This window comes from Clytia hemisphaerica, unplaced genomic scaffold, assembly GCF_902728285.1.
Source record: "Clytia hemisphaerica strain Z4C2 unplaced genomic scaffold, Clytia hemisphaerica genome assembly, whole genome shotgun sequence".
NCBI classification, from domain to species: domain Eukaryota; kingdom Metazoa; phylum Cnidaria; class Hydrozoa; order Leptothecata; family Clytiidae; genus Clytia; species Clytia hemisphaerica.
In genome coordinates this window covers 220,420-349,692 of record NW_027103850.1, presented here as the reverse complement: position 1 = coordinate 349,692, position 129,273 = coordinate 220,420, and the positions used below count along the sequence as shown (strand labels likewise).

The 129,273-nt window shown below is 36.0% G+C and overlaps 5 protein-coding genes across 9 annotated transcripts; 2 read left to right on the top strand and 3 right to left on the bottom strand.

Moving 5' to 3' along the window:
- The first annotated feature begins 36,722 nt into the window (after positions 1-36,722).
- Positions 36,723-39,911, top strand: LOC136807589 (uncharacterized). The gene is made up of 5 exons (XM_067064181.1): positions 36,723-36,812; positions 37,048-37,138; positions 37,973-38,075; positions 38,713-38,778; positions 39,373-39,911. Exons 2-5 carry the CDS (start codon positions 37,061-37,063, stop codon positions 39,510-39,512), a joined length of 387 nt encoding a protein of 128 aa, XP_066920282.1. The 5' UTR covers positions 36,723-36,812; positions 37,048-37,060; the 3' UTR covers positions 39,513-39,911.
- Positions 39,912-57,425: 17,514 nt separating this feature from the next.
- On the bottom strand, positions 57,426-58,819 carry LOC136807626 (prostaglandin reductase 2-like). The gene is made up of 3 exons (XM_067064220.1): positions 58,645-58,819; positions 58,061-58,223; positions 57,426-57,628 (listed from the first exon to the last, which is right to left on the bottom strand). The coding sequence occupies exons 1-3, from the start codon at positions 58,768-58,770 to the stop codon at positions 57,426-57,428; spliced, it is 492 nt and encodes a 163-aa protein (XP_066920321.1). The 5' UTR covers positions 58,771-58,819.
- A 377-nt stretch (positions 58,820-59,196) lies between these two features.
- LOC136807588 (counting factor 60-like) lies at positions 59,197-61,043 on the bottom strand. Its single transcript, XM_067064180.1, has one exon. The coding sequence runs from the start codon at positions 60,990-60,992 to the stop codon at positions 59,553-59,555; it is 1,440 nt and encodes a 479-aa protein (XP_066920281.1). The 5' UTR covers positions 60,993-61,043; the 3' UTR covers positions 59,197-59,552.
- A 132-nt stretch (positions 61,044-61,175) lies between these two features.
- On the bottom strand, positions 61,176-87,386 carry LOC136807587 (rho GTPase-activating protein 26-like). 5 transcript variants are annotated; one of them, XM_067064177.1, is made up of 29 exons: positions 86,680-87,218; positions 80,067-80,162; positions 75,650-75,711; positions 74,897-74,968; positions 74,281-74,386; positions 73,955-74,065; positions 73,799-73,841; positions 73,376-73,437; positions 73,195-73,257; positions 72,115-72,193; positions 71,680-71,777; positions 69,868-69,908; positions 69,445-69,580; positions 69,288-69,324; positions 68,852-68,920; positions 68,569-68,643; positions 68,078-68,168; positions 67,912-67,970; positions 67,687-67,792; positions 65,960-66,119; positions 65,602-65,788; positions 64,867-64,953; positions 64,612-64,686; positions 64,394-64,418; positions 63,713-63,796; positions 63,271-63,318; positions 62,773-62,997; positions 62,472-62,551; positions 61,176-61,913 (listed from the first exon to the last, which is right to left on the bottom strand). In XM_067064177.1, exons 5-29 carry the CDS (start codon positions 74,383-74,385, stop codon positions 61,819-61,821), a joined length of 2,241 nt encoding a protein of 746 aa, XP_066920278.1. In that variant the 5' UTR covers position 74,386; positions 74,897-74,968; positions 75,650-75,711; positions 80,067-80,162; positions 86,680-87,218; the 3' UTR covers positions 61,176-61,818. The 5 variants fall into 5 exon arrangements, with proteins under 5 accessions (XP_066920278.1, XP_066920279.1, XP_066920280.1 ...); XM_067064178.1 differs by lacking the exon at positions 63,713-63,796; XM_067064174.1 differs by lacking the exon at positions 86,680-87,218 and having other exon boundaries at positions 61,718-61,913; positions 64,885-64,953; positions 80,067-80,159.
- Positions 87,387-105,832: 18,446 nt separating this feature from the next.
- LOC136807625 (U3 small nucleolar RNA-associated protein 25 homolog) lies at positions 105,833-123,283 on the top strand. The gene is made up of 15 exons (XM_067064218.1): positions 105,833-107,829; positions 108,482-108,595; positions 109,388-109,452; positions 109,880-109,980; positions 110,724-110,791; positions 110,924-110,965; positions 111,104-111,227; positions 115,132-115,256; positions 115,390-115,482; positions 115,955-116,055; positions 120,603-120,740; positions 121,292-121,357; positions 122,193-122,344; positions 122,776-122,855; positions 123,053-123,283. The coding sequence occupies exons 1-15, from the start codon at positions 105,874-105,876 to the stop codon at positions 123,221-123,223; spliced, it is 3,396 nt and encodes a 1,131-aa protein (XP_066920319.1). The 5' UTR covers positions 105,833-105,873; the 3' UTR covers positions 123,224-123,283.
- Positions 123,284-129,273: the final 5,990 nt, after the last annotated feature.

Sequence of the window (129,273 nt, the reverse complement as noted above, 5' to 3'; positions counted from 1 at the left end):
TTTTTGAAATACTTTTTGGAAGTCTTTCTTGATTTTCTCGCCTTGCTGCCCGTTTTTGTTTTTTTGTACACCCAGTCCATCTTCACGGTAAAGTCCGATGTCACTCCTTTTGTATCTTACTGGTAGGTTGGCTAGGATAAAGCAACCGACAAGTTCACAAATTTCGGCCCCGTCGTACGCGCCCATGGTAACGTCGAACAGTTCGTCTCCCTTTTTCAACCAGCTTTCACCTTTGTTGAACAACAGCGACTTACGGGCATGGTGAATTATCTCTTTGTCCTTCTGGTCGATTTGTACGTGTTTCTCGGCGAATTTCATTGCCTTTTTCAACAGTTTCTCTTTGATCGAAGGGTAGAAGTCTTTTACGTCAAACATCATGAATGTATATTTATCTTTTTCATTGATGTTTTTGAACCAGTCGATTACTTCTCCCGTACTTTTCCATTGGTTAAGGTTGAGTGCTACACGTAATTTCTGGTTGATCTTTTCAAGGATAATTTTGCTGATGTGACCGGGCTCGTTTTTCGCGGGGTTGATCAAACGCGTTGTTGGGTTGTTTGCAAAGTTTCCTTTGTGGTCTTTAAGCGTAATAAAACAATTGTTCTCACCGTTTGCAGTCATGCGTTCAACGATGTGGTGGTCTTTCATAATGTCTTTCCCTGCTGAGTTCATACACCCTCTACAGTAAATAACTCACATATCGATTTTTCCTTACCTCCTACCATTAGCGTCAGCCACCAAAAATCGATGAAATCGTCATTTTTTCTGTTCACATATTTACAATTAAAAACTAACGAGCAATGTCAATATTATAAATAATCGACCCGTGTTCGATTTTTAAGATACGGGAGCCGTACGTGCGTTTCTTTTCATTTCGTTGACATCGTATGCGGGGGAGATACTGGAGTTCCTGAACCGTTTGGCGATTGGGTTGAAAAAGTCAAAAAATCCCTTTTGGCCAGGAATCCGAAATCCCCTAGCAGCAATGTCAAGACGGGCATTGTCTTGAGTATTGGGAGATTTCGATTCAAAGTTCTCTCCTGACAGTGGAGTCAATGCTGGCTCAACTTTCACGTCTTTGCAAACTTGCGCCAGGAGGGACGCAGTAGTGTCATGAACAGGGGGGAGTACAGACACAGGGTACTGGCCTATAGCCAGGTGGTGGTGTCTCTTTTTCCATTTCAAAAAAGTTAGTACCCGGTACTTGGGGGTGGGGTGTGTTTTTTTCACTTTTCAAGCAAGTACAGGATACTATTTGGGTACTTTTTCACAGAATTTTGCTGTTGTTTAACCCTTTGAGTGCCAGGGTCCTTTTTTCTAAGTTTTTTTTAAAAAATCGCTAGTTCAAACTTTAAGGGCTTATATCTCCTGATCTAGAAGGAATTAGAAGCTCGTATATAGCTCGTTGGATAGCTTAGAGTCTCTTCTTTCTTTTGGGCGCCTTCGGCGCCGCCCGATTTAGGAAGGGCGTGGTGGGGCGGCGGCCAAGGGGGGGGGGTAGGTTAGGGAATTAAAGCAGTCAGGCCCGCTGCGCGGACCTGACTGAACTAATGAAAAGGTGCCCAGTGGTAAAATTTCAAATCAATTCACTAGAAGACAGAATAAAGTAAAACAGGGCCAAATTTGGAGGTTCTTGGATCACTCGTTGACCAAAAATAGTCAAAAAACGGTCAGAATCTCAAAAAAGTGAATTTTTGTCAATTTTTTGCAATTTTTTGACTTTTTTGCTTAAAATTTCGCTGGAAAGACTCACTTTTGAATTTTTTTTTGCTTGACCATAAAGGACAATCTAATTCCTACGAGTTCGACCAAAAATAACGATTTCTAACTCAAACTGGGCATTACAGGAGGGCTTCGCCCTCCTATATAGCCCATGTCGTATATATACGACATCGGCACTTAAAGGGTTAATAAAAAGCTAGTTTGCTGTAACATTTTGACTTTTTTCAAATATTAGTTTTGTTTTGTGTTTTGTTTCTACAGTTTTACGGTTTTACAATCTGCAATTTTGTGAGCTTTGCCAGTATTATTGAGTTGTTTTTTTTTGTGTGTTTTGTTTCTACAGCATATTTTTTTTTCATAGAATATAATTATCTTTTTATTTAAATATGATTATTTTTACATAGGACGAATAGCCATTGTAAAATATGGAAGAGCCTGAAAGACAATTAATAAATAAAAATAAATAATAAAAAAATATTATTTTTTTTGATTTGAAATCTTTTTAATGGACAAATTTTTTTTACTCTTTTGACAAAACTTCCAAAATGATCAAGAAGTGTGATGAAAATCAAAGGACAAAAGCTTCTGACTCCATCATTGATAGTTTGCTTGAATTATCCGACAATTTTCAGTCTGAAAAACTAACAACAGTACCCCTCTTTTGGTCTAATCTGTAAAATTTAAGATTTTAGGGGTGGTGTCCCTATTTTTTACAGCAAAAATGAAGTAGTACCCGGTACTAAATATGGATGGGTGGTACTAAACAAAATTTTAGTAAAAAATCAAATTAGTACCCTATAGGTTAGTACCCTGCCTCTGTACCCCCTGTCACGAATTGAGTTGTGGCGAAGAGTGACAAAGCCGCCCTTCTTGCACGTCAGCGCATGGTCCAAGTTGAACGAAGATCCACATACACAAACGTTTGGTAAACGATTAACTTGCAATTAAAAACTTGCGTTTTACACGAACCAGCCAAAATTTTTAGAAAGTCGATTAGGATCACACCAATTTTTTGTGTAAAAACCATGAAAAATAGACAGAATAACAATGCGTAGCGAGAGTAGTTAACAAAATCAAAAAATATCTAGCTTACCTGTAGGAAAAAATTAGAATTCAATCCGCCCCGAAAATCGATGTTTTGATTGATTTTCTTAGCGTGTGTGCCTCTGAAGACCCCCCCCTCAAATCCCCTCGCGTCAATTTGACGTTAGTCGTTGAAAACGTCGATATTATGTGGTTCCTTACTTCTTTTTATAGCCTGAAAAAATGAAATGGCTTGCAATATCTTGAAGTTTATTTTCTGTAAAAAGAAGTAGCTTCAAAACTTTTACCTTGAAAGAGCTTGAGTAGAGTAGGGTTTGATCTTTCTTTTAAGTCAACCGATGTTCGTTCGTCCGTTCGTTCGTCCGTTCGTCCATTCGTCTATGCTGTTACCAGCTTTTGTCTATTGATTTTTTCTGATTTTTGGTGCAAAATAGTACACGTTTTTTTTTATTAGAACCCAGTTTATAAGAACATCGAGGCTGAAATTCGTCGAAAAATTTAGAACATCATTAGAACATGCCTAGCCTCAGCTTGGAAAAAAATGACAAGAAAATACAATTTTTTCCTCTTTTTGAGCAGTTTTAACCGAACTTAGGGATGTTATTTCTAAAATCGAGAGTCAAATATTGTCCAAATTTTACCAATTTTAAGTGCTCTTTATTTTTAATGATATTGTCGATTTAGACTAGTCTGAAAAATTAAGAACACACTTAAGAACATTTTAGGCTGAAAATTAAAAAAATAATAAGCACATCCAGGCTCAGCCAAATTTCAGTGTTCTAATAAAAAAAACGTGTATTGCTCAAAATGTGACGAAGCCCAATTTTCGGAAAAAAAACTTTTCTGGCCGAAATTGCCGGAAAAACCGTTGTTTTTTTTTGTATTTTCTCGAGATTTCATCATTAGTTTTTTTACGATTTTTTGCTAGAAGATGCGTATTACCAATGCCCAAAATATGGCCTAGTCAGATTTTTGAGAAAGTTTTTTTTTCCGGCCGAAAATGCCGGAAATCAAATTTACTTTTACACATTGAATATCTGCGTTCAAGGCACATGAGGGCCTCTGAGAACCAGATCTTGATTACAATTGTCTTGTTTCGTTGCTTTTTGAATGTTTTTTCCAAGCTTCGTCGAGTCGTTCTTTGAAGATTTCGACAGTCTTTGCATCTACAACATATCTTGGTAATATATTCTAGTATGGTATGTATACTCCTGTAAAAGAACGAGTTGGTTTGTGCGCCTCGGAATCCATCTTTACCAAAATTTGGTATCAGCTCATCATTGTGTCTCCTGTTCGGACGTGTTCGATTCGATAATTTACTTGGGAGAGTATTTTTATCGTAGTAGTGTAGATGTTTGTATACTTGACCATATCCCAAAAGAGTCTCCTGAATTCAAGTGTGGAGGCCAAGTTTGCGCAAGCGTTCTTCATAGGACATATCTTTGCAGATAGGCACGAGTCTTGTGGAGCGTCTTTGTACACCCTCGATCAAATTTTGGAAGCTTAGGTGACCATTACCGACTGAGCATACTCTAAGTGCGGACGGAAAAACGAAGTATATATTACTAGGAAGATGGTTGGATTCAGAAATAACACAGTGTTTTCTTTAAATGTTAGTGTTCGGGTTCTTTTGTCAGCACTGAGGATACTCTGGACAGCGAATGAAATACAAGGCGTGTGCTCGTTGAGTACAGTATAAAAATTTTCTAGCTTGAATGTCATTGTTGTTTCATGTATGTATGCAATAGTTTATTTCAAGTTGACGAACAGGTAGCAACAAAGGCTAATAAAAGTCAACGCTACTTTACAATTTGTTAGGTGATTACAAAAAGCCGACACCGTCAATATAGGTCCGGCAGTTTCTACACGGGCATGATGTAGGCCTCCACTGCTTAATCTTTTCCTTAAAAATACTAAGATCAACTATATCTATATACTCATCCGGAATTAATTCCCAAACTTTTGGCCCTAAAAATGAAAGTGACTCTGAACCGTGAAAAACAGAGTTTATTTCTCTTGATCTGAAGTAAGGCGTTTTGCGATTTACTTTGTTATTTCATCATGTTTGAAAATTTCTTTAGTTAGATCTGATATGTTATTTTTACATTTCTATTGCTAACAACTGAAGATTTTTATGGTGGAATTTGATGGCACCGTCTTTCTCTAAAAGCTGCTCAAAAGTAGATGTATGATCAGAATACACTATCCTCAAACATCTTTCGTGGAGGTGATTTATTTTTTGATCTAGCCTGCGAACATGAAACATCCAGACAAGCGAACAATAATTGAATTGACTTCGAAAGAAGGCATTCATGAGCCTTTGCTTTTTCTTTTGATTTATGTACGGTGCTACCCTCGCAAGTGCACTGATTTTCTGGCTAGCTTTCTTATAAATCGTGTTAATATGTGGCTCAAAAGTCAGACAGTTGTCAAAAGTTAATCCTAGGATCTTGCCTGAGTTGCTGTTAAAGATGCGTTCATTCTGTATAGTAATGAAGATTTCTTTGCTGGTATTGTTAGCTATCAACTCAGACTTGTCTGCATTTCCTTTCATTTGATTTTGGGTTATCCACTCAAAGATGATAGCAGCTCCATTCGAGAGCTCCTCACCAACCTGTTCCCAAGAATCAGCTATCACAAAAGGTGTTGTATCGTCTGCATAATTCAGTACATTTCTATTTTCAAGGAAGTAGAACAAATCTCTCATGTAGATGTTAAATAGTAGCGGCCCTAGAATGGATCCTTGGGGAACACCTACTTTAACATTATGCCAGGTACTGTAATGGTCGCCAATTTTCGTTCTTTGCTTTCTATCTGATAGATAGGCTGCTATGAGACCTAAGGCACTCCTTGAAAATCCGTATGCTTCAAGTTTAGCAATCAATAGTTCGTGCGAGATGCAGTCGAAAGCTTTTGATAAGTCAATGAGTAGCGCTGCAAACTTTTTCTTTTCATCTGTAGCTTTCTTCCAAATTTCAGTCATGACTAAAAGTGGAGTTTGTGTACTCATTCCTTTTCTATATCCAAATTGTCTATTGCTCAAAATGTTGTTAAAGTAGGTTGAGACTTGGGTATGTATGACTTTTTCATAAATTTTTGACAGAACTGGGAGAATACTCACCGGTCTGAAGTTGCCCTTGTCATTCTTTGAACCTTTTCTCTTATACACAGGTGTTATATCAGCAAGTTTCAATTCTTTTGGAAAAGAGTTTGACTCGAATGACGCATTTATTTCTGAGCATAAAAACTCGGAAAACATATCACAATTATCCTTTATGATTTTCACTGGAATATCTGAGCTTGGCTTATTTAGATACTCAGTTTTCTTGATTTCAGTGACACTTGGGTGTTGTCTATATTTCTGAATACAAATTTCAGTATGATTATTTGTTTCGTCAAATGCAACATAGGGAGGCTCAGGCAAGTCTAGTTTTGATATTATTTGGCCATAATAGTCATTGAATATTTGAGCTATGTTTCTCGTCATTTATGATCTTTTCTTTATCCACTAAGGTATAACTCTTATTGTTTGAACCTTTATTTGAAAACAATGGTTGTACAGTTTTCCAAAACTTTTTGTTATCAGTTATGTTGGAATCTTTAAGGTTGGCAAAGTAATCTTTCTTAGTCCTCCTCAATAGCGATAAGCAAAAATTTTTTTGTCTGTTGTATTTTGTTTTGTTTTCGTGTGTTTTATTGTTATAGTACAGGTTCTTGAGTTTGGATCTTATCATGATGGCTTTTCTCATATCTCTATTTATAAAAGGCATATTATTACCTCTAACCGTTTTATATTTAAAAGGAGCTTGTTTGTCTAGTTCTTCTATGATACATTTTATTTTTGATTCAAATTCACTGTTATCACTATTGATGATCAGATCTAGTTTCATGCGAAAAGTATCACTGTTGAATGTCCTGTAAGATCGGTATCTGATTGTTTTCGGTGGCAATTTCTTAAAGTTTTCATTTAGGATTCAGAGTCATCTTGTGAAAGTCCGATATTCCAGTGGTAATAGTGTAAGCAGTTTTCTGAAAATGATTTGGCTTATTTGTAAGCATATGGTCAATGCAAGTTGGCCTATCAGGATTTTTAAAACAGGTTGGTGAGTTAATCATAGCTTTGAGATTCACCCCTCACAAAAATCAACCAAAGGCTGATTCTCAATTTCGCAATTCAAGTCTCCTACAACCAGAATGTTGTTATAATCGATATCTATCGCATCTATGCTAATTTGCAGCTTTTCTAGGTGCTCGTTGATGTTATTTAAATGTGGGTTATAGGAACAACATATCAGCCATTTTTGTTTATTAATTGTTACCTTAACAAACATGCCTTCATACGTATTTTCAGATCTTATTAACTTAGATGGTAATCCAATTCTTACATAAAGCAAAAGTCCCCCACCTCCATCGTTTTAGGTCTATCCAAACGATGCGGTTCCTCAAAACCTTCTATTTCAAACTGATTAGTTGTGAAATTATCGTTCAATTTGGTTTCAGAAACCAAAAGTATATCTAGATTTCCTGATACTATAGCTGATAAATTTTCAATTTTATTCCTTATTGAGTTGAGATTTAGTTGACCAATAAGTATTTTCTTACAGTTTTGCTTACGAAGATCTTTAAGTTTTTCAAGTTCCAGCATTGGAGAATCTACATCATACCTGTGCATGTTGTCTTCTTGCTGTTCCTGTCCGACTCGCTGTTCCTGTCTGTCTCGTTGTTCATGTCCGTCTCGTTCATGTCCTTGTTGTTCGTCGTCTGTTGTTCATGTCCGTCTCGTTGTTCATGTCCGTCTTGTTGTTCATGTCCGTCTTGTTGGTGAATCAATGTGATGTCAAAGTTTGTGCTTGCTTTGTCATTGGTTTGTGGTATGTTATCAGTTGTTGGTGATGTTTTGTGTTCGGGTAATGTATCGTCTATTTTTGTTGTTTCTTTATTTTTATCTAATTGTTTGTTTGCAGTAACAGATATACTGACGTTGGCTTTTTGGAAACTTCTTGATGTAGTATCCGTTTTTTGAATCACCTCGGACTCTATGTGCTACTGCAGATGATTCGGAGTTGAGATGTTTTGCTTTTTCCGTCCATTCTTTAAGGACAGACCTTTCTGTTGGTGTTAGGTCTTCCGTTATGCTGATTCCTTTATATTCCTCGTTATCTTTCAGTGCGGATAGGTTGCGCAGAACTGTCATCTTTTCTTTTTCTGTACCAAGCACAACTTTAATTGGTCGTTTTTTATCGTTGGCTTGACTACCGATTCTTGAGATGGCTCTCATGTTTGGTTTTGGTATTTTGATCGTTTCAATTAGGGTATCAACAAAGGCTCTGTCAGTGATTTCTGTTTGTTCAGGCGTATTTTCAGTTACTCCATGAATGATGATGTTTTCGATCGATTATCATGATCTCGCTTCTCTTTCATTTCCTCATACCTAGCTTCTTTAACGATTGTTTTTAAGCCATTCGAGTGGAGGCTTTGGTAGCACTAGCATAGGTTTTGACTTCAGTCACCTTATCCTCTACTTTTGTTAGTGATGACTGGATTTCTTGAAGGATCGAAGTTTTGATACTTTCTCCTAGGGTGTCGATTTGTTCTTTAATTTTTTTTTCGAAGTCATCTACAGTGTACGAATCGTTTTCTAGGCTCTTATTCTTTGTTTTAAGAGTTTTCACTTTCTTTTGGTATTCTTTGATCGATTGATCACGCTCGTGTATGATATTTTTCAAATTTTCTTGGTCGCTCTCCATACATAACGATTCTATATTTTTTGAGATGTCTACACAGTTTGAGCAGATGAAGGTTGCTTTGTTGCGTTTCAGGGTTTGATTGTTTAAGTGTATTTGGACTTGGTATGCTGGTAGTTTAGAGCATTTGAAATGAACAAAACGAGAACATTTTACCATGGAGCATTTAAGGGTGTTTGCTTCGTCTGGAACGAAGCAATTTGCAGTTGTACACTTTGGTGGAGTCTCTGTTGATGTTATGTCAATGGATGATATATCACTGGGTGGATCCTCATCCATTGTTGGTGATTTTGGTGGCGGAAGATGATGGTAGTGTTTGTGGGAGCTTAATTTTTTAGTAAAAATACCAGATTTTTGGTAAATTTTTGTGTTTTTTGTGTCGCTTCGCCTTCTTCTTCCCGTGTTACTCTATAATTCAATATTTACTTTAGGGATTTGGGAGACTTTCTCAATATTCAATATGCTGTGGTATTCGATGAGAATCCCTTGAAATTTGAATTAGAGAGTGTCAACTACTGTATATATAGATTTTTGCAAAATGCAAACTTTCCTTTATGGAATTTCCCTTTTATAGGGCGCCTTGTTTTATACTTTAGTTCAGTTTCAAAAATTCTTTTAATTGTCAGCTGTGTGCTGTTTCGTGTATCAATAGTGTTAGAACGATGATGGAAAAAACTATATAAATAACTGTCAGACTGTTGTTCTGTCAGTCTGTGTTCTGTTTCGCTGGAAAATATAAATCAATCTCAATGTCTAAAAAGGATTCAAATTGTTTAGTTTTCCTTTCAGCAAACTCACACTGGATTGTTGGGTTTATAGAAAAGTAGTGCGATTGGACTACTGGACTGTGCTAATAACTGGAATAAAACAGATTTAAAGAAACAGGGAGAAATTCAAGATGTCTGCCACCATCACATCAGGTCCACCAACTTTCCTTTTTTATCGCTGACATTACCTTATACCTAAAGCCAGAGCCATCGGCTGATCGTTTGAAACATATATACAGGTACGAGCCGGGAAGTATCTTATCCATTTGGTGGACTAACTTTCTTGGGGTTTTTCTTGTTCCTTATGGTAATAAGAACATTTTAAGCTTCTGGGCCACCTGGATTTCTCACCTGGGTATCCATAATGGCGGATTTTTGGTCATGTGACGCCCGTAGGCAAAACCGAAAATTCTTCCAACCCAAATATAGGCATATCATATATCAATCGATCGGAAATTTGCACCAGTACTTATAGCGCTGATGTGAAAATAGGTCTGCGTGAGGGGAGGTATTCTGCGTGAGTATGAGTTTTCGAAGCTGCAGCGGAGGAGATCATCTTTTATTTCATAAATTCTCTTTACGGGGGTAAAACATAAGTTCACGAGCGTGTTTATGGAACTTGTTTTTGTTTGATTTTTCTTTATTTGAACAATTATTAAAAGGGTATTCTTCGTCATTATGCATCAAATAATGGTTAATATTTTATTTGAACAATTATTAAAAGGATTTTTTGTCATTATGCATCAAGTAATGGAACAATGGATGAAAATATTTTCTCTCATGGAACAACATTGGACATTTTCTATTACACTTTCATTACACACACGCACTTTACTTTGCAACTTTTTTCTGGTCAGTTTTTGTTGGAGAAATTTTTGGATTTTGTGCCAGGTACAGAAACCGTTTTGGAAAGAAAAAAGAATAAAAGTAAGATCGAGAAAAAGATGAGGTAATTAAAATTAAATATTTTTTATCATGTTTTTGTAAAGATTCATTACTATAACTTCCCTATAACTGTATATCACCCGTCAACTTAGTAGCTCACTATTTTTTCAAGGAATCGAAAAGCATTTTTTGGAGTGATATTTAAAAGCATTATTTGGAAAAAAGATGGCTATATGAAAAGTGAAGAAAGTATGAAATATCTGTTCTTGGGGTTTCCCTTTTCTCCTGAAAAAAACTATCTGTTCTGTGTGTTTTTCCTTAAAATCGATCGGAAATTTGATACTGATTAATTTTGAGATACAAAGTTGGGTCTGAAAACTTTCCTATCTCGAGATATAAATCACTTTCGTTTTCTCAGGTTTGGCTGCAGTTGTAGGCAGGCTTTCATGGAGTGAGGCAATTCTTTTAGTCATATCTCAAGAAATATGCTTTTAAACATATCAAAACTTTATGTATTCCTAGAAAAGGCATTAAAAATTGTTTGTGCAAATTTTCAATAAGTTTGCAGTAAAAATGTGTATTTTACAGACCAGAGTACAATTTCCTTACCGTCAAAAAAAGATCTTTTTCTCTCAAAATTGGCCTTTTTGTCTGAAATGAATGAGCGAAATGTTTCCCAATAGGGTTTAGAACCAATCACTTTTTCGTAATCTCCCTCAGAGGGGTACTTAGCAACAAGTAAGGGCTAAATGTATCCGGTCAGCACTTTATAAGTATGATTTACGGTAAGTCATGATCCCGTAAACGGTAAAATTTCCAAATAATTAATGAAAAATTCTCTCGTTGCATCTCAACATTAAACGCGAACCTTCTGTTCTTAAATGATTTACTAATGCAGTGCGAAATTATGAATAATATTAATGTAAATCGTTGAAGAATGTGTTTTTCACAGACGATTCAGATTCAAGTGCTTCTAGGTAGCTTTTCTTGTTCTAAACGCTTTGAGATTACTACAGAATATCCTGAACTTGAGAATTTACTGAGTTAATCCGTCAAAATTCGCCAATTCCTTTATCTTTATTGTTCATGCATGAAACGAGATTTAGAGGGCTTAGAATCTGCGTTGTCTGCAGGGCCAAAAAACGTCGGCATAATATGGCTTCGAGAGGCGATAATACTATGCCATTGTAGGAAGCCTAGTGATGGAGCCATATTTGTGAACCTATTCTGGTTACTGTTACAATTATAAGAGGCGTATAATGGTCCAATGCATCATTGTATATCCGCTTTAACTACATGAATGCAACACAACGCCTTCAGCTAGTTGAAGAAGTCAGACTGTAGGAATTTTAACTTAAAGCGCTTTAAGGAATTTATTGCCATATAAAATAATGCTTTAAGCTACATGTCCAAAATATCCCCGTTTTCTTACAAAAATCTAAGTATAAAATTTAAGAAATCTTGATTTTAAAATTCTTATTTGTTTCGGACATGGCTTGCTGATGATGATCCCATTTTCCTTTCCCATCATGAGGTTTTAAAGTTTTAGAATCATTTGGTCTCTGTGGCTTTGTCAGAACATGAACAAACGACTGGACATCCTTCTCCTTCGTAAGCACTGCGAGCTTCGTTGCCGCCTCGTTAAAACATAAAATGAAACAATAGGTTTTGATGATCTACCTTGGGAATACCTTGCTAACAACGTCAAAACTTACACAAAGTCTCTGTTGCTCTACTCTTCTCCAGTCTTTTATCTATATCATAACAAAGATAATAGATGCGAAATCATCGTCATTTTTCAAAACTCCGATGAAATAATATCGAGTATATAGGATTGAGAGTATAGGATTCAAATTATGATATTCTTATGACACAGGCTCACAACTTTGGCATACTTTTATTTTCAAGTCAATAAAAAAACTAATAGCGCTTGGTCATGCAAACGTCACGATTATTACTTCTCTCATTTGAGATGCCTTGGAGTTTTTACAAGATACTTTACTAATTGGTCATTTAAAGTGATAGAGATGACGCTTTCTTTAGAAAAAGTAATAAGATTCTTTTATTACATCTTAACGACCAACCAAATCAAATAAGAGCTTGTAAAAACTCCAGCTTGTCCCTCTCATTTGACCGAAATTCAATCCCACAATCCTTTTTTGTTTTAATTCAAAAGTCGTGAAATTTATTACTTTTTCTTTGTAATTGAGTGAAATTTGCGTGCAAGCATAATTGACGCAAAGGTTGACGGGATTGAATTTCGGTCAAGAAAAATCAATGTCTATTTTTAGATTCGCTATGGTATGCTATTGGAATGACAAAAGTGATTCAAAAGTATACACGCAGTTGAAATTCTCCATTTCAGCGTATAAAAAAATTGAAAATAATTATTTTGTGACTTGAGAGTAACTAGCCGTATGCGCAGCGTCGCACGCTGCGTGTCCCAATCCAGCAAATCACTATACATCTAAAAAAAAACCAACGGAAGAAAGATAGCTGGTGATTGATGATAAGATTTTGATTTTATGAAAGAAAGGAGAAAAAAGTTCAACGCCATGAAGAGGAGGCTTTGTAGAGCTTTGTTAGATTTTCGAAAACTTTTTATAAAACGTTGTAAACACACACGTTTTAGCATTAATATTAATATATAGATTTTCAAACTATCAAGCTATCTATCAATCATTTTACCTAAGTAATTCAAAGAAATAGCATTGTAACGGAATATCAACGGATTTTTTATACCAATTTTAAAATACAGGCGACAACGAAGCTCGCTTAAAAGACACAATGGAAGATAGACGTCCAGTTATGATTTATCCCATGTGAAGGCGCAGTAGTGTACCAAGTATTGACCGTCGTCTAGGAGATCAGGACTAACTCCAACTCGGTGCTGTGTTTCACTTAATGAAAAGTAAATGCTACTTTGCTAGGACCAACCCATACCATGTGATGGTCGTAGGGTGGACAGAAACTCTACATGCCGTTCAGTGACTGTGCGACAAATCTGTGCTAGTGTCTAGCAAAACTTTGGGGCTTTGTTCTTTTTTAGGAAAATAATTCAAAGTCTGTCGTCTGGCGCATATAAAGCTATCCAGGCTTAGTGGTCTCAAAGCCAGACTAAGTAAAAAAAAGTAAGTATATTCATCTGGTGGCTGTCGGCGGAGCCGGGAGTGAGGGAGTCTATCCCCTTTTCTATTTGCGCTAGACCTGGGAGATCGAATGCTGAGGTGGAGCACCACACCTACTCTCAACTCCCAGTAACTTACCGCCTAGATCAGATTACCCAATCTAAGCTACTCATCCGCTGAGTTGGCGGTGACCGGGGATCGAACCCACAACCCTTAGATTGTAAGGTGAATGCTCTACCGACTGAGCTATCCGGTCACGCCAGACTAATTTCATCAAAATTTTATGCTTATGTAGCTACGCAGTTCTGGAAGTTCTAAGCACTTCTCGAAGTCTCAAAGACAGGCTACACAGATTTCTCGTTACATGCATGAATAATAAAGATATAGGTATTAGAGGATCTTGACGGATTTTACTCAGTAAAATTCTCCAGCTCGGGTTTTTCCGTGGTAAGTCTAAACATTTTAGGGCAATATAACCACCTAGAAGCACTTAATTCTGGTCTGTAAAATACACACAGCGATTTACATGTATTCTTGATTCTTTGCATGTGTCAAACTAAGGAATAAGGTTCAACTTTGTTTAATGTCGAGATACAATGAGAGACTTTGTCAAATATTTGAGTAATAGCTTGGAAGTTTCACCGTTTTTTGGATCAAATCTTACCAAATAAACATGCTTATAAAGTGCTGACCAGACACATTTAGCCCTTATTTATTCCCCAGGTACCTCTCTGAGTATAATATGAAGAATCGAGTGGCTCTAAACCTTATTAAGCATCATTTCACTAATTCATTTCAGACAAAAAGACCAATTTTGAGAGAAAAAGATCTTTTTTCAACGGTAAGAAAATTGTACTCTGGTCTGTAAAATACACATTTTTACTGCAAAATTTTTGAAAATTTGCACAAACAATTTTTAATGCCTTTTCTAGGAGCACATAAAGTTTTGATATGTTTAAAAGCATATTTCTTGAGATATGACTAAAAGAATTGCCTCACTCCATGAAAGCCCGCCCACAACTGCAGCCAAACCTGAGAAAACGAAAGTGATTTATATCTCGAGATAGGAAAGTTTTCAGACCCAACTTTGTATCTCAAAATTAATCAGTATCAAATTTCCGATCGATTGATATATGATATGCCTATATTTGGGTTGGAAGAATTTTCGGTTTTGCCTACGTGGGTCACATGACCAAAAATCCGCCATTATGGATACCCAGGTGAGAAATCCAGGTGGCCCAGAAGCTTAAAATATTCTTATTACCATAAGGAACAAGAAAAACCCCAAGAAAGTTAGTCCACCAAATGGATAAGATACTTCCCGGCTCGTACCTGTATAATAGTCAATAGAAGAAATACCAGATAATTCAATTGACATTGTTTGAAAGCTCCGACACGATAGGAAGAAACAAACGTCCGCCGCGCAAGCTAAAAAAGAGCTATCCTGTAAAACACGGCTTATCGCTCTTCATTCCGGGAAATCAAATAACCGTTAATTGATAATGTTCCGCTAAGCGGAACTAAAATACTGAAACGCGCGCGCAAAATTATGAGATGTTTTCCCAACTTTCCCTCACGAGTGAAGCTATGAATGCCATCCTCGGAAGCTTTAGGCTTCCTGCGGTGGCAATAATAACCGATTAGATTAGATATGGCTGCAATAAGAAATATTGGCCAAGGTAAAGTAACTACCGCGCTTGCGAGCTCGTTGTGTTCTCCGAAGCAAATATTTTCCTTAGATCTTGTGCAAAACCAGTCATTATTCATGATGTGGTATGAGCCTTCTCCATTAGGAAATGGGTCCTACTCCTTGTGAAGTAGGAATTTCTTCTTTTCCAAGTCGGAACATTAAAAGCGTTGTTCAGACATCGCTGGTTATGGGTACTCGAGAAACAAAACCAGCGGTAGCTCAATATTCTTTGCCAATTTGAGTGTCAAAACAGGCCAATGCATGAACTCTGAGCTCGACCTTATGTAAACACCAATTTTCTTAGTTGGCTCAGAAAATGTTTTGGTTTTGACAGCTTCATTATGGTTTCGTCAAAAATAAATTTCAGCATAGAAATTGACCGTATTTGTTCCATGTGTCATGTATTGTAGAAAAGTTCCGTTTTTTTTGTTTTTTTTCAATGACCTAGGGTTATGTTCTATAAAGGTACAATTTAAGGGTAGAGTGAAATCTTCTATGGTGGTAGGATTTTAAACCACTTATTTCCTACATAACTTGCACGGTCTCTGTGTGTTTTTTTCACACAAACTCTAGAGCGAAAGTAAGTTTTCCGCCGAAATTCTAGGCTTCTGCTCATCCTCAAAGAGTTTCTGGGAAGTATGTCTATCTACAATCAGTACCAAAATATGTATTACATGTTAGTAGCAGACCCGACTGGCAATTGCTATGTAGCAGGTTGAAAATGAGTTTCTGCTGGAAAGATGCAGTTTGTTTTCAAGTTAAATCTTTAAAATAAAACAAAACTGTGTGGGTTTCTTTACCTCCAAACAACCTACCAATATTTTTGGAACACTCCATAACAAAGGAAGATGGCTCTTCTTGTGGATTGACTTGCTGGTTACCCCATATAAACACCCGGACGTTACTAATCGATAAGATCGATTATCGATTAAAATCGATCGATAATCGATAATTAATCAATTGATTAAATATCGATTAAAAACAATAATCGATAGCTAATCGATACTCACAATTTTTTAGGCGCCGACTATTTATCGATTATCGCTTTTAATCGATAAATATATATATATTTTTTGATTTTTTTTTTTATATATAAGTCTTTGCAACCGTGAAAAGCACAGCTCAAAATCATATATTTACGCTGTGCCGACGAATCGAGATTCTATTCATCGCGCAATCAGCGAAGACAAAAGTAACCATGACGACCATCCAAGATCTTGGATGAGCGTCATAGTCGATATTTTTATTCCCGTCGTTGAAAACACAACTTACAAAAAGTCATCAATGCTTTGTAAAAAGAGTCAGTGATAGAGAATCATAACATAAAGTCTGTCTATTATTTCGATTCAATTAAAGTGACATTTCCATAATTAAAAGTTTAGTAATTACTGTTATACATTTGGGGATCATGTAAAAGGTTTCTTTCGTAATTATATGGCTGATTACATTTAGCTTAGATTTGTAAAGGACGAGCGGGGCGATAAATCCGTAATAGCCCCTCTTTTTTGTAATCGCCCTGATGTAAACAAAAATTTCGATTAGTTGAAAGAAAAATATCGTACGATATTTTGATTGGTTAACAAAATATCGTACGAAATTTTTAAGCCAATCAAAATAAGAGTGTCAGTCGAATGTTTTTTTATAGTTTCGAATGTTTTTATAAGTTTCGAAAAGAATAGCGATTAAGTGTTTTTCAATTCTTTTTTTGACCATATAATTAACGCGGAATAACATGGTATTCTCGGGTGATTTTGGATTAATAACCCCTCGTTTCATTGAAAACACTTCAAAATAGCCCTCACTACGTTCGGGCTATTTTGAAATGTTTTCAATGAACCTCGGGGTTATTAATCCCAAATCACCCTCTAAACCATGTTATTACTAGTACAAATAAACTCATTTCAACTACACTTGTAGGTTTCTGGGGAATTCATAAATAGTAAACTGCATACTGATACAGTCTGCTAGACATTAATATGGTAATATTTACTCTTCATCTTTGATTTTTTCTACAGTGATTACATTGACACATGCGCGATAAAATTTCTATTATTTGTCTTCAGAGGTTACTATTTTCTTTGAAAACTTAACCTCTGATACTCAGGGTAAGTCTTTGCGATAATAACTTTGCCTAAAAAGTATACACGATGAAAATATCAATGATAGCGGTTTAAAATAAAAAAGTCCTAAGAGCTAAAAATATTCGCAGGAGACATCACTGTCTTTTTATGAGAAAAACGCAACATTAAACATGTTTGTAAAGAATCGATGTAAAATATGAAAATAATAAAAATGGAATGTATGGAACAATAAAAAAGTAAAACGAGGGAATTTGAATTTTTATTAATTTTGATTTTTAAAGACGTACATTTATGCAACAGGGGAATAGTAAAAGGGCTATTGATTAATTTATACGTTGTAACTACCTTTTGTAATGAGCCTATGTGATGGAGAACGTTCTTATATTTTAGCGATAACACACACAAACTTTTTTACTCAATCGCATGTTCAAACTCGATACTTTTATTAGGGACACCCTGTACGGTACGTATATTTTGATAAAAAAGTCATGTATAGAATCTCAATCCATTAATAAAAGAAAATATTGTCAAGGGATTCAAAAGTATTATTTAACCAATTTGACTTTCATGTCTTTCATAGAAACATGTATTGCTTGGCTCTTCATATAATACTTCTAACTTTGAACACCTCAAGAATGTTGAAAAAAGCATTTTAGTGCATTTTACGAGATAAGTTTCGATTATAACTTTCATGGAAATTTTTAATCGACAGATTTGACTTGGCCTCAGTTTGGTTTGGTTGATAAATCTTTAGCTACACCATGACCGTGGGATGATTTTCAATAAACTTTTGTTGTTATACAATGACTTTTTTATGTCTGGCTTGGTTATAAATAACAGAACAGTATTTGATCGATCTTTATGTAGCTACGTTCACGTGAAATGAATCTTGGGGTGGTCGGTCACAACACAAGCATTTTTGTAACCAGAAGTGATGGTTATGAAGATGAGCTGATGTGAGCTGATGCAAAATATTTTAAGCAACAAGTATCATGATCATTAAAAGCAATGAAATGATATAATTTCGCGTAGTCAACTGCAGTGTTACAATTTCACACCGTGTACCAATTATCCATTCGTTGTTCTTGTACACTCAAAATGTGTACCTTTTGAATCATACACAAAAGACAAGAGCCGAAGAGCTTCAAACTTGGTCAGACCCAGGCATGTATCTAAGACAATAGAGAAAATAGTTTAAGTGAATTTAAACTGCGTTTTAATGGATATCTCATTAACTTAATTTGACACACGTATTGCTTCTTGTTCTCTCTTACGATGTTTTCAAAATATTCAGCTTAAATTCAATGGATTTTTAATGATTAATGAGTTTAGCTAAGTACCTCCTTAGTAAGCTAGACGCATTGTAAATGCACCCATTATTTCTTTTGAAATCTGAGTAAAAATCAATTAAACTGCCATTAAAGTGATAAGTAAAATTACTTAATCAAAACTTTCTTTTGTTACACTTCTAGATTGATGTTTTATATTTTTTAACTGCTCTAGTGGTAATGGTGTAGTCTGACGATTTCAGACCATCAAAGTTTTTATAGAAAAGTCTGTTAAACTCATTTGGAAGTCGAGACTTCTTTCATCAAATGCCTCGTTCTTCCAAACTCGTTTGAGAGGCTTTTCTATAAAAAAACTTTGATGGTCTGAAACCGTCAGATGAACCCTCTCTTGCATACTAAAAGGTAAAAGGTTATTGGGTAGTCTGGATACCATCCAAATTTTTTAACCTTCCTCGTACACTCAGAAGGAAAAATTAGTATGGTCATCACACATGGAAAGTTTATAATGTTTACGCAAAGTTATGCAATAAATTTATAACTTTGTTAGGTTTTCTTTTGAATCTATATTTTATCTCAAATTATCAAAATAGTTGATGTACATTCCAGTACAATGCATCAAACTCTCAAAACAGACATATTTTTATTTAAAGAAAAATCAGATTCAACAATTCTTTGGAGAATTTTTTCTTTTTGATAACAACTTAATAAGTGTCTTTTTGTAACTTCACGCTCTTAGGGCCTGATTATATGAGAAATATTTTCCAACTTTGCCGGGACGGGACGGGACGTAGCACGGGATCTCACTGGCTCTATTGTTTTCTCTTGACTTGATTCTTATTCTGTGATTATATGAAAAAAACTGTCCCGTCCCGGCTAAACGGGCTAATTTTCACAGGTGGAATCTCGCTTATGCTTTGCCGGGATCCCGGTCGACCTGGAAGATTTTTCCCATATAATCAAACTTTCCCGGCTATAAGCGGGACAATTTTCAGACTTTATCCCGTCCCAGTTAACCGGGATGATCTTCCCATATAATCGAGAGATGCAAAACTCCACTCAAACGTCCCGTCCCGGCAAAGCGGGTTATATTTGCATCATATAATCAGGCCCTTAGTAACAGAAGAGAAGACATTGTAAAAGTGATTGTAAAAGTAACTGTCGGTTTTGAATCAGTCAACTGTTAATAATACAATAACAAGCAACGTATAATTTGTTTATTCTAAGCCAATCAGAGCCGTTGATTCAAGATCTTGAATCAATTTTTTCTTATTAGACCCTCTCTTTTCTTCGAGTGCGCGAGACGGATTGAGAGGCGGGTATCCCATCTACAAATGGTGTAGAGAGAAACTTGAGAGATGGAGAATTTTTTGATTTTACAAAGTGTGCATAATTACACGAGAAGGAAAGCTAAAAGAAAGACATTTTTGAACTATCTTATAATTCAATATGATTCAATATGAGGAAAAAGAAAGAAAAATAGATTTTTCATCCTGCTAACCTCTTCTGAGATACATCGTAATTACTGAATAATGAACCGTGTCGCGCGTGAAAAACACCTTACAAAGTTGTTGTACTGGGCGATTCGAGCCATGTTTTCAAATTACAGGGTGTATCATAAAAATCATGCCAGTGTGTACATTTTAGAAAATATAAATCTGTTCATGATTATACAATTTATATCTTATTGTCTAAAGAACAAAAGCAACTCAAAAGTATACCCAAGTAATTTATCAATTGTTCTTTTATTTTTAGAGGTTGTGTGATGATATAAAACGAATGTATATATTTCTGAAATGTACACGCTGTATATTTCTTTCTATTTTCTGTTATTCCTGCGTTGTACAGGGTGTCCCTAATAAAAGTATCGAGTTTGAACATGCGATTGAGTAAAAAAGTTTGTGTGTGTTATCGCTAAAATATAAGAACGTTCTCCATCACATAGGCTCATTACAAAAGGTAGTTACAACGTATAAATTAATCAATAGCCCTTTTACTATTCCCCTGTTGCATAAATGTACGTCTTTAAAAATCAAAATTAATAAAAATTCAAATTCCCTCGTTTTACTTTTTTATTGTTCCATACATTCCATTTTTATTATTTTCATAGTTTTACATACGATTCTTTACAAACATGTTTTAACTGTTGCGTTTTTCTCATGATCGTTATTTCGTTGCATTTGTAAACAGGCAGAGTATGTTTTTATTGTTACGTAATGACAAAGAAAAAAGAGGGAGAGCTTAAAATACAATTTTGTGAATACACACTTAAAACTTTCTACTCAATCGCATGTTCAAACTCGATACTTTTATTAGGGACACCCTGTACGGTACGTATATTTTGATAAAAAAGTCATGTATAGAATCTCAATCCATTAATAAAAGAAAATATTGTCAAGGGATTCAAAAGTATTATTTAACCAATTTGACTTTCATGTCTTTCATAGAAACTGAAAACAATGCGACAATTCTAAGGTGTACCTCAGACCATCTTTCTAAAAACAATGGGCGGGATCACACTGCTGTCTTATTTTATTGCTGTAATAACTCCTTTTGTTTTCAATTGTATTTTAAAATGATTTTCTTTTCAAAAAGTTATCAAAGTCAAAAATAAGCTAACGAGTCTTAACTTTAAGACAAATTGGTAAAGGAATCGCCAATCCGTCTTAAACGTACAATTTTATTGCAGGCAATTAATGTCAGTCAAAGACAATTTAACGAGACAAAATTTAATGCACGATTTTCTTTTCAAACTTTCAATACATTATAAAATTAAGAAATTTAGGACTTGCTAGAGGGGACGTCTAAAAGTTATATGATAGTTAGATTGATCATATACAGGATAAGCCGGATTTTAAAGCCTCTTGCTTGACAGCTGGATTTCTTTACTTAAATTTGAAATCCTTTAATACAAATGTGTACTGAAGCGGAACAAAGCTATAATATTACCTATTGATCATATACAGGATAAACCGGTTTTTAGAGCCTCTTGCTTGACAGCTGGATTTCTTTACTTAGATTTGAAATTCTTTAATAGAAATGTGTACTGAAGCGGAACAAAGCTATAATAGGTTACACCCACAGATATCTGTAAAGCCCGAAGGGCTAGATTTGCGGCTTTTATCAAAAAGTGAAGCTCATCTTTGGAAGGATTTCCTTCCAGAGTCACGTGACTAAAATATGCAATTTCACCGGTTTGAGAGATGTGAAATAGCGTTTGCCGCCTACGTTTATTGATCTCGCGCTCCGAAAACAATTAAAATGCTAGATCCTATCCATCGGCACGAAAGTTAAAAAGTCAAATTTTAGCTTCACTTTTTTTTGCTGGAGAAAGCTTAAAGTTGCAAATCTAGCCCTTCGGGCTTAGATATCTGTGGTTACACCTCACTACTATGGCAAAAGGATTTGATATTAGCAAAATTCAATATCTGTCCTCTAGTAACTTATTTGATAAAATTGTATATGATAAACTTAAAAGCACTATTAAGAATAATGGCGAGGTCATAGTTTTCAAGTCAGGATTTTACACATTTAAAAAAACAAACTCATATCAAAGTCGATCAAACCCTTATAATGTTATTTTGATGACAAATTTAATGTAAATTTAATGGGTCCAGTACACGTTTTTTTTTATATAAGGAACCCGTTTATAAGGAACTTAAGGCTGTAAATGGTCCAAAAGATAAGGAATTGTTTAGGAACTGCCCAGGCTGAGAATAAGAAAACAAGTTTTAAGGAACAGTAAGAGATGGTTATCCAAACTTAGCAGCTACGTAAATAAGGAACTCGATAAGGAACTTTGAGGCTGAAATTCTCTGTAAAAATAAGGAACTCCAGGCTCAGAGCAAAGTTAAGGTTCCTTATAAAAAAAACGTGTAGGATCAGTCAACAAATCTTCTCTTGGCTATAGTTATATATAACATGCTTATTTTCTCCAAAAAATTACAAAGGGGAAAAGTGAGGTTAACTACTGTATAACCAGGGATCATTTCTACGATGAAAAAGTTTATGCACACATTTTAGTGAAGCTCCACAAAGTTTTTCACAAAAACATAGAATGAAATGCGCGACTAATAAAATAAAAGAAGCTATAGCCCAATGAGAAAATTAGTCAAAAAATCACTATAGAGGTGTGTGCTTATATTGATATAGCTTGCTTTCTTGGAAGCCGTTTGAGCAGAAATGCCCTCCACCACGCTGACTTTTTGACGAATTTGCCCACCCACTGGGAGAGAAATAATAAGTGAAGGTCTGTATCGAAATCATCATTATCTTGAAAGATTGAGTATGAAAAAATGATAAATATAAATAACAAGGAGTTATTATCTCTCTGATGATCAAATTATTAAAGAAAACGAAAAAAATAAGATAATAAATCCAGCTACAGGAAGAAAAATGGTTTCTTTTAGACAGGCAGCTGACGACATCTAAAATCTGGACGACTTTGAGACAAACGTCGAGTTGATTTTTCTTGTTCCCATATATCTACTGATCCTAAAAATTTTACTCGGCGTCCGAAAATTTATTTAACGGACATGTCCGGTAGTAATTTGTCAAATGATGACGTCACCACCAAAAGTGAAAATTTGATTTCAGCATATAATAATGATACACCATTCGACGCATTTTTCGATCTAAATTCTAAATCACATCAGTCTCAATAGGTAAAAATTTAGATTTCAAAAGTTATGACTTAATTCGACATTTGATTTTGGTCAATCATGACCCTCTCTCACCCCCTAAAAATGTCAAATTTCAACGTCATCAAATCGAAAAACAATTTACACCATTCGAAAGCTCGTCAAAAACGTTGTTACTAAAAGAGGTAACGAGTGGTAACGAGTGGTAACGAGTGGTAACGATGTGGTAACGAGTGGTAACGATGTGGTAACGAGTTGGTAACGAGTGGTAACGATGTGGTAACGAGGTAACGAGTGGTAACCAGTTGAAAACGGTGGCCCTAAGTCTCCAAATTTGAATTTCTCGATTCTGGTGTTTTTGCAACAGATGATGATGGATCTTGAGGTTCTGCAGCAGGACCTGGCAGATCTGGTGAATGTGCAGTAGGACTTGGAGATTTGGGGGAATGTTATGGTGGAGTTGATGGATCTGGTGAATGTGATGGTAAAGTTGGTTGTTTGGGTGAATGAAATGGTGGAATTGATGGTTCTGGTGAATGTGAATCAAAGATTGATGGTTCTGGAGGTTCTGCATCAGGAGTTGGTGATTCTGGTGAATGTACAACAGGAGTTGGTGGTTCTGGTGAATGTTATGGTGGAGTTGATAATTCTGGTGAATATAATGCTGGTGTTGATGGATCTGATGAATCCAATCATGGAGTTGGTGATTTTGGTGAATGTGCATCAGGAGTTGATGCTTCTGGTGAATGTACAGCAGGAGTTGGTGGTTCTGGTGAATGTGCAGCAGGAGTTGGTGGTTCTGGTGAATGTGCAGCAGTAGTTGGTGGTTCTGGTGAATGTGCAGCAGGAGTTGGTGGTTCTGGTGAATGTGCAGCAGGAGTTGTTGATTCTGGTGAATGTGCAGCAGGATTTGGTGGTTCTGGTGAATATGCATCAGGAGTTGGTGGTTCTGGTGAATGCAATGGTGGAGTTGGTGGTTCTGGTGAATGTGCAGCAGGAGTTGGTGGTTCTGGTGAATGTGCAGCAGGAGTTGTTGATTCTGGTGAATGTGCAGCAGGATTTGGTGGTTCTGGTGAATATGCATCAGGAGTTGGTGGTTCTGGTGAATGTGCAGCAGGAGTTGGTGGTTCTGGTGAATGTGCAGCAGGAGTTGTTGATTCTGGTGAATGTGCTGCAGGAGTTGTTGATTCTGGCGAATGTGCAGCGGGAGTTGGTAATTCTGGTGAATGCAATGGTGGAGTTGGTGGTTCTAGTGAATGTACAGTAGGAGTTGGTGATTCTGGTGAATGTGCAGCAGGAGTTGGTGGTTCTGGTGAATGTGCAGCAGGAGTTGGTGGTTCTGGTGAATGTGCAACAGGAGTTGATGGTTCTCGTGAATGTGCAGCAGGAGTTGGTAATTCTGGTGAATGAAATTATGGAGTTGGTGGTTCTGGTGAATGTACAGCAGGAGTTGGTGGTTCTCGTGAATGTGATGGTAAAGTTGGTTATTTTGGTGAATGCAATGGTGGAGTTGATGGTTTTGGTGAATGTGCATCAGGAGTTGATGCTTGTGGTGAATGCGATGGTAGAGTTGGTTGTTTTGGTGAATGCAATGGTGGAGTTGATGGTTCTGGTGAATGTAATGGTAAAGTTGGTTGTTTTGGTGAATGCAATGGTGGAGTTGATGGTTTTGGTGATTTTGCATCAGGCTTTGATGCTTCTGGTGGATGTGGTTTTGGTGCATGCAATGGTGGAGTTGATGGTTTTGGCGAATGCAATGGTGGAGTTGATAGTTTTGGTGAATATGTAGCAGGAGTTGTTGATTCTGGTGAAGGTGCATCAGGAAATGATGGTTCTGGTGAATATGAAAGTGGAGTTAATGGATCTGGTCAATGTGATGGTTGCATTGATGGTTCTGGTGAATTTGATGGTGGCATTGATGGTTCTGGTTAATGTGCTGCAGGATTTGATTGTTCTGGTGAATGTGATGGTTAAATTGATGGTTCTGGTGAATTTGATGGTGGCATTGATGTTTGTGGTGAATGTGCTGTAGGAGTTGATAGTTTTGGTGAATTTGCAGCAGGAGTTAATATACTGATAAATTGTTATTGAGATGTTATTCATGGATGTAATAACAACACGTTCATTAACTAGCAAAAAATTTCAGATTAACCATAACTGTATTTTCATTACATCCATGAATGACATCTCAATAAAAATTTATCAAAATATTAACTCCTGCTGCAAATTCAGCAGAACTTTCAACTCCTACAACCATTCATCACAACCTTCAATGCCACCATCAAATTCACCAGAACCATCAATGCCAACATCAAATTCACCAGAACCATCAAATCCTGCAGCACATTAACCAGAACCATCAACTCCTGATGACCATTCACCAGAACCGCCAACTCCTGCTGCACATTCACCAGAATCACCAACTCCTGCTGCACATTCACCAGAACCACCAACTCCTGCTGAACATTCACCAGAAGCTTTAACTACTGCTACACATTCACCAGAACTACCAACTACTGCTGCACATTCACCAAAACCATCAACTCCACCATTGCATTCACCAAAACAACCAACTTTACCATCACATTCACCAGAACCACCAACTCCTGCTGAACATTCACCAAAATCATCAACTCCACCATTGCATTCACCAAAACAACCAACTTCACTATCACATTCACCAGAGCCATCAACTTCTGATGCAAATTCACCAAAACCATCAACTCCACCATTGCATTCACCAAAATAACCAACTTTACCATCACATTTACAAGAACCATCAACTCCTGTTGCAAATTCACCAGAACCATCAACTCCTGCTGCACATTCACCAGAACCACCAACTCCTGCTGCACATTCACCAGAACCACCAACTTCACCATTGCATTCACCAGAACCACCAACTCCTGCTGCACATTCACCAGAATCAGCAACTCCTGCTGTACATTCACCAGAACCACCTATTCCTGCTGTACATTCATCAAAACCACCAATTCCTGCTGTACATTCACCAGAACCACCAATTCTTGCTGTACATTCACCAGAACCACCAACTCCTGCTGCACATTCACCAGAATCAGCAACTCCTGCTGTACATTCACCAGAACCACCTATTCCTGCTGTACATTCATCAAAACCACCAATTCCTGCTGTACATTCACCAGAACCACCAATTCTTGCTGTACATTCACCAGAACCACCAACTCCTGCTGTACATTCAGCAGAACCACCAACTCCTGCTGTACATTCACCAGAACCACCAACTCCTGCTGTACATTCACCAGAACCACCAACTCCTGCTGCACATTCACCAGAACCACCAACTTCACCATTGCATTCACCAGAACCACCAACTCCTGCTGCACATTCACCAGAATCAGCAACTCCTGATGTACATTCACCAGAACCACCTATTCCTGCTGTACATTCATCAGAACCACCAATTCCTGCTGTACATTCACCAGAACCACCAATTCTTGCTGTACATTCACCAGAACCACCAACCCCTGCTGTACATTCAGCAGAACCACCAACTCCTGCTGTACATTCACCAGAACCACCAACTCCTGCTGCACATTCACCAGAATCAACAACTCCTGCTGCACATTCACCAGAACCACCAACTCCTGCTGTACTTTCACCAGAACCACCAACTCCTGCTGCACATTCACCAGAACCACCAACTTCACCATTGCATTCACCAGAACCGCCAACTCCTGCTGCACATTCACCAGAATCAGCAACTCCTGCTGTACATTCACCAGAACCACCTATTCCTGCTGTACATTCATCAGAACCACCAATTCCTGCTGTACATTCACCAGAACCACCAATTCTTGCTGTACATTCACCAGAACCACCAACTCCTGCTGTACATTCAGCAGAATCACCAACTCCTGCTGTACATTCACCAGAACCACCAACTCCTGCTGTACATTCACCAGAACCACCAACTCCTGCTGCACATTCACCAGAACCACCAACTCCTGCTTTACATTCACCAGAACCACCAACTCCTGCTGTACATTCACCAGAACCACCAACTCCTGCTGCACATTCACCAGAACCACCAACTCCTGCTGTACATTCACTAGAACCACCAACTCCACCATTGCATTCACCAGAATTACCAATCTCCCGCTGCACATTCGCCAGAATCAACAACTTCTGCTGCCCATTCACCAGAACCACCAACTCCTGCTGGACATTCACCAGAACCACCTATTCCTGCTGTACATTCATCAAAACCACCAATTCCTGCTGTACATTCACCAGAACCACCAATTCTTGCTGTACATTCACCAGAACCACCAACTCCTGCTGCACATTCACCAGAATCAGCAACTCCTGCTGTACATTCACCAGAACCACCTATTCCTGCTGTACATTCATCAAAACCACCAATTCCTGCTGTACATTCACCAGAACCACCAATTCTTGCTGTACATTCACCAGAACCACCAACTCCTGCTGTACATTCAGCAGAACCACCAACTCCTGCTGTACATTCACCAGAACCACCAACTCCTGCTGCACATTCACCAGAACCACCAACTCCTGCTTTACATTCACCAGAACCACCAACTCCTGCTGTACATTCACCAGAACCACCAACTCCTGCTGCACATTCACCAGAACCACCAACTCCTGCTGTACATTCACTAGAACCACCAACTCCACCATTGCATTCACCAGAATTACCAATCTCCCGCTGCACATTCGCCAGAATCAACAACTTCTGCTGCCCATTCACCAGAACCACCAACTCCTGCTGGACATTCACCAGAACCACCAACTCCTGCTGTACTTTCACCAGAAGCATCAACTCCTACTGGACATTCACCAGAACCACCAACTCCTGCTGTACATTTACCAGAATCAACAACTCCACCATTGGATTCATCAGATCCATCAACACCAGCATTATATTCACCAGAATCACCAACTCCTGATGCACATTCACCAGAATCACCAACTCCTGATGCAGAACCTCCAGAACCATCAATCTTTGATTTACATTCACCAGAACCATCAATTCCACCATTTCATTCACCCAAACAACCAACTTTACCATCACATTCACCAGATCCATCAACTCCACCATAACATTCCCCCAAATCTCCAATTCCTACTGCACATTCACCAGATCTGCCAGGTCCTGCTGCAGAACCTCAAGATCCATCATCATCTGTTGCAAAAACACCAGAATCGAGAAATTCAAATTTGGAGACTTAGGGCCACCGTTTTCAACTGGTTACCACTCGTTACCTCGTTACCACATCGTTACCACTCGTTACCACCTCGTTACCACATCGTTACCACTCGTTACCACATCGTTACCACTCGTTACCACTCGTTACCACTCGTTACCTCTTTTAGTAACAACGCGTCAAAAACTATATAGAAGACAATTAAACAGGTATATTCGATTTCTCAGCCTAACTCGAGAAAATTGAGATCGTAATTTGACAATCATTAGGTTGATTTATCAGAGAGATGTAAAGCTTTTTACAGAAGCTGATGATTTTATGAAATGAAAAAGATTTATCGAAAAACCTTATCCATGCAGCATCAATAGCTGGTTCCTTTGGTCGATGGGCATTATCTTGAACAGAAATATTAACTGTTCGAGAAGACGCCCACTGTAAATTTTCCAGACTAGACAAAAAAAGCAGTTCAACCATAATATAAGAAAGCTGCGGCTGGAATAATAACATCTGAACTTCTGTTGTTCTATCTCTGCCGTATTTGATGACTATTTTTGATCAAGAGATCAGTAATGTAGCATCTTTAATGGTAAATTTTATTGGTTTGTCGTTAATACTTTCTTCTCAGTGTGTTTTAGATCATCAATAAGAAATTTAAACAAGCACAAAATGGCTGGGCTGAAATAAGTCAAAAATAAACAAAGTGCCTCGAGTGCCTTCGCAATATTTCAGTAAAATCTTTTTAGAAATCAATGAAAAAGTACATCTAGATAATACTGTGAAAGTTTCAAGCCAGCACCTTCAAAATTTATCATTCAAACTGACAAGAAAGTTGTCATCTTGAATATAGTTCTTATAATTTCAATTTTGGCGAAAAACTATTGTTTCCCCAAAATACCCCTAAAATATGTCCAAAATTAGTTCTATTAGTTCAAGTGTTCTATTGGGTACAGATTCAAAGATATCTAGCAACAAAAATACTTTTTGTGAAGGAAAGTACTCTTAGGTTCCAAATAAACGCCCCCCCGCTTGTTAATTTTTCGAAAATCTTCCACCCCCCCCCGACCTTATTAGGACCCCCCCCCCCCGTTTATTAATCTCTAAGAATATTTTCAGCTGTCAAAGAGAAGGCCCCTTATTTTGCTCTAAATAGCCCTGAATAGCCTGATTTTAGCCTATTTTTACCTTATTTTTGGGTTTCAGAAGTACAATTTCCAACCCCCCGGCAATTAGGCCCCCCCGTTTATTAAAATCTAGAAACTTTTCGAACCCCCCCCCGTTTATTCGAACCCCCCCCCCCCCGTTTATTTGGAACCTAAGAGTAAGAGAAACATTTCAAAAACTATCTACCAATGATAAACTGAGCATATCTTGATGTTCTTATAAAGCTCGGAGACAGAGATGGAACAGCAATTAACTGAAAAGACAATGCGGTAGATATTCCAGTCGCGGCTTTCTTATACTATGGTTCAACTAAATGCCCACCTCAATGCATATATAAATCTTATTAAAGAGTGGTTTTGACAGGATAAGTCGTTAAGAGCATATACAGGGTGTCCCTAATAAAAGTATCGAGTTTGAACATGCGATTGAGTAAAAAGTTTTGTGTGTGTATTCACAAAATTGTATTTTAAGCTCTCCCTCTTTTTTCTTTGTCATTACGATTAATTTATACGTTGTAACTACCTTTTGTAATGAGCCTATGTGATGGAGAACGTTCTTATATTTTAGCGATAACACACACAAACTTTTTTACTCAATCGCATGTTCAAACTCGATACTTTTATTAGGGACACCCTGTATAGCATAAGTAATCAAATAAAATTTGAAAGGATTAAGTATTAGTCCAACGGATTAGAATAGGTGGATTAAGAACTCATAGAAAACACTCCTCGTTAGGTTATCAAACTTTTTTACGAGTTTGCTAGCAATTAAAACTTGATAAGTTGTAAAAAAGTTGTAAAAAATCATTACTTTCAACATTTTCATTGGTCATTACGTATCACGTGGTACATTTTAAATAAGAAAATGCACTTTTTTAGCCCTTTCTATCCAATGCAGAAATTAGCCAAATAATTTGAAATTTATTTCCCTAATTCTAAATACAGTCTTCTTTCACCAGTATGCAACCCATTCGTGACCCATCGATAGTTTCTTAGTTATAGACCATACGTTAATTTTCACTTATCTGAAGATTGCCATTGACAAAAGATTAAAAATTTACATTAAAACTGGTCTAGCGTTTGTTGATGCTAAAACTTAAGTGCAGGATTTAAAATATTTGCAAAATCATCAAAATTGATCGAATCATAGGACAAATTCGTTTTCGAAACTGTATAAATTGGAAAATTGTTCTTATAAAAACAATGAAAAAACTAAACGAGGAGTGCGCAGAGTCATTTACAGATTTTTCTTGTAACAATGAGAAGACAATGGATCTCTCTTGGGAGCAACGAGAGAAGTTAATCCACCTATTCTAATCCGTTGATTAGTCTTACTTGTGGTCTTATGATCGGATGTAATTTACGAATAATAAAGATAATCGCAATTTGCTGCATAATAGCAGGATATTGCTCAATTAATATATATCATATTAAGATTAAAATAGTGTATTGAACAATTTCTCTATTGAGTTATGCTTGCTGCATTGTTCTTGATTGTGTAAATATGAACAAAGGAAACCGACGACGGATGTTCAGACTAAGAGTAAACAAACATTAAGCTTTAAATGCGTTTTTTATGGCAACTTCTACACGAAAACAAAAAATATGCACCATGTATTGTTAAAACGAATTTCTAACATGACTGATATACGCTATTGCTCGTTGCCCCCATTGAGTTTAAAGCCCGAAGGGCTAGAGGTCAATCTCTAACCTTTCTCAGGCAAGAAAAAGTGAAGCCTTAAAAAATACGCCGCATTTTTGACGACAGATTGAATCTAACAATTCCTTTGTTTATGATTGATATGTTTTTTGAAATTTAGCGGTAAATTTTAGTTTCAATCTGTCATTTGTGTAAAAACCAGGCGAGCCGCTCAAGGCCGCGCAACTTTGGTAGGATTTGTTGGCTTCAAATCCTGCCAAGGAGATTGACTTCTAGCCCTTCGGGCTTATACTTCATTGGTTGCCCCCCCCCCTGCATAAATTTTGAGCTATTCATTGAATGGTCATAAAATTTTACACACAAGTAGGCGATAATAAAAGGAACAAAATCGTGAAAAAATATTTTCCAAAATGGCTGCCATTTTTTGATGACTTCATCATATATGTGCAAAAATGTAATCTTTTGACGAAAAAACTGAATTTCTTAAAATTACAATCCCGAGTTATCTAAATGAGCTTTTTCTATTCTGTTTTGATTTTTTGAAAGATAATACAGCCACCACCACCCCCCAGTTCGAAAAGGGTTAAATAGTGGTTTTGATAGGATAAGTCTACTAATACATAGCATATTACATAAAGAATCTTACTTAACAAACAGAACACACCTCGATTCGTATTAGATATAGTTAATCTCAAATATGTTGCATAAAACAGCTTACACTTCTATATATCTTTCAAGCTAGCATTTTCTTACGTACTTACCGACTTTCCTACTAACAAAGTGACCTAATGAAATTTTTCCATCTTTTATTATCTTTCTTCAAATTTACCAAGTGCTTTTAGTAAAGTCACTTTTCCTTTTGGCACCTGTCGGCTTCCCTGAAGGTTTATGCTATGATTTTAGCCAAAAGTGTGTTAGGGCCCCTTCACCTAGATTTAATCTGTGACCACTGGGGGCTCTTGCGCAATAAATTTGGATGTTCCAATCAACATTTAATGTGAAGAGGAAGAGGATAAAAAAAGCAACCCTTTTTAAAGGATTTTCTGCAGTTAATGTTTTGATCACAATTAAAATTCTTAATGCCTCTGATGATTTAACAGGAATATTGAAAAATCAGGGAGGAACTAATGATGACTTAAATTTTCCTGTTTACGCTTTAATACAAATGTGTACTGAAGCGGAACAAAGCTAGAACTAATGATGACTTGAATTTTCCTGTTTCTGCTTTAATACAAATGTGTACTGAAGCGGAACAAAGCTAGAACTAATGATGACTTAAATTTTCATGTTTCTGCTTTAATACAAATGTGTACTGAAGCGGAACAAAGCTAGAACTAATGATGACTTAAATTTTCCTGTTTCCGCTTTAATACAAATGTGTACTGAAGCGGAACAAAGCTAGAACTAATGATGATTAAATTAAATATCTACAAATGTACATGTTTACAGTAAACAACTTCTCACATCAGACCACATAGAGCTCAGACCAAAAAATAGAAAAAACGTAAACAAAAAAACATCTAAAACTATAAATGAGAAGAATGCACGTTCACAATAAAAGTATAATTGCTTTTAGCAATTATAATTTTATTGTAAGTGTGCGACTACGATACTCGTCTTTTGTATTTAATGACGGTTTTAATGCTTTAATGGCTAAAGCTTCGAGAGTTAAGGGCTCTGTAACCAATTTTAAAACGAAAGTTCGAATTTTGTTAAAATATATTTTGACAGATGATACTGTTACATCTAACTAAGTGAGCTGTGAAATTCTTTTGAAAAAAAATCAGTTCTTCACCCTCACTGCCGAAACAGAGTTGAGAAACACATCATTCTTTAATCAACAAAATGATTTGTACGTGTAAGTGTAAATATTCACACGAAACATCGGCGTATTAAACAGAATTTCTGGAAAGGTTTATTGCTTTCAATCCCGGGGGGGGGGGCACTTAGGCAAAAATGGATGATGGGTATGTGCGGACGGTATATTTTTTTCACCTTTCAAAGTCTCTCTAAGGGTCGGAAAAATCAGAAAAGTTTTCAATTAGTCTCTCTAAGGGTCGGAAAATTCAGGATTTTTAGGAAATTTTTTGATTTCCAGAGAAAAAAAATTGTAAAAAAGTCTCTCTAAGGGTATGACTTTTTTCAAAAATCGAAAAAAGAATTTCAAAAAGTCTCTCTAAGGGTCACCTTTTCAGCAAAAATTAGTCTCTCTAAGGGTCGGTTTTCGGAGGTCACGTCCACACATACCCCTCATTCGCCAACCCTAGTACCCCCCCGGGCTTTCAATATAGCATTTTCTTTTATGCTATTTGCACAGTGCCGTAGCAACTGGGGGGGGGGGGGCAAGGGGGCTATGCCCCCCAATATTTTTTTCAAAAATGGTTATTTTGCAAAATGCAAAGTTTTTCTTCTTTTTTTCTTGAAAGCATTTTGTTTTGAATGCGTTTTCAAGCAATCTATTATTATTATACAGAATACGGTTTCAGGCCCGTTCAGGTCCTCTCTAAACAAATCTTGTTTTACAAAATATCTTTTTTAAATATAGTCCTCCTTGAGGACTTCCTCGCACTCTCCATTTGTAATCGCTCTGCGGCATTGCTCGATTTCTCTCGTTTGCTTTACTTCTCCATTCTTTTACTTGGTCTCTTTCAATTATTGTTAAATCGTCTGTGATGCTCATACTGGCGTACTTATCGTACTGCTTCAATTCTCTTAAGTTTCTCATAAATTTGTATTTTACATGCCCGTCATTAAATACAACTTTGATTGGTCGTGTACGATTTGATTCTTCACCAATACGGGAGATCTATTGTGACAAAACCGACTCTATTTTTAATTGTCCAAGCAGCTTCATTATAAAAAGTAATCTATTAAATATATTTGACAGACTACTAATGGTCACCTCTATTAAAAGAAAACCACAAAAACAACCTGGAAAAAATAAAAATTTTCCTGTTCTAAGCTTGCACCGTTTTGGAATGTTTTGGAATGTTAGCTCCTAATTAATTTCAAACGTCAATGACTGATCCAAGATAGAGAAGATAAATAAACTTTTTGGTACAACATAACAACTAGACATCAAGTCAAGGTCTTAACTAAAAATAACTTAAATAAACCTGTTGATATAATTAGGAAAGACAGTGACAAATTCTTTGGTCTTATGTAGTTTTCCTTTTGCGTCTAAAAAAGTCCCCGACTGTGGTAAAAGTACATAATTAATACCCTTAGTGACGCTGTAACACAGACAGGAAGCCTATTCACTGAAAAGTACTAAAGCAGAGTTATTATTTTTTTTGGTAGAGGGCGAATGAAAAATTACTTTCATGCGAGATTCATCCTAGATTCTAGGCCGGCGAATTCTTATTTTAGAAAGTCTAGTGTGTTGATTAGCGGAAATTTTTATCGTGAAAAGCATAGGTCGAAATCATATATCGACGCTGTGCTGACGAATCGAGATTCTATTCAGCGCGCAATCAACGAAGACAAAAGTAACCATGACGATCATCCAAGATCTTGGATGAAGTTCAAAGTTGGTATTTTTATTACCGTCGTTGAAAGCACAACTTAAAAAAGTCATTTGTAAAAAGAGTCAGTGATTACTGTTATTATTACTGTTTAGTAATTACTGTTGTCACGAGTTTTTGCCAAAACGAGGCTAAAACTTTGGGGCAGGCTGGAGACTTCAAAAATGATCAGATTTGGCCGAAATTTTGCACACTTGATACTTGGGTGAATCCCTGGGGGCGGTTTTTCATTTTTTCAAAATTTCCATTTTCAAGGGCGTGGTCACAAGTTTTCGCCAAAACGAGGCTAAAACTTTTAGGCAGGCTGGAGACTTCAAGGACGAATCCCTGTGGGTGGTTTTCATTATTTCATAATTTCCATTTTAAGGGGGTGGTCATGAGTTTTTAGTTGAAATTAGTTACATTTTACAATTGGGCCTGCAAATGATTTAAAATCACTGAAGTTGAGCCCAGTGCGGTTAGCACGTTCGACACTTATTACTGCATGTTTAGTAATTACTGTTACATTTGGGGATCATGTAAAAGATTTCTTTTGAAATAAACTCATTTCAATTACACTTGGAGGTTTCTGGGGAATTCGTAAATAGTATACTGCATACTGATACAGTCTGCTAGACATTAATATGGTAATATTTGCTCTTCATCTTTGATTTTTTCTACAGTGATTAGATTGACACATGTACGATAAAATTTCTATTATTGGTCTTCAGAGGTTAATATATTTTTTGAAAACTTAACCTCTGATACTCAGGGTAGGAGATGTAAGTTGGCTCTGTGTTTATTATTTAAAGTCGTTTAGGAGTTGTCATCTCTTTTACCATTACTCCATGGATGATGATGTTAGCTTCCCTTGATTGATTTCTCTGTTCTTCCATTTGTTCTTCGACTTTTTAGCTGCGAAGTATTTGTTTCATGCTGATATATTTAACTCGTTGCCGGTTTTCGTGATTTCGGCAAAACTTTTCTTTGAATGTGTTTTCGTTTTGTTATCTATAGGTTTTGCATTCATTGCCTCTTCGATTGTAGCTGTCAGTTTAGTTTCCAGCGCTCTAATTTAGAGCTTAAATTTTCAAAATTTCCCCCTCGGGCTAAACGATGGTTGCCCCCCCTCATTAAGAAAATGCTTCCTACGGCACTGAAAGGTATTATATATGAATCTTACTCTTAGGTGCCAAATAAACAGGGGGTTCGAATGAACGGGGGGGTTGAAAAATTTTCGAAATTTTAATGAACGGGGGGACCTAATTGCCGGGGGGGTTGGAAATTGTACTTCTGAAAACCCCAAAATAAGGTAAATACAGGCTTTTTGGAGCAAAATAAGGGGACTTTTTTTTGCCGTCTGAAAATATTCTTAAAATTAATAAACAGGGGGTCCTAATAAGGTCCGGGGGGATGGAAAATTTTAACAAGAGAAAAATTAACAAGCGGGGAGGGGGCGTTTATTTGGCACCTAAGAGTAAATGAACAATATTGCATAAGTACGGCAATTTTTTTAGGCTTCCTAAATTCCAACTTCAGCATCGAGTCTTTAAGAGTAATTCTCTTAAAAAATAAAAACTGACCGATGGTCTATGCCAAGTTCAACCTTAATTTTCAACATTCAAATTAGGTTCAGTTTAGGACGGCAGTTATTTGTTCTCATTAAGAAACAATATTGCATAAGTACGGCCATTCTTTTCACTCCCTAAATTCCAACTTCAGCATGGAGTCTTTAAGAGTAATCCTCTTAAAAATAATAAAAGCTGATCGATGCTCTATGCCAAGTTCAACCTTAATTGTCAACATCCAAATTAGGTTCAGTTTAGAACGAAATTAAGACTAATCTAAATACATAGGCAAGACATTTCATTCTGTGAAGGTATTTAATGTAACTGAACACAAAAGGCATGGTTTGCCCTCGCGGTGTCATTAAACTTCAGCCCCCCCCCAATAAGAAAATGCTGCCTACGGCACTGTATTTAATGATAACTAGAAGCTGTCCAGATGTTTCATGGATAATGAATTCAAACAAAAGTTTCCTAATGAGCTATTTTTCTATTTGACTTTGAAATTATCACTTAGTTAATGAACGACTGACATTGCTAAACCATTAATTGTGTTTAGAGGGTTAAGTGTCACACCCTAATAAAGCATTGTGATTTTAACAAAGAACAACCCTGGGTCTTCATCTTTTGAAATGTATAAAAGGAAAAGAATCGAGGCATTTAGTATCAGTTCAAAGCAGAAGCTGAAACGGTTGAAGATTTAATTTCATACAAAGGAACGAAAAAGGTAGAATACATGATTTATTTATGTTATACGAAATAATTTTATCATGCGTTAATAAAAAGTTTTAACTACACATTCACAATTCGTATAGCATATCTTTAAGGTATGTGTAAGGGCTGCGGGAAGGGCTGTAAGGGCTGGAGAAAAGTTTCCATGCTTATTCAAAAGCTAACTGGGGAGCTCCGAAATAGTCCAGCCTTAATAGGGCTAATGCAATGAATGCAATTTTATATTTTAGAAAAAGCAACAAAATGAAGATTGCTGTGTTGTTAGTTTTGGCCATTGCTGTTGTATGCGAGGGACAGGAAGGGGATTTATTGATTTATGGAGTAAGTAAAACAAGCTTTATAATTTTTGAAAAGTAATGGAAATGAATGAAATTAAATTCTTACTTTAACCCTATTTCAACAAGAGGTGGCGGGGGGGGGAGGAGGGGGTGGGGACCAATTCGCCCCCCCCCCTACCAAACTTTTGTTTATAACTTTTTATTGGCAGGGCCCTGAAACGTTTTGAGTTTTCCTAAAATTTATTTTTTGGAAAATTTCTAAAAAAATATTTTGTGACGTGACTAGTCCTCGTGCTATTGTCAATCCATCAGCAGGTGGTATGACACAAATTTTGACAATAAAATTTCTTTCATACATCAATCGAAAGATAATTTGATTGTGATTTCAAATATATAATTATTTTTCCTGTCACGTGACATGTCCCCTTGTTATTGAGAAAATACTATTGATGTCAAGAGATGCAGAATATGATAAGGTGCCATCATAACTAATTTTGATATAATAGCATTTACCAATAAAAAGTTATGATGGGGGGGGCGAATCGACCCCCTAGTTTTGAGGAGCCCCAAAAAGCCTAGTTGAAATAGGGCTAAAGTTAAAGCAGTTAAGTTCAGCTATGAAAAATCCAATTCAATACGTTTAAAACAATGCAAAATATGTTTGTCATACACCTTAAGTAATTCGAGCTATTAAAGGTTTTTTAATCTTTTACATGGGTCTAAGATTGACATTCTGCCATAGATACTAAAATTTATTAGAACCTAGATATCACGTGATAAGTGCTGTTATTCCTGCAGGGAACAAAGCAATTCAAAAAATCAATTTGACCGTTCAAAAAAGAATTTCTGAATTTGTTGTTACATTTTCATTATTTAGTGCCCAAGTGGATATTCTTTAAAAGGGACGTATTCTGGCTCGACCACAGCTGTTGTATATACAGCTGCCGTGAAATCTACTTGTTGTCCAGATAGTGCATCAGGTGAGAGCATTTTTTTTTTCAACGGAAAAGGGGGAAGCGTTGCGCTATGATAGCTATCCGATATGAAACTCACAACGATAAATTCATTTGCAAGTGTGAACAGGAGCCCTACTTGATGTATTTTTTGTTTCGTTAAGACATCCAGTATAATGTGAACATAGTTTTAGATTTGTGTACGGGACGAAACTGAACTTGAAAATATTGACGGGTGGGGCGGGGGGGGGGTGTTACTATCTTTCTACAAAAATCAAGATTTATAAGATGATTTGTTTATGAACCTTATATTATTTGGTTGGGAATCGTCACGTTACTATTTTATTCCTTTGATTGAATTTAAGTACAAAATCATCTCTCATAAAAATCTGATATCATTAACTGACCTCCTGAAAAGCTTGCCATAACGAACTTTACACGTTCAAATCGATTATCTGTTTTAATGAGAAACATGTGTTAATTTGTTTTAAGGGTGTGACAAGCATGTGCGAGTAAGGAAAAATAGACATATCTTAGCAATCAAACCTATAGAATTATAAAATTAAATGGTGTATTAAATTAAATATTAAAATATTTTTACTTTTAAAATAATTCTGCTGCTACATTAGTATCCTTTCATTCATACTACTAATCCTTTTCATAGACTTTCATGATCTGGGAAGCGGAAGAATCTTTTGTTGCCCCAGTGGATCAGGTGCTTCTTGTTCAGGTAAGTATGCTATAAATATATTCTCCATGTATTTGTTTTATCCTTGACTCTGTTTACCTGGGCTTCTTTATGTACGTTAAATACAACTTTTATACTTCATACAATTATATTATAACCTCATCACAGAAAGGCTCATTTTCTAATTGCTGCCATCACTATTTAGCAAAACTACGCGTCTTATTTTTAAAGTCTTATCTAGCTTTTAAAACCATTGCCGTATATAAAGTTTTAAAGGAAATAGTTTGCACGTTACAAAATTTGACAATTGTTTGCAAAATCAGATAATATTTCTACTGACATCAACACTTTATAAGCACCTTTTAGCCGAAATCTCATAAATGATACCTGACATTATGACGCTAGATAGGGACTGAATTTCCAAATGTATTTCTCTTCTCTTTTCAACCACTGGTATAAACTGATTCCATCGTTGAAATATCCTTGACCTGTTATTTATAGAATAATAAATTTGATTGTAAATTGATCATACATGATCTGGAAACCATGTCAAGTGAGGGAATGTAACATCGTGTGATACGATAGTAACGAAATGTTATTTAGATCATTGCCTTTAACTTGTTTTGTTCTTTATAGGTACTCAATGTGATTGCAAAAATGGCGGAGCAATAAGAGCTGGCAAACAACCTCAAGCCAAACGTGTCCCCTCCTCTCGTAAAGATACAATGGAGAGGGAGTTGAGAATCGAAAAAATTGAGAAGGCATTATCCCTCTAAACTTCCTTTTAGAACTTTGAACTTTGAAAATATGATAACTACAAAACAGCTATCAAAGAAACATACCGTATAAAATCTAATTGAATATGACCAGGCACTTTACGTAATCTAAGCACAGGAAAAGCTTCTTTATGTGTACTTTCCATATATGGGATATGAAACTATTTAATTTTTTTTTAATCAATACTTTTGTAAACAACTTAATGTGAATGTGTACGTTATGGGGCGAGAGGCTGACTTGAAAATACTGACTTACAAATTATTGTTAAACTATTGTTTACGGAAACTGTGGACTAACGTGGTCCCCTGAAAGCAGCTGAAATATCTCGTCTTATAACATTACTTCATTTACTGTAATACTGATACTGAATAATTTTCATATTTTGCATTTATAAACAATTTACTCATGTTTTCATTCACCTTCGTCCCATGTGTTATCGATGCGATTACATCGATTTTCTTATGAGAATTATTCAAACTATTCGAAGCTTTTTAGTTTGTTCAGTGAAAATTCTATCAAATAAGTAGTTATCTATACACGCGGTCGTCTACTATATTCGTATTACGAAACAGATCCAGAAACAACCATTTTCACACGTAGCATCATAGAAAATGTTCCAATCTTGTTCAAATTTACACCAGTTTACACACGAGCTACAGTCTCCATTGCCATATTTCATTTAATCGGATTTGAAATAATTCTGTGTCGAGTTTGAAAAATCAAGCCACCAATTCGTTAAACGAGACAGATCTAGAAATAACCATTTTCACACGTAGCATCATAGAAAGCCCACTCGCTAGCGCTGGGCCAAAAACGAGAAAAGTGTTACACTCGGGTAAGTTATGGCATGTCTCAAAAAATGAAAATTACCATAACTTTTAGATCGCATTAATCGACAGAAAATGACCAAACAAATGACTGAACATGAAGGGTACTATGATGTAGTAGTGTAGCAGTGGCTTGGTACTATAAAGTAATCAAGAAAGCTACCTCCTCTACTTACAGCGAACTGTCCACAAAAACAGCTTTACGGTATCCTCAAAAGGTCGAAGTCGTCATGATCATAGGAACAAACCTTTAGGTAAAGAATGTTGAAACCAATCCAAATGCTTAGTTACATAATGGCTTATTTATCCCATCATAGTAGTAATGGCTTTTCCGCTAAATTTGCAAGCAATTTGGAGCAGTGGTATTACAATACATGATTTTAACGCCGCGAAGACATCTCGGAATAACAGAATATTTCAAAATGAAATCTCACATAATTGTTGATGCTTCTTCAATGAAAGAATTCATCGATTATGATAAAGATATAATGGTTAATTTTGTTTGCGGTAAGGCGGATACAAAATTCAAAGACATTCACGGTTCTGTCTACACTAGACCTTAGCAGTGGAACGAGAACTATTTATGAAATAAAACTTTCAAGAGGCTAAATATGGTTGGAAAAGATCCCAAATGAACAAGATTTTTAATACAAGATAAGCCTGATCCATGATTTATTTGTTAGGGTTTTGTATAATAAGTACGTTAATTATCAAACGGCTGTTTTTGCCTACATGTATAGAAAAATTCAAAATTTATGATTCTTTTAATTTTATACGAGAGTTTGTCAAATTTATCTATATTTTGAATTCAATGACGTTATTTTCTAAAAAAAAAAAAATTAAGGAAGAAGAAAATGAAGACTTAATTATTTCAACTTTGAGGACCTTATTTTCAATCTTAATCTTCAAAAATTCCTTTGAGAGCTTCTTTGTCTCAAAAACTTGAAAATAGTGGCTTTTTTGACCAATTTTTCATCCCAATTTTCATACAAAGAGTCATAACTTTTAAGATGGTTCAATCTTCTGAGACAATTTAAAACAAAACTAAAACAAAAAGGCTTATTATCCATTCAAACTAAGCACTTGGAGCACACCCGGGTATAAGTTATGGCATGTCTCAAAAACCTGAAAATTACCATAATTTTTGAAGGCCATTAGCCGGCAGAAAATGGGGAAACCAATGATTTGCTACGAAGGGTACCATGATGAAGTTTCGCTGTAGGGGTGTTACCTAAATTTTGCCATAACTTACCTGAGCAGACGGCAATATAACACTATAAGGGGGCGTCCACATAGTACGTACGCACTAAGGGGGAGGGTCTTCTCAAAAGCAAATTGCTTGCGTACATGGGGGGGGTCAAGGGAAAATGTACGTACGCAGAGAAAAATTTTTCATAGCCTTTTTTTGCTTGTTTTTATGTCGATTTTTACGCTTTCTTATACGCATCAAGGAAAAGAAAATGTTTCTTAATAAACATTGAGTTTCATTTATGAAACAAAGGTCCAAACCAAACGATTTTAATTCGAAATTTTCTTTAACTAAGGAGGGGGGGGGGCGGTGAATGAAAAAGTAGGTACTTACCAGGAGGTATAGCTATTTGCGTAGGGGGGAGGTACTCGATTTTCGACACTTTAATGCGTACGTTGTGGACGGCCTCAGGGACAGTTTTTGTTAACCTTTACCACGTCGAGGCCGTAAATTTATGTTTTAAGCGATAGCCGAAGGCCGTAAATATACGTTTTTCGTGCGGTATTAAGAAAAGCCACCCTACCGCCTTAAAGACGCCTTTAAATCCCGGGAAATGTCTTATATGACGGAGAGAAAATGTAAACAAACTATTTTCAATAGTTTGAAACCACCTACTTTCGATTTTAACTGTCAAAACAAACTGGAAAATCAGGCAAAATATTCTTTGGGAAATTATGAGCTCATTGACTGCTGTAACTAACTTTTATGTTTATTTAGTGGATGAAAATGGTTTGTTTTATTGGTTGGAAATGTTATGTATTGCTTGTTTGTAGTTTAGTCAGTGTTTGAGATAAGTTTCTGCCTCCTTATTCTTTTAGTATGACGGTACATTAAGGGTTTAGTAGATCAAAAATTATGACGGAAAGCGTAAAACCATGGAGGTATAAAGAAACAGGAGAAGTATGCTATTGTAACTATGCTCGCCCTACGATTAAAAAAATTGCGAAGTATGCATGCTCATAATCTCATATATCGTGCATTTTTAATGAGCTCTTTTGTTGATAGGTGAAATTTTATTGGCTAACTTAAGTGTTGGAAATAAGATGAGACGAGATTCATTGTTTCTGACATTGGTGTAAGAAAATATTTGGATTAAAAAATGGCCTGTAAACTTTGCAATCCTTCATCAAATGACAAGATTTTTCGATCAACATTTTCTTCAAGGTGAACTCTATTGCTTAATACTTTCCTCCAAAATTCTCCAGCGACTTTTTGTCTACAAATTGGGTCTGAAATTGTGTGTGCTTATACATAACTTTTTATTTTCTGGCTGGAGAAAATATCTTTTCAAAACAAAATTTAATGGATGACAAAATTAAACGCAAACTTATTTCGTGGAGCTAAATTTTATTTTAGTCTCGTATATTAGAAGGCTAGAAATCTTCGATGCTGATAGTAAGAATGTTCAGCGCAAACTTGAGTTCTACTAAAAAGTCGTATTTCTTCGGGCGAGCCTAGAATTTCTTTTGATTTATTACATAAAAGAAATCCTTTTTACCATAAAAGAAATCCTTTTTACCATAAAAGAAATCAAAAGACTTTAACGACCAATTACCGACAAATTCATCTCCTGTCTTTCTTTATACCTCTATGGTAAAACTGTCATTTTCCCCAAAACGACAAGGCGTGCTGGGGGTGAAGTTCCCGGAGAGAAGGCGTGGTAAAGGTTAAATTGTAAAATAATCCAAAACACAAGTTTTATCTTCAAATCTCATACCTTATCGGCCCTTAGTGACTAAATTTTGGCTTGGGCCAAATTAAAAGTTTATAATTAAGCTTTCCTTGACCCCTTTTCATATCGGTATTACCATGAACATATAAACGACTGGACATCCATCTCCTTTGTTTTTTTGTAGACAGCGCTGCTAGCTTCGTTGCCGCCTCGTTAAAAACATAAAATGAAACAATAAATTTTGATGATATACCTCTTGGGAATACCTTGCTAACAATGTCAAAACTTCGACAAAAGTCTCTGTTGTTCTACTCTTTTCAAGTCTTTTATCTATATCATAACAAAGATAACAGAGGCAAAATCATCATCAGCTTGTCAAAACTACGACTAATATTTCTAAATTTTGACTTAAAAGTGCCGAATAATTTTAGAGAGTGTCACATTCAAATTTTGATATTCTTATGACACAGGCTCTCAACTTTAGCAAGCTATTTTTTTCAAGTCATCAAAAAGATTATTAGAGTGACAAAAGTGATTCAAAAGTTTACATGCAGTTGAAATTCTGCATTTCAGAGGTGAAAGTGTTGATAAAATATATTTTTATTTCAAGCCAGAAAAAGTGAAGCCAATTATTTCCCATCCAGAACGCGCTGCAATCACGACGACGGATTACGAGTCTCGAGTCTAGCCCTTCGAGCTTGGATGTCAATGGTACTACCGGTTTTTTGACCCATTTACTACGATACTCTAGTTGGCAGCAAACGTGCTAAATTAAAGTTCGTCTCAAAAGTATGTAGACACTTCAGTTTTTTGACACCTATTTAAAAAATTGAAAATTGAAAAATGAAGATGAGAAGAGTTTTTCTACTGGATAACAAGTTACAGCACTGTGAAGTTGGTCATTTTTGCTGTTTTTTCGTTATTTTTAGCCCTTATTTGCTTACTTAAAAATATTTTAACCTTTAGATTATTCTCCTTGGAAATATCTTTTCAACACGGTGTTTAGACATGAAGATTCGTTATTTTTTATCTATGATCGTTTAATAATTAATTCAGCCCTACCTAAATTATAAATTATGCCTAACATATAAAAAATAAGAAATTAATACAGATTTCGCTAGTCGTATAAAAAAATTTCCCTTAAGTCAACAATAACATCTGAATATTACACGCACATACTCAATCAACAAAATCACGCCTTGTAGACGCGTGTAAAAAAGCGCACTGGTTAAAAGTCCAAGGATTCTTTCACTAGACAAAACTCATTGGAGACATTTAAGGGGTGCCAATTGGTTTAATTTTTTAATTCTCAACTCTCAAGCACTGTTCATGCAAAAAGGGAAATTCTATTTTTACTTCATTTTAAGAGAATTCCAAAGCTCAATTTTTCCGAAATTTCAAATTTTCGCCTGACAGTCGCTCTTTAAATCTTGAAAATCTGATTGCGAGCGATTCGTAAACAATATAAAAACTATACTACTGCTACAAATAATGTAAGTGTTAACAAACTATATAATTTATTACAAAATTAATACTTTTAAACCGTTCAAGGCAAATTATTTAGAGAGGTCAACCCTCCTGAGATCTCAATATCTACAAGTGCCAATGACCTGAAATTTCGATTACTGTAGTGATTTTAAGGAAACGAAAGAACGATGCTTTAGTAACGTAGTACATTTCCTCTCCCAGGTCTATTTGCAAACAATGGCAAATTACCCAAAACGATCAATAAAACTGGGTCCGAGAATGATGGTCATGTGATTATTAAAAACTTTAAAAACACAAAAATGCAAAATATACGTAAACTACTACCTCCGGAACTCTACCCAGCTGGCACACAACGTCATTTCAACGTTTATCCGATGTTCACAACGTCCATATAACTACCCTGAGTATCAGAGGTTAAGTTTTCAAAGAAAATAGTAACCTCTGAAGACAAATAATAGAAATTTTATCGCGCATGTGTCAATCTAATCACTGTAGAAAAAATCAAAGATGAAGAGCAAATATTACCATATTAATGTCTAGCAGACTGTATCAGTATGCAGTTTACTATTTACGAATTCCCCAGAAACCTCCAAGTGTAGTTGAAATGAGTTTATTTCGAAAGAAATCTTTTACATGATCCCCAAATGTATAACAGTAATTACTAAACTTTTAATTATGGAAATGTCACTTTAATTGAATCGAAATAATAGACAGACTTTATGTTATGATTCTCTATCACTGACTCTTTTTACAAAGCATTGATGACTTTTTGTAAGTTGTGTTTTCAACGACGGGAATAAAAATATCGACTATGACGCTCATCCAAGATCTTGGATGGTCGTCATGGTTACTTTTGTCTTCGCTGATTGCGCGATGAATAGAATCTCGATTCGTCGGCACAGCGTAAATATATGATTTTGAGCTGTGCTTTTCACGGTACCATATAACGTTAGATGAATGTTGAAACAACGTTGTGTGCCAGCTGGGTAGATTATTCAATTATTCTACTTGAAATCTTCACCAGTCATCTATATTATAATACGCTAAAATCGGAACTCTCCAATTCTCGCATGAAGCTTTTTCGCTAGCGATTTTTAAGCAGACGGCAATTCTTTTTCGCGCCTTTTCTGTGTTGGTTTTTACATTAGTAAAATTTCAGCTTTAAAATGAAAGCCGGGAAAAACATTTAATCTTTTCTCTCTTTTTCTTATCTTCTTTTTTGAATATTTTCAGGAGCACTTTGAAGTTGAAGACTCTTCTTTTTCTTTTTCATTTTGAAATATTTAAGTTTCAAATTTTCAAAGCTATTCAAAGTCTTTCAAAGTCACCCTCGAATGTCTACCCACGATGGCTAGCCACGATGGCTAAAGGACTTAAACGAAAGAATATATTTACAAGATATTTTTCATTGTGGTAATTTCTAGCAATGCAAGATCTTCATTTCTTCCCAGGCAGTTTTCATTTAATTTGCATTCAATTTACTCTATCATTTTAAAGTTTTCTTTTCAAAAACCAACTTGATGAAAGTAGTATCAAAATAGTTTTAATTTTCTTTGAACATAAAAAAAAATGTCTGATGTAATTCTCCTCCGAAAATACAAGAAATTATATTAAGTGATTTGACAAAAGATGTTTTCCTTTTCCTTGTGTCGTAATATCTTCGATATCTGGAGTTAGGATACAATTCTTTTAGGCCTTCCCTTATAGACTTTCTTGCCTTACTTTACTATTCTAACAGCTAAACATGATTATGATGTAACCTACCATAAAGAATTTCATGTTGTGCTATTTTAAATTCTAACTTCCATAAATCCCTGACACCGATGACATAAACCCCAGAATAGTCCCCTTCTATCCATGACAGTTCCGTCAGCGCTCACTGACATTTGGTTGACCATAAGCTTGCTTAGTGTCGACCACCTGTTGTTGTTGGTTCTGTCCAAATTCCATCCCCGTTCCTACACCCCTTACTTGCCTCCCCTTTTGTTAGGCCTCAGCTATTTTCTTTGTGTGTATTGTTATTAATACTTATTATGAATTGTATGTAGGAGTGATATAAGATTTTAAAAATATAGGAAAATTATTCAGAGAGTGTTAAAAGTTTAATTAAGAAGCATCGTAAATTTTACACGAAGCAAAGATATAACGACGTAAGTGTATTTTTAAATTGTTTTAAGAGAAGCCCAAAATATAGGGTAAAGTTTCATTCTTGTAAAATCAAGAAACGTCGTAATATCTTCGATATCTGGAGTTAGGATACAATTCTTTTAGGCCTTCCCTTATAGACTTTCTTGCCTTACTTTACTATTCTAACAGCTAAACATGGTTATGATGTAACCTACCATAAAGAATTTCATGTTGTGCTATTTTAAATTCTAACTTCCATAAATCCCTGACACCGATGACATAAACCCCAGAATAGTCCCCTTCTATCCATGACAGTTCCGTCAGCGCTCACTGACATTTGGTTGACCATAAGCTTGCTTAGTGTCGACCACCTGTTGTTGTTGGTTCTGTCCAAATTCCATCCCCGTTCCTACACCCCTTACTTGCCTCCCCTTTTGTTAGGCCTCAGCTATTTTCTTTGTGTGTATTGTTATTAATACTTATTATGAATTGTATGTAGGAGTGATATAAGATTTTAAAAATATAGGAAAATTATTCAGAGAGTGTTAAAAGTTTAATTAAGAAGCATCGTAAATTTTACACGAAGCAAAGATATAACGACGTAAGTGTATTTTTAAATTGTTTTAAGAGAAGCCCAAAATATAGGGTAAAGTTTCATTCTTGTAAAATCAAGAAACTGTGTTCTGTTTATTGTTTCTCTCTGTGAGCCTCCTCATGACTTAGTCTACATTAAAATAAGGACAACCACCATAGGTTAAATAACTGAAATTCTTATTCTACTATATCGACTGATGAAACTACTTCTGAGCTAATATAAGATGAAGGGCAGGCTAGAACTTTCGACATGGAGGTTCTACCGGGCCGCCCTTCCGTCTTTCGTCCCCTTGTGCCTTCCTTTTTCTTCCCTTCCTTTTTTTTCCCCCCTATTCTCTCATCCCCAACCGACATTATGGTAGTTGTTCTTGAATTCTTGGTTCGTCTTGGAAATTTTTTTTTGCTATTTTGTTCTTCTGTGAAAAATTTCTGGATTTCCCCAACCCGTGTTTTTTTTTGGAGGACTTGATCACCCTTCCAATGAGTAGCGGGAACCTCTTTCCCCTTCTGGTTTCTCGTCCTGAGTGCGCCTTGTACTTTAGAACCATATTCATCCCTTACCCTATTGTATTGTTTGATTTTTGTGACATTGTATTCAAAAGATTCAGTGTGTATTTGTTTGACTGAATTAATAAATTGACAAGATGTCATATTTCCTTTCCGTGAGGATGTGTTTTCTTACGGCTATGTAAGTGCCTCGGGCACATTGTTTGAAATAATAGCGGTTTTAAATTGTTTTGTCTTTCATGAAGTTTGAATGGCGCTTGCTGATTAATTGAGAGTCGAAACTAAACTGAAGCTTTAGAGATATCACCTAAGCGCGATTTAGTTGATATATATCCTGTGTTTTCGTCAGAGTCAGCTTATTAGGGTTTTGCTCTCCCTCTCTCCTTCTTTTTACTATAAATATTGGCGTTTGAAAAGGAATTTTGAACTTTCAGTCTGATACCGAGGGAATATCGCTCAATGAGTCTTGGGTTTGTTTGGAATGAGCTGGTTTTCCTCTTTCTTCCGGTTTTCTTGTGCGATTTTTTTTTTGAGAGCGCTACATAAGTTGGTACCATGATGAGTTTGCGTGTTTATCCTGCCGAAGTAGCAGACGTGTTTATCCTGCCAGAAGAGCAGATGAGTTTATCCTGCCAGAGGAGCAGACGAGTTTATCCTGCCAGAGGGCAGACGAGTTTATCCTGCTAGAGGAGCAGATGACTTTTACTCCTTCCCCCCTGTAGGATACCCGGGTATGGTGCACCCTTTTGTATCTTGAGTGTCCTGTGGGGAGGTTGAATGTTTTAGAAGATTATGAGATGATTTTGAGCACAAGTTTTATTCTTATTTATAGTGAACTGCGCAGTCCACATGCAAACACCTGACGACTTAGAGGTAGCCCAGTCAGACGCCCTGGATGTAATCCAAGCCCATTTAGATAGTACAGAGCAAAACCCTACAAGCGACTCAAACATTTTCCCAGAGAATTCCCCTTCCCTGAAAAAGACAGACAATTGCTTTGTCGCCCCGACGGAGCAGAGTTTTTCCCCTTCTGTCTGTGATTTTTCCCCATCCGAGGTCTACCAGCAGCTGACAAAGTTAAAAAGGCGAGTTTCAAATTTTGTCACAGAGCAAAAAGAATATACAGAAACTTTAAAGACTGTAAAAAGTTCCTTGGAGGAGATTGTCACCAATAAAAATTTGGAAGTTGATTTCGATCTAGTAAGTTCGAAATTAGACGTTATAGAAGCCCTTGAAGCTGCTGAGTTTGAACAGGCCCGTGAGATTTTTATCGAAGCCGAGCTGATTAACAAGCAAATAAAACGTCAGTTTACCGTTTTTGACGAGTTAGATTCTTCCCCGGATTATCAAGATTATTTAGACCTGAAAAAGGATTTGCGTAATTTGGCCGAGTCTTTCCACGACGCTAATAGGATTTTTGATACTTTTGTGGGGCACACAAAACTTGCAAACGCGAACCTTAAATCAGAAATTGAGAAGAACCAGGAAAAGTTTGGTTCACGTACCCCTGAGCCTGTAGATATTTCCACACCCATCCTTCCTATCCTCAGAAAGTCTTATCACCACGAGTCCCCACCAGAGACAATAGTGGAAAGTACCATGGATCAGATACCAGTTGCCGCTCTCCTTGCGAGAAATGTTGACATCCCTGCCTTGCCTGAGTTTGGCTTAAGTGCTAATGATGATATTGTTGATTTTTTTACAAAGTTGGAACTTTCGTTAGCGTTTTATCAACTGAGCAACGAACAGAAAGCAAGAATTGTTCCCTTGAGACTCAAAGAAAGAGCCTATACCTTTTACCTCACCCTTAGCCAGATCATCAAAGATGACTACAACCTGTTGGTTGGTGCCCTGAAGAAAGAATTTGATGCCCCAGAGTTGAAATACCGAAGACGTCAGGAGCTGCATGGTATTCAACAAAATGGTGAATCCATTGCAAAGTATTTGTCCAGAGTTGAGAAGCTGTCTCAGAACTTAGAGGTTGCTGATCAGACAAAGTTGGATCTGATGATCGCTGGGCTTGATCGACCATACAGGCAGTTCATTCAAATGAAACAGCCAAAATCCTATAGCGAAGCGACCCATAAGCTGCTATTAAAGGAATCTGTCAGCCCGCCTCAGGACAATGCTGCAAACATGAACAGCATCTTGTCCGCCATTGAAGCTATAAAGCCAAAGCAACAACCTGACACCAACCGGGCGTATCGTGATCAAAGACAAAGCGGTAGATCCGTCGTTTGCAACTACTGTAGCCGAATGGGGCATTTCATCAGAGACTGTCGCACGAGGATGAGGGATCAACAAAATCGACAAGGATTCAGAGGCTCGAGAGGATCTCGCGCACCGCACCGAGGAGGAGGTCGCGGATTTCCCCCACCAAGATCACAGGTAGAATGTTATCGATGCAGAAAACTTGGTCACTATGCCTCTGAGTGTACTAATTGACTAGGCCGCCCTGGGGGTGTTACCGAGGAAACAATACTTTTGAAAATTGATAATGTCAAGTGCAATGAAAAGTCTAGAAAGTTGCGCTCGGTATTTTGGACCTCTGTGAATAGCAGGCCTATTCAAACCCTAATAGATACCGGCTCTACGGTTACTGCGATTGCTTCAAACACCCTGAAAAGATTCGATTCTCCCATATTTAAAGCGGACATTCCTCCTGTCAGTGTTGAAGTCGCAAATGGCAGTTTTGAAAAGGCAATCGAAGTTGTTAACCTTCCAATTACTGTTGGGGGCATGACCTTTTTCCACCCTACTCACGTTTTTAAAAATTTGCCCTTTCCTCTTTTGCTTGGTGATGATTTCTTAGAGGCCAACCAAGGCCAATTAGTATTTAATGGCTCCGCAGCTGAGCTTACCTTGATTGATAGTATTGAGAATAATATAAATTTTATTGACGAAAAAGGACGTGTCATTGAAACCAGTTTTTCAGAACGACAGACTTCTGATGAAAAAGTATTCCATCACCAAACTCAAAATATAGAGTTCCCTCCTAAAGCACTTCACAAGGTTAATCTTGCCCCTTGTGAAGGAATGATTGATGACTTTTTGTACTTAGTTGAAAACAGCCCCCAAAGAGAAGACCTCCTAGTTATGATTCCCCAGCTTTCTGCGTTTAGTGAAGGGAAACTTGAAATTTTTGTAGCGAACCCCATGGATAAGAGCATTAACACCAGTCTAACGTTAATAAGTTCCCCTGTAGACACCATAGAGGAGCCGATTATCAAATCCCCAAAGACCCAGTCATGCTATAAACCTTACCCACTTACTGATTCCCAGAGAAATGAGCTTGACGAGATTCTAAGGGAATTCCAGGATGTCCTTGCAGATAAAGATGACCCTTTGGGACAAACAGATAGAGTGGAGCATAAAATTATTACTGAACATGAAATTCCGATAAGACAGAAACCTTATCGTCTTTCACCCGCTCAAAAGGAAACCCTTGAAAAAGAGCTAGATAGTCAGCTGGAAAAAAGGATCATTCAGAAAAGTAGTTCTCCGTGGTCAAGCCCTATTGTAATGGTACCAAAAGGCGATGGTGGCACGCGAGTCTGCATTGATTACCGTAAACTTAATAAGATTACGAAAAAGGATGCCCATCCATTGCCAAAGATTGAGGAAATTTTAGACCATTTAAATGGCGCTAGGATATTCTCTACTCTTGACCTGCTAACGGGATACCATCAAATTCCCATGGAAAAAGCAAGTATTCCAAAGACAGCTTTTGTTACGCACAAAGGCCTCTTTGAATACTTGCGCATGCCAATGGGGCTATGTAACGCAGCCGCTAGTTTTGAAAGACTTGCAGAGCAGGTTTTCGCACTAGAGCTGTGGGTGTTTCTCCTTTTGTATATAGATGATGTGATCATCTATTCCAAGTCCCCAAGCGACCATTTAAAACAATTGCGCGTCGTCTTATCAAGACTCCGTGGGAATAAGTTGCAGGCCAAACTTAGTAAATGTAGATTTGCGATGTCCCAACTTTCCTTCCTGGGTCACACAGTCAATGAAAAGGGAATCCTTCCTTTGAACTCTAATACGGCTGCCATTAAAAGCTTCGAATACCCCAGAGCCAAAAGGACCTCCGCACATTCCTTGGCATGTGCTCTTACTATAGAAAATTCATCCCCAATTTTGGTAAAATAGCTCAATCCCTATACACCCTTCTCAAAAAGGAGCAAAAGTTTTTCCTAACAGATGAAATGAAAGCCGATTTTGATACTTTAAAGGCCAAGCTTAGCTCCCCTCCCCTCCTTCACTACCCCGACTACGATAAGACCTTTTTTGTGATTACCGATGCTTCAAAGTATGCCATTGGGCATATAATAGCCCAAGAAATTTCAGGAAAATTCGTCCCAATCCGCTATGGAGGAAGGACGTTGAAGCCTCCAGAGATTAACTATGCTATTTCAGAGAAGGAAGCTCTATCATTGGTCCATGCCATTCAAAAGAACCACCATTACTTGTATGGAAGGTTCTTTTGGGTCTTCACAGACCACCTACCCCTCAGGAATATGGTGGATGCCCATGACCCAACCGGGCGTTTGAGTCGGTGGCATCTAACCCTCCAACAGTACGACTATACTGTTAAATATCTACCAGGTAATCAAAATGTAGTAGCGGACGCCTTAAGTAGGTTAAATACGATTTCTCCAGAAATTGATGAAAATGAAATACCCAGGAAAAACCTCATTGATCACGAAAGACCTCAGCCAGTGTCCTGTGTAATGCTCCCAGACCCCGCAATAATAGGAGAACAAGATAAAGATCCAGAAATTCGCGAGATTAAGCTAAAACTACAAAATCCTAGCTCACCTCTCCATGATAACTACGTCAACGATCAGAGTGTTCTCTTTCGCATAAGTCCTTTGAATACCATGAATGGTAAAAGACAGTTGGTCGTTCCTCGTCATAGGCATCATGAGCTGATCGAGCAATTTCACTCGCCTAACCACATGGCACATTTCGGAATTAGCTCGACGGTAAACAAGCTTATGGAGAGGTATTATTTTAAAGGTTTACCAAAAGCGGTGACCCACTTTATTAATAATTGTGATGATTGTAACAGGCATAAAGGTAGAACTAAGAAAGCTCCGGTTTTCTCCATTCCCTTCGCTACCCCTTTTAATGATTTGACCTGCGATGTGTTGGGTCCTTTCCTCCCACCATAAATGAGAATCGGTATATTATCTCTTTCATGGATAGATACAGCTCTTGGCCAGAAGCCTTTGCTGTGAAATCCATTGAGACCGCCACTGTCGCCAGGCTCTTAGTAGAAGAGGTAATCTTTCGTTTTGGTACACCAAGAACGTTCAGTACTGATCAAGGCACCAATTTCACATCTAAGTTAATGAACGCAGTTTGTCAAAGGCTTGGCATTAAAAAGATCGAGTCCACCCCATATCACCCACAATCTAATGGTTTCATTGAGAGATTAAATCAAGTTATTGTTACCGGTATTTCCCACCATGTCAATGCCCACCATAGTAATTGGGATACTCTATTACCCGGGGTGTTGTTTGCTCACCGAACCTCGGTTGTTAGGACCCGTGGCCGCTCACCATACGAACTGTTGTTCGGCCGATTACCAACCTTGCCCCCTGATGTGGAGAACCTACCCAGCGAAGTACTGACCCTGGATACTAATGACTATATGCAGCGTCTGAATTCCAGCCTGGAACACGCCAAGAGAATTGCTATCCAGGAAATCACCAAATCCAAAGTAAAAGCCGAGAACGACGCCGAAAACGAAAATTTCATTCAGTACCCAGTTGGTTCATATGTATGGCTTACCAGTCACAAAAAGCAAAAGGGCAGATCATCCAAGTTTTTGCAAAAGTTCTCTGGCCCCCACGAAATCATCGAGGTTTTCCCACCGGTAAATTACAAATTAAAAACACCAAATGGAAAAATTTTAAAGAGTTTAGTACATCACGACAGAATAAAACCCCATAACGGAGATCCACCTGTGGCTCAATCTCAAGACCAGGAAGAAGAAATTGAAGAATCCGACTGGGAAGAGGAAGACGATATTCCACTGGCTGAGCTGCAGAAAAGGTTGAAATACGAAAAGGACGCCCTCGCGCAGGACGTCAAAGCAAAGAGGAATGAGCGAAGGGATGAGTGAGGAGACTGCTTACAATAATGTGTGGTTTGAATTAAAGGAATTTTTTTTTACCTAATTTTATTTTAGGAGGAGCGATCTGATCGTTTCGTCAATAACGTTCCTGTTCGTTGCAGTGCTGTTTCCCGGAGCGACTTCGAATCAAAACCCAGAGGGCTGTTTTTCAGTTGGTGAATTGACGAATTGTCAACATGTTACTAAGTTAGGTTTCTTTGCGTTGCCTGACATTCAGTCTTGTGAGAACATAGAAAAGAAAACCCAAAAGCTAGAGTCCTTCAAGGGAAGAGTTCTTAAGTATAATCCTACGGTCACCAAATTTAAGGTATACCTTTGTACTATATGGTATCTGGTCATTGGACGAGTACCGAAAATATCTTGTACAACAATTGTAATTCCCGTCAGTTTTTTTTTTTCTTCTTTTGTTTCCACCTGCCTGTCCCTGAACCTCTTTTCGGTGTAAGCTACCTGCTAGTGATGGGGTCATCACTTATTCCGACCCCCAAGATGTCGTAATATCTTCGATATCTGGAGTTAGGATACAATTCTTTTAGGCCTTCCCTTATAGACTTTCTTGCCTTACTTTACTATTCTAACAGCTAAACATGGTTATGATGTAACCTACCATAAAGAATTTCATGTTGTGCTATTTTAAATTCTAACTTCCATAAATCCCTGACACCGATGACATAAACCCCAGAATAGTCCCCTTCTATCCATGACAGTTCCGTCAGCGCTCACTGACATTTGGTTGACCATAAGCTTGCTTAGGTCGACCACCTGTTGTTGTTGGTTCTGTCCAAATTCCATCCCCGTTCCTACACCCCTTACTTGCCTCCCCTTTTGTTAGGCCTCAGCTATTTTCTTTGTGTGTATTGTTATTAATACTTATTATGAATTGTATGTAGGAGTGATATAAGATTTTAAAAATATAGGAAAATTATTCAGAGAGTGTAAAAAGTTTAATTAAGAAGCATCGTAAATTTTTCACGAAGCAAAGATATAACGATGTAAGTGTATTTTTAAATTGTTTTAAGAGAAGCCCAAAATATAGGGTAAAGTTTCATTCTTGTAAAATCAAGAAACTGTGTTCTGTTTATTGTTTCTCTCTGTGAGCCTCCTCATGACTTAGTCTACATTAAAATAAGGACAACTACCATAGGTTAAAGTAACTGAAATTCTTATTCTATTATATCAACTGATGAAACTACTTCTGAGCTAAAATAAGATGAAGGGCAGGCTAGAACTTTCGACACAATCGAATCAATTGAAATTCGATTGTCGAACGCAATCGAATCAATCGAATATTACCGCAATTTCAGATTTGATTGATATTTGATTGCGTTCAATTGATGTTCGATAGACCTTTTTTCAAAGAGGCCACCCTGTTGAATAATTATGTAGTCCAGCAGAAAAACAATGATAAAACCATGCATAAATATTACAATATGCATGATACAGTAATTATGCATGGCTCTATCATTGTTTTTATGGCTGGACTACATAATTATTCAACAGGACGTCCTCTTTGAAAAAAGGTCTATTGCGTTCGATTGAGATCGTCTGGAGTTGATTGTCTATTTTTTGCTGCCATCTTTGTTTTAATGGTTAGAAAGCAGTATGGTCTGATCAACTATACGCTTCCGAACCGGGCGACGTTTCCCGACAACAACGACAATCAACAACAACAATCAAACCAGTCGAACAACAATCGAACCAATCGAATATTACCCAGAATTTTGACGTTCGATTGAGATTCGATTGCGTTTCGACAATCGAATTTCAATCATTTCAATTGTTCGATTGAGATCGTCTGGCCAAGGCAATTCAGCTACCATAATTGGGTTGGTCGGTCAGAATTCTTTTTTATTTTGGCAATTTATGAAGTTTTCGTCCATGGAAGGGTTATCAGTTTGTTTACATTTAGGTAATTTTGAATAAAAAACAAAAGTGCTAGCAGGGAATTTACAATTCTTATGCTTGAGACAAACAAGATACAAATTTTCTATTTTTTATTTTTTATATTTATTCAAAACAAACCTTGAATGAAATTCTTGGTATCATTCTTATCAAACAAGTTCATCCATTAAACTAGAAGTTCAGTAAACATTACAATCCTTTCAATCAAAAAAGAAGCCAAATTATATACAATTTTACACAACATATGAAGCGCATGCAAACTTTCTCTTCACTTTCTCATATCCATCATTAAAATTTTACAACATCCATCATTAAAATTTTACAACTTTATTACGCTTCAAGTCACGTGATAAAAATAATTTGCGCACTTTGCCTGGTTTCCCCTTCTTTATTTATCAAAAACACACGCTGTAGCCGCTAAGAGGCTGCAGTATGTCGATCACATTAGATTCAAAAGGAAACTGGGTTCTTTTTATTATTTCCAGTTCGCAGGAAAAAGGTCTACTAAAAAATTCTTTGCGTGTAAAATGTTGTTTTGATTTGGGTACCGTCGACTGCTCTAACTTGGGACGATTGGTCGAAATATGGGACTGTTGCATATCTGGTCTGTATTTTCACTTACTTTAAAATTGAAAGTGAAATCGTGTATTTTTAAATACGCCGTTCCTTAACTCAAATCAAATGACTTTGGAGGTTCGGTGAAATGGTGGCCGAATTGCCGTTTTAAAATTTTAGATTTCAAGAGAAGCAAATTTTTAATCTTTCTTCAACAAGATTACTTTAATATAATGCGAATTATGCATGTAAGTTTTATATTAATACTTCCTTTTTGCATATGTTTCGCATACTTTCTAAGGGAATTTCACCACAGCCAGACGATCTCAATCGAATGGAATCGACGATCGAACCGAATCGAGAACGCAATCGACCGATTGAAATGCCATTGTCGAACGCAATCGAATCAATTGAAATTCGATTGTCAAACGCAATCGAATCAATTGAAATTCGATTGTCGAACGCAATCGAATCAATCGAATATTACCGCAATTTCAGATTTGATTGATATTTGATTGCGTTCAATTGATGTTCGATAGACCTTTTTTCAAAGAGGCCACCCTGTTGAATAATTATGTAGTCCAGCAGAAAAACAATGATAAAACCATGCATAAATATTACAATATGCATGATACAGTAATTATGCATGGCTCTATCATTGTTTTTATGGCTGGACTACATAATTATTCAACAGGGTTGCCTCTCTAAAAAAATGTCATCTTTCATATAATATCTTGTTCGAAAAAAAGGATTTATACAAAAAGAAACCTATGTGGGCTTTTTATAACTTGATCAATCAATGTTAATTATCTTAGAGATTCAAGTTCAGTTGATCAACAATAACAATAACTATTTCCCCTCTAATGAACAGAGGAACATAAGTAACTTTGACTCACCGTGCAATTGAACACCGAGAATTGATGTCAAGCCAGGAAGTCCATAGTAAACGATATCTAGTTTCCCATCAGCTACGCAAGGATTTAAATCTTCAACATTTGTTTTCCAATACAACTGCCATTTGCATTTCCCTAATGATGCTAACACCAAATCACCTAGCAAAAAGAATCGAGAGCAGATAAAAATAAGAGGTTGCTTATAATGAAAACAATACATTTAGATACATTCAAAAAGTTTTCGAATTGCTCAAAAAGATCACGTGGCGTCAAAAAATATGGCTAAAAAAGTTTATAAGCATTCTTAAAAGCTTATTTTACTGAAGAATTTCTCACCGGAATTTATGTTTCAACAAGCAAATAAAGCTTTCAATTATCTGTCTAAAGTTTCCACTAAATTCCACTAAATTCAGCTCAAATCTTTCTATAACCTTTCTGACAGAAACCACCTTTTTAACAAGAACTGAAATAAATCTTGATTTCTTAACTTTTCGAGATTTAAAAACCTTACGATGTTCTTAAAATATGATATGTTTATTTACCAAAAAAATAATAAAAACAGGTTCTTCTTTAGTTCTCAGACCTTCTTACCTTTCTTAAACTTGGGGTTTCTACTCTCAACAATCACACATGATCCGAGTCCAGTAATGACCTCATCGATTTGCCATGGCAACAAGTACGTCACGCCTGTATCTTCATTCATTTGACATCGTTGTGCAGGATCAACCGAAAGGTAAAGTGTTTTGACAATCACCTGTACGACAGAAAAACAAATTGTTTCTAAGATTTTTTTAATTACTTTCTTACTACTTTTAATTAGAGATGACGGCGATTATAACGCATTAGGTATCTGAAATTAAGCTGAATTATTCTGCAGTAAATATTTTGAAAAAACGGAAAAAGAGAATAGAATATGAGGTTCATATTTTTTTGTAAGCAATTCCAATTTTCGGCTCAGGGCTTTGAGCATTTTAGCTCATTTTCTGAAAACTTTGCTTTGACACCCCCTGATATTATACCATATTTATGCTTATTGGGTCAAGAGCTATCTTTTGCAATACTTAGATTATCTAAAAAGCTTTTACTTTACGAGATAATGAAAAAAGTTTGGCTAATCTAAGGGCTGGAGCCTTAGCACGCTGGTTGCTCATTTAAAAAAATGTATTTTAACTTACAAAGTTTTCACCATCTTCGAGAGAAGGGAAATCACATTTTGTGTAACTGAAATGCTTCGGTTGTGGCTCTCCATCCACGCCAGGCCGTTCGGCAAATTTAACGCAATAATTTTGTGATATAGACATTTTTCTTGATAATATTGTATCTGAAATCAAAATCAAAATCAATTGTACCGGATAGGGTATTTTAAAACGGTTTGAACGGTCAGAAGATGCTAGAATAATAGCACATATTGCAGAACCGGGGGGGGGGGGCACTGCAGGCACTAGGGTTTGGCGGATGAGGGGTATGTATATGCGGACGGGACCTCCGAAAACCGACCCGTAGAAAGGCTGATTTTTGCTGAATTTTTCGACCCTTAGAGAAACTAATTTAAAACTTTTTGATTTTTCCAGCCCTTAGAGAGACTTTGAAGGGTGAAAAAGCCGACCCTTACCGTCCGCCCATACCCAGCACCCATCTTTGCCTAAGTACCCCCCCCCTTGCAGGTACTAGAGTTTAAAATAAAATCATGAGCTGTAAGCTGCAAGATCACAATCTCAGAGCAATCATTTAAAGGTATGAAATTGTATGTATCTATTTCTCAATAAAAACAATAAAGTATACAAATGCAATACAATACTTAATCTATCAAATACATTTCGAAGAACTCTTAGATACCTAACTAAACGATAAACGCCCCGGTTAGATAGGACCCATTATTTAATTTAAAAAAAATTGAAAATCAAAACCAAATAGCCTGTACCCCACTTGTCAAAACATCTCTACTACTCAGTAGTAAATTATTGTTTTGAGGAGGAATTTATGTATCAACAAAGGGGAAGTTTTAATTCAGTTAAAAACCCCTACAGTAACCCAAACTTATTAAAACCTAAAGCTAAAAATCTAGTATATAAATAAATTTTTTTTATTTTGAAGAACATAATTTTTCGATTTTGGAATATAAGTGTTCATTGAGAAGTGGTACTTCATATTTCTTCAACTCATCAAATGGACGATCGGACAAATAAGTGAGCAGTCCAGACAGTGAATACAATCTCATCGGTCCTTTGGCAGCACCAATGAATTTTATTTCATCCAGAGTTTGCCCATTATATAAGACTCGAAAATAAGCTTTTGAAAATAATTCTTTATCGTCTGGTAAGACATTTTCATCCGTGTATATTTCGAAAACTATTCTTGAGGCATACGGTGGCCAAGTAGTATATTCTTCGTTCAAGAGCTGTAGAACAGGATGAATCATCGAATCATGGCCTGAATAGAACACCAGTTTCTTAGCTTTATCTGGATGTTTCAACACGTTGACGATGTGTGTAGCAATTTGACTTAACAATGGTAAAGCCTGAAGTTCCGCGAGCTCTCCAGAGTGACGTAATGTGGAGTAACGATGAGCAAAACCGAAAGATTGTTCGATTAAACTCAATGGTAGTGTATAATGAGGACCGGAAGGGATACCAAGTCCGTGACATGCTCTTGTATAAAACGTATCAACTATTTTATTAAAAGCTGGTAACTTTTCCATATCTGTAGATAAATAGGCGGCAATATTCTCTAAATTTGTATGTATGTCTTTGTTAAAACGCGCCCATTTTAAACCGTGGAGTAATTCACTCCACTTTTTATCGACATTCTGGCAATCGAGTGGAGCTCCGTTCATATCGAGTGATAAATGTGTATCTTTGAGATGATCAGCGTGGACATTGATAGTCACTTTGGGTGCTTCCTTAATTAAGGTCATATAAAACATACCAATCATCAGGGCAGCAACACTTTGTTTAGTTCTCGGTAGATCAGTTGACAGGATATGGACATCACTGGAAATGTCATTGACTTCTTGTAAAAAGACCGTATAACTTTCTCTTAAATGTTCTCCTAGATACATGTGTTGAAGTATACCACGAGGAGTGAGTTGACCACCATAACATAGTGCTCTTTCTTCGTTGATCTGTGTATGTTTACTGCCTTTAATCTCAAAGACGTTTTTGTTGACAACGTTCTCAAATTCACGAAGTTTATTGTGGAAGTCGGAACCAGTGAGATTAAACTTGCATGGAATGTGAACAGGGCTTGTGTTAGGTAATGCTCGGATATTAATAGGAGCTCGATCACCATGTCGAATTAAGATTTGGAGTTGGACCAGCTGTAAGCCATCAATAGTATCCGCTTCATCACCGTTCACTTCACGTGGTGAATTGCAATAAGAAGTAACCAGATTCTCAAAATCTTCTTGGGTGGAGGATTGGAAAAATGAGGTTTTGAGCAGATAGAGGAAGAGAAAGCCAATGAAAACACAGGCTACAAGGTATCTTCTTCGACGTACATGGTTGATCAACAATGAAAACAACATCTTTTCATTCAATGCCAAATTCGCTGCATTATTTCATTTAGTTTTTTTTCTTTCTCTGAAAAGAAAAAAGTAAGTCAGAATAGTAGTCGTTAACAGATAAGATTTATACTGATCAAGTAGGTTCGTATGGAGGGCAATTTCATGTTTTGGGGGAAGTTTGGGGTATTGGAGGTAAATCAACTGTTTAAAATCTCTTTCTATTTCTGATAAAGATAACAATATGGTCTATTCTAATAAAATAATAAAAGAACAAAAAAAACAATACAAAAATAATTTCTCTGTTGGTAAAAGATAAAATCCTGAAAAAAAAACGAACAAAAATCAAAATTCAAACCACACAACAAAAAATAAAGAAATAAATTGTTAAAACGACAAAACAACAACATAATAATATAATGCAATTTGAAGTAATAAGTGTAGCTAATTACAGTGGTGATGTGAAAACAAAAATTAATAGTTTATTCGACATTACAATAATAAAATTACAAAAAGTTTCACCCAAAAAATTCTTTTAAAATGGATTGAAATTTAAAACATTCTACTAAATCTAAATATTACTACCAGGAAAGATAAAAATTTCAAATTTTTGACGAAAGTGTTATAATATTAAATTGTAAGCTTTTTAAAGCCTTCTTCCTTGATAGACTTGCAAATCTAACAGATTCACACAGTATTTGCAAAGAAGTTAAAAATTATTCTAGATCATAACAATAATATCTGTACTACTATAATAACAATAATAATTAAAGAGGGGGTAAAATAAAGAATATATGTCATAAAACTTCCTATGTTACATCATTACATTAATATATTATAAAGCTCTATGTTAGTCTTCAAACTTTTCACAATAGTTTTCAGGCACGAATCCTGAGCGACCATTTAATGTTCCGATCAGCCAGCCCTCTTCGGTTGAACTTTTAACTAAAAAACAAAATCAAAATATAAAAAAATTGACACCATCACAAACCAAGACAGTCAGTTGTATTGAAATACACCGTGAATACACAGCCAACGAAAAAATCAAGAACCAATTCTCATAGCCGAAGGCTGGTGTAAGAAACCATCAATATGGAAGGTATACGCAGAGAAGGCGAAGACGGGGATTTAACACATGCGTACGTCCATTGTTTTCATTACGTCATTTATTCTGTTCACTGCGTACAAGGCCCCCTCCCTTTTGTTAAAAATTACGCGAATTTTTGCGTACGTACTATGTGGGTGACCTCTAAGACCATGTTCGCACGTGACGGTTCCGTTTCGCTCCGAAACGAAATGAATCATTCTATTGGTTGCATTCAAGTGTTACGTCACTTCTAACCAATAGAATGGCTTCGGAACCGTCACGTGCGAACATGGTCTAATAGATCGAAGGTGCTTACGAAAATAAGAATAGAGTAAGAAAGAGTTTTATAAACTGATGTATCAGAGCTATGGTGTCTAACCGAACACATTCCCACTCTTAGATTTGAAATGAATTACCATTTGTAATGATAGCACCCTTGTTGAAAGAAAGTTCTGAAGTGTTTTCTGCGATACAATCATATAACGCTCTCACTTTCCTGAAAAAGAAGAAAATCAAAACAAAACTTTTTTTTGCAAATACACTTGTTTTTGTTAAAACAATTTTAGGAGGGAAATTGACCAAAACCTGAGAAGAAATTAAGAAAAGTTAAAGGAGAAAAGACTACCGAACATCTAGCAACTAACTTTTTATTTTACAAACAGATTTAAAATGACTAAAATAAATACGAAATAAACAGGTTGGTTCTTTCAGTCATACCATTCTTTTCTCTTTGGCACTTGGGGAGGAGGGACACCAGGTTTTGGAGGGATTTGATTGTTAGCAAAAGGTGCAGAAGATTGTTGGATACTTTGTAGTTTGGGTTTCTGTGAAATCGGAGGAGGACTTTTCAATGGTGGAGCGCCACCACTTTCAGCAACATCTACTGATTTCACGATTTTATCCATAGCTTTTGCATAACTGTTGCGACGACTCTTTGCTTCACTATAAACGAGTTTGTTACAAAGCATTATATAAATGTTACCAAAAACACGTGAGAAAGGATAAAGTAACTTTATGAAAATAGTTTGGACCTACACCAAAACTAAATTTGCCTTTATTAGATCTATTCAGTATTTATGAGGCACTATAAAATTTAGTATCAGGTTTGGATTAATCAGGCGAAAATACAAATATTAGCTCTCTGTAAATAGATTGAGAAATTTTTGAAGAGATTTTAAAATTCAAACTCTCTGGTAAACAGCTCAAACCACCAACCTGTCGTCTTCAGGGGGTGACGTGAATGGAGTGACAGTTTCTGCAAGCCTATTGAACGAAAAGCGTTTCAAGCTAAATTAATTCAAAGTTTTTATCAAAAATGAACCATATGCACTGTTAATTAAAAAGGCTTCTGTTTTAGGAAAAATATACAGTCAGAGCAAATGTGTTAGGTGGGTGCATACAACAGTCAATTTTCACGGTCATCACATTTCACCGTCAGTGATTATACAATTAAATGTCAGTTTTATTGGATGTAATGATAGGATATGTTTTTTTGTCGGTCCTTCAATATTATTGTAAGGTACAGACACATGCATGAAAGCTGAGAGTGTGTTGGAAAAACCCAAACAGGAAAAATGTCATGCATGTGCTAAACCTTGCAACAATTTTGTGCATAACACGAACAGTTCAACACAAACAGAACAAGTAGTTGTCGTACCGTATTTTATCGTCTCCGTTAAGAGGGATTAGTGGTTTACCATTGGGTGAAGGTCTGGCTGCAAGATGTGGCCATCTCTTTAGACTAAATAACACGTTATCACAAGTCAGCTTCGTTAATCAAAAAGAGCTTTGTGTTTTGGTGTGTTGTTTGTGCATTTGTGTGAGTGGAATGCCTTTCCCGCTCACACAAGCCTATTTATTTGTAGCAGACCAATAATCTTCTCTCGATAATTACATTAAGTACATTAAAAGAGGTTTTCAGTATACAAGGCTTGTTAAAAGAGCTGGAAAGGCATTCCAAAAAGATTTTTGTAGTGTTTGTGTTGTGATTGTGTTTTATCGTACATGCATTGGGCTCTTCCGGAAAATTATTGTACATGGGAGGTATCGGAGGATAAATTGAATATATTGTCCGGGGGTTAGTGAAAAATCTACAAAATTTACCTTGTTTGGGGGGGGGGGCAAAACTGCTCTGTTTAGGGGTAATTATGAATGTCCGGGGGTCAACTGATGCTTGTCCGGGGATCAAAAGTCACAATGTCCGGGGGATAAATTTCCAAAAAATGTTATATCCTCTACCTTCCATATTTAATTTTTTCCTGGAAAAGCGCACAAGTGCAAGTTAGCATTCAGTGAGGTGTATATAAGCAAATCCTAAGTATATAAAGCTCCTTCTTACCTACCACCCAAGTTTGGAGGGCGACCTGAAAGGAATGAGTAAAAAAAATTACCAAAAATCACTAGGCAATAAAGATATCTCAAAATAGGATGTAAAAGTACTGTTGTTGTACAAAGGAGTGAGATTTCATAAGTATAGACTGGATTCTGATAGGTCTTATTAGTCAGGTATTAGTTTTGAAGTAAGTATTAAATAAAAGATTAGTTTGGATTGCAAACCTGGAGGAGGATATTTTGGTTTGATAGGATTATTAGCAGGTGTAGAGTGTTGCTTCTTTAATATTTCTTTTTGATCTAAAATATCATTAGTAAGTTTGATGAGAGATTAGTTCATTAATCAATGAATTAGTTCAATAAAGAGTCATAGATATTAATTTCTCTGGTTTCTCAATAGTACTTGTTCCAATTCCCTTCAACTCCCATATTGCTATCCCATCCATCAAGACAAATTATAAAGAATCAATGAGGTCTTACCATCTGAAGAGATCTTACCAGGCCTTCCAGCAGCATATGGTTGTGGTCGTTCTGGTGGTGGAGGTTTGCCTCCCACAGGTTCACCTTCTATAAAAAAACAGAAGGTTAAAGAAGTACCGGCGATTTAAACGCATAGAAGGAAACAGAAGAATGAATACAATATAATATAATATAAAGTACAAAATGCAGGAGGTGTTAGTTGAATTTTAAGGATTTAAAATGAAACTCTAAAATACATAATCTTCTAATCTTACCTGGAATGACTTTCAATGAGTGCAACCTTTTGTCAAATCTTCTTCATATTTAAAAGCTATCAATCTTCTATTTCATGAAAATACCCTAGACATACATGACTGAGGAAAAAATTTATTTCAATCAATGACATGCTAAAAAATCTCTTCACAGTTTTTCTAAAATATCTACAAAGCTGAATACAATAAGTTATCTACAAGACATAATCAAAGCTTTAAAAAACGTCTTAGTTGAAACCTTTTTGTTTCGATTCATAAAGAGAACTATAAATTTTCTGTTATAAAAAGATAAAGTTAGATACTAGTCTGGTACTAAAACTATTTAGTTATTAGTCGAATGAATAGAGAAACTTTTAACTTTTCCGAAACTCTGAGATTCAGCCAGTCCACAGTCAAATTTATTTGTTTATTAGTTTATATGAATCACGTTTTACTTCCAAGTCTTTGATGATAACAACCCTCTTAGTTCTATTCTTAGGCTTACCACTTCTCGACTTCACAACTGGTTTTGTTGCTGCTGTGGGCGGTTCTGGCGCACGCTTCTTGGAATTTCGACCAGGACTTCTTGGAGCAATAGGATTTGCAGGCACATTTAAAGGAGCTGCCGTGTTATTGTTATTGTTACTGCTGATTGAAGACAATAAAGATTGAGGAGGTCCATCTGTGAAAATCTATGAAAAATAAGACATAAAACATCTAACATTACAGCTATAATAAAGTTATCAAAAGTTGAAGTTATCATATTTGTGTACTGTATTTGACTCCCCTTGACAACATAAAAAAAGATGAATGAAGTCAGACCTGGATAAAATATATTGAGAATTCTGTTATGATATCAATACCTGATCATACTCTTTGATCATCGTTTCGATCACAATACTCTGAAATTTAATACTCATAATGGCAGCCATTGTTTCTTCCCTAGAGCGCATTAGAGTTGGGCCTAACACAACTCCCAAATTACTTTCTTGCATGAGATTTTGTTTACTTTGACCTGCAACCCTGAAAATAAAATTAGAAAGGTTAAAAAATTTAATCAGACTAGTACTAAACAAGCTAGATGCTGAATGGACCTACCTGATGATGAAAGTTAGATAACACTGCGAGGAGAAAAAAATCAGTCAGAAAATATAGCGTTTAGCGAAAATGCATAACGCAATAAATTCATCATTGATTGTTGATGGGGGGAGAGGGAAGGGTTGTAGGGAAAAAATAAATAGAAAGTTCTGGTCGCAAAAATCAGTTTTATTGACAATTGAATCATGCTTGATGGTGAGCATTGTTATGGATAACGTTTTGTGTGAAAAACATAGAAATACAAGGAAAAAATCTAACGAAAATCTGCAAAAACGGCCAAAACCAGTTTTTCAGGCATATTTCCGGCAATTTCGGCCGGAAAAAAATGTTTTTCGAAAATCGGGCTCCATCACTTTTTAGGTATTGTCATTTTACATCAGTGTGCAAAATTTCATAAAAAAATATAAAGTACAGCTCGAGAAATTCAAGAAATACCATTTTTCCGGCGAAAATCGGCTGTTCCGGCAATTTTTAGAAAGTTCCGGCTTCAAAAATCAGTTTTATTGACAATTAAACCATGCTTGATGGTGGGCATTGCTACAAATAATGTTTTTGTGTGAAAAAAACAACGAAATATAAGGAAAAAGTCCAATGAAAATCTGCAAAAACGGCGATTTCCGGGATATTTCCGGCATTTTCAGCCGGAATAGAATTTTTCTCAAAAATCGGACTAATCCATGTTTTAGGCATTGCTAATACGCATCTTTGTGCCAAAAAAATCAGAAAAAAACTAATGATGAAAATCTTGAGAAAATGCCAAAAAAAACGGTTTTTTTCCGGCCATATTTCCGGCATTTTCGGCCGGAAAAGTACGTTAATTGAAAATCAGGCTCTGTCATATTTTAGGTATTGCCATTTTGCATCAGTGTGCAAAACTTTCATGAAAAAAATATAAAGTACAGCTCGAGAAATTCAGAAATACCGTTTTTCCGCGAAAATAGGCTGTCCGGCGATTTTTTAGAAAGTTCCGGCTTCAAAAATCAATTTCATTGACAATTAAACCATGCTTGATGGTGGGCATTGCTACAAATAATGTTTTTGTGTGAAAAACAACGAAATATAAGGAAAAAGTCCAATGAAAATCTGCAAAAACGGCGATTTCCGGGATATTTCCGGCATTTTCAGCCGGAATAGAATTTTTCTCAAAAATCGGACTAATCATGTTTTTAGGCATTGCTAATACGCATCTTTGTGCAAAAAATCAGAAAAAACTAATGATGAAATCTCGAGAAAATGCCAAAAAACCGGTTTTTCCGGCATATTTCCGGCATCTTCGGCCGGAAATGAATTTTTTTCGAAAATCGGGCTCCGTCACATTTTGGGCATTACCATTTTGCATCTTTGTGCCAAAAATTAGGAAAAACTATTGAGCCAATCCCGAGAAAAGCTAGTAACGAACGGACGAACGAACGAACGAACGAACACGGGTTAATTTATAGGACCTCCAAAAAAAAGCTATACAAAAATACATTCAACAAAAAGTAATTCTTACAATTTCAAGTGATACATCAGCCTATTCAGAACATTGCCTCTGTCATTAGGTAGTTGATTGACAAGTTCTTTTAGTTTTGCAACTTTCTTTTCCGCTGTTTCAAGTTCTAAAAATGAATATTGGATAACAAACAGTAAAGAGTAAGATAAGAAAACAGAAGAATTTAATCTCCTAGCATTTGAGTAAAACGTTTCTCGTATGATACATGGAGAAAACATAACTTACTTAATGTGCTTAGAAAGTCATCGTGTAGTTTGAATGTAAAAACAGGTTCTGATAGGTTCCTAGAAAAAAAGATTTGAAGAGGAAAGAGTTAAAATATATTGCAATAGTCACCAATGACGAACACTTAAATAAAAGACAATCACAATAAATTTGAATGAATTTTTACCTAAAATATTGCTTCATTGCACTTGTTATTGTCTTTACTTCCCATGGACTTTCGTCTGTGGTTAAATCCAACCTGTCAATTTGTTTGGGATCTAAAAATGAGTTCAAAAACGAATTACAGAAAAGCCGTAGATTTTGAAAGGAAAATTGTATTTTGACAAGAGCTAAGTCAGGCTGCATCATTTGAAAATTTCAGGCGTGTGGTCAATCACACTCCTAAAATCTAAATTTTAGTAACTTAGGCGTGTGATAAGGAGTGCTATGCACAACTTTCAGTTGTGAAACTTACTTTATGGGGTGTGATTGATCGCACTCCTCAGACATTTTAGGTGTGTGTGGAGGTGTGCGCGTGCTATCGCACGCCTCAAATGATGCAGCCTGAGCTAAGTTTCAAATTCCATTGGAACTTAATTTTGCAGATGATAACCACAATTGAATGAAATCGATCCCCTCACATCCTAGTCACATCAAATAGGTAAAAAATTCAAATACCTATTCCAGTATTTAGTAATTTGTTGAATTTAGATGAGACTCCAGCTATCCTGTAAATTCCTTGGTCTGTTAAACCTGTAAAAAAACATACATTAAAGAACACATAATATGAAAAACTATCATGGGTATTTTAAAGTTTAGCCTTTCTTTTTTTAATTTGAAGTTTACAAAATCTTTAAAACTTTCACATTATTAATGTGAAAATCACTAACAACAAAAAACCAAGAATTTAATCAAAATTTTGTGTCTCACATACCCTAAATCAATTAAAGAAAATTTTTACCTCGGCGTTCAATGCCTTCCATACATTTCAAGATGAATTGAAGACCTGTTTGATCCAAGTTTGTAACACCTTAAAATTTTAATACAAACAAAACATATTAGAACGTTATAAGAATGAGATTTTGAAAGTGAAAAATTGAATACAAATGAAGAAGGAAGGGTGATCCTGTCTATTCTATAATCTTCTATATTTGCACTGATCAGTCATCATGTATCTTGTGCTTGTGTCGTTGTGAGTCGACAGAGTCATGGGGCAACATTACTTAAGCAAGCGAGAGCGAAAGTTTGCTCTCGCAAGTCTTTATTCATATGTCACCACACCGGATATAATGTCTAACATACATTTCAAGTGCGAACCCCGATCACCTGTAAAGGAGGATTTCAGAACAATAGAACTACACCTCAGATAAAAATGGATGATTGAAATAAAGTAATACCATCATTTTGTTTGAGTTCATTTGATTCCATGTAAATCTATAATAAACCGAGGCAAAAATTAATCACTCCACTGATGATTATTATCTTATTTTCATATTGTACAATCTAATTAGTGATGTTCACATAATGAGTTATATGCACAATGCTTTTAATTACCGGTTCTTTTCCTTCCATAACTTCCAACCATAGTTTGCGATCATCTTCAGACAAACATTGCATAGTTAATGGTTGACTGCGATCTTGTCCAGTGATGTCAAATAAAAATCTTCGTTCTGAAGATTCTGTTGGCCTCCTGAATGGGGAAAAAAATGTGAAGATTTATGTGAATCGATTTTTAACGTTTTCGGGCACTTTCTGAAAGTAACTTTTTTATTCAATTGAGCATAACTTTTGATCTAATGAACCGAATTTAATAAATGACCCATTAAAATTTAAGTTTATCTTTCTTCTTCTCAATGGAATAGGAATGGTTCTTTAAACATTTTTAGATTTCGAGAAAATCAGTTTCAAAGAGAGAAACTTTTTTGTGGCGCACCCGATAGGATAATCATATCAATTGTGATTTATGTGAAAACTTACCGGGTACATGATGTAACGATGATTGTATCAGTGTTTGCATTCTAAATTATTAGAAGAGATAGTTAAAAGCAATAAAAGAAAATATATCAATTCATTATATTTATCATATAAGTTAACATCGGCTAGTAGACATAGTGTGCATCCCCCCCCCAGAATAGTGGGGGGGGGTTTGCTGATTTGGGTCGAAAAATTTCAGGTGGGATTTGGGGTTTTCCAGGTTTTAGGTGGGAGAAACAAGTTAAGGTGGGAGTTAATTTCTTTAGGTGGGACTTTGGGTGTTTTGGAAAAAGTTAAAGTAAAATTTCTTATTTTCAGATTTTATGACTTTATGATATATTTTTTTTTATATATTTCATAAATGTATATAATAGACATATTAATAACAATTTTGGATTTAAAACAGGTTAAATTGCGGTTTAACTTTTGTTTGAAAAGCGCTATATACAGTATTCGAATGGCTGGGTGGCCGCCCTCCGCCAACTGAGTCTACTTTGCTAATAGCCATGTGACGTCATGTTCAAAATGGCCATCACATCTCCCTGTTCAAGTCGACACCCTAACTGAAAGCTGACAGGATGAGATATTTTACCTCCCTCCCTCCCTGCAGTTATGGTTGTAGGCGAATCCTCACTTATTTATACTAATATTGTAGTTATCAGGACAAATTTCCCCCAAAACTTCTTATTCGAGGATTAGCCATAATTTCATGCCAAACTTATATCTAACGACTCACACTTACTTCTAAGCCGTCTGACTACTTGATTGGTTTCTACCCAGGGGAGGGTCCATGTACAAAAAAGCGGCATGCATCATGGGGTGGGTGGGTGTTTTCAAAAAAAATTTGCTGTTTAGTACTTGTGCACTATACATGGGGGTATCAGGGTTAAATTTCTGATTTGCTGTTTAGTATACATGTACTATACAGGGGTGTCAGGGTCAAATTTCGGATTTTCTGCTTAGTATTTGTGTACTAAAAAGCCAAAATCAAATCAAATTGTAATTTATGTTAGATTTTCGCCGGAAATCTTTCAAAATTCTCAATTGTTTTTGTCAATTTTCGAGAAAATTTTTTGAAATTTTTTTTATGGGAAGAATAAAAAACTTGCCCCAACTTTTTGGCTTAAAATTTTTATTTTATGAAGAGGTGTAAGGGTATATTTGTTAGTTTTCTGGATAGTATATTGTACTATGTAAGGGTGTGTTGGGGTATATTTGGCAGTTTGCTTGATAGTATACTGTATTATACATAGTACATTATATATAGTACATTGTAAAATATAGGGGGTGTTGGGTGTTTTTGGGAGTTTGCTGGCTAGTATTTTGTACATTTTGTACTATAGGGGTGAGGGGTGTTTAAAATCGAAATTTGCTACAAAGTACTGATACATACCGCTGTATTGTACATGGACCCCCCCTGTTCTACCCCTAATGTAGGTCATAGGCAAATGGAAAGTTAAACATATGTAATATATTGCATCTTCATATTATGGTAAAGAAGCTTTGTTTTGTTCCTCGAATTAGTATATTTTTTTTGTTTTTAGCTGGGATCTGGGAGTCTGGGCTGAAGGTGGGAACTTTAGGATAAGGTGGGACCTGAATTTTCAGGTGGGACCTGGAACCCCCTTGCACACTATGGTAGAAGAGGATAGTATATGAAAACCTAGTTTTAAAACAAGGCACTGTAAAATTTACAGTATACAATATCATACTGTTAGTAGTTTTAACATTAAATTCTTAAGAAGTGCACTTTATGCCTTTTACTGCAACAACTTGAGCTGTTTGTGTGCCACTAAATGTTTTGTAAATACTCACAAGTTTTGTATTTGTTTGCGTGTAAGGTACCATTGTGAGAATTTTGTTTTCTTTGGTATATGAACAGTAGTGTTTGACCCATTGTGGCCCAAGAACACCTAACAGAAATAGGATTTTTTGTTGAGATATAAATATAATGTATAATTATCATTCAGACACGGTTCTGCTACTTGTTGTTTTATGAAACCTGAAGATCACCTTTTTTAGACTTGTTGATAGGACTATTCTTATTGAATTACTGAATATTAATGAAGAATCGTCAAACAAATCTTGATGTATTTGCAATATTAGGTCTAGGGTACAATGTAAAAGATTAAGATGATTTACAGCAAAATTTTCGACGTGTGAAATTGCTTCATTAGTTTAGGGAAGGTCGGGTTTTATTATTTGGAGAAACTCCCACTTCAAAATATTTTCAGACAAAATAATACATACTTTTTCGTTTATCATGAACCAATAAATATCCTTGTCGTGAATAACCAGCTCCTTTATGTAGGTCTCCAACAGCAAATCTCTATTGTAGAAAATAACAAAAAAGAGGTGATAATTCAAGGCAGCTCTGATTGAGATTTTATTATATACCGGGTGCTAAAAAAGGTTTTGCGAGCTTGAATTTGATCCCCTCTTTTTTCTCAAAAATGACACTTTTTTGATAGAGAATTGTTTCGAATTTTCTTCATAACTTTTGAACACGTGAAGCAGATTTTAAGTATGATAGCTCAAAATTTAATTTAGCTGTTCCTCTTTCTGATGAAAAATTTTTTAGATTTATAACATTTTTAGTTTTCTCACCATCTTAATTCAAACTTGTACATTTTTTTTGAAACACCCATAGTAGGGGGAATTTTGTTAGATTTTTTGGAATCGCTTGACTGTTTTGTTAGAAGCACTTGTTATACATTTTTGGAAAGCTAAGGGGTAGGGGAATCGAAATTAATATGTTTCCAATTTTTTTTCGGACACTTTGGTGTGATTTTCGGACAAATATGACGGTCTCAGGCAAAAAACATAGAGTTAAAAATTGATGAAAATTTTAGCTCGAGAAAACGGAGACCTGTTGTATATTTTTGGAAAGCTCTCACAATTAATTCGATATATAAGTGATTTCCTACTAACTCGAGATATTGAGCTCAAAATCGCAAAAACGGACCAAAATAGCTTTTTGCTTGAAAACACAGTTTCAAGGGTTAATATCTCGAGTAGGTACCGAATCACCTTATTGCCAATTATTCTAATCTTAATTTTTTGAGAGCTTTCCAAAAATATACAGCAGGTCTCCGTTTTCTCGAGCTAAAATTTTCATCAATTTTTAACTCTATGTTTTTTGCCTGAGACCGTCATATTTGTCCGAAAATCACACCAAAGTGTCCGAAAAAAAATTGAAAACATAGTAATTTCGATTCCCCTACCCCTTAGCTTTCCAAAAATGTATAACAAGTGCTTCTAACAAAACAGTCGAGCGATTTTACAAAATGCCCTCTACTACCAGTATAACCTTAAAAATAAATTCTTTACCTTTTTAGTTTTTTCTTTCAAGTCTTGTGCTTCTATCTTGGTGACATCAAATCTTTCTCTGGTCTAAAAGAAGAAACAGAAAAAAAATTCATTGATTTAAAACTTTAGTTTTTGGTTCGCCTTTTAATCACAATGTAAACCAAAAAGGAACCTAATTAAGAATGTGAAACAAAAAACTTACTGTTTGTAATTTAAACTGTAAATCTGTGAGGTAATTTTTATGATCTTGGAAGACTTCGTGGCCTGAAATAAGTTTTAAAAGTTTCATAAAATTTCCAAAAGAGAGTATATCTCAACAAAATAATAACCAATTACTTAATATTGTCAACGAAAATATACTTAGAATAGACCTTTTCATATATTACGTCACAAACATCACTTGCCTTGTTTTGAAATTATTGCCATTGTGATTAACTCCCAGGCTGGGAGCGGCCAGCGGATTTAATTAAAACTACTTCCTATTCATAAAAGAATCATTTAATGTCTCAAGGGAGACAATCACCATGATAATTGTTTGAATACGAGGCAAGTGATGTTCGTGACGTAATGTATGAAACGGTCTATTGACTCAAGGAATTATAAGAAGGTTTAAAAAAAAGCTTACCATTATGATAGAAAGTAGATTGTCCATACATATAAGCCAAAATCTAAGGATAAAAAATGGTACTGGCGTTTTTAAAAGTTTTGAAATCAATCAAATCAAAGAAAGGACTAATAATCAGAAGTAAGAAGAATAAGAGGCCAAAAATATAGAACTTACAATCTCCACCAATTCAAACTTTTTCTTCTCATTTACTTCTTGTAATTTTGTTACATATTCCAATGAAAGTTCTCGAAATTTATGCAGTTCCAGTTCTACTTGGGTGTCAGCCTAAATTATGAGAGTAACAATATAAAAAGGGTGCATCTAAATTCATTAAAATAACATTTTATTACATTCAACATTTGCAAATAATATAATAATTGTTTAAATATATACACTGAAAATATTTATGCTATAAGAAAGAAAATTGTTTTTTTTAAGTGGTTACATATACATAGGGTTGAGAGAAGAAGGATTGGAAGCTGGACAGAGCTGGATTGTACCTCGCTAAGCATGGTGTCTTTTTTCTTTGGAGAATACTTCAAGTGACTTTCCACAAGAGCACAGACTCTATCTATCTGTCTCCCTATCAAACTTTTTCTTTTCATCCTGTAGAATAAAGAATTTAGAAATTTACCTTGAAAAAAATCATATCAAAGTGCGGAAAGGGGTCTGATCCCCCTTCTTCATCCCCAACCTTTAAAAATGCCTATTCCCCCAAAGGATTTTGGCCAAAAATAGCTAACAAATATATGTGAAATATCTTTAGAGAGAGAAAGCCAAATAATTAACCTCTTTCTTCTTTTTGACTCAGACTACTCTAACAGAAAACTTCCTTTTATGAAGACCAAATTTCAAAACAGTGCTTGAAAATATTAAGCTAAAATATATATGTAAGCCCCACCTTCTTAAACTATCCCCCTTCCTTGCTATCCCCCTTTCTTGCTATCCCCCTTCCTTGTTACCCCCCCCCTCCTTGTTACCCCCCCCTTCCTTGTTACCCCCCCTTCCTTGCTACCCCCTTCCTTGCTATGCCCCTTCCTTGCCATGCCCCTTCCTTGCTATACATACTAGTTAAAATAAGAGATGAAGACCTGAAAAATAGTGTGTAGAATTTACCTTTGCACGTCCAATTTGTTCTTTTCGAAATTTTTCCAAGGGTTCAACTAATTGTATGTTGACATGATCAAGCTATTAAAAGATTCAAATTGCTATTAAAATTACTATGAAGTAGATCTTTTGTACAACTCTTGTACAATCCTTCCCAATTCTTTAAATGATTATGGATATGCTGTGGAAAATTGAGTTCTGCCACAGTCTCAAGCTGGCCTATAATGGTAAGCTTTAATATAACTTCTAAGATTTTAGATTGAAATAATATATCAAATAAACACACAAATTACAATTTCATTGTGGGGTCAGTATTTAAATTGCAAACATCATGATATTGGTTAGCTTTATGGGGTACTATATATTAACAATTATAATACTAATGATTTTCAAGCTGTCCCTTCACGGGAAGTTAAATCGCATTTCCAGAAGCTGTCGCAATATTTTTGAAACTGTCATGTTCCTATTGCCAATCCAAAAAAAACTACCCCATGAGTGGGATGGTAGAATTTTTTAATTTAGTCAAAAGTCTAGAATGTTTACTCCACAATTCAGTAAGTAGTATTTGTGAAAAGTATCAATCCGTGCAAAAATCAGCATTTTGGAGAAAATGATTCTGGGAAGACAAAATTTGTAGAAGACAATTTCAAAATAAATATTACTTCTTTAGGGCTGGTAGTATGGAAAAAATTCTAGATAAAATCTGTCTACTTCAAATATATGTCTGATATTTTAGGACAACCCTTGGTTTTATTAACATACCATTCTTTCACGTTCCTCTTCAACTTTGGATATAATTGATGAAAAAGCTGGAAATGCATCCTCTGAAAATTTAAGAATATTGGAGTGAATTTTCGCACAAGTACCGGGTGTGTCAAAAAAAACGCGCCTAAAATTGAAATTTTGACGTAGCTTTTTCTACTTATGCTAGGCTCATAAAACTTTGCAAATATTATCTTTAATCTAATATCAAGCTTTTCTGAAAGTTTCATTTGTATAGCTTGTTTAGTTTTAAAAATATATAAATTTTACTAAAAAGTATGCAAATCGAATTGTTTATAGATTTGACGCCAATTTCCCCAGCACTATCTTTGTCATTAACGTCTCTTGTAAACCTTGCTCAGTGCATTTGGTAGTTTGTCTTTGTTTAAAATTGGAAGCCTTGCAGTGTCAATTTAAATAGAAGCCGTGCATTGTTGACAATTGTTTACATAAAGTCCAGGATGACCAACAATTCAATATGGCAGAACACTTCTAAAACTTTGCAGATTGTAAAAAGATGGTTTTTTCGGCAGACGATAAAGCGATAATCAAACACTATGTTGTAAAAGGTTATTCCGGTTATCAAAATATGCAAGGAAAATCCTGAAAAGAAGTGGAATTATTCGTCGGTAAAACGGCTTATCAAAAAGTTTAAAGAAGATGGTAACATGGATAGAAGAAAAGGTTCTGGTAGACCACGAAGTGCGAGAACAGAGGAACGAACATTTGGTTGAGGAGTGATTTGTTCGCAAGAGGACGAGTCGGTACGCATGTAACACCTCGAAACATCGCAACCGAGCTCGAAATCTCACACTCCTCAGTCCGCAGAATTTTCAAGGAGAAAGGCTATGGCCAATTTAAAAGACTCAAAACCCCTCAAATGAATGAGTCAACGAGAAAAAGACGTGTTGATCGGGCTGCAGGTCTTGCTCAGAAATTCAAAAGCAACCCGAGAATGATCGAACGGGCTGTTTTTCAAGACGAGAGTGATTTTCCTCTCCAGGTTCCACTTAACACCCAGAATGATCGAGTGTATTCTAAAGGTTTGAAGAAAGATGTGCGTGAATCAAGCTTGTTTCATGAAACGAATCGTCAATCTGTCAAAGTCATGATTTCTGCTGGTCTCACCTGGCATGGTGTTACCAAACCAATTGTTGTTGGCCGTGAAGGGATAAAGGTTAATGCCCGATGTAACTGCCAAAATGCAGCTAATTTGTCTTTTAGTTTTACGTTCGTTTTCATCGTTTCCTTTGTACTTAGATTTATTATTTGATAGGACTTTCGTAGTGAAACTGTAAATGATTACTATATAATTTGTATTAGTCTCACGTGTATTGTCTGTATTATGTGTCTAGGGAGTTGCGTATTGTAATGTATAGTACCGTATTGTGTGTATAGTTATGTGTTCGTCCCTTGAGGATTGTCTAGTTGTTGTATGAGTTGTTGTGATGTGTTATAAATCTGCGTATTGGAATTGTGAGTGTTAGTTGAAAGTACCTGTTGACGTGTACGTGTATGTTCAGCCACAGTGTTTTTAGTAAGTTTCTATTTCTTCTTTTATATGTTATATCTTTGACTTGTCTTTGTAATCTAACTGATGTATCTTCATATTTGACTTGTAATGTATTTATATTTCGTTAGCTAAATGTGTTATTTTATTCATTTTTAGCCATTTTTCCACAGTGAACAGCGTCAAAGAAAAAACCTATGGCTCCGTTTTAACTAAAGTGTCGTTCGTGACTTGTGTTGACTCCCATTTCAACTCGATCGACATTTACAGTAAAAACACTAATGAACAAACTCGTACAGTGATAGCAGCGATATTGATTAGCAGACTTGACTTATGGAATATAGTTATGGTTTTGAATGTTAAATCCAACGAAGAAACACCGGTAATGTCTATTGCGGAAATTTGAATTCTATTTCTTGAACGTGAAACAATATGTCGCTTGAATTAGCCTACCAGTTTGGCTCCCAGAGGATCAAATTTATTGAAGCAATATCTCACTCATGTCGAACACTCGAGTATATTTTCACAAGTAATGACAATATTGCATTGGCCACTTGGATGTTCCGTGGTGAGCGTGAAGCATTGTCGAAACTTCTAATCGATTTTCTCAAGTTTTATTCAGAATACGAATTTCTATTGTCAAACTGCCCAGAAGATGATGTCTACGGTAAGAATTTAATTGCAAACGCCTACAAACTCTTGGACTCTGCTCCAGATTACTTAAAGGATCGTCGCTTTGTCACACCAGTCTTGGAAGAGTTTCCATTGAAAGAAGTGAGCGTTGTCTCACCCCCGAATGTGCAAGAAATTGCATACATTTGTGATAAAGTGTCGATTGCTTCTGTTGAAAAATGCAAAGTCAAGTTTGTTCGATTTAATTGTACCTATTTAGAACTAGGTTACTCTACCGTACCACATGAAGAATCAGCGCTTTTTGAAAAACCGAAGAAATTTACTGTCGTTGACAAGAGACCGAATTATAATATTCTACCGACTCGTTTGAGCAATGAACCAGACTTTGTTGTCCCTGATCTTAATGTTCTGCATCCAATACACCAGACCTTCACACCGTCCGAAGCTAGGCCACATGAATTACGTCATGTTGAATTTGAATTGAGGGATTACTCACTATCAAGACTTGTATACAACAGAAAATTTCTGAGATTGTTCTGGATGTACTTTTCGTTTCTTGATTTTTGTTTTGATGTTTTGCTTGTTGGTCTTATGTTGTACTTTTTGATTGTTCTGTACGTGATGCTAGGATTTTATTTTGGTGTGTCAAGAATTAGTATTCTAGACGGTTGGGAGTGTAACTGCCAAAATGCAGCTAATTTGTCTTTTAGTTTTACGTTCGTTTTCATCGTTTCCTTTGTACTTAGATTTATTATTTGATAGGACTTTCGTAGTGAAACTGTAAATGATTACTATATAATTTGTATTAGTCTCACGTGTATTGTCTGTATTATGTGTCTAGGGAGTTGCGTATTGTAATGTATAGTACCGTATTGTGTGTATAGTTATGTGTTCATCCCTTGAGGATTGTCTAGTTGTTGTATGAGTTGTTGTGATGTGTTATAAATCTGCGTATTGGAATTGTGAGTGTTAGTTGAAAGTACCTGTTGACGTGTACGTGTATGTTCAGCCACAGTGTTTTTAGTAAGTTTCTATTTCTTCTTTTATATGTTATATCTTTGACTTGTCTTTGTAATCTAACTGATGTATCTTCATATTTGACTTGTAATGTATTTATATTTCGTTAGCTAAATGTGTTATTTTATTCATTTTTAGCAATTTTCCACAGTGAACATGCGTCAAAGAAAACCTATGGCTCCGTTTTAACTAAAGTGTCGTTCGTGACTTGTGTTGACTCCCATTTCAACTCGATCGACATTTACACCCGAAATTATGAATCGCATTTGAAACGTGAACTCTTTCCTGCTATCAAGAAGGTTTACCCTCGTGAGGCCCGTTTTTTTTGACACACCCGGTATGCTTCAGATGGCCACCTACCAGATGAATTTATCAAGTGAATGGGCGTTTCCAGCTCAATGAACTGGTAAAGTTGAATCCTTTACGAGGCAAATTTTAAATATAGAATACGTAGAGGGACCACAGCAATTATTCTCTAATAATTGAAAATAACCTATAGCTATAGCTTAATTTGAGGATGTGACCCCCAGCTCCACCAAAATGGAAAATCAAAAAAATTGTTCTTGAAAGCTCTTAAACTAAATTATCAACAACGTCAACTAAATAAAGTAAAGTTTTTCTTATTAACAAATATCAACTTGATGAAATAAAATCGGTATTTTAAAATTATTGAAAATTATTTGAATTATCAGCTCAACCCTAAGTTCAATAAAACTCAAAATGTACCTCTAATGAGGAAGGCCCAAGCATGGATGGCATGAATGTATTAAAAAAGAAAAAGAAATAGCCCCCCCCTATATCCCATACAAGAAAAAAAGATTTTGTCAATCAATGAACTTAACTCCCTTCAATGCTCCATAGAAATTCTCTCCAGCTTTGCCAGCTTGACAAAAACTGGTTAAGAAGTCCTAAGGGACCATAAATCTAATATAATCAGAAAATAAAAATCCTCATATATTACTTGTAAAGGTTGAAGCAAAAAAGAACATTTCATCATTGGACTAATTCTACCAGGATTTTTAAAAAGAAAGTGTACAAGTTTGAACTGAGGCTTTAAACTGGCAAAGCTAAAAATGTAATAATTTAAACTTTTTCTGCATTATTAGATGAGTAAAAGCTAATCTCTAAATTCTAACCTATTACATTGAATTTGGTTCAGCGGTTCAAAAGGTATAAAGGAAATATTTTAAGAGGTATGTTAAATAAAGTCTTAAAAGTTTCTTAAGTAAAGTAAGATATTCTAAGGAAATAAGTTACCATATTCATACTCATCATCAACATCAACTTCCCCAATGTAGCGTAATTTGAAACTTTGAAGCATCCCACTAAAGCTAGCTTGAGCTTTTGATAAGTCTAAACACAAAAAATGTAATTGAAGTTAAAAAATAAGATCAAAGCATAATCATGTGGAACCATCATCTACCTTAGTCCCATTAAATCTTTTTGTGCAAAAAACCTGTCTCCTCATGCAGTATCCCAAGAAAGCTGTTTTGCAATTTTTTACCAATTTCAACACCTCCAAAGCTCAAAAATGCTTTGGGGGATCAGAGGGCTGTTTGAGGCCATTTAGTCAAGGAAAGGAGCCTTTCAATTTTCTCCTGGGGTTTCCAAATGGGCCTAGAGACTACCTGGTCTTTGTGGGGGGGGGGGGCACTCAGCTGGACTTTGCCTAAGAGCACCTTTCTCTTTGATCACGTTTTATTCATTACTTGCATCATTGAAAACATACAGGGATTTTACTAAGCTGAAACAGGCCAAATTCTAGAAAGGCAGGGCAGTGAATGATAGAGACCAAATTTTATTTTAGAAAAAGGCTGTTTTTACCATGATCTTTCATAATTCAAGAAGGGCAGCATCCGATAACTGGACGCTAAAAGGGCATTATGAAAAATGTTCTCAAAGGTGGACCAAGTGTATGAGATCCTTGTAATTTCTGGGAAATTGTGGTTGTGGATTCCTCACATAATAAATGATATTTGGACTCATTTCATATTTTTCTGCCTATTGTTGGTTTTTTCCTGGTTTGATACACTGTAGTATCTGTATTAATGATTAGTGGCTCGGACAAAATATCAGGTGTGTCAGACATAAGTCCATTTTGATTTGATATTGCAAGACTTTAAAAAAATTGCTTCAGAATTGTTCAGATGAATGCCTAACTTAAAATGTGGAGTATTATTTTGTACTTTTTAATTTTACTTCATTGGTTCAAAAGTTATGTTAAAAAACCAAAAAGTCAAATTTAAACAAGCTAGATGCTGAATGGACCTACCTGATGATAAAAGTTAGATAGCAATGCGATAAGAAAAATGAAAAAAAATCAGTCAGAAAACATAGCGTTTAGCCAAAATGCATAACGCAAGAAATTCATCATTGATTGATGATGGGGGGAGAGGGAAGGGTAAAAAAATAAATATAAAGTTCTGGTCGCAAAAATCAGTTTTATTGATAATTGAATCATGCTTGATGGTGAGCATTGTTATCTAATGTTTTTGTGTGAAAAAGAAAAAACATAAAAATATAAGGAAAAAATCCAATAAAAATCTGCAAAAACGGGGATTTCCGGCATTTTCAACCGGAAAAAATTTTTTCTCAAAAATCGAACTCGGCCATGTTTTGAGCATTGCGAATACGCATCTTTCTGCAAAAAATCAGAAAAAACTAAAGATGAAAATGTCAAAAAAACGGTTTTTCCGGCATATTTCCGGCATTTTCGGCCGGAAAAAAATGTTTTTCGAAAATCGGGTTCCGTCACAATTTAGGTATTAACATTTTGCATCAGCGTGAAATTTTATGAGAAAATATAAGTACAGCTCAAGAAATTCAAGAAATACCGTTTTTCCGGCGAAAATCGGCTGTTCCGGCGATTTTTAGAAAGTTCCGGCTTCAAACATCAGTTTTATTGACAATTGAACCATGCTTGATCGTGGACATTGCTATTAATAATGTTTTTGTGTGAAAAAAAACAATGAAATATAAGAAAAAAGTCTGATGAAAATCTGCAAAAACGGCGATTTCCGGTATATTTCTGGCATTTTCAGCCGGAAAAGAATTTTTCTCAAAAATCGGACTCGGCCATGTTTTGGGCATTGATAATACGCATCTTTGTGCAAAAAATCTGAAAAATCTAATGATGAAATCTCAAAAAAATGCCAAAAAACTGTTTTTTCCGGCATATTTCCGGCATTTTCAGCCGGAAATGATTAAAAAATCGGGCTCCGTCACATTTTGGGCATTACCATTTTGCATCATTGTGCCAAAAATCAGAAAAAATTTTCAAAAACTGATGGAAAACAGGGAATTTCCCCACAATCTGCATTAATTTATGCAAAATTAAACACCTTTTTGACCACAAATAGGCCCATAACTTTTGATCTAGAGAAGTTGGGACTTTGGTGTAATACACTTTTTTGCTCAGTTTGAAGAGCTCATGTGATATAGGTCTTTTTTTAATTTGAAGACCCCCCAAAAATCACCAATTACTCGTTACCAAACTTTTTTATTTTGGAATCTACATATACTATTTCGTGAGTTTCCACCAAAAAAAGTTAGTTCTAAGATGTGTGTCACGAAAATTGTTTTCTAGCCACTTTTTTCGATCTCAGCAGCGGGACTAAAATACCCTCGTTTTGATGTTTTAATTGGCGTTTCAGTTTTTAGGACGAAACTTTGAACTAAGTAAATCAATCTTTCCGCTTTCCTCTGAACAATTCTATAACTTCGGAAAAATCTTTTTTATACGCCTGAAATATCAAATCAAAAGGGCAACTTTTTTCTGGTACACCCGGTAGAACGCCATCATGTCTTGACATTGTGAGTTTTTTTGTGGACATGTAGGATGGGATCAAATAAAAAAGGGGGTTTAGGGATTTTTGTCAATATAATCATATACAAATGGCCACAGTCTGTTTTAAAGGAAAATCGAACCAACAATGATAATTGATAATAATCAATCAATCAGTAAAATCTATAATCAACAGCTATTGAGGTAAAAAAAATTTTAATATTGATTAGGGCGGGTATTGAAAAAAGGCTCTGTTCGCGTTGCAGCGGTTATTAAAATACATGCAGGCGTAGTTTCAATCTAATTCGTAAAATTTCTATTTCGCACCGAGTAGGCTTTTAAATCAAAACATGAAAAAAATCCATAGTGGAGCATACACGAGTGTCTGGAACAAAGAAGAACAACTTGCGCAGCCAGTTACACACTTGTTATTTGTTGATCCCATCAGGCCATAGGTGGATAGATGGCGGGAGTTCTCTTATTCTCCAATCGGCGTCCGGTCATTTTGAATGAAAACAAAAACTTTAAAAAAAGGGCGCGCTATCAGTGAAAGTTATCGTGACATGTTATGACAGAAAGTATGATTGATAAACTTGGTGGAGTTATCAAAACAAATTTGTTGTCAAAGAGATTTAACAGTAAGTGAAAATACAGGCCAGATATTAAACAGTCCCATCAGGCTAGCTGATGAATATGATTCTTCAATGGAAATCAAAACTATAAAGTGCACTTACAAACATCAATATGTCAGATCTAACAAAATTAATAACAACACTGTCATCATTGACGATAAAACAAAGGATTTTCTGTCGAGAGTCTTGTAAAACATTCCAACAACTTCCATCGAAATGCAAATGATCTGTCACAGCAAGTCTACCATTTTGTCTACCATTTTTAACGGGGTCCAAGGATTGAGTTGAGAACGCTCGCAGAATGCTCACAGAACACCCGCAAGCTCTCGCGCGGGTGAAAAACTTTAATCTGTTAATCATCTTCTCAAGCGAAGAGACGCCAAGCGATTCTAGCTTTACGATAGTGCCGCGGATCATCAGTGTATAACCTGTCTTAATGTTAACACTGCATCAGATGAAGATGAGCAGCCAGAACCTCGTACAGGTTTTAGCACCCTGAACTTCTTTGCTGATGAAATAGACTGGGAAAATATAAAAGAGACCATGCGTCACATCAGGTGGAAGGAAACACTTAGTGATGACCCAAACGAAATATTGGAAACCATAAATGCCCTGTGTTTCAAAATCTGTAAAGATAATGTACCAACCAGAACACCAATAGAAGGCAAAAGGAGATCAAAAGTTGAAAGGTATCGTAGATCCTTAACCAAAAGACGGAGAAAAATCACAAAAAACTTCTACTCACAAATTCTCAAACCCGAAAGAAAAAAATCAAAGAGGAGCTGCTGCAAATCGAAAAAAAATTGCAAAAATCCTTCCAAGATTCAAAAAAGTTTGCGGAAAATAAAGCTATTGAATCAATCAAAAAGAATTCTAAATATTTCTTTGCATACGCCAAGAAGAAATCAAAAGTGAGAACTAAAATTGGACCACTAATAGACAAAAATGGGAACCTTACAATGAAGAATAAAGAAATGGCTGACATCATTTCAAATCAATATGCTAAAGTCTTCAATGAACCCATGTCACCTGACGATCAAGCTTTCAACACACAAACCACTGAAATATCAGAAATGGTAGTCACTGAAAATGACATAATGAAAGCCATTGACGAATTATCACCATCCTCAGCTGCTGGTCCAGATGGTTTCCCAGCAATAGTCCTGAAACAATGTAAAGAAGAATTAGCCATCCCAGTTGTGCCATCTATGGAAAAAAAGTCTGGAAAAAGGAATTGTTCCAAACAAATTGAAAAAATCAACCAAATCTACAAAGGAGGAAACAAATCACTGGCTGCAAACTACCGACCAGTCGCCTTAACATCACATGTTATAAAGATCTTTGAGAAAGTCATCAGAAAACACATTGTCAAACACATGGATGAAAATAACCTTTTCGACCCGAATCAGCATGGCTTTAGAAGTGGAAGATCTTGTCTGAGTCAGCTCCTTGAACAACATGATCTTATATCAAACTTACTTCTTGACAAAGAGACCAATGTAGATGTTGTTTACTTAGACTTTTCTAAAGCTTTTGATAAAGTGGATCATTCAATTGTTCTGTCAAAACTCAAAAGGCTAGGAATAACTGGTAAAATCTATAATTGGATAGAGTCCTTTTTGAGAGACAGGCAACAAACTGTAGTGGTTAATGGTGTGAAATCAAACAACCAAGAAGTTGTCTCAGGTGTTCCACAAGGAAGTGTACTTGGACCCTTGATTTTCCTGATACTCATTGGAGACATAGATGAGAACGTTATCCAATCTATCGTCAAGTCCTTCAGAGTCCTTTGCAGATGATACTCGCACAACCAAGTCAATAAAGAATGCTGAAGATGTAAAAATATTGCAACAAGACCTTCAGATTTTATATCAATGGACAATTGCAAACAATATGAAATTGAATGATGCAGAATTTGAATTGCTACATTATGGCTCAAATACAGAAATCAAAAATGAATCTCACTATACCTCACCATCAGGAGATAAAATTGAAGAAAAGGAATATGTTAAAGACCTGGGAGTTCTTATGTCCAATGATTGTCTATTTAAACATCAAATTGAATCAATAATTGAAAAAGCCAAAAAGATCATTTCATGGATATTACGAACATTCACTTCCTGCTCTACACATACCATGATCACCCTCTATAAATCACTGTGATCCCTATACTGGAATATTGCTCAGCGTTATGGAGCCCCAGTACTATTAATCTTATTCAAAGACTTGAAGAGATCCAGAAATCATTTTAAAACAAATAAAAGGAACACACCAAAATTATTGGGAAAGTCTAAAGAAGCTTAAAATATACTCACTTCAAAGAAGGAGAGACCCCTACAGGATCATATACACCTGGAAAATATTGGAAAATCTTGTGCCAAATATCAATGATTGCTTCAAATCTAAAGACCATCCAAGATTAGGACGAATGTGTTTTAGCAAATACGCCGGTCCAAACAATTCAAAATTACGCGACAGTACCCTGACTATACAAGGAGCAAAACTTTTCAATGCAATGCCAAAGAGCATTAGAAACTTGACAAATTTAACTGTTGACAAATTCAAAAATGCACTTGACAAACACTTGCAAAAAATTCCCGATGAACCCCAAATCCGTGGTTATACAGGGTGCAGGAGAGTTGACTCAAACTCAATTTTAGACATGAAATCTCTCTGCTGATCCATTTTTTCCTTCAGGAATTATGGATTGAATGAAGATTGTGGTGTGGATCAAAAGATTCTTGCCAGAGCGGTACGCTCAAATACATCCAAAAGTATCCAAAAGTAAGTAAGTATAAAATTCAATTATCATTATCTTTTTATTTTCATTCCTAGAACTTTTGCAAAAAAAGGAAAAATACAAAAGTTGTATTTTTTACTGCTCTATTTACATACTGAATTTGAAAAAATCTTAACTATGTTGAGTTTTTTTGCAAAGTTCAAAAAACTGATTTTTGTCCCGCTTTTGCGGGACTTTAGCTTAAGTGCTTGCCTGCATCAGCATAGGGTACAAAGTCCAAATGTGCGTTTCCCCTAATATGAAGAGTTAGGTCTATACTGCCCATGTTTCATCGTCAAAAGAGTGAACCAGTTGACGGTAAAAATTGAGGTAAAAGAATTGTGACGTTAAATTGATGGTCAATAGACCTTTTTTCAAAGAGGCCACCCTGTTGAATAATTATGTAGTCCAGCAGAAAAACAATGATAAAACCACGCATAATTATTACAATATGCATGATACAGTAATTATGCATGGCTTTATCATTGTTTTTATGACTGGACTACATAATTATTCAACAGGACGTCCTCTCGCTCTTTGAAAAAAGGTCTATTTTATCGATTACGACTGTCTGGGTTATGCTGTAAAGAGTCTGACCCGCTGCTTATGCTAACAACTGGCTCTGTAGGTTAATATCAAGTCTCAAGAGGATAAAAATAATACAGTTAAACTTACTCTCCAAGGCTTTGATAAGATTTTGACATTCTTTAATGAGTGACTTGATTGCCCCATTAGCTTGATCTAGCTCTTTTTCATGATCATGAATGCTGTCTCTAAAATAAGGACTGTCCAAAAGACAATCGCTGAACTCTAACGGCTTCAACCCCATTATTTGCAATCGAGAACTTGTTGAAGTAATTGGGGTATGAAATCAACTGCTTTGTGTCAAAGTTTATTGTAGTCTATTCCAGGTATATTAGATATCTTCTCCTTGCTGGACACTGATGCTACACCTCACTACCAAAAATGAAATATTTTTATTCACTCCCCACCACCATCATGTCATGATGCATCTGTCATAAAGTTTCCTTTTTATAATTAAAATTCCCAGACAAGATTTTGCAAGAAGTATCTCAGATACTCAGTCAATCAGTGTAAAATACTTATTATCTAGGTTCAAATCATAAAATCATGACTATAAACGAAGAACAAGAAAGTCCCCACCTTGCACTTGTCTTCTTGTTCAAAATGACAGTCCAGGGTTCTTGAAGACCAAATTTCCTTAGTACAAACCTTTTCACTTTACACAGTAAACTTTGGTTTTATACCAAGTAAAATCATAACCAAAACAAATTTGCCGCCCGATGATTCCGCCCGATAAAAAGGGCGTGAGTCCGTATCTAAAACGTAATGGAATGGGTAAGGAGTTATTTATCATATCTGTGAAACGGAAATAGAAGTTTTTTTTTCTGCGTATTATTATTATTTTTTCTCTCCTACCAGAGATAAAGAAGCGGCCTTGCCTCCAAACGACCTAAAGTGAGCCCATCTAATATTGGAAACTCTGGTCATTGGTAAAATATCAATATCAAAGATCAAAAGTCCCACCCTTCCAACAGCGGTAGTGTAAATTCGGGAATAAATGCTGATACAACCACCAACAAGTAAGTACCGTGAAAAGCACAGGTCAAAATCATATATTGACGCTGTGCCGACAAATCGAGATTCTATTCATCGCGCAATCAACGAAGACAAAAGTAACCATGACGACCATCCAAGATTTTGGATGAAGTTCAAAGTTGATGCTTTTATTCCCGTCGTTGAAAACACAACTAAAAAACATCATCAATGCTTTTTAAAAAGAGTCAGTGATAGAGAATCATAACATAAAGTCTGTCTAAAAATCAAAATATAATAGCCGCATTCTTTTTCACCGTCCAACACATAAAGTCTGTCTATTATTTCCATTCATATAAAGTGACATTTCCATAACTATTAGTTTAGTAATTACTGTTATACATTTGGGGATCATGTAAAAGATTTCTTTCGAAAGAAACTCACTTCAATTACACTTGGAGGTTTCTGGGAATTCGTAAATAGTAAACTGCATACTGATACAGTCTGCTTGACATTAATAAGGTAATATTTGCTCTTCATCTTTGATTCTTTCTACAGTGATTAGATTGACACATGCGCGATAAAATTTCTATTATTGGTCTTCAGAGGTTATATTCTTTGAAAACTTAACCTCTGATACTCAGGGTAACCAACAAGAGGAAGAATGAAGAAGTTTTTTAAGACGAATGGATGGTGCAAATTCAACGAAAAATGCAGATTCAAGCACCTTGAGCAAAAAAGAAGTGATGACAACAGTATCTTTTCAAACCCCTTTCTAAAATGACAAATCAAACCCTGGTGACATAAAAACTAAAAAAGCGCTAACAAGAAAAACAAAGAAAAAGACGATATAATAGCGGAAGTTAAAGAGGAAAATTAAAGTTCTGCGACAAATACAAGTACCTAGGGAAATCATACCAACAACGACGATACGGAACTATCGATAGAGAAAAAGGAGAAAAGGGGCTAGATCAGTGACGACTGTCATAAGAAGAGAAGCGGGTCACATGCATAATCGAGGGGTAAATCACTTCGAAAAAAGCGTACGTGTACGAAATGATTTTTGATTTTTGATTTTTTTGTGATTTTTTTATTTTTTCTGTGATTTTTTGATTTTTACGTGATTTTTTGATTTTTTCTGTGATTTTTTGATTTTTCTGTGATTTTTTGATTTTTTCTGTGATTTTTTGATTTTTCTGTGATTTTTTGATTTTTTTGTGATTTTTTTGTGATTTTTGATTTTTTGCGTGATTTTTTTGTGATTTTTTTGTGATTTCTTTTTGATTTTTTGATTTTTTCTGTGATTTTTTTGTGATTTCTTTTGGATTTTTTGATTTTTTTCTGTGTTTTTTTTTATTTTTCTGTGATTTTTTTGTGATTTTTGTGATTTTTTTGTGATTTTTTGATTTTTTTGTGATTTTTTTGTGATTTTTTATTGAACGTACGGCTAAATATGACAAGTCTAAGGATGAACTATAAAGGAACGGAACGAATATGGTTATGTAGAGCATGCAGAGAAGAAACGAAAGTACGGGACACGTGATAGAATGCAGAGAAGTAAGAACTATGATTGGATGGCCACAAATAGTAATAAAATAGACGAAAGTGATTTTAATGACGTAGAAAATATTGAAAAATGTAAAACGATATCAGAATACTTTTAAAAGTTTCAAGACGCTATATCAAAATTTTGAGATATATATTGATCTTTTCTTCTGATCTATACGATATATAGTATGTATATCAGAGCAATGAATAGTAGATAGTTCGTTCTTTTCGGTTAGTCCAAGGACACTTGTATTATAGCTTCGCTATACAAAGTGTCCTTGGTTAGTCTATCCCGAACTTTCACAAATGGTTACCGAAAGTACTTGTAAGAAAGACTTGTATTAGTTTTTTTTTTGCCAAATTTTTCTTTCTGCCAATAAAAGTGAAATCTCACTTTTGTCCCAGGGACAAAATCAACGTGTCTTTTGGGTATTTTCCTTACTTTTCGTCCCATGAAACAAAAAAGAAACCATGGACACGCACTTTTTTCTTCTTGTGTTGCGTTGGGATAGAGCATGTTGCATTGTACCAACGCAAAAAAAACTTCTCGTGCCCCCAAGCCTTTATTTGAAGCCTAAAGCGAGGAGCCTGGAATTCCCGAGTTATTTTCTCGAGTTATTTTGCATGTGACGTCATAATTTCAGTTTTTATGACGTCACCACAAAAATGATAACTCGAGATTTTTTCGGGTTTTTAACTTTTCGAGTTATTTGATAAATTTTAACTCGGTTTTTTTTTCGTGCCTTTAACTTTTCGAGTTATATTTGGTATTTTTTAACTCGGGTTATTTTTGTGCCTTTAACTTTTCGAGTTATTTGTTGATATATTTAACACAAATCTGCTACCGTGAAAAGCAAAGGTCAAAATCATATATTGACGCTGTGCCGACGAATCGAGATTCTATTCATCGCGCAATCAACGAAGACAAAAGTAACCATGACGACCATCCAAGATCTTGGATGAAGTTCAAAGTTGATATTTTTATTCCTGTCGTTGAAAAAACAACAAAAAATATCATCAATGCTTTTTAAAAAGAGTCAGTGATAGAGAATCATAACATAAAGTCTGTCTTTTATTTCGATTCAATTAAAAGTGACATTTCTATATTCTTTGAAAACTTAACCTCTGATACTCAGGGTACAAATCAGGAGCAGCCACCGGCGGACTTTTTCCAAAAGTCTGTACTTTGGCTGCTCTTGACAAATCTGCCCCTTCAGGTAACAAGCCCATCACATATAATATAAACAAGTCGAATTTTCCATAAATCGGTAAAAATATAATGTAAATAACTCGAAAACTTTGAGACACGAAAAAAACTCGAGTTAAAATTTATCAAATAACTTGAAAAGGAGTGTGATTATTTGCATGCCTTGTGTGCCCTCGTGGGTCTCGTGGGTTACGTGGCTCGTGTCCTCGTGGGTTACGTGGGTCTCGTGCCCTCGTGGGTCTCGTGCTTTCGTGGATCCAGAAAAAAATTACGTTTTTTTGGACCCCCGTAATTTTTTTTGGACCCACGAGATACCCACGTAATTTTTTTTTGGACCCACGAGATACCCACGAGATACCCACGAAGGCACGAGACGCCCACGAAGGCACGAGACCCACGTAACCCACGAGGGCACGCAAGGCACGCAAATAATCACACGCCTTGAAAAGTTAAAGGCACAAAAAATCCGAGTTAAATTTGTTCAAATAACTCGATAAATTAAAGCCCTTAAAGGCACGAAAAAAAGCCGAGTTCAAAAACACCAAATAACACTTGAAAAGTTAAAAGCTAAGAAAAAACTTGAGTTATCATTTTTGTGATGACGTCATAATGACGTCACAAAACTAAAATCATGACGTCATATGTTAATTAACTCGGAAAAAATAACTCGGGAATTCCAGGCCCCGGGGGCGAGGTTGGTCATTGGCAAATATCAATATCAAAGATCTAAAGTCCGTCCCACCCTTCAAACAGCGGATAGTGCAAAACCGGTAATCTTTTACTAGACTCCATTCTAGCCTTCAAATATTTTAGCACATGGAGCAAAAAAATGGTGGTGAGGCTGGTCGAGGTTGGTCGAGGCAGTAAAACATTTCGAAATTTTTACTTAAAATGTAACCTGCAGAACCTGATACAACGCATGGAATGCAACAAAGAATGCAATGGTAGTAAGGCCTTTAATGGTGTGTTTTTCAGGGCTTCCAAAGTGCATTTCTCAATCGAACGGAATTGACGATCGAACCACAATTTTCTTATCTTATATGGTCCCTTTTGCCATAAGCTGGCAAAGGTGGGAAAAATTTTCTGTGGAGTCTTTAAGGGAGTAAGACCATTTTGGCCTAAAGACCCTTTAAAGATTCAATTTTTTGACAAAACCAGACGGTACTAAAAATCAATATATTCTATTATTGAAGTAATCGATAATGATCGACGTATACTACTCTTTAAAAATGAAATTAACGTTCTCAAAAACTAAACTATGAGAAATTGTCTAAAATTTGAGCCATAGATGAAATAATTTGAGCCAAGCCAACCCTGAGAACTAATTTGAAGATCAACTTCCCAAGAAAAAAATCTACGGATGATACGGAACCCACCTAGATCCGCGCAATGCCGGATAGGCTATTTCCCGGAAATTTTGCCGGACCTCAAACACTGACCCATTTACATGGGCGGCAAGCTAGAATATGTTCCGTTGGCGTCGCCCGACCGACTCACCTTCAAAACATTAATCCCGAGTCGGACAAGTCGGAAAGGGGTTAGGTGAAAAGACAGTAATGTCTTCTTCTTACTCCTGCGAATGTTTTTTAGTTCAGGAAATATTTTTACTTTATCATCAATATTAGCAAAATTACGTTGTACTATTTTTAGATCTTTTTATCATTGCAAATACTATGCTACAAAAAAAAAAAAAAAAAAAAAAAAAAAAAAAAAAAAAAAGTCGAAAAAAGTTTTTGATAGCTAAGTACCGTGAGTGGTCCTAAATCCGACAGCCCTGCCTAAATCCGACCCCCCAAATAACTGCTATGAAGAAAAATTCTATGTTTACGAACATTCCCTCTCCAAGTTGAACAATAAACTATATTGCAAGAACTCTCGAAACAAAACATCTAACAAGATGACTAAAATGTCAAGATGTCAATTTATAATGTGATAAAAAAAGTGCGAGTTGTAAAAATAATTACCTCTACAATTCTGAATTCGTTGCTCGTGTTAAAACGTTAACAATTTTGTAATAAAGAATTATGTTTTGTTTAAGAAGCAATTAATGTTTTGGTTCAATTGGTTCAGTGTATCAAATCTCTCAGTTTAGTTGACACTTTGGTATCTTCATTGCGTCACAGCAAAAAGTTTGTTTTTATTTTAGTTTGTATCTTTGAAATACCCCATCGGATTTAGGCAGGGCTGTCGGATTTAGGACCACTCACGGTATGGAGTTAGATCGCCGCCAAAATTCGACCCTTCAAGTCGTCCCGTCGTACTAGAAGTCCTCCCGTCGCACTAGAAGTCCGCAGGTCGCATTAGAAGTTCGCAAGTCTGAATCTTTTGGAAGTCGAGTCGTTGCCTCAGAAGTTGACTCGTTGCAAATTTCGGCAGTCGACTCATCCCAAAGAGTTGGACTCTAGGCTATTCCGAAAAAAAACTTTATTGTTTCGTATATCAAAAATTAAAATATTGTGGAGATAATGTTATGTTCGTGTGGTGTGCAATGTGAATTTATATTTATATTTTTATCTCCATAATATACCTGATGGATGACATGAACACTTATGAAAACAGTTAAACGTACATGATTGGAACATGTACCAAGTTCCGACGTGTTAACTTCTGATAGGAACCACTAGAAACTTGGTATGGATCGACTTAAAAGAATTACGACCTGCGAACTTCTAGTGCGACGGGACGACTTGAAACTTGGGATGATTCGACTACCAAAAATTGCGACGGGACGACTTATAGTACGACGGGACGACTTGAAGGATCGAATTTTGGCGGCGATCTAACTTCATAGCTAAGTACTTCTTTGAATCGAGTTTTTGTTTACTTAACCCACATTGAGTCGCGTTTGAGTTTTTTCATGTACCCTTATTGAAATTTTCAAGTCGAAATTTGGCAACGCGGTAGGGCCAATACCCCCGAGAGCCGAAAATAAGGTCCGCTTTTAAGGTTCACACATGCGCGCGCACATTTAATTTGGCAAATCAAAGATGGCGGCAAGAGATTTTGTTGACTGCCGACTTGATTCTTCGGGATTTACTAGATTTTAAAAACCCGACAAAATTTACTACCGACCGACTGGATTTGAAGATGTTTCATGACGCGAACGGAACATATTTTAGCTTGCCACCATGTGCGGAATTGTTTTTACTTTAGCGTATAAACTAGGCCATAAAAATCAACGACCCTCGACATGGCCCGAGAATTCTCGGGCCAAAACTTATATTGGAATTCGCATAAAGCCCGAGCTGGCCCGAGAATTTGGGTCGTGTTCGGGCCACACTCGGGCCAATTTTTGAAAACATGATTTAAACAGGCGTGTAATTTCAGGACTGAATTTTTTTAACATTTTCTTTGAGAAAAACTTGGTTTCTCTTAATTATATTAAATATATGAATGTTGTAAACTCATATAAATATTAAATGTCTTATTTGGTATGAAAACATAGTTATAAATATACTTAGGGTGGAAATATTTGCTAGTAAACTGGTCCTGGTTTTAAACTGAAGCGTGTCCACGGGCAGTGAAGTCAAGTTTGAAGATATTCTTTATTAGAAAAACGCAATTTACCTTACCTCCTGAGTTTGTCTTTGTTATAATAAAATATAACAAACCTTTGTCATGCTGTCTAATTACAAAAACCTCCAATCACTACTTCTCCGCCATCTTGTTTCACTTTAAATGCCGTGTTTTAAAATTCCTTAGCTACATTATATGTACGGAAAAGATTTCCTCCAGGTTTTTTCAATCCCGGAATTAAACTACAAGCCCGCTTATTTTTCTTTCGGCGTTGAGTGCCCCGGGGATACTTAAGGTATGTGTACACCTTTTTTCCGATTTTTTGTCAAAATTCAGTCAAAGTAGAAGAAAAGTTACTGGATTTCATTTTGGTAAAATCGTGATCTTAAAATCTTTTTTTGATCCAGAGTTATAACCATTTAAATTTCAAAACAAAGTTCGTCTTATGATGGATTATTTACTCAAATAATTGTCTCTTTCAGAAACAACAAAGACAAAAGAGAGAATTCAGCTGATGTTTATTCTCACCTCAGGCTTTGTCATTTGAAAATTCCAGGCGTGTGGTCAATCGAACTCCTAAAAAGTACTTTAGGCGTGTGATAAGGAGTGCTATGCATAACTTTAAGTAGTAAAATCTAAATTTATGGCGTGTGATTAATCACTCTCCGCAAAGATTTTAGGTGTGTGTGGAGGTGTGCGCGTGCTATCACACGCCTCAAACGATGCAGCCTGTCACCTCTATTGAATAGTAATATTTTTGACACCTTTCACTGATTACTCAAATAAACAGCAATCATCTCGTTAAAAATTTCAAATTGATGTAGAAAAAAACGAAATTTTACCACACCATACTACTTTTAACGAAGTTAAAGTCACCCATACAGGGGGGGGTCGGTACTAAAATCTCAGACATCATGACATTTAGTGACGTGGTGGTACTGCAAAAAAGCTCAAAAATAATTTTAGTACCATGTGTACTAAAATACCAAAAAAGGTGGTCCCTTAAAAAATTTCTGAAAAAAATTAGTATTTTGTTCTAAAATCAGCCAAAATGGAGCATTTTTTTAACAATTTTGGAAAAAATTTGATTCTTTTTTCAGGAATTTTCGAAAAAATCTTCAGAAATCTTTCAGAATTTTTCAAATTTTTTAAATATTTTTTAAAAATATTTTTATGTACAGTATAGCACAGTTTAGTAATAAAATTATATTATTTTGCAGATTGATGCACTAAATTCGACTAGGTTTGTAATCAATGACCCCATTTTGGTAAATTTAAAGCCATAAAAGGGCAAAAAATGGGTGGTATCTATGTTAAATTGCTCAAAATAATTTTAGTACATGTGTACTAAAATAACATTTTCGAAAAATAGGTGGGGTTATGTCAAAACTTAGCGAAAATCCTTTTAGTACTCATGTATGTCTTCCATTTTAGTACTGACCCCCCCCCAGCCCTGTGAATTCAGACAAAATCATTTCGGCACTTGCCGATCTAGAGGTCATTTTAGGTCGGCAAAGCCGTCCTAAGTAGCTTGTTTAGGTCGGCAAAGACAATAAATCTCCTACAGTTAGTTTAACTATCCTTAATAATTGTGTTAATAAGTTTTATGATTTATAAAGAGAATGGAATGAGGCTCGATTATCATGTGTTATCAAATGATAACACAATTAGATTAACCTAACAAATAATATTTTTCCTCTTTAGGTCGGCTTTGCCGACTCAAAACATTTCTTTTGTCGGCACGCCAACCTAGAGTGTAAATTACGTCGGCAAATAAAAGCCGACTTCAGCTCAAGTTACGTCGGCTTTCAGGTCGGCATTGCCGAATGCCGACCTGGATTCACAGGGCTGCCCCCCTGACCCATAGCATTTAGATATCGACTTCATTCTTTTTTTATGAGATTCCCAAAAGATCAAACTTAAAAAGTGTCTTAGGATTTTATTTCTAACCGAGTTGTTTTTCCTCAATTTACAGATAACTGAAAAAATCACGTTTAAATTTACTTTTTTATCAATATTTTTACAGAATTTAGGATTTAAAGAGTTAAAGTCAATTCCAAAAAAATCCCAAGACACTTTTTTAGTTCGATCTATTGGGAACATAGTATCGAAATTATTTTTTCAAAATTCAAAAGCTGTGGGTGACTTCTTTAAAGTAGGTAAGGTTAAAATTCTTAAGATTTTAATTATATCCTGCCCAGTTTTTTAAATTCAGCTGAAACTTTTACCATTAGAAAGAGAATATTATTGGCTTTCAGAAAATATATACTTTTGATATATAAAAATTTGTTGTTCTAAAGATATGATCAATTAAAGAGAATGTGTCAAGAAAGGTGAACACATACCTTAACAATAAACGAGATTTTAAGATTAATGTTGAAAAGCATATTTTTTCGATAAATTTAGGCGATACTCAACAAAAAATAAGGTGATTCTAAACAAATCTTTGACAAATTGGTGTTTCTTTCTGTTCTAATATATGCAAATCATGTCGAAAAAAGAATATATTTCCACCTTTACTTTCACTTTCGCTTTCATGTTACGCGATTCCAATTGGATGAATACCGCTCGCTAACAAATTCTGATTGGCTGTAAGTCTTTAGCTTCGGGATTCTGATTGGATCATTTCCCGCGTCACGGTTGAATTTTGATTGGTTGAAAGTTTGTGAGCGTGAATTCTGATTGGATGAATACCTGAAAAGTAAACAATAGTATGTAGGTATTTTGCTTATCAAAACCTAAAGATTTCCAGGGGGTTTTATTTACTTTGCATGACGATAATTAAGCCTACAAAACACCGAGAAAAAAACCCAACATAGAACAGGTGTATTTTGTAATGGAGAATATGATAGCGTGAATCTTTTTGAAATTCTGTCAGGATTTTTTCTCAATGCCCCGTAACTATGCCTGGGGTACCTGTTGCTAAGACCTTATGTTAAAAACGAAAGCGATTACGGCAAAAAGTAGCGATTTTCGTAATACCTCAAATATTGATACTTGACTGTATTGACGGGAAGCTCGTAAAGTTTTTTTGAGCGATATAAACAAAACAGACAAATCTTATTTTGTACTAATTTTGTTTGAATTCAAAGAACATTTTGAGCCTAAGTTGAGGTTTATAGCACCATCAGAACAGATTTTAGCTTTTATTCCCAAGCAAACCCTGTTTTTCCCAGTTTTCGGTCAATTTTGGCCTAAATACCTGAATTTTTAGATTTTATATTTATGGTAGAGGTATATAATTGTTACATTCCAATCCTACTTTTTTCCAAGGAATATTTTAAGTCTAATTTGAGGCTTGTAGCAGCAACAGAACAGATTTTAGATTTTTTCCCGGGCAAAACCCTGTTTTTTCGTGGTTTCGGTCAATTTTGGCCTAAATACCTAATCATTTGAAGTCTATGTATATGGTAGAGGTATATAATTGTTACATTCTAATCCTAGTTTTTTCCAAGGAATATTTTAAGCCCAATTTGAGGGTGGTAGCACCAACAGAACAGGTTCTAGGTTTTTTATCCAGGTAGAAATGCCCGAAATTGGCCCATTTCGGGCATAAAAAAGGCCGGAGAACCGTCAAAAATTGAAAAAATCAAAAAATATCTCAGATTTGTGTTATTTGGGTCCCAACGGACCAAAAAAAATTATGCAAACTTAATTTTGAAAAAAAAAGTCTCTATAGCCCACTACTGATATTTAAGTATCACTAAACTTAGGTGAAATCCTTAGTTTGTTGCATTCTTTTGATTGGCATGTAGATATCGAAAATGATTTCGGAAAGATAAAATTTGCAAAACTAAAGGCTAGAATACATCAGAAAAATGTATTGAGGAAGTAAGGAAGCTGTAGAACAGCCTGAAATTGTTCGTATAAAGGCCTTCCTCAAATTAGAATAGATCTTAAAAATCTGTATCACCTTTTTCATCTTTTTTCAGGGTGATTTTGCACTAAATTTTTCCTGTCCCGTCCGAAATCATTTTCATATAAATATGTTTTATTTCAAGTTTTGCTAAACTTTTTCTTTCTACATATTATCAGTAAGTATACAAGTAAATATACTACTATTCCAATTAGAAAATACTTGAGAATCTTCCTGTCTTTTTGTTCCAGTAGTGGTTTTAATACAATACCTATTTTTACAGGAAAATTGTAACGTCCGAAATCAATTCCTATTTTCAAGGTTAAAATAAAGGTATAAAAACTTACTTCAATTGGCCTGTTTGAACATTTTTCTTACCACTAGGTCTTGCTAATAACTACCTGAATGTTAAACATTCATTTTATTACAAATTGAAACATAATATTTGAAAAGTTATGATTTCGGACAGGACAAATGATTTCGGACGGGACATTTTTTCTAGTACCCCTGGAATTAAATCTGAAGAGCTTTGAATCTTAGATTTACTCAATTAAAATATGCTCTATCCTAGATTACAATTATTCAGCCATTCAAATCTTTCTACCCTGCAGAATTTCAGAAATATTGTCAATCTTATTGTGATTTCGGACGGGACATTTTTTGGTGTCACTTCCAATCACCAATGCACTGGGACCTATAGAATGGTAACCTAATGGTAAAATCATACTTTTTGACAGGTTTTCAAACACATACATATTGAGCTTACTCTCTAACTTAAAAAACCTTCAATAAACACTCTTAAAATAGGGGCAATGTGCAATGATTTCGGACGGGACACATTTCGGTGTCAAAATGGACATAAACAGAAAATCACTGCTAGAGCAAGATGGAAAAAAGGTTTCAAAACACTTTTTTTTGTAGAAAAACACATGAATAAATTGCCTATATGGAAATTCAAAATTCCAGGTCAAATACCTTCCTGAAAAGAAAGTGCTACCATAAAACTGAAGCACTTTTTTGCTAAAAATTGCCAAAACAAGGAAAAACTGACACAAAATTTATGATTGCAGACTAACGATGGACAGTTACAGAAAGTGTACCATTACCAAGTTGTATCTGATGAAAAAAGAAAAAAATCATTAACACTTAACCTTAATGAGATATATGCAAAAATGATTTCGGACGGGACGGTACAGATTTAGTGCAAATTGAGGATCAGGGACAGTCAAAAGAGCTTTTTCCAATTTTCATCAAGTTACAGGCAACAGGAATTTTTGTTCCTTTTTTGTTTTGATCTGAAATTTTTAGGAGAGATGGCCAACATAGTTCCCTCGCTCATGTCAAGGCGGCGGGGGAACGAGGGGTAACAGAGTTGAATTTTCTAAGTAAAATCTTAAATATCACCCAAAAAAGTGCCTTTTTTTGCCCATATCTTTTAAATTAATAGTCCCAGCCTTAAGCTGTCTTTAGTAAACCTACCTATACCTTTTGTCTTTCAGAAAAACCAAAAACATTGGCCTGAATCGTTTGCTTTCAGTTCCTGTAGCCATTAGTATGACCAGCTTTGACATCTTATTTATTTCTTTTGCATTTCGTGCAGGTTTTCAATAGAGATGTCACATGACTCAAATCCTGTTTCTTCACGTGACTCAAATCCCGTGTCTTATTGGACTAGAGAAAGCAAAAGTGAAATTGCGCGATATTGGAGGTTTTTCTGAAAATATAGGCCCTGGAATGGTGTAGAAAGGTGGTTGAAGGAAACGAATTAGTTTCAATGATGGCTAAGGCCACATCTAAATATATTGTTTGTAATACATTAGATCTAAATGAAAAGAAAGAAGAATATAAACTAATCTGAACATCTCCCCTTCCCGGAGAGGTCATGGTCACTGTAGATAGTGTTCGGTTTCTTTTTATATATACAGTTCAATGTTTCTTTATATACAGTTCAATGGCTCTTTCCCCTAGCAAGTGGTTGTTGTTCCAAGAGGCCAGGCGCGTTACACTACTAGGCCTGAAAACATCAATTGTGGACACGGTTGATGTTTTTTATCCACAGTCAATCATTTTTATGGACAGTCAATATCCAAACATCGACTGTCAATACTTTTCATCAACTGTCAATATCCAGATATCAACAGTCAATATCCAGACATCAACAGTCAATATCCAGACATCAGCAGTCAATTAAATAATCTCAACAGTTGATAAAAAGTATTGACAGTTGATGAAAAGTATTGGGTACTCTGCTGATGATAGACGGTGTTTGACTCCCCAATCTGATAAGAATTGTTGGAACTTGTTTGCGGTTAACTGAGGTCCTCCATCTGAACTGAATTCTTCTGGAACGCCGTAGTTAGTGAAGAGGGTGCAACAAGTGGATATTTGTGTGGCACTGGTGGCTTCATTGGGTCCAAAATGATACAGGCAGTTCCAGCCGCTATATTTATCAATGATCGTCAGATAGTGGTGACTTGCAATAATGAAATAATCACCGGTGATCATTTGGAATGGATATTGCGGTGGAGGGCTTTGGATGATCAGTTCCTTGGGCTGACTGGGTGAGTGACTGATACAAGTTTTACAGCAATCACGGATTCGGTGGATATCTTTGTTGATTCCCGGCCAATAGATACAATCGTTGACTCGAGCCTGCATACCTGTGCAGCCTTGATGGGCGGAACGAAGCGCTTGAAGGATCTGATGACGGAGGTTCTTGGGTATCATGAGGCGTTTGTCTAACATTATGAGACCATTCCAATGTGATAGACGATTTCTAACTTCCCAGAATGGTCGTAGATTGGCAGGTAGGCTTTCACGGGCTGTTGGGAAGCCGTCCTGGATGGTTTGTAGCAGTGATGAGTAGTCAGTATCAGTTGATCCATGTTGACGAATCTGATCGAGAGTAAGGAGTTGAACATGGTCAGTTGTTTGGCACATATTGATTGCGGAAATGGCATTGACTTCTGAATCGATGTCTGGATTACGATCATCTTCTGTCAGGGTAGCAGTAGTTGTCGTTTGACGCAATACTCTCATGTTCTCCTTGTATGAGTCGATGGAAGCTACGCTGGCAGGGCTCCTGGACATGGCATCGGGTCCACGCATCCATTTTCCAGGGCAATACTGGATGGTGAATCTGAATCTGAGGGAATGGCTCTTTAGCTTTTAAATGCAAGGATTCTTTACTGAGCTGAGGTCCCGATCGTTGAAAATACCCAGCAATGGTTCATGGTCTGTTGTGATGATCAGGTTGTTGCAGCTGAGGATGAACATCTTGGCGTGATCGAGTGACCAGGCAACGGCAAGTGCTTCTCTATCAGCTCTCGGAGTCAGATGTGAATGTTGAGCCTGCATAGATGAGCTTCCATCCGTCTGGGCAGCATACAGGTGCATTCTTTGTATCACATTTACAATGCAGTTGTAGTAGTAAATACCCATATCCGTCCTTGCTCCAATCAGTTTGTAAACAAAGTTGTGCGCTTATAGTCGAACGAACGAATACCTTCACTAACACTTGCGATTAGGCCAAAAAAAAAAGTAGTCTTGTTTCCGGAAATCGGCCGGGTGAACTTTTTTTTGGAAAAAATATATCTCACCCGGCCGCAAATAGAAAAAAACAGTGAGCTCGTCGCAATAAAAAAGATACATAAAGAGTTTATTTTCCATTTTACGATTTTACGATCCATTTAACGATTGTATTCAAAGATTTATAAAGAGTTTATTTTCCATTTTACGATTTTACGATCCATTTAACGATTGTATTCAAAGATTACGTATGTCACTTGTGTTTTGAAAAAGAAAATCTTCTGTCACAAATGTTTTCTACTTTCCTGTTTTATGTTGTTGTGAATAGAATTACCTTAGAGTACAGCTTCTTCTTAAAATTTCGTTTTTTCAAGTAAAGAGACATCGAACCTGGATTATTTTTTCGTACACGTCAATTAGAGTTTTTCTAGGAAAATTGAAAAAAAAAAATTTTCCGGCCGCCCGGGTGAGATTTTTTTTCGTCACCCGCATTTCCGGAAACAAAACTACTTTTTTTTTTGGCCTTAACAATTGCTTTGATTCAATAAAAAGTTTGTTCAAAGTCTCATCCCAATAAAACTTCGATTTGTGTTTCACAAGTTCCCTGAATGGAAGCATTACTGGACCAATAGAGTAGGCCCAAGCGACTTGGTTGACTAACCCAAACCATGAGCAAGCGTCAGTAATATTTTTAGGTGTGGGGAAGTTTTTGATAGCATTCAGTATTGACTCAGAGGGTGCAATTCCATTTGGTGTGATTTTAAGTCCGGCAAAATCAACTGTGTCTTGACAAAATTGAAACTTTTCAGCATTGAGGACGATTCCTTTCTCCCCACAAAGTTGAAGGTAATCCCATGCATGGTAGTAGGATTCCGTGATTGACGAGTCGTATAACAGAGTATCATCCACACATTTCACCTTTTGTTGTACATCTTTAATAATGTCATCATAACGACTGGTGTAGGCATCACCAGATGCTATAAAACCTTGGGGCATACGAAGATATCTGTATCGTCCCCATTCAGTTATAAAAGTCGTGAGATGTTGGCTCTCTTCATCAATTGGTAAAGAATGATATCCGTCAACTGCATCCAAGACAGTCTTCTTGGTATTGGGAGGTACTCAACATGCGAGTTGGAACAGGGAGGGACAATGGTGAGTTTCGCGTTTACACTGTATGTTGAGTTGTTGGAGGTCAACTGTCCGTCTAATATTGCCGTTTTTCTTTCTGGCTGTGACCATGGTGGTACACCACTCGACTGGTGTTCCGATCGGTACAGGTGCTATAATGCCTCTCTTGACGTCGTCGTCCAGACTCTTCTTAACTGCTTCCTTAAGGTGGAAAGGCACTGGGATGGGGTTATGACGAACATGCGGCTTCGCATTAGGTTGAATATGGATGTGGGCAGGTTTTGTATCCATGGATGGAAATGGTCCGTCTCTGTTGAACGTAGTTTTGGAAAATTGTTCTAATAGGTAATGTTTGAGTTTTGAAACATTTTCCTCTGTGGGCTCAAAAGGTAATTTTTCTGGACGTTTAGGTAGATTACTTGGCAGGGTGTCAACGGAGGAAACTGTTGCTGACATGGGATATGGAAATGTCTCTGGTAGAATGTTCAATTCTGTACACCCTTTACGGCTGACGTAAATTCTGTCAACTTTTTCACAAATGTATAGCGGTTGAGTAGTAGTGTGATTGTCTATTGTGAAAGTCATTGGTAGCCAGCCTGAACAATGTAATGTGGATCCGCCAATGGCTCAAACTAGTTTGTTGCATGGGGTCAACGATTGTTTGTTTAGTTTGAGCATAGTATAAGAAAGCCGCGGCTGGAATGATGACGGTATTGTTTTTGTCGTTAATGGATGTTCTATCTGTGTCTCCGTGGTTTAAGTCGAAGCTAACAAAATCCTTAACCTTAAAAGTGTTCATAATATTCAATTGAAGAACAATTACTTTTCAAGTGTCAAATTTTTCTCACTGTCCTCTCTAATTAGCTTGTTTAGAGTATATTTTTATAGATTTCAAATAAATTTTTATAAATTTTGGACCAAATAACGCACATTTTATTACAAGAACTAATTTTCAAATGTTGAACTTTGAATGCTTGCTGTCATCTCAATACTGTTGTTTTTCAAATGAAATTTTCAGAGAGTACTGCTTGAATATTTATTTACTAATACAAGTAAGAATTTTTCAGAATAATCAGGAAGGTATTTCGAGGCACCTAATTTTCTTCAAGTTCTTAAAGCACTCACATATTGATCTTTCTAATACTTTTAAACCAAGAGTCTTTTCTTTTATTTTGATCTTATGAATGCGTGAATTATCAAGGGACTTGTGTTTATGAGCAAAATTACGTCTAACGAGGGAGTTTGTAAAAAGTCAAATTAAATGGACAATGGGAATTGTCACTGAACCATGAAAAAATTCGTTCTTACGACATAGATAGAACAACAGAAATTCAGCTGTACTCCTTCCAGCCGCGGCTTTCTTATACTATGGTTTGAGTTTATTCAAATGTTGGGGTCCAGCTAATTAGCCTTTAGAGCCCTTAAGTGGGCCTGATTTAGCATTTTTTAAAGAGGGAAAAAATAACGAAGTTAAGCAAATTTTTAATCGATCATATCTTTAAGAGACTTCAAAAACCTACTGAGATTTTTTGAGGCTATAAACTAGACTTACTAAGGAAGCCCTACTGAAAGTTTCAAAAAAATTTGTTGTCGCTGCAAAAAGATACGCCATCTTGAATTCTGCTCCAGGTCTGCAAAAATAGAAATTTTTTCGGCCATTTTTTACGGTTACGCAAAGATAGAAATCCTGAAAATGTTATTTTTGTGTCTAAAACCCACCACTCCAGGTCAAAAGTTTGCACTTCAAAAAAGTCAAAAGGACCGTAACAGACAGCTAAAAGTGCTTCCAAACCCAGATTACGCAAAGTTTGAGGCCCTCTGCAGGAGGTGCTAGAGATTTTTGAGGAAAATTTTTGAGACTCAATTTGATTTTTTCTGATTCCCTACAAAAAGTTCACCGAAATCCACCGTAAATCAGCTTTCTAATATACTTGAATAAAAATTCATTGACTTTCAAAATCTGCTCTCGTGAAAGTTCATGATTTTTAGGGGTCAATTTTCGCTTAGTAGCCTATCTTTGAGACACTGTGTCTTCAAAACTACTTGAGATATCAAGGTGAAATTTTTAGGGTCTTATTTTTTGGACCTTTCCCGGTGGAGGTCCTATAAATTAACCTGTGTTTGTTTGTCCGTTCGTCCGTTCGTTCGTTCGTCTGTTACCAACTTTTCTCAGGATTGAATCATAGGAATCTTTTGATTTTTGGTACAAAGGTGCAAAATGGTGGTGGCCAAAATGACTGAAAAAAGGGCTTTTTGGACTTTGTGAAATATTGGATCATTGTTTTTTCTGATTTTTTGCATGAAAGTAAGTAAAAGATGGCTCAAGCAGATTTTTGTAAAAACAGAATTTTTCAGCTCAAAAAACGCATCTTTATTTATAAGAATCAATATTAATAAGGATACATCAATGTTCTTAGCCAAATTACTCAATTTTTTGATGAGATAGATGTTTTTTTGCTCACGAAGTCTTGATCATGAAAGATTATTTCAAGAGCATGAAATTTTGGTTTCTAAACGTTTTTTTTATAAGAAACAAACGACTAATTTTAATAGATCGCCACTATTTGTGTTCTAAGTGATTGTTTAACGGTCATGCTCACGTAGATATCAATTATATTTGTTAAATGCATAACCAGGTAGGTCCATAAAAGTATCACTTGTTTGTGTGATAGATCATTTGGTCCAAATTATAGAAAATGAGATGGGGCATGGTCAGATGGTCCCACTTGCTCGGTAATTGAAAAATGTTATGAAGCAGTATCTCTGGAAAAGCATTTTGCAGTTCAAACTATCAAAAAAATTATAGAACAATGACAGATTTTCAAATAAGGCTGTAAATTAAATCAAAAAGCTATGGTAAAATCTTTCACTAAAAAAGCTCAATTAAGCATCTTATTCTACCCTGCTTATTCATCCTGCCCTGCTTATTCATCCTGCCTTAAAATTACGTTTAACCCTGGAAAAAAGGCAAATACACACTTAAAGAAAAAAAAAACATGTAAAAATAACTTTTCTTGATTAACATTTTTATGCTTTTACAGACTTTTGGAAATAAAAATACTAAATTTTACTCCCCCAAGTTTAATATAAGTTTGGATACTCTGAACCTTGTCCTTGAACTTTTTAAATTTCTGCCTTCTTTTTACCAGACAAACTGAAACAAGATGATTGAGCTGGTGAAAAAGTAACAAAGGGAACTAAGGGGAGCCGTTTAAACTCAGACTCGCCACACGAAAAACGACCATAGGATGTTTTTTATACCTTTCTATTATCCTCTCATTCAAAACGCTTTTCATAGTGTCCTCCCCCTGGATTCAGGGGGGGATGGGTTTTGAGGTCAAAAGGACGTATAGGGGGAAGGAATTTTCATTCTAGGCATTGGGGGGGGGGAAGAGACCCTGAAGGACACTATGCCTTTATTACTTGTTGTCAGTTCAAGATAAATCTACAAAAAAAGTGTAACCATTCATGTTGTTGTAGTTTTGTTATGTTGTCTCATTCTAGCAATACTAGAATTTAAATAGAAATGATGAAAAGAAAGCATGACGATGATGAACACTCTACTGAAATGCATGGGGATATCAATAAGTTGCTAGGAGAGCTTCAACCAGCCAAAAAGTTGCTCAAGAATCTGTTAAAGAAAGGAAGACAATCAAAGGAAGATCTTCATGAGAGTGTCACAAAGGAGAGTGAAGACGAAATAGAAACTGAAGGAGAAGAAGGGAGCGAGGAAGATTTTGGGACAGCTTCTGAAAATGAAAGTGATCTTGAAATTGAAGAAGAGGTTGTTGATTCTACTGATCCATTTAGTGTTCATTTTGAACAAACTCTGGAAGAAAATATTGTAGATGCTTTCAAATCAAATGCCAAAATGCAAAAAGTCAAAACTTTCAAAAAAGCTGGCATGACTGTTGATGAATTCAGTTTTGAAAATATGAAAGATATTTCAGAGCATATTGTAGAGTTTAACTCCCCTCTTCTCAATTTTGGAATGGTTTCTGTAAAGGAGAAGTTGTCACAAAATTGGAGTGTTGTCAACAAGGCTAAAAAGTCTAAAGAAAACCTTACTGGGCTTCAAAGGGAACTTTTGAAACCTATATTTTCTTACCAAGATTTATGCTACACTGGTCGTAATTTTCATAATGGAGAGGAAATTAGAAAGCTGTATTCGCTTCATGCTGTAAATCATGTTTTGAAAACACGTACTAAAATTCTTAAACATAATGCTAAATTACAAAGTGCTGCTGAAGCTGGTATTGGAATAGAGGAGGAGCTCCGTGACCAAGGAATCACCCGTCCGAAAGTGTTGATTGTTGTACCTTTCAAAGATTCTTGCTTAAAGATTGTGAATGTTTTGAAGAAATTGCTGTTCGGGAATGAAAAGAAAGTGCAGATAATGAACAAGAAGAGGTTTCAGAAAGAATTTTCTTCAGATGAGGCAAGCCATCAAGGATACCGCCCTGAAGATTTTAAGCTGATGTTTGAGGGTAACATAGATGATGGCTTTCGTATTGGTATTTCCCTTTCTAAAAACACTATGAAACTTTACACTCATTTTTATTCATCTGATATTATTATTGCATCACCTCTTGGTTTGCGCACATTGATTGGAGGGAAAGGAGAAAAGCAAGATTTTGATTTTCTTTCATCAATCGAGTTGCTAATTATAGATCAAGCTGAAGTCTTCTTAATGCAAAATTGGGATCATCTTATCACTGTATTAGATCACATTAACAGAAGACCCAAGAGTACTCACGATACAGATATCTCCCGTGTCCGAATGTGGTCAATCAATGAATGGTCCAGATATTATCGACAAAACCTCATCTTCTCATCCTTCCCCACACCAGAAATCAACAGTATCTTCAATAGATATTTTCAAAATTTTGCTGGGAAAACAAAATGGGTCGTTACAGACAGTCCAGGAACTGTGCAGCATGTTGTTTCAGAGATCCCACAAGTATTCCGTCGTATCAATGTTGATGATTATGCTTCTCTTCCTGATAAGAGATTCGAGTTCTTTGTGGATCAAATGCTTCCTGATTTAGTAAAAAATCAAAAATCCATCGCCATCTACATCCCATCTTATTTTGATTTTGTTCGCGTTCGAAATTACATGAAGAAAGAAGAGATAGGCTTTGTTCAAATATCTGAGTATACAAAGAAAAGCTACTCCTCACACGCAAGGACCTTGTTTAGAGAGGGACGAAAGCAGTTTCTCATCTTCACTGGTCGATTTTTCTTTTATTATCGTTACCGTATCACTGGTATCAGGAATCTTGTGTTTTATGATATCCCTCTATATCCCCAGTTTTATCCTGAAGTTGTGAACTTTATCAAAACAGATGATAAGGAGGGTTCACCATCTTGCACTGCCTTATTCAGTAGGTATGATGCTCTGAAATTACAAGGTGTCGTTGGCACTGAGCGTATGAAGAAAATGATGTCTGGAAAAGCTGTTCATATGATTGTAACAGGCAAATAATTTTTTTAACACGGTCATTTTACTACACTTTTTGTATCTATAATTTTTGATTTTATAAAAATTATGATAATGGTTTGTTCATCTATGAGTCATTTTTACCATCCCCTCAATCTTTTTTGTTATCAATCTTTTTGGTAAAGCGTCCAATGTTTCCAGATTATGTGTTCCGACACGAGACCCATTATAAAGCGATAGGAAATATTGAGCTTTTGATACTTTACATCTTATCGGCGATCCAAAAAATATCTGCAATCTGATTGGTTAAAAAGAGTACAATATATCTTGTAAAAGTACATGTAAAAATATAAATTGACGAAAAGATGTTGTTGCATTGTAGCGATAGAAGCAATCTAACGTCACTTTGCTACAAAAGTGTCCTCCAACACAAAAAGTGCATTTTTTGGGTCACCAATAAACCAGTTATCAGATATTTGCTCGTAAAATATGGAAATATTTCACTCGTTCCGGATTTTCCGTTATTTTCCGAGCCTTTAGGCGAGGAAAGAATATATTATAAGAATATTGTAAGAATATTGTACTCGCAACTGTCCGATAACTATTACATATCAAATTTTATTTCTTGAATCCTTCTTTTTTATTTAATTTCTCTCATTATGTATATTTCAGTCACAAAAGTAAACAATAAAATATTTGTAATCAATCCATTGTACCAATAAACAAACAAAACGAGAAGATGCCTCAATTCTTTATGAAAAGCACTCAAAAAGGAAAGAAGAGAAAGCCAGTCACAAAACCTTCCATCGTAAGTAGCCATTGCTTTTTTTTGCAAATATAAAATAATGAGTACAATCATATAAGAGGGGCAAAATAACGTTGCTACTTTAAATAGCCATAAATTTTATTATAGAAATTCTGCATCGATTGACATAGGTAATTGAAGAAAAACTACTGGGTGTGGCAGAAATAAGTTACCTTCTTGAGTTGAGTTCTATCTCTTTTTAGAGAACAAAACCTCTTTCATTGAAAAAAGGAAAGATATTTTTGATGTGACATTTGTTGAATTTTTCTCATTAGATCCAAAGTTATTTTGAAATGAAATAATGTCAGATATCGTCTACCATGGCTTTACTAAAGTTAAAGAAATCAACACTCATTTCGACTTTAAATACGGAATTTTAGGTCCGATTTTAGTTAAGTTGCTTTCAAAAATAAATTTAAATTATTTAGAAGATCTTTTGATGCTTTTTCAAGAACTAAATGTCTTCATTTAAGCGTAAGATAACAATTCATCGTCGCTTTTCATATTTTAATATTTATTTTACGATATTAACCTAATTAACGTAATTCAACATATGACCCATCAAAAATTTTAAAACTTATCTCTCCTCTTCTCAATGAAAATAGTTTGATTCTTTAAATTTATAGAACTCCAGAATTTCACTTCAATTTCTGGCACACCCTGTAAAACCATCGGAGTTGCTGAAGGTTAAACTTTGGTTGAATTTCTAAAGGGACACTAGAGTTTTGAAATATTATTTTATTGTATACTTCAATTTACTGTTTGTTGATATCAATTCATGGTGTTTCCTTTTAGAAACCGAAAGTGAAAGTGCATGATAAGGTGGATTTTGATGACGATGATGATATTGCATCTTCGGGGTAAGTGTGTCTGTTGTTCAGGAAATATTCAATAAGTTGCATTAATCTAATTTTTTACAAAATGCGAGAAAACACTCCGCAACTAATCGTTGTTATTCTTCAAAATAATGAGAAAATTAAGCAGATATTCGACAAGAAAATTCGGATATCGAAAAATATTTAGTCGGGCTTGATGAATATTCGACAAAGCGAAGCCGATATTTTTCGTTCATTCATCACGACAAAAAAACTTCGACAGCTTCACTTTCTCACCTATGTCGATTTCATTTCATTTGTTTTGTTGTAGATGAGAAGATTTCTTCTGCTATCGGATATCTAAAACTATCCGACAGTGCGTTTCGCTTAGAGGTGGAGGATAATCTTTTATAGCCATCCCCTTCTCCCTCGTGTAATAATAGTTTTCTCTTGCTTTGACTTCGTATTTTAGGAAGGAAGAAAGTGACTATGAATCAGAGTCAGATCACGAAACAGCTCAATCCAAACGGCTCAGACTTGCTAAAGAATACATCAAACAACTTGAAAACGAAGGTACATTACATCTACATATTGTAGTGATGAATAAACCCCATCCAGTAATAAAAACTGATGGGAAATAATGTCTGTAAGTGTTCCATTTGCACGAGCAAATCAAAAAGACTCGTGTCTCGTCCTACTTTTTAATATACTCTTAAACTAATTTTCTCAATGCTACCTTTTGGAGGAGGGGACAGCGACAAAGCTCGAATGGTCTTGCAATTTTATCTTTTTTTACTTAAAATTCATGCTACTATTCATAAGATAACTAAAAGAAACTAAAACTAGGAGTTAAAGCTATGAAAGTATAACCCTTAGCGACTTAAATATATCCGAGACCAACCATTAGTAGCCCGGGGGTCCTTTATAGCTTTTTGATAGACTGGATTCGGTGCCATCAAATTATCAACAAGCATAGTTCAGCCAGCAGTACAGAGTATACTCTTGTCCAAACCATCAGAGGTTCAGATAAAGCATGAAAATTCGAAAGAAAGAGCCTATTACAACCATTCTCCTACTCAAACACACGAATGACCATCAAAGTTGAAAATATTGCCTGATCTAATATGTGGCAGTAACTTTCGTCTTTTTCGGAGTAAAAGGTATTACATTTGCAGGCGCCTACCCATGATTTACTGATTCAACGTTACATTTATTTCTTTTTCCTTTGAGAACGGACCGGGTCCGAAACATGTCGGGAAAAATCAAATAAGAATAGCCGCATTCTTTTTCACCGTTCAACACATTGATTTTTTCAGAAATTGACACAAAAGAAGCAGACGAGATCGATAAAGATGCTATAGCTCACCGGTTACAACAAGATGTGGTGAGTTTTTATATAATTCTTTCATCTTTTAATGTGAAAATTTCTACCAGAACCTTCGCATAACAAACCCTATATAAACATTTTACTGTTCACATCTCGACATTATTACAATACAAAATTTTTCATTTGTAGCTTGAAGATGCTGGCCAACTTCAGAAATTCATCGCAGATTCTGTAAGTATTACTTAGTGCTAATTTTATTGGACTGTGAATTTTTTGAGTTATTTAAATGGACTAGAATGAAATAAGTTCCCTTTAAACACCGCTTAAAGAGTTTTGTACAGTCATCAATATGATTCATTCATCTTCCAGATCACTCCAGACCAAGAAAATATAATACACATGAGAGGACACAAATTCAGTGTGACATGCGTCGTCATTTCTTCCGATAATAAATTTGTCTTCTCTGCATCTAAAGACGGCTCCATTATCAAGTGTAAGTTTTTTTCTTTAATCCAGTGAATGGTTAGTGTCAAATGAAATGAAACCCTTAACAAAATGGCGGAAGATCCGCCATACTTGGCTACCACTAATAAAAACATGTTGAGAGATCGTTTTTCATCACGTTGTTGGAAGAAAGGGAATAGGCAAAGATTTTTTAAATGTTATGACGGGTACGGAGATGGTCCAGATTCATCTTATTCACAAAGCAACATATCATATAATTTATTTTCGCAAGCGTAGATTGCTAGTTTCGATTTTTTAAGCTGTTTGACGTGACAGTCAAAACTCAACCCTTTTCCGAATTATCACAGAAAGAATTTAAGAATTTATTGGAAGTGGGTTATCTTTTGAGTGACTTTTTGCTTTAAAAAAGCTTGAGCAACTACAATAAGAACAATTTAAAAGACACCAAAAGGGAGAGAGAGAGTAGAGATGATTCAGGGAGCTGGAACATCCTGGAAAGCCGGATGCCCCCCCCCTTCGATATAAAGTTTCTCTATAAAGTTCATCCTATTTTGGATGTTTTTCATAGGAGATTTTCGTATTATCTCAATTTTAACATATTGAGTACGCAAAAATCAAAGACCAGTCAGATAAGTCAGTCTTTGACATTCACGAAGATACGAGTTATTTCATGAAAAAAAAATCATTGATAAATCGCAAACGATGAGTTCACTTTTGAGAGCTCTTTTGATTCTTGTTATTTTCTTAAACCTCGTCAGTAACGTAGATGGCTTTTTTAACAATAACAATAACAACAACAACAACAACAACAACAACAACAACGAAGAGAGCTCTGAACTTGCTCAATGCAATTACAGCAAGAACCATACATGGTTTGTGATCGGAATATATTCCGCATGCTACGGTCAAGGTTCGAGAACAAAACAAAACCTGATAGCTGAAGACCTTGACAAAGCTGCTCGGCGTATTTGGAATTTGCGAATGACAAAACCAGAAATGTTTCCATGGAGCCAGCCTATCAAAGTAAAGTATGTAGCATTAGATGTATGTGACGACTTTCACAAGCTATCGGAAATCATCGAATCGATTCACTTGGAAGAAAAGTACAACTATGCGACATGGACAAGACAATCTAGTGAGCCAATCTACATGTCAAACATCATAGCAATCTACGCAGAAGTACCAACGCCTATGATGAATTATCTCAAAAGTTCATTTTCAAACGATGCGAGATTCACGGGTGGATATATTTCCTTCAACGACGCCGTTGGTGGACAACAGTATGACGTTTATTCATCCATGCTTCTTTTTCTAATCACGCACCATTTGAAATGGGAGAGTCTACTAATTTTAGATGTTAAACCTTCCAGTATGACTCCTTTGTACTACTCATTGGTACAAAAAGCTACAGAATCTCGACTTTGTCTTCAATACAAAGAAGTAGAACATCCCTGGAAAATTGATTGGCAGGAAAACTTTTCTTATGTGTGGTCTCAAGAGAATGGGCCAGCCGTAATCACCATGGGTGATATGTATGGACAAATAGAAATCATCAATCAATTGACAGCATTGATGAAACGTGATAAGATTGTGATTCCAATTTTTATGGAAGGATTTCATAGCAGCTTCGGGGGATTTTTCCAATCAGAACTACCTGAAAATTTTGACTGTTTCCAACATATATCTTCTTCATTTGTGACTGCTGGGCATCAAGATTTGATCCTCAAAGCTTGGGATCTCAAAGTTCTAGAGGAAGTGTCACAAGCAATCAACCGAACAGACATTCCAATCATTCAGCAACTTTCACTTTCCTTATCATTTAACTTAGATGATTACACCGTCAGAAACATCGATGTCTATTGTAAGTGTCCGCTTGATTTCCATTGTGCCAAATATCATGTTGACCGACATACAGAACATTTGAAAACCGACTTATGGGAAAATCGACTGTTCCCCAGACTTAGTGATTTCCAAGTCCATACAATCATGTTCGATCAGAAACAACCATTTGACGCAAGAAAATATCAGCAATATCTGACTGACCCAGCCTTTCAATCATGTCGTTTATTTCAAGAACGAGTTTTGAACCATGCTCACATTACTGCTGTTTCCAATAAATTGAATGACTCGTGTGTTTATCATGAAAAACATGAAGCTTCTCAAGGCTTTGGTTTAACTTCAAATTATTTGAGCTGTTGGAAGGGTAATTTTTATTTTCCCGTTTCTTTTAGTCTTCTTTTCAGATATTCATTTGATTTTTGATGAAGAAGTTGACAAAGGTTGACAAAGATTGAGAAAATATCAGCTTTCATTCTTTCTTAATTCATTTTTTTCTTCATTACGATAAATAACTCCTCGTATCTTGTTTTTCTATCTTTCAGATCTCCCTTACATTAAACCCAGTCAATGTCCTGCTTTAAATTGCCAACCTGGCTCTTACAAAGCGTATAGAAAAATCAATCATGGTATTTCTTGGGTCTGCACACCTTGCCCGAAGGATTTTCACAAACCTCACAAAGGAAATCACAAGTGCACTCCCTGCAAAGGACGGCTTTCTGTAAGCAATAAGGAACGGTCTGCTTGTATCGATCCATATGCTAACGTTTCATTGGACTTTTCAACCAAAGAATTCTACATCATCGTATCAATCTCGTCTGTAGCAGTTCTAATTCTCACCATTACAGTAGTCATTTTTATTGTGAAGAGGGCCACACCTATTGTGAGATTATCCGATTTTAAAGTATCCATTCTGCACTTATCAATACACGCTATCACTTTCGCTGTCACGCCTTGTGTATTTTTTACCAATCAATTTTGTATAGCAAAACCGCTCATTTTCACCACATTGTACAACCTCAACATTAGTATAGTCTTTGTGAAATCTCAAAAATTACTGAAAGCTGTGCTGAATAAAGTGAGAATCACTGCTAAGGAAGCTAAACGTACCGTCATCACACAGATCTTTACTGTCGTCATTTTCCTCTTCTTCACCAATGTGGTCTTCTTTATCGGCCATTCTGGACAACCCGTCAATATCATTGAAATAGAGCACGCTGATACGCTAACAAGAGAGCAGCTTTGTAACACCTACCTTCATAATACCATTGTCATGGCTGCAACCGCATTTATCCAACTCATGTGCGTGATACAAGCTTTTCGTGGTAGAAATTTACCAAGTGTCATGAACGACGGTGTCATTTTAATGTATGTCACTCTCATCTTGACCATGTCGTTTACGGTGTGTTTCATCATCGTTCCTTTCCAAAAGCCGAACGAAAAAGAAATTTCACAATGCGTAGCACTTCTTGTCAACACCATGGTTATCATGTTCTTGCTTTACGGACAGAAGGCTTTCCGTATATTATTCTACCCGGAACAAAACACCCGAGAGTATTTCCAAAAGCAACGGTTTGCAAGCATGAGAGGGGATGTCAGTAGGAATAACGAAATGAAGTAACGTTCAACACGATTGTGGCCTAATTTATTTTTTTATCTCCGCACGGAGTATTTCATTTTTCTTTTGATAAAAATCATTGTTTTTAATTTTTTTAAATAAAGTATCAACAACTGATTTTAAAGGATATCATATATTGATTATATCATATAAGTTGTAGGTAATTTCATTATGTATATAATTTGGTATAAATATATGATCAGAACATTAAATTAACATATTAATAAAAATAACGTGTATATCCAGAATAATATGTTTTATTACCTGACGAAGTTCTGAGAGGGGACGAAGCATCGTTGATTTTACTTTTTTGTTCGTTATTTTGAACTCTCTTTTTGGTTTGTCTTTCAGAATGATAGACTATTCAATGGCTTTTATGACTTATTGCTTTGTTTGGACCCTCGGTCTACATAATTATTTCATTGTCGAGTTTTGGCTTTTGGGATTCTTTGATTCTGATTGTGTCATTTACTTTTAGGGGACATTACAACACACAAAAAACTCTTGAAAATCGATGGAGTCTCAAAAAAATCCAAAAGCGGCCAGAAAGGGCATAAAGGACAAATCTATACTATTGCAATCAGTTCTGATGTCAAATTTCTGGTAGGTTTATTTTCGTTTTAACTTGCGGACGTAATACTGTTGGTTGTATCATCAAATATTCTTTCATGCTTTAATCTCGCATATTCGTCCTTTCACACTTTTTTAATCCTTCAACTTTTCGATTGCACTTCAGGTGACTGGCGGGCAAGACATGCTCATTAATATTTGGAATGCTGCTGATTTGTCATGGCAACATACATTCAGAGGACACCGGAATATCGTGACGGTTTGTACATTGAATCATCACGGTCGCAATGCATGATGGACGACCTTCCCATGGGACCTTAATTTTGAATAATTAAAACTTGCTTGCGTCTTCGCAACAGGAAGTGCTTATTATTCATCCATTGCGACCTGAAATTACCTAGATGATTTAATATTTTTACATTTTCTTAAAATACATTAATGCCTGTCAATTGAATCTTCTCCAAGCTGCTTTCATCTGAATTGAGACCCTGTAAGTATCCAGCGATCCGCAGTACAAAGGTAGATCATCATTCGGCTACGGTGTGCAAGGTCTTGGCTTCGATTCATGGCCAGATCATACAAAAATGGTACTTGATGCCCCTCTGCTTAATTATCACCAGTTAAAGAGAAGGGCAAGTGGAGTAATTCATAGATGATAGTTATCAATAGAGAAGCTTTCCTTCCGTTTTCGTAGTTACTGGAGGGTTCTTTATATTTTCCTATGAATTTAGAGTTTGGCATTTCAAAAGAAACAGCATCAATTATTCAGCGCTTCACATGATAAAACTATCAAAGTGTGGAACCTCAACGAAATGGCTTACGTCGAAACACTGTAAGTAAAGTCACTTTCTGGTTATTGTAAAGAAACTTTCCTCAAAATTGATCTTTAATCAACGAAAAGCATTAACTCTTCCATGATTCTGATATCCTCAAACACATGGAAATATAATTCTTAAAACAGATCTTAATGACCTGAAAATGTTAATTCTTTTTTTCATTTTTATTGAACACTGTTGTATAAATACTAAGGTTTTGACAATGAATCAATTTCGGTATATAAACAAACCTTATATCAAATGTTGGACACGGTCATTGAAAGATTCATTGACGGACGTTTTTAAAACGTCTTTTGAACATCCGTATAGCGATACTCTTTTAATCTATATATTAATAGCCGTAGTCTGTATGTCTGTTTATTTTTTTGTGTGTCACTTTCTGTTCTCAATAAGTTTGTTTTGATTGACAGATCGGATAAAGCCTGGTTTAGACTTTATTCAGCCTTTGTTTTGAAATTTAAGGCACATCTACATTTAGTAATTTTAATTTCTGCCCAGCTTTGCCCACCAAAGGCTTTTCTCTTTTCTTTGGTTTTAAATGTTTTCGAATGTGATTAACGATCGTATTTATTAATGACATTCGAATTCTTTTCAAAACAAAACAAATTCTAGGCTACGTCATATCTTCCTTCGTTTCGAGCGTAAAACTCCTACTCTTCGGGCTATGAGCACTCCTCTTGTTTTGAATATTGAAATTCTCCAGATAAATCGCATGCGCAGTGAGGTTTTAATGAAACAATAGAGAGTTTCGAAACCTAAGCCAATCAGCGGTGTTTTAAACATTCTTTTATTTAAAATCTCTATTGATAAACATCTTTTGTGAATGTTGTCTATCATGTTTAAACCTATTAATAAGCAATTCCCGGTGGGGGTCACTAGTGGCCGCCTATAGCAGTGCCTATAGACCAAGAGTAAGGCCTAAAAGCCTGGATCTGTCTATTGTGTAGACTAAACAAATTCCTTTTATAGAAAAGAACATTTAAAATGTAAATCAAAACATAGGCTACGTCATATCTTCCTTCGTTTCGAGCGTAAAACTCCTACTCTTCGAGTAAGGCCTAAAAGCCTGGATCTGTCTATTATGTAGACTAATCAAAACATAGAAATAAAAAAGTTTGTCGAACAACAACAGCATTCAAAGGGCGATGAAAAGCAAGAGAAAAAAATAGTCCACCTCTTTCTTCATATAAAAACATTCGAATAGTCGTTACTGTTAAAAAGTGTGTACGACATTTTGCATATCTAAATTCGAAAAGTTAGATATGACAAGGGTTAAAAAAAAGCAATTTAATTTTGTCTTTTTTTTGGACCTACCTCCGGGTACCCCGGTGGAGGTCCTTTAAATTAACCCATGTCCATCCGTCCGTTCGTTCGTTCGTTCGTTCGTCTGTTGCCAGCTTTCTCGGGATTGGCTCATTAGTTTTTTCTGATTTTCAAAACATGGCCGAGTCCGATTTTTGAAAAATATGCCGGAAATCGCCGTTTTTCTGGATTTTCATTGGACTTTTTCCTTATAATTGGTTGTTTTTTCATTCAAAAATATTATAAATAGCAATGCTCACCATCAAGTATGTTTCAATTTTCAATAAAATTGATTTTTTGAAGCCGGAACTATTCAAAAATCGCCGGAACAACCTATTTTCGCCGGAAAGACAGTAATATTTCTTGAATTTCTCGAGCTGTACTTTATATTTTTTTATGAAATTTTGCACACTGATGCAAAATGACAATACCTAAAATGAGACGGAGCCCGATTTTCGAAAAACATTTTTTTCGGCCGAAAATGGCGGAAATATGCCGGAAAAACTGTTTTTTTGGCATTTTCTCGAGGTTTTATCATTAGTATTTTCTGATTTTTTGCACAAAGATGCGTATTAACAATGCCCAAAACATGGCCGAGTCCGATTTTGAGAAAATGTTTTTTCCGGCGAAAAAAGCCGGAAATTTCCGTTTTTTTGCATATTTTCGTTGGATTTTTTCGTTTCATGTCTATGTTTTTTTTCAAACAAAATTTTTTTTAAGAATGTTCACGATTAAGCATGGTTCGATTTTCAATGAAACTGATTTTGGTACAGGAACTTTCTAAAAATCGCCAGAACAGCCGAGAATCGCCGGATTCCATAAATTTCTCGAGTTGCTCTCGTATTATTCTGCATTTTCATACTATTGTTCTCATTTTTCAATTGTCTTATTACGTCAATCTTCAGGTAGGTCCATTCAGCATGTAGCTTGTTTTTTTTAATTTGATAAAATCATAGTTGCACTATTCTTTGTGGCCTTCTTTCCCGCTTTTTCCTGGACAGGATATTTAACGCGAGCGAAAATCTACTTGCAGATTAAAAAACAAAAAATTAAGTCACGGGGACAGTACACGATTCAAATATGGTTAAAAGATAAGCCACCCAGGGGTAACCTGAGAACAGATTGTGAATGTTTTCTGCACACCACGCTGAAGCTCTAAAGGGATGTGTGAAAACAAACAAGAAGCCCGTTGGGCGTGAAGGCCCAGCGAAAAGCAACGTGTTTAAAACGAGCGTGTGAAATAGCAAATGTATGACCCCGTTGACATGGATCAAAGTGAAGACAGGAAAAATCTTTTCAAAATCACCGCGGTACTTCTCATTGGTTAGACGCTTGAAATTTTATTGAATGGTCTCCTAACCAACCGGGTCTACAGGCGCAGGTTCAACCAGTTGAATACTCTCTGGTTCCTAATAGCTGGGGGGTTTGGAATAAGCAGGGGGAGGTTGGAAAAAATCTCAAAACTTAATAAGCGGGGGGTTGGAATAAAAATGTCCTAGGTGGAAAATTTCCATAAATTAAGCGCACCCATAGAAAAATATTTAAAAAAAACCGCAAAAATATAGTGAGTGGGCGCTTTTTAACCAATTAGGTGCACTCACATGCAGGGAGAAATATCCCTGTAGGCATGTTTTAGTTGGATCAGACCATAAACCAGAAAAATGATCTTTAAAAAACTAAACGGTGAAAGAGTTTGAAAAATCAAGCGACCAACCGTTTAATGCGACAGATCCAGAAATTTATTTAATATGTGTAGAATCATGAAAAAAGTCCCAATCTTGTTCAAATTTACACACGAGCTGCATTTTAGTCTCCATTAACATAATTTCAAAATCAGCTTACTTGAAATAATTTTGTGTCGAGTTTGAAAAATCAAGCCACCAATCGTCAAACGAGACAGATCTAGAAATAACCATTTTCACGCGTCGTAGCATCATGGAAAAAGTTCCAATCTTGTTCCAATTTAAACATGAGCTCCATTTTAGTGTCCATTACCAAATTCCCGAATCAGTTTACTTTAAACAATTATGTGTTGAGTTTGAAAATCATACCGTGAAGTCAGGTAACTTTGCATCAGTGGAGGCAAACATGCATAGCACTCAAATTTCAAAACAAATGAACTATGCAGCTCCACTCGTAGCTCTATTCTACCATTTTTGTTTTGATTTAACTTTGTATTTTAATGACCAGACAGGTCATTCATTTGAGGGTATGTATGTTTGCCTCCACTGATGCAAGTTACCCGACTTCATGGTACCACGTCCCACTGTCACTGACCGTTGTTTTGTTAACAGCGACAGATCCAGAAGTGACTGTTTTCTTGTGTAGCATCAAGAAAAATGTTCCAATCTTATTCAATTTTACACATCAGCTGCATTTCAGTTTATTTATTTCTATATTAGAAGCCATTAATAGCTATTTCCTAAAAATAAAGTCTTTTTGAAAACAAGAAACTAAAAATGAAAGTGATTTTAAGGTAGAATTTTCACTCAAAAAACTTTATGAAAACTTGAGCAAAGACTATAAGATATGGCAAAATGTTGAAAAAGGTTTATAAAGAAAAATCATTACAAAATTTCTTTGGTTTGAAAGTCTCTTGACCACTACATAAAGCAAAGAAAATTTTCAAGAAAGTATGAATCAACCTCCTCGCTTCGACCGCCATCTTGTTTTGTTTAGAAAATTGTTTTGAAGGAGCGCGGAATCAGAAAATATATCTTTTATAGCCAGTATCCGACTTTAGCAAGCTTTTCCCTCTCCAGACGGTAAAATTAAAAAGTGTTTTACTGGTTTTAAGCGCCGTTTCTACCAAAACGGACGGACAGACAGCGGACGGCGGAGGACGGAAAGTTGCAAATGAAAGGCCCTATCGCTAGCGCTGGGCCAACAATCTGACGAATATGCAATCTCGAAATCGTAAGGACCGCGTTCGTCTAAAAGGACTGGGAATGACAACAAAGTTGCGCGATTGTGTTTATGAATAGGGCACCGTATCAGTTTTTATTTTTCCGGTGCACAACAAGACTATGAACATCTGTTATCGGATACCCAGGGGAGGACGAGAGTCAAACTTTGAAGATTTTGTATGCAGATTTCTTTTTTTATATTTGATCGTGCTTTTAAACCACCTTCAACATCCGGCTAGTTTAAGTTTATTAAGTAACATTTACTGAGTTGAATTTCGGAAATTTTGTTTCATCATGGAGAAATGTTTTAGAAATCTGTTTTTATTATTTTACAGATACGGTCACGAAGATGCTGTGTTGGGAATCGACAGTTTATCACGTGATCACGCTGTGTCGTGTGGCGGACGTGATCGATCTGTACGCTTGTGGAAAATCGCTGAAGAATCACAACTCATTTTTCACTCTTCAAATATGTAAGACTGCAACCTCGTTCCCTATGTATTATCAGCTTTTTGATGCGTACTGATAGCGCTAGATAATATTCTCTGGCGTCTATCAGTAACGCAAATTAAACCTGGAATACACGGGGATGAAGTTGGTAAGACTGTACAAATCTAGAGTCTGTTACAACTGATTTTTCAGAGGTCTGATTTAACACACTCCCTCCTTACATTCATTTTCTATGAGCAATGCTAACTGACGAAGAATGATTTTCAAATTAAGCTTGTTTTGTTGAAGAGCGATGACTGAATGATCTAAGGCGTTTTCTCTTGGTTCAAAGCAGTTTAAATACTCCTCAGTTCGAAATGTTACCTATATTCATGATATGCACCATTGCAATGTCTTCTGACATCACACCACGGACCCAACAGCTGATTGGTTGTAAGTGACGTAAAATCAGTCAATACGTCACTTGCAACCAATCAGCTGTTGGTTTCGTGGAAGACATTGTAATGGTACATATCATAAATTACTGGATTATCGTCCTGAAGTATCGACTCTGTCTATCATTTTATTTGTTTAGATCTTCTTCGTTTGATTGCGTGACTATGTTAAACGAAGATTATTTTCTAGCCGGTGGTGATGATGGGTGAGTACTGTGACGTTAGCATTTTGCCGAATGTGTCAAAACTGCTGCTCTCTTGGAAATCCATTTCAATCCAGTTCTATGAAATTTCTATATAAAAATCTTTTTCCATTGAAAAGGTGGGAATTTAATAACTACGATAATGCCTTTATAAAGTTTGACTGATATGGTCGAAATTCTCAAATTAACCAAAAGATCCTTTTTATTTTGTTTTTCGTTAACTTCTTCACAAGCTTCTGTCATTCTATCTCCTGGAAAAGTATTCTTATACTCTTTTTTACGCCCATTTAATCTCAAAAGGTCTCAAAAGGTAAAGAGCTATTGCCAATAGTCTTGGACAGGCTATTCTATTCTATTTTGAACACATATACGCGTTTTTCGGGGTCTAAGGATTAAAGCCTTTGCTTTACTTGTGGTTAAAAATTTACTTGCAGTTGCGTCCCGGGGGGGGGGGCAGTCAGGCAAATTGACCGACGGGTATGTGCGGCGGTTAAGGGTATGTTTTTCAAAATATCAGAAATGCACTGTAAGGGTGGACTTTTGATAAATGCACTGTAAGGGTGGAAATTTCAGCAAATCTGGGAAAAATTGCAAATTTTTGCTCGAAAATGTTGATTTTTTTTGCTCTAAAAGAGTTCAAAATTTGAAAAAATGCACTGTAAGGGTATGAATTTCACCGATTTCTTTCTGCACTGTAAGGGTGCGATTTTAAAAGCCAATTTTTTCGCCGCTCATACCGTCAGTTGGTAAACCCACTGCCCTGAGTTGCGTACTGGTTAATCTCTAGAAATTAGGAATGACGATAAAATGACAGTCTGATTTAATCCATCCCTTTCAGTTCTTTATCAATATTCAACGTACGCAAGAAAAAACCAGTGACATTACGAACAAATGCACACGTCAAAGGTGAAAATTCGCCTCCTGGTGGTTGCGATGAATCATGGGTTAGTTCGGTTGCGTCGCTACCTTACACTGATCTTGTCGCCACAGGTAATAAAATATGGACCCTGTCTCTATTACTGTTCATATTTCTTTCGTTTGTGTTAGTTCAGGATTGGGCTCTTCCAGAAAATTTTCGGGGGATTATATTCAACTAATGCTTGTCCGGGAGGGTTAGACCTGCTGTCCGGGGGTCAAAAGTCACACACTCCAGGGGGGGGGGTAGATTTCCAAAAAATATTTCATCCTCCACCCCCCATACTCAAATTCTTTCTGGAAAAGCCCATTGCATCAATAACGTTAGTAATGTCCCTTTTGCACCGTCAATTTAGTGTTCAGAACTGTTCTTAAAAAAATGTAGAATCTCACGATTCAAATTTAGTTCTAGCCCTCTCAGGCCATCCCTGCATTGACAGTCTTTAAATGTAGTTTTCTGAAGCTGTACTTTGCATTATAACGAAATGTGTTCTTTTGGTTAGCAGGCTCGTGTGACGGATGCATTAAACTATGGAGATGTGAAAAGTCGTTCAAATCTCTCATGCCTGTTCATACTATCAAAGTGGTAGGTTGATTTCTTACCAAGTTTTGCCAGATTGTGAAATTTGATGTGCTTTCCTTTTTATATAAAAATCAGATTTCAAAGATTTTTTCTCATCTCCTATCCTATTCTCGAGGGAAGATTTTGTGAATTCTTTTTTCGACTTCACATATTTAGCAATATGGGCAATTGAGTTCTATTTTTTGTGAATTTCTTTTTAGAATGGTTTTGTAAATGGCTTGAAATTTTCGACAGGCGGTGAATACCTTATAGCAGCGATTGGGCAAGAACATCGTTTGGGTCGATGGTGGCAGATGAGAAATGTGAAAAACACCGTCTGTATCATCCCTCTGAAAAATGTAAATACGAATGGGGTTGAAGAAGACACGTAGATCTTTTGTAAAATTAAAATTTCTATTTCGTATTTTTTTGAATAAAACTTTTGTGTCACCAAACAACTTATATTGCTTTCAGTAAATGAAGTTATTAATATCGAGCTCAAAAAAATTAGGAAATAAGTTATAGCTAGGTCATTTGTGAAATGGACCCTAAAAGAAGGATGATCTTATTTGGGAAGTGCTTCGTGCCGAGTGGTATTCGTTCCACATGTTAGGGGTTCTTCCGTTCCAACTTCCTGGTTCATATTCTTTCTGCACCTCAAGGTTTTTATTGTAGTATGAGTTCTTAAACAGATTTCAAACCTTTTTACTGCACTTTAATTTTTCTCCTATGGCTCCAAAAATATAAGTGGCTATAATTTACTCTCATTAATTCTCAAAAAAGTAAACAGGCCCGGCGGAAGCAAATGAGATTTCTTTCTTTAATTCCTAGCGAATTTTATCTCATTTTGAGCCTCCAGCCCATTGAGTTTAAAGCCCCGAAGGGGCTAGAGCAGAAACCTTTGGAGTCATTGTCAAAGTCATTGCAGTGGTGCATATCATGAATACTTTAATCGTAGAAATTTTAGCGTATATTAGCGAGTTAGGGAAAATCTTAATTTCTTTTGGATTTATTTTAGCGAATCACGATTTCAAAAAATTTAGCGTGGATAAATTTTAGCGAATACTCGTATTACATTATTGACTGAATTCTTTTTCTAGCATTTTTTTTGCACTGAAACACTTCCTATTGATAAAAATGTATCAAGGCAATATAACCAGAAATTTCGCGCGGATAAATTTTAGCGATCTGTCAATTCGGCGTGTTTTAGCGAGATTTATTTTAGCGAAAATAGGGAAAACTCGCTAACACGCTAAAATTAGTCTTGCTAAAATTTCTACGATTAAAGTATGTAAGGATCACAAAATCATTCTGATAATAATTCTGGCTTGATGAAATAACAACTTGATATGACGTTTGTTGTTCTTTGGATTTCACGAGATTAAGAAGAGGATATAAAAAAGGTCAGTAACTGAGTAATAAAAAAGAAACTGAATTCATTATGAAAGGAGTTCCCCAAAACTGCAGGAAGTCTCGCGTTTTACAAGACATTTGTTGATTTTCGTACAAGAGAGTGACTTTTTATCAAATTCAACCTAATCGAGGGAGATTAAAATACAATTTTCGCTTCGCGGTTCGAATCTGAAGAGAAACGTATTCGTTTGAATCACGCCGTAAAATGCGAAATTCCAATAGAAAGAAGTTCAAATTTTTATCGACTGAACGCCACCAAATCGTTTTCCTCGAAACTCATCCGATTAATGAGATAAATCCTCATTTCACACAGTCGATTCCAGGGCGAACATCATCGACGTTTTTATTTTGGAGTTAATTTAATGAGTTTCAGCCCTCGTCTTGGTCGTCGGAGAATATTGCGTAATTTCGAAATGTTTATGTCATGTATTTTATCTGCACATATACTCTCGGATACCTAATAGCCGGGGGGTTTGGAATAAGCGTCCTGGGTGGAAAACTTTTGAAAAGGAGGCTAATACAGCAGAATTATAGGACAAAAGAGGGAACTTTCAGAAACATTTTCCCAAAAATCAATAAGCAGGGGGGGGGTTTGAATAAGAATGTCCTGGGTGGAAATTCTTCGAAAAATTAATTAGCGGGGGGTGGGGCGGCTATTAGGTACCCGAGAGTACTCACAAAGCACTGCCTCAAAATTACAGAATTTGGTCACTTGACTAACTGTTTTTATTGTAAAAAATGTTATTTTGAACTTTATTCCCATTTTGAATTAAAATGTTTATTCATCAAAGTTATAGCCCTTCGCCAAAATGGGTCCATTTTGCAGTCATCTTTTGTCTATATACTACCTCGGAGGGCTTTAATTTCTGCTCCATAAAAAAGATGTGAAAAACCTGATGACATAATTTCAAATCAACGAAGTTACAAATTTCAGAGAAGTACAGATTCAACATTTTTGGTCAAAGGTCAAGTAGCAAAAAACCTTCATCTTTTCGTCAATTTTTGTCATTCATTTTCGTTTATTTTTTCAAGTTTTTGAAAGATTTTGAAATTCTAAAATTATCCGCTTAAGGGGGTAGTCATATGAGATTTTGAAAATTGGTGAAAAATTTATCAATTTCGGGATTTAAGGCTTTTTAGTATCCTTTATCCTTCCTGAACATACCCTGAAAATTTCAAGGCCGTAGCATAAATATCTGCCGATATATAGGGTTTCTTATGAGCCCTGGTATACAATTTTCTCCTTAGCAACGGTAAATCGCATCCGTTGCTAGGGCCTCATTTCCGTATGGCTGCTCTAAACATAGCATCATGACATACCAAATGAAAGCTCTTTTTACGCCCTTTTTGGGCGTCTAAGTCAATACCGCCTTTTTTCCCCGGGATTTCTAAATATGACGTAATTAAAGATGGTAACCGAAGAAGTGGTATTTTCAAAAACATTCACATTTTGGAGGCAGTCAGCTGTGTTTTTGACATGGAAACTGAGCTTATGTATTGTTTTGGATTGAATTATGATATTATTGAATGTTTCATTTCATTTCTCACATCTGGGAAAGCTTTGGAAGCCTATAATTTGAGTGAAAGCAACAATTTGATTCTGCGAACTGATGTTTTCGAGCAGTAAAACTTGTACACCGAAACTAGCCGTATTGTATAAGAGGGTTGCGAAGCGATCCAGACTTTACCTCAATTCGCAAGTTGCTAGCAAAACTAGCCTTATTGTATAAGGGTTGCGAAGCGATCCAGACTCTACCTCAATTCGCAAGTTGCTAGCAAAATAAGAGACTCTCTAAAAATCCCTCTTCTAATAAAGCCGCTATAGAGACAGGGTCGTAAGAGCCTTAATGCCCCAAACACATTACATAATCCACGGCGGCACAACACCCGCCGCTGCCCGCGCATCGAACTTTTGTTTTCCTTCTAGTTATTCTAGTGTAAACGGTGCCTTAATAAAATCGAACGATATTCGTCGAACGATCGAACATTTTTATTCGAATCACGAATCGCCCGTCGAAATCATCACAAACAAAAACATAAAAATAAAACAAAAACAAAAATGTACAAAGATGGCTTGTTGGTTCTTCGGCAGTTTTGATTTATTTCTTGACAAATTCGACAAATTTGATTACCTCCGTACTTCTTTATCATAGAATATCCACTTGGTTTTGCAAGGTAAATTTCGTTCACTAAAAGAGCACTCCTCCCACCCGCGCGACTTGCAAAAACCTCTCATTGATTGACCTTATTTTTTGATACTTGATACTTGCTGTTAAAAGTCAAGGGATGATCCTTTCTGTCACCCTTCAAACTATTTTTTTTTTCATTTAACAGCAAAATAAACATTAAAAACCGAAGAACCACTGCTTAGATTGCTTAGATGCGTGCCGCCCGCGCGGCAATTTGATCAACTTCAGATTCTAAGTCCGTGTTTCGGCTTCCGGTAATTTTGTTGCTGTTCACTGCTAGGGTACACCATTTTAAAACAGCATTTTTCGCAGTCCTAGCTACCAAACCGAGAAAGTTTTCGTGGCTTCAAGCCAAACCATTCAAGGTCATTTTGATAAAATCATCGGTTTGAAGATGTGATTTATATAGCAAATTTTATAGCAAATTTTCGCTTGGGATAGAAGTTAAAGGTACGTGCACAATATAGCAAAACTGCTTCGCTCATAAATTCGCTTCGCAAAAACTTTTCAAAGTGATGGACTATAGACTATGAACCATGGTATGAATAAAGTTTGAAACAAGGAACTAAACACATTCAATGATGTATCCATTATGAGTCTTAAATCCAGTGGAAATCTAGTCTTTGATGAATCGTGGCACTCATGGCGCCAGGAGGCAATCCTGGAAAATTGAGTAAAACTATGCATGATTGACGTTCAACCTGAAGACACGTTTCCCTAAGAGATCAACACTGAAATTCAACTGTAAATGATATAAACAGATTTGAGAGAGCACAAGGATGATATATTTTGTTGGCAATATGTTTTTTAACGAGAAAATGCACTTTTATTGACTTAAAGCCATGTTTACGCGTTGTACGCAGAGTTGACGCAAAATACTTGGAGATTCCCGGAGCACGTGGAAGGCCATTTTTTTCAAAAAACTTGGACTATTTTAGTATTTCCAGTACCTTTTCAACATTAAAAGTAATGTGTCAATCCATTTTGGTCAACCACAGCAAAAATTTTGTAAAACGGTCTATGTATCGCAGAAAAATTGAGAAAAACCTCTATTTTTAACTTTCTGCGCCGTTTTCTCAAAACACGTTTTAGGGGGTTTTCCCGCACCTTGTCAGCCTTTTCTCAGGATTGAGAAAAGCTATTGACTTGAAATTTTCAGGGTAGTTTTCCATTATGGTAAGCCTCAGGATGAATGAAGCAGTTTTCAAAAAATCATTTTTTGACTTTTAAACTGAAAAAGTACAAATTTTAGGTTCCAGACCCCCTGGCTTGAAATTTTGAAAAATTTTTCCACTCATTCTGGAGACTTTCATAATACTAACCTTCACCAAAAAAAAATTTTTGAATAGCTTTCTTAGCTTTTCTTAAAAGGTTGACACAATATTTTTATAGCTTTTACCCCCTGGACGATATTACCCCCGTCTTTGCTATTTTTAGAATTTTTTTTTACTTTTTCATATCCTTTATAGTTGTGCTACAATTGTGGAAAGTTTCATTGAAAAATATTTACTACTTCACAAGATATAACAAAAAGTTTAAAAAATGACATTTCAAATTTCTCATATGACTACCCCCTTAAGATGATCTTTTAACAAGGTTTTACTTTTAATCATATCTTTACAAAATGTGCTGACTGCCCCCCCCTCCCGAGTCGTCCTGTTCTTGCCCAAGGTAGCCGTCTGATTGTAGTAGCTTCTTAACGTCACTAACACGTGGTCGGTTTACAGAATAAAGGTCACATGGTCATCAACGTAAGACTCAACATCAGAAAATAGTTTGATGCAACGCACCAGCGCACCAGTAAGATGTGGGTGTGAAAAGGAAATTTTATTTTAGCAGAATAAATACGTAAGCAAGACGAACATTTGCAATAACTCAAAAAACCACCTCCTGAAAAAGTGTTCGAAGAAAAACTGCGCGGCGTTTTTGAAACAGAAGCATTGGAATGAAATCAAAAGCTCGTTATCTCCGATCCTTTTTTATAGCAGTGGCTTTGTTTCTTAAACGTACAACTTGCAATGAAATTGGGGTGAAGAATTTCAAATTTTCAAAATGTTCAAATATCTTATTTCGTAGCCCGAGACCACATCACAAGCCTCATATTTGATTCTTATCTTTTTTCTCTATCAGGTAATTGCAAAAGAAAATTTCGAATTTCAAATCAATAATACATGAAACATGTAGAGGACGAAGGGTGTATAAAAAGCGACCCCCTTATGACTGACACTAACAATCCAGTGACTTTAGCATCAACAATACTCCACTGGCACCTCAAGATGAACAACACTACACTTGCCTGTTCAACGCCTTACCCACGATTTCACATGTTAAACAGTCAAAAAATATCATTGGCTGTTTACAACGTCATCGTTAATGGCTTGGCAAGCATGCTGGCAAATTTGGCTGTTGTTGTTAGCCTGATTCTGACTAAACAAACACAAATCACCGCCATGAGACTAGTGCTTTTTATTAGCATATCAGATATCGTTGGCGCATTAGCCACTTTGACTTTCCTAACTATGCTTTTGACGAGTTACTCCGATTCATGCTATTACGAGTTAGAGTTGATGACTCTTTTCGCGTTAGTGGTTGTTGGCCATCTCTCATCTTACGGCATCGTCCTCACGGCGTACGATCGTTACGCGCGCGTCAAACTAGCAAACAAATACCGCGCGATCGTTAAAATCCAACGAGTCAACATAATCATTTGCATGACAGTCCTTCTAGCTCTCTTCGAAGGCGTTCTTTTCCTGACTGGCAGCTTGTACGGTTTCTCAGCGGTGTCGAACGCAATTGTACTTTTCATCGATACGATGGCTATCATATCAGTGATCGTGGCT

Excerpts from the sequence above, each read along its gene's own strand:
- LOC136807589 (XM_067064181.1), top strand. The coding sequence starts at position 37,061 with ATGAAGATTGCTGTGTTGTTAGTTTTGGCCATTGCTGTTGTATGCGAG. Across the intron at positions 37,139-37,972 it reads GGGATTTATTGATTTATGGA|TGCCCAAGTGGATATTCTTT; the intron begins GTAAGTAAAACA and ends TTCATTATTTAG. Across the intron at positions 38,779-39,372 it reads ATCAGGTGCTTCTTGTTCAG|GTACTCAATGTGATTGCAAA; the intron begins GTAAGTATGCTA and ends TGTTCTTTATAG.
- LOC136807626 (XM_067064220.1), bottom strand. The coding sequence starts at position 58,770 with ATGTCTATATCACAAAATTATTGCGTTAAATTTGCCGAACGGCCTGGC. Across the intron at positions 58,224-58,644 it reads TCGAAGATGGTGAAAACTTT|GTGATTGTCAAAACACTTTA; the intron begins GTAAGTTAAAAT and ends TCTGTCGTACAG. Across the intron at positions 57,629-58,060 it reads AAACCCCAAGTTTAAGAAAG|GTGATTTGGTGTTAGCATCA; the intron begins GTAAGAAGGTCT and ends TCTTTTTGCTAG.
- LOC136807588 (XM_067064180.1), bottom strand. The coding sequence starts at position 60,992 with ATGTTGTTTTCATTGTTGATCAACCATGTACGTCGAAGAAGATACCTT.
- LOC136807587 (XM_067064177.1), bottom strand. The coding sequence starts at position 74,385 with ATGAAAAGAAAAAGTTTGATAGGGAGACAGATAGATAGAGTCTGTGCT. Across the intron at positions 68,169-68,568 it reads ATTACTAAATACTGGAATAG|ATCCCAAACAAATTGACAGG; the intron begins GTATTTGAATTT and ends ACTCATTTTTAG. Across the intron at positions 62,998-63,270 it reads TCACCCCCTGAAGACGACAG|TGAAGCAAAGAGTCGTCGCA; the intron begins GTTGGTGGTTTG and ends ACTCGTTTATAG.
- LOC136807625 (XM_067064218.1), top strand. The coding sequence starts at position 105,874 with ATGATGAAAAGAAAGCATGACGATGATGAACACTCTACTGAAATGCAT. Across the intron at positions 107,830-108,481 it reads ATATGATTGTAACAGGCAAA|ATTTGTAATCAATCCATTGT; the intron begins TAATTTTTTTAA and ends AAACAATAAAAT. Across the intron at positions 109,981-110,723 it reads CAAACAACTTGAAAACGAAG|AAATTGACACAAAAGAAGCA; the intron begins GTACATTACATC and ends TGATTTTTTCAG.